General features: G+C 43.1%; 2 protein-coding genes across 2 annotated transcripts in view; one reads left to right on the top strand and one right to left on the bottom strand.

Annotated features, from left to right (window-relative positions):
- The window catches only part of LOC117355921 (protein scribble homolog), a 53,242-nt gene extending 40,387 nt beyond the window's left edge, over positions 1-12,855 (top strand). Inside the window, exons 6-7 of the mRNA XM_033935053.1 lie at positions 9,819-9,851; positions 10,684-12,855. Coding sequence (XP_033790944.1) covers positions 9,819-9,823 — 5 coding nt within the window. The 3' untranslated portion in view covers positions 9,824-9,851; positions 10,684-12,855. The remainder of the gene's footprint in view (positions 1-9,818; positions 9,852-10,683) is intronic.
- An 11,112-nt stretch (positions 12,856-23,967) lies between these two features.
- On the bottom strand, positions 23,968-129,167 carry IQANK1 (IQ motif and ankyrin repeat containing 1). The gene is made up of 14 exons (XM_033933108.1): positions 129,039-129,167; positions 125,683-125,757; positions 101,080-101,207; positions 98,255-98,419; positions 92,065-92,256; positions 90,980-91,105; positions 87,249-87,388; positions 61,848-61,902; positions 58,437-58,529; positions 56,980-57,088; positions 38,002-38,098; positions 29,754-29,888; positions 27,567-27,695; positions 23,968-24,977 (listed from the first exon to the last, which is right to left on the bottom strand). The coding sequence occupies exons 1-14, from the start codon at positions 129,118-129,120 to the stop codon at positions 24,803-24,805; spliced, it is 1,701 nt and encodes a 566-aa protein (XP_033788999.1). The 5' UTR covers positions 129,121-129,167; the 3' UTR covers positions 23,968-24,802.
- Positions 129,168-144,179: the final 15,012 nt, after the last annotated feature.

Raw genomic sequence — 144,179 nt, 5'->3', positions numbered from 1 at the left:
TCTATTTGCATATAACGCCCTCTTATAGGCTTTATTAATAACATGGTTTGGATATCCTCGCTGCTGTAATTTCCTCATTAAGATTTTAGATTGTACTTTAAATTCTGCTACCGTACTGCAGAGTCGTCTATACCTTAAGAATTGTGAGATAGGTAAATTGTTTTTAAGATGTTGTGGATGGAAACTTTCACAATGAAGAAATCTGTTTCCTTTCTTTGTACAGTAGTAAGCATTTGTTATGTTATGTTCTGTGTGTCGGATGGTGACTGTTCAGCCATTCTGTAAATTTGTTCAAACTTGTGAAATCCTCTCTCCATATGAAAAATATGTCATCTATGAATCTTGACCAGAGTGAAAATCTATCGGTAAATGGATTTACTAAAATCCAATCTGCTTCAAAATTGGACGTGAACAGATTGGCGATTGAGGATGCCATCGTAGCTCCCATCGCTACTCCTGTTTGTTGTTTGTAGTATTTACCATCAAACCTGAAAAAATTCTCCCACATGGCAATCCTAGTCATTTCAATCAGAAACTCTGTAGGAACTATCTGACTGTCTATCTGCTGATTCAAATCCTTCTGTATAACTTGCAAAGCTTCTTGTTGGGGGATTACAGTGTATAATGACTGAATGTCGAGTGTTACTAACCAGATCTCCTCATTTTCTATGAACTGAAGGCTGGATATCTTTTTTATGAAGTCTCCTGAATCTTGGATATATGAAAGAGATGTCTTCACATGTGGTTGTAGAAAATAATCTATGAAGTTAGACAACGGCTCTAATAAAGAACCTCGACTCAACATCATCGGTCTGCCTGGTGGATGATCTAAACTCTTATGTATTTTTGGGAGGGTATAGAATGCCGGACATTTAGGGGTTCTAAGATTTAAATATCTAAACTTCATTTCTGTTAGATACCCCTTCTTCAATCCGTACTTAGTCAACTCTTCTATCTTTTCCATCAGTTTGGGAGTAGGATCTTCCTGTAGTAAATGGTAATCGCTTTCCTTCATGAGTTGCTTCTGAACCTCCACTGGAATAAAATAAATATATACTAAGATGTTAAAATACATACATACTAAAATCACTGGAATGTTCCCAAGGGTCCCTTACAGGTAGCTAAGTCCATGGCTAAGCTCTGCCCGATGGATGCTGAGATTCAGCAGCGGTTTTCTATATCTAAAGTGGATTCACTGGTGGTGCAGGTTATAAAGCATACTTCACTCCCTAGTGAAGGGGGTGTAGTCCTCAAGGATATACAGGACTGCAGAATAGATTTTGTCCTCAAAAGACAATTTAAATCTGCTGCGCTGGGTCTGAAAATGGCAGCGGCACCATCTTATATTGCCAGGCCTGCCACTATCAGCTAATTTGGGCTTCGGATCTGGATAGCAACTCTTAACTCCTAGTTTATCTTGGAAGTGCTGATTATTTTGCAGATGCTCTGGGTCTTGAGTAAGGTCGGTTTCCGCTTATGCCATCTCCGCCTATGGAATGCTCTGGATTAGGCAATGGGCGAGAGACTCGGTCTCCAAGGCAACCCTGAGCAAACTCCCTTTTCAAGGACAGTTGCTCTTTAGCAAGGGTATGGATGATTTTGATGGCTAATGAGGTGGATTGCAAGCCAGAATCCTTACCAGATAGCAGACCCTGGAATGTAAGGGGGTTTGGTAGGGGAAATTTTTGTGGCTTCTGGTGGTTCACCAGTATTCGGGAGCATCCTCCAATCAGAATATAGTCTAGGGCCAGAGTCAAAGGTTTGAGAGTATCAGGCATTCCCAAGGGTCCAGATCCCACTCTTCTTGTGGCTTTCAAGAAACAGTAATAATGCCAGGGTTGCAGCTGTTCCCCCCAGGGTGGGGGCAGGATGATAGAGTACTGGTAGGTTTGGACACAGATCTCTTCAGATCAGTGGGTGCTGGAGGTCATTTGGGAGTGGGGTACAATATAGAATTCTAACAGCCCCTCCTGGATCTCTTTCTCACTTCTCCAGCAGGGAAGCTGGAAAAATCAGCCCTGGTGCAGGTGACGGTTCAGCGGCTCATTGCTCTAGAAGCCATAGAGCCTGCACCACATGGAGAATGGTGATTGGGCTGATGTTCCATATACGTCATCATGCCCAAAAGAGACTGGGAAGACTGGGGACCAATTCTGGATCTAAAATCAGTCAACACAGCCCTCAGATTCCTCACATTCACATGGAAACGGTGTGGTTGGTCATTGCTTTGGTTGCATCAGGGGAGTACCTTGCCTCTCTGGATCTAACAGAGGCATACTTGCATATTCTCATTTTTTCTGCCTCACAGAAAGTTCTTGAGGTTTCATATTCTGGACAAGATTGTCCAGTTCTCTGCTCTTCCATTTGGCAACTCAGCAACAGCTCTAGAAAGATGGGGACCATAGAGGAAGCATGGTCCCTTTTCAGGGACACGGTGCAAGAAGCACAAAACCTGTACATCCCCAGGTTTAGGAAGGGGTGCAAAAAAAAAATCGAACAAAAGACCTGGTATGGACAACAAAAGAAGTGAAGAAGGCGATAGGGGACAAGAAAGTGTCCTTCCGAAAATGGAAAAAGGACCAAACTGAGGAAAACCGGAAGGAACACAAAAAACACCAAAAGGAATGTCACCGATTGGTTAGAAAAGCTAAGAGACAGTACGAAGAAAAGCTTGCTGGGGAAGCAAGGAACTTCAAAGCGTTCTTCAGATACGTGAAAGGGAAGCAACCAGCGAGGGAGGAGGTGGGTCCATTAGACGATGGAGACAGAAAGGGAGTGATTAAAGAGGAAAAAGAGGTAGCCGATAGGCTAAACCGGTTCTTCTCGTCGGTCTTCACAAGTGAGGACACCTCCAATGTACCGGAACCCGAGGAGACCATAAGTGGGGATCAGGATGAAAAACTGGAGACCCTAGAGGTAAGCTATGAGGATGTCCTCCGACAGATAGACAGATTGAAAAGTGACAAATCACCGGGTCCGGACGGAATCCACCCAAGGGTACTAAAGGAACTGAGGACGGAAATAGCAGACACACTCCAACAAATCTGTAATCTATCCTTAAGCACTGGGAAGGTACCAGAGGACTGGAAGCTAGCGAATGTCACACCTATCTTTAAAAAGGAATCGAGGGGTGACCCGGGGAACTACAGACCGGTGAGCTTGACTTCGATTCCGGGCAAGATGATGGAAGCATTAATAAAGGATAGCATCTGTGAGCACATAGAAAGAAATGGACAGCTGAAACCGAGCCAACATGGCTTCTGCAAGGGAAGATTGTGCCAAACAAACCTACTGCACTTCTTTGAAGGGATAAACAGCCTGATGGATAAAGGGGAATCCATAGATATCATTTATCTCGACTTCCAAAAGGCCTTTGATAAGGTCCCCCATGAACGGCTACTTAAGAAATTGTCGAACCACGGGGTGGGAGGGGATGTACACAGATGGATCAGGCACTGTGGCTGACAGAAAACAAAGGGTTGGAGTGAAGGGCCAATACTCCGACTGGCAGAGGGTCACAAGCGGTGTTCCACAGGGGTCAGTGCTGGGACCACTGCTGTTCAATATATATATCAATGACTTGGAAACGGGAACGAGGTGTGAAGTTATAAAATTTGCTGATGACACCAAACTGCAGCAGAGTTAGGAACACAAAGGAGTGCGAAGACCTGCAAAGGGACCTAAGCAAACTGGAAGAGTGGGCAAACAAATGGCAAATGTGCTTTAACATAGAAAAATGTAAGGTCATGCATATAGGGAAAAGGAACCCGAGGTACAGCTACAAAATGGGGGGAACATTGCTGGGGGAGAGTAATCTTGAAAAAGACTTGGGTGTGCTAGTGGATACAACCATGAAATCATCAGCGCAATGTGCAGCGGCCTCGAAGAAAGCTAACAGAATGCTGGGCATCATTAAGAAGGGAATTACAACCAGGACGAAGGAAGTCATCATGCCACTATATCGTGCAATGGTGCGCCCGCATCTAGAGTACTGCGTCCAATATTGGTCGCCGTACCTCAAGAAAGACATGGCGATACTTGAGAAGGTCCAGAGAAGAGCTACGAAATTGATAAATGGTATGGAGGACTGTTCATACGCTGACAGGCTGGACAAGGTGGGGCTCTTCTCCCTGGAAAAGAGGAGGCTTAGGGGGGACATGATAGAAACTTTCAAGATCATGAAGGGCATGGAGAAGGTAGACAAGGATAGATTCTTCAAACTACGGGAAACCACAGGCACAAGAGGGCACTCAGAGAAACTAGAAGGGGAGAAGTTTAGAACAAATGCCAGGAGGTTCTTCTTCACACAGAGGGTTGTGGACACATGGAACGCGCTCCCGGAGGAAGTGGTCAGGCAGAGTACACTACAGAGATTCAAAGAGGGATTGAACGGATTCCTGAAGGATAGGGGGATTGAGGGATACAGATAAGGGTAGATAAGAGTATGGAAAGAGTATAGATGAAAACAAGGGGGCTAGGGCTAAATCAAGATAACATGACAGGTCATGGACCTGATGGGCCGCCGCGGGTGCGGACTGCTGGGCGCGATGGACCTCTGGTCTGACCCAGCGGAGGCAAATTCTTATGTTCTTATGTTCTTAACAGCACCACAAATCTTTACCAATGTGATGATTGTTGTGGCAGCGCACCTCTACAAGGCGGGAATTCAGGTGCATATTTATCTGGATGGTTGGCTCATAAGAGCACCCTTGAAGGACAAGGGAGCGGCAGCAGTAGAGCAAGTAGTCCAGGCTCTGCAGATGTTGAGCTGGGTAGTCAACTTCCTGGAAATCCGTTTCGAGACGGCACAGAACAGGATCTTCCTCCTGGAATCTCCTGATGCAAATTCTGGAGATTCATGTCCTGCCAGGCCCCATAGCTTGGCAGTATCTTCAACTGCTAGGATCCATGGTAGCACAATAGATGTGGTTCCCTGGCAAGAGTGCACTTGTGCCCGCTACAGGAGCCAATCCTCTTGTGGTCTCTGCAAGTGGACACCCTGGACCTCCTGCTGCTATGGTCAGGCAAGGACTGGTGGCTGGAGCCATGGTCCTTGAATAGCCACAAGGATCTCCCATATGAGGAAAGGCTGAGTTAAATTGCAGCTATACTCACTCGAGGAACGTAGAGAGAGAGAGGAGACATGATTGAGACATTTAAATATATCACAGGCTGTATCGAGGTGGAAGATGATATCTTCTTTCTTAAAGGTCCCACGGCCACAAGAGGGCATCCGCTGAAAATCAGGGGCGGGAAATTTCATGGTGACATCAGGAAGTATTTCTTCACCAAAAGGGTGGTTGATCATTGGAATGAACTTCCACTGCAGGTGATTGAGGCCAGCAGCGTGCCAGATTTTAAGAAAAAATGGGATAGGCATGTGGGATCTCTTGAGGGGTGAAGTTGGGGGGTGGGTCATTAGAGTGGGCAGACTTGATGGGCCGAGGCATTTTTCTACCGTCATTTTCTATGTTTCTATATCTCCCAGTGGACAGCTCTGACAGTGGATACCAGTCTATTCAACATTGCAAGGGATGTCTGTTGTAAGGGCGGTGGTCCCTATTTCAAAGAAAGTGGTCAATCAATTGCTTGGAGCTGAGAGTGATACGATTAGCTCTGCGAATCCTGGACAGTGCCTTAAAAGGAAGGGTAGTCCAAGTCTTCTCAGACACCGTGACCACAGTAGCCTGTGTAAACAGGCAAGGAGGTACCTGGAGTGCACTGCTGAGCTTTGGAGGCTTTTCTGCTTTGAGAAATTGAGAGCGAAATTGACACCCTGGGAGGACACGGATCAATAGAGCATTCAGTCCTCCTCAACCCCTGAATAACCATTTTTATCTCTGACTCAGGTTACAGGTTCAAATTCCGTCAAACGTTCAGCACACGGGACCTCAGCCACTGATAACGGGTTCCCAGAAAGCAGATTAGCAACTTTCTGAATTTTATTAGAAAAAAAGGACAGAAAATCTAATCTCCTAGCAACTTCCCGGTATGGGAAGACTTTGAAACTCATTGGTACAGCTATATGATAAAACAACAGCATGATACGATGGAATAGTGCAATGAAAACCTGAAGCAGTTGCAACTCCTGAAGACGCTGTTTCAGTGAAACACAGTGCGGTATCACCATAGTGCGGTGTTGAGCTGGCTGAAGAAAAATTTTCATTAAGGATTGGAGTGGTGGAGATATCAGTTGCAGCTAAGATCATTGGAAATTTTATCATTGAGGCAACTTACAGCATACAATATTGAGACTTTAGGGAACTGGTAGGGGTAAAGTGAAAGGAGCAGTAGTTGAAAGAACTCAAATCCACTCTGGTTTTTCTATCTCACTGGGGATTTTTTTTTTCTCCTTTGAATTTTATGGGGAATAGGTGAATTTATTTATATGCACGGTGTGGTTATATAAATGTTATTTATAAATGTATTTAATTTAAAAAGCTTAAAAAATTGATTGATTGACAATAAATTTATTAGAAATTGCCCAAAAGGCTTTTTATTGATATTGTATAAGAAAGATATAGTGGCGCTAGAAAAGGTTCAAAAAAGAGTGACCAAGATGGTAAAGGGGATGGAACTCCTTGTATGAGGAAAGACTAAAACGGTTAGAGCTCTTCAGCTTGGAAAAGAGATGGCTGAGGGGAGATATGGTTGAAGTCTACAAAATCCTGAATGGATCTATTTTTCACTCCGTCAAAAATTACTAAGACTAGGGGACACTCGTTGAAGTTACAGGGAAATACTTTTAAAACCAATTGGAGGAATTTTTTTTTCACTCAGAGAATAGTTAAGCTCTGGAACACATTGCCAGAGGTTGTGGTAAGAGTGGATAGCATAGCTGGTTTTAAGAAAGGTTTGGACAAGTTTTTGGAGGAAAAGTCCATAGTCTGTTATTGAGAAAGACATGGGGGAAGCCATTGCTTGCCCTGAATCAGTAGCATGGAATGTTGCTACTCCTTGGGTTTTGGCCAGGTACTAGAGACCTGGATTGGCCACTGTGAGAACGGGCTACTGGGCTTGATGGACCATTGGTCTGACCCAGGAAGGCTATTCTTATGGCTCGGTGGGTGTCTAAGATTCTTAAGCACTTTTGTTAAGGTAATATGTACATTATAAGAATCACTGGAAACGGCACACTCATAAATTGAAATTTTTTTAGGGTGATGTAACCTAAGGCCAAAGCCTCTAACAAAGCAGCATCAACCTCAGCTTTTATCTGCTGGGTCGGGTCTTCTTCCAGCAACATATTTCTATATTTCTGCAATATAGGCATTCTTATTCATTATCACCACCGATCCGCTCTTGTCTACAGATTTGATTATTATAGAGGTATCCTTTTGCAAATCTCATAATGCCTCCCATTCCAGGCATGAAAGGTTCAAATGTCAAGTAGGCAGAACAGAACATTCTGGACTATCTCTATCAAGGAATCTACTGCGCCTGGTGGGACCCACTGGAAAGGTGGCTTCACCTGAGAATGATCCGAGCACATTGGGTGGTCCACAAAAAAACACTTTTAAGCGAAGCATTCGAAAGAATTTATTTAAACATTCAAAATAAAGAACATGTCCATCTGTACAGTAGGTACAAAGGATAAACCCCTTTGTAACACTTGCATATGTGTCAGTGATAATGTTTTAGAGGAGATATTAATTATTGTGTTGTCCACGTGTCATTGGATGAGACATGGACTGTGGAAGACCGCCTCCACAAGCGGGTGACTGATACCTGCGTCTTGACCAACTGCGCAGATGAGGTCCTAAAAAAATAGTGGAAGGTGCTATAAGATCTTATGATCTGATCCACGGTTTTCTATCATGCCCATTCTTCCTATAGTCTTTACATCAAAAAGTCTGTAATCAGTAAGGAGAATAAGATTTTACTAGATTTTTCTATTACGTTGAAAGACCCCTTTGGCAGCTATTTTCTCTAGGTATAGTGTCCTTCCTGTTGTATCCCATCTGATAAAGACCAGATCCATGTCCCATCCCAGCATTTCTTTTCCTGAGGGAGATCAGATCCCAGTAGCAACCTGATATGTCCCTTTTGTAGCTATAAGGTTCTTGTGGTGTCCCAGCATCTCTCTACTAAAGGGATGGAGTCCTTGTGTTCCTTTCCTGAGGAAGACAAGATCTCAGTGGCGGCCTGGTGTGTCTTTCGTAGTGTAACCAGCACTGTGGCCTGAGCGGGACACCACAGCGCTCCAACAGGTTTCTTAGATGAATTACACCAGCGTGTGACCCGAAATGGAGTCACCCTGCAGGACTGGACTGAACTCAATCAGAAATTCACAAATCAGTCTCACAAATGAGGTTTGTAAGAAAATAGTTCAGCTTTACTCATTCCTCATAACGGTAAGCAGTTCATAACTACAGCTGCTAAAATGTCAGTAGAGCAAACATCAGCAAAGCAAAAATGCAAAAGGCAAGAAAGTAAAACAGCACAAAATCAAGTCCCAAAATAGCAGCTGCTTTTCAGCTCTCCCCAGAGCCAACGCAAGCCTGCTCCCAGGCAGCTTGCTCAATTTGCCAACATTCAGTTCAATGCACTGATTTCAGCAAAATTCAAGCCACAGGACTGGCTTTCAAAATCCCACCCAGGATGTTAACAAAACCTCTCCCCAAATGACACTCCTAGCTTTGCAAAAAAACAATCAAAATAGTTCAAAAGGCAAGCAGTCAAAAATTCACACTCACTGTTTGCAGCTAGTAATTAGGTCCACCTGCATGGGCTCAGAAAAGTCAGTAGCACACTCTGCAAAACCTTTTTGGCAATCCATGGGTTCCACATCCAATAAGGGCAAGTCCTCAGCTTGACCAGCTTCTGTTAACTCCATGGGCATGGGTCCATTGCTCCTGCTTGGCCCAGGGGACTCCTCAGGGAGAAAAGGTTTGAACCTTCTCCCTAGCTGGCCTGCCTGTCTGATCTCCACTACTGGCTTACATACCCTAGGGCCCCGCCCTACTCTGGCTGAGTCAGCAGTGTACCTGGAGGTTCTTGGGCTCCCCCGGTGGTGTCTTGGATACAGCTCACCTATCCCATTCCCAGCTATATCAGGCTCCCTCTGGTGGTCAAAGGAAATATCTGAATCCTGACCAGGAGAGACCTTGGAATTTCCCTTCCGGGTTTTTCCCTTTACTTTTTCCCCTGACCTAACTGGGACCTTGGCAGGCATCGTACCTGACTGGTCACAGTAGGTGCAAAGTCACTGTGGTGTCCTGATGCCCCTCTCCTGAGGGGGACAAGGTTCCTATAGTATCCCAGGAAATGAAAGGGATAAGATCCCTGTGTTGACCTGATACGCCTTTCCTGTAGGTACAAGTTCTCTGTCATGTCCTAGTACACGGTGTCAGGTCAAAAGCGCGCTGGGACAAAGGCACGCGCAGACAATTGAGCGCAGCGTGGAGGCGCGCACCACAGAAAATTACTGTTTTTACGGCTCCGACAGGGGGGGTGTGGGGGGGAACCCCCCCACTTTACTTAATAGAGATCGCGCCGCGTTGTGGGGGGTTGTAACCCCCCACATTTTACTGAAAACTTCACTTTTTCCCTGTTTTTAGGGAAAAAGTTAAGTTTACAGTAAAATGTGGAGGCCGGCGCTATCTCTATTAAGTAAACTGGGGGGGCTCCCCAACAAAACCCCCCGTCGGAGTCCCTAAAAACTGTAATTTTCTTTGGCGCGTGCCTCCATCTTGCGCTCAGTTGTCAGCGCGCGCCTTTGTCTTTCGCGGGGTTGTCTATGAACCCTAGTACACAGTATGTCTCCTCTAGGTGGATTACTATTCTGAAGCTCTTTGCTTTGTTTTGTTCTGATCCAGACTGAGCCCTCACTTGACAGCTCTGAACTTTGGGTAGGCTTCTCTGCATTGTGAAAAGTGTGTGTTTCTCATGAATGGTGTGGATAGTGCATGGCCCAAGTTGAGCAGAACTCTTGAGTGTGTGTGTTGCAAGAGGACTCCAAGATAGCCCCTTCCTCAAGGAAAGAAAGATTAGAGCAGCAGTGTTACCACAGAGCTCCAGCCATTGGCAGTGCCTTTTTCTTTGTCTGGGTTCACAAGGAACAGATACCAAAAGATGGCAAATACTGCACAGGGTGTGAAGCTGTGTGAAGTCACACATCAAATTTTACATCTGTCATTCACATATGAATCCAGTCCCCAAAAAATAGAGGCAAAACAGCAACTGCAGTAACAGCGTAGGGAAGACAAAAAAGCAGAAGATATAGAGTCCTTTATTAATAAGAGAAGCAAAGTGGTCCCAAGTAGACCTGTTTTGGCTATGAGACTCAGTTTCATGCCAAGATTGCTGGTTTTCAGTGCTTGCAGAGGCTCTTGAGAGGAGGATGGATATATCTTTATTTTACCTACAAGTATGTCAAACTCAAGCTACAGCTGGTGATTATTGCCCCTGACGCAGGCGCTTAGGCGCCAAAGCACTTTGCTTCTGTTATTAAGAAAGGACTCTTCGATCTTCTGCTTTTTGTTTTCCCCAATCACATAAGAAAATTGAGTGCAGAGGCTTCCTGGTCCTGGTTCATGTGCGGATATGAGCAGAGAGGCATGTGTGGCTCATTCACTTGCTGCATCCTGACAACATCCCTGTATGATCAAATAATTATCGGCACCCTGTGCCAGTCTGCCTATTTCATGCCTGTGTCTGTCTGTCTCTTTTGCTCTTGCTCAGTTCCCCAGGCGCAGGAGGATGATGGCGAGGTTGAAGAACAGCAGTCGGCAGAGAACATCTCGGCACTGCAAGAAATGTCTGTCTACAGCAGCAAGAGGAAACTTGGGCAGACACAGCGGAGTTTGGAGACTGCTGTGCCCACATAATGTGCCTGATAGCAGAGAGAGGGACAGCCTGCTTCAGAGCACCATCTGGAACTGTGAAACTCCACCACAGACTATCATGGGGGGCAGAGGGGAGACTGGGAATTCCTCACAGCATCTGCCTGACCCATGGACCTGGGCTAGCCTTAGAGAGACATGAATGAAGGACTTGGCTCTATTTTTAAAGATATGCATGAGGTTGTGACAGATTTCCTGAATGGAAAACGGGGAGGGGGGAGGGTCAGGAGTGCTGACAGAGCTGGGCAGTACTAGAGCTCCAAGGCCACCGGGGGGGGGGGGGGGGGGGGGGAGGGAAGGGGTTAAAATTCTCAGACCACTGGCAGGAGGCGAAGTCCTGGGTCTCTAAATACTGAGTGAATGCAAGAGAAGCTGCGTGCTCTCAAATGCATCACTTTCTGGACTGGATTCTGGGGGGGGCACAGGGTAGGACGGCAGGTTTTTATCAATGTCCTTTTGGCACACTAGGTATTGCCAATTGGGATGCACTTTTCTAAGCTGTGGACACAGCACTCTGAGCCCCAACCAGCCCAAGGAATGGAAGCCAGGTCTCCCACTTAACACTGCACCGTACTACCCTTGACCAGGCCCAGAAAATCTTTTTTTAAAATTTTTAAACACTGGTGAAAGACTGAAAGTTATCATTTTAATGCTTAGTTTCAGTGTGGCAGGGGCTCAAATAAAGGCCAGAATCTTCTGTTAATGATTTCTGGCAATTTTCCAAATGTCTGTCTGACTCCTACCAGAAGGACACCAGTCCATGGGCATGTCATGGTCCCAGTTTCATTCCTTTTTTCAGAAATAAGTTCCTGAGCTACCTGCCATCCTTCTGTGCATTGCTGTGCCATGACAGGTCTTTTCTGATTTGACAACTGCTTGGAGGTACTGGGATTCTTTCCCCAGGAAGGCACAGAAAGCATGAATGGTGGTTTCACAATATCGAGGAAAGTCTGGTTTAGCAGTTTGTGGCTTGTCCTGTCCTAAGAGCAAAGACTTCCTGGCCTCTTCAATTTCTTGCATGTTGTCTGAGATATCTGAATGCTGGCAGTGAGAGGCTCATCCACAAGAGGAGGTTGGGTTCATCTCTGCCAGGGGAGTTTCGATTGGCAGCTTTCAGCAAGGAGCCTTCTGCTTTGCATGTGCTATTTCTAGGTTCCGCTTTCCTTTTTGCAAGGCTGTATTTATGTATATATGTGGGTGTGGGTGTGGGTGTGCCTGGGTGGTGGTTAGTATCCATGCTTTGCTGTGAACGAGGTGGTGGGTGTATTTATCGGTGCCTGTATGTTTTGGGTGATTGAGGCCTCCCAGCATTGCTAACTGCTGTCAGTCAGATACCTGTTTTCCTCTCCTGCCAAAAGCTGTTAGAAAAAGGAGAGTACTGGGCTTACTGCTTGTCTTCATTCCCTCTGCCATACACAGGTACCTCAGCATACAAGCGCTGTCATTTGCCCTCAGGGTGCCAGCAGCATCTGTTAAGTAAGGTGTCTCTTCTGTCCTGGCCTAGGACTGCACTTTGTACATGTACTTCCTGAATGACTGGATGTCCTCATTTTTACATGAATTTCAACCACGTTTTATGGGTCTCAATCGAATGGGGACAGGGAAAGGACTGTGATATGAAAACTGCCGGAGTCGAGTGTCGAGTAAAATTAAATTCTTTGATTTATGATGTATTTTTCTTTAGTTTTAATCTACTAATTTTAGCGCTTTGTCTTTTAACTGGAGTGCAGCTCAGAAGACACAAAATCAGGGACTGCTTCCATGGAATAATGATCTCCAATCTCCCTTCTGCGCCTTGGGTGATGAGCTAGCAATCAGGTGCTGGGTTTTTCCAGCCAGCATTTCCTTGGAGGCTTAGGGGGTGGGCTAATGGGGAGGGGGTGGGATCAGGGTCATTTCTCCTTTGGGAGGAACTATAGGGAATTAGCTCAAGACTGTAACTAGTGATATTTGTACAACCAAAGAAGTCTATTTTGTGGTTCTGGAACAATAAAGTTTCCTTTACATTTTATGCCCTGTGTGAAGACATTTTTCCACTGTTGGAGTCACTGTGCAATACAATGTCTTAAATACGACAATTCTCTACAAGGAATCTATGAAATCAAGTTCTTGCCTGGAAGGAAACCACCATTTGGGCTTCTGAATCATCTTGCATAGCAACGAGACAGGAGTGTGGATCGCTCGTTATGATAATGTATCAGAAAAGAAAAGGCTGACAGGGGTCTGGAGCCCTCGAAATGTCCAGATGGGAGTGGGAAGGAAAGGCCTGACTGGGGTCTGGATCACTCTGAAAGTTAATGTGTCTGAGACGAGAAGCCTTTTCAGCATGTCGGGAGTTTTCTGGAACCATTTTGTCCAAACTAGGTGGTGAGTGATTTCCTTCTCTGTGTATCGTTTTTGACTACAGGTGATCATGCAGTATTAATAAAAATGTATTTTATTTGCAATAAAAATTGATGGGCAAGGACATATTTTTGCCAAGATGACACATATGAAATGATGCCCTTAAGTTATGGAAGTACAGGTATAAGAAAAAAGAGAGCGCACACACATCAAGTCTATGCATGGTCACATGATTTGACTTCATCGATGATTTTATAGTTCTTATGTCTCCTGCTGCTTCCCAATCTTTTTCCCTTTTGCTCTCTACTGGGGATATCAACCCCAGCCTAGTTCTCTCCACCTGTACCTTTAGGAATCTCTAGGCCATCGACCCTGGTACTTTCTCCACCGCTGTTTCGCCCCTCCTTTCTACCACTTTGCTACACAAGTCTGTAAATGAGGCAGTCTCCTCATACAACACCTCTCTCTCCTCTGTTCTAAATACTCTTGCTCCCCCTACCCCACACTCTGTAAGGTGCCCCAAACCCCCAAACTGGCTAAACTCTAAAATCCGCTACTTACGCTCCTGTGCCAGGGATGCTAAATGGCTCTGGCTCAAATCCCGTTGTTTGAAGTTCCTCCTGACCTCCTCCAGTCTGCTCTCTTACTTGCCAAACAAGATTACTACACCCACCTGACTGACTTTCTCAGCTCCAACCCTCAACACCTCTTTGTCACGTTGAACTCCTTACCCAAGGTCCCCCCACCTCCATCCCCTGTCACTTCTACGACAAGGTTCACAAAATTAGCCTTGAGTTCTGAACTAAACCACCTCCTTCAGCCCGTTTTACTAACCCCCCTCATCCCTTGCCACCTTATCTTCATTTTCTGAAATTACTGAGGAGCAAACTGCACATTTTTTTATCCTCCAAACTCACCACCTGTTCCTCAGATCCCATCCATCTACTTACCATTATCTCTCCTATTTCTATCTGTGATCGACACCATCAAACATGCTGCTGTTACACCACTCAAAAAAAAACAAAAACCCTCGCTGGACCTTACCTGCCCTTCCAACTATTGTCCTATCTCCTTCCTCCCCAACTTATTTGAACATGCCGTTCACTACCGTTGTCATGACTTTCTTTCATCTCAAGATATCCTTGACCTGCTTCAATCATTATTTCGCACTCTTCATTCTACAAAAACTGCCCTTACAAAAGTCTCCAATAACCTGCTCCTGGCCAAATCCAAAGGCCTCTACTTTGTCCTCATCCTTCTTGATCTTGATCTAGCTTTTGACACAGTAAATCAGCACCTACTCATCGATATGAAGTCCTTGCTTGGATTTCAGGGCTCTTGTTATCACATATTTTTCTTCCTATTTTTCCCATTGCACCTTTAGCATATGCTGTGATGGATCTTCTTCCACTGTACTTCAGGGCTCTCTCTTGCAACCACTTTTTTTTCCATGTATACTTCTTCCCTCAATGCTCTAATGTCCTCCCATGGCTTTCAGTATCAACTCTATGCCAACAACTCACAAATCTGTCTTTCTACACCTAAAATCTTGACAGACATTCAATCCCAGGTCTCAATCTGCTCATCTAAAATCGCTACCTGGATGTTTTTTTTTTTGTTGTTTTTTTTTTATAACCTGTTTTTCCCAAAATAAGTGACCAGCGCTTACACCACAACAGATGCCTTAATGCCCATATTTCGTATTGCAAAATAAATGTCTCTTCAATGACTTCTTAAACCCATTAAGATTCCATTGATTTCTGATATACAAGGGTAGAAGATTCCATTCCTGGGGTCCCCTACATGAAAACATAGTAACACGTGAAGAATTCAGTCTCAATTCCCGCCATGATGGACAGAGTGCAATTTTGATAAAGGGACATAAGCCTAAATAGTACCCACCAAACTAGCAGGAACCAAACCATTCAAACACAAGTAGACCATCACAAGCAACCTGAAATATATGCGACCTAACTTCAACCAGTATAGCTTCACATAGGGCCTCTTTTACGAAACCGTTTAGCACGGGCCACTGCGGTAATGGCCCCCAAGCCCATAGAGATTTAAAGGGCTTCGGGGCTGTTGCTGTGCGGCTTTGTAAAAGAGGCCCAGAGTATTCTGTGACATGCTCAGTCCTCTCCAAATGGGAAAGAGTTCTAACTACTGAATTTTGGGCAACCTGTAATGCACTCAACAGGGTTATTGGTAAATCCAAGAGCACAAGATTGCAATAGTCCAGACATGATAGGACCATTGACTGCAAAATGACCCTAAATATGCTTGGAGACAAAGACGGTCAATGTCTTATTGAAAAGGCGCAATCTGAAAAAAATCTTTTTTTTAATCAATTCCTGAACATGACTTTTAAAAGTCAAATTTGAATCCACCACAATACTTTACCTCAGAGAGCTTTATCGGGGTGTCCCAGAGCTGTAAAGACCCTGGAGCTTCCTGTGCCTGTGGTCTCCGGACTAGCATTATTTTTGTTTTTTGTACATTCAGTTTTAACCTGCTACTCTCCATCCATTCCTTCATAATCGTCATCACTACTTGCAGTCGATCCTCCATTTCTCTCCAGGTAGTAGGAGTAGAATGTCATCGGCATGTCTTTCCACCATCTAAAATTAAACATGGCCAAGATTGAGCTACTTATCTTTCCATCTAAATCCATTTCTCCCGTTCTCTATTTCTGTGAACACCATCATCCTTCTTCTCTTGTTAGCTCTCAACCTTGGGCTAATCTACATATCATCTCAATAGCTGAAATTACTGGACAGTTAGGAACATAAGATTTGCCACTGCTGGGTCAAACCAGTGGTCCATCGTGCCCAGCAGTCTGCTCACGTAGCGGCCTTTAGGTCAAAGACTAGTGCCCTATTTGAGTCTAGCCTTACCTGCGTATGTTCTTTTCCAGCAGGAACTTATCCAACCTTTTCTTGAATCCCTGAAGGGTGCTTTCCCCTATAACAGCCTCTGGAAGAGCGTTCCAGATTTCTGGATTTCTGGCACTCTGGGTGAAGAAGAACTTCCTTACGTTTGTACGGAATCTATTCCCTTTTAACTTTAGTGAGTGCCTCTCGTTCCCTTCACCTTGGAGAGGGTGAACAATCTCATTCTCTACTAAATCAATTCCCTTCAGTATCTTGAATGTTTCGATCATGTCTCCTCTTTTCAAGGGAGAAGAGGCCAGTTTCTCTAGCCTCTCATTGTATGGCAACTCCTCCAGTCCCTTAACCATTTTTGTCACTCTTCTCTGGACCCTTTTGAGTAGTACTAAGTCCTTTTTCATGTACAGCTGCCAGTGTTGGACGCAGTATTCCAGGTGGGGGCGTACCATGGCCTGGTACAACGGCATGATAATCTTTTCAGATCTGTTTGTGATCCCCTTCTTAATCATTCCTAGCATTCTGTTTGCCCTTTTCGCTGCTGCCTTGCATTGCGCGGACAGTTTCATTGACTTGTCTATAAGTCTCTTTCCTGGAGGCTCTCTTCGAGTATAGCACCGAACATCCTGTATTCATGCATATGATTTTTGTTACCGATATGCATCACCTTGCACATATCCACATTGAACCTCATTTGCCATTTCGCGGGCCATTCTTCGAGTGTGTTTATGTCTCGTTGCAGGTCTTCGCAATCCTTCTGTGTCCTCACTACTCTGAATAACTTTGTATCATCCACAAATTTAATCACCTTACTCATCGTGCCAATTTCTAGGTCGTTTATAAATATGTTGAAGACCACAGGCCCAAGCACCGAACCCTGCGGCACTCCACTCGTGACGCTTTTCCTACCAGTTTTTAATCCCTCGATTCCATGGCTTCTGAAAATCTAGATATACGATGTTGACTGGGTCACCCTTGTCTATCTGCCTATTTACTCCTTCGAAGAAGTGCAGTAAGTTTGTCAAACAAGATCTTCCTTAGCTGAAGCCGTGCTGGCTGGTCCTCATCAGTTTATGTCCATCAAGGTAATCAATGATGCGGTCCTTTATCAGTGCCTCTACCATCTTTCCTGGTACCAAAGTCAGACTCACTGGTCTGTAGTTTCCTGGAAAATTTATAAATCTCAAATTATTTTTCCTTTGGAAATTTTCTATATACTCCAGTTATTTTTTGAATTATAGATCTTTCCTTAACAATTTCTAATTGTAAATCTTTAACCTGTGTGATCTGTTGCTCATATTTTTGAATAGTTTCACCATGCCCTTTCAGAGTTTCACTGTGGACATTCACCCTAGAGCTAATCTGACCACAATCATTTCTCAACACAGTTACCGCTTTTTTCGGGTTGGAGTCCATGTTTTCTATTGCTTTCCAAATGGCTTCCATATTCATGATGGTCGGTTTTACTAACTCTCCATAATGTAAGATCTCTGTTCTAGATTCTTTTATTTCTTCAATCTCAGTGTTGGAAATAGTTGTTAAATTTCCGCTTGGGTTTCCAACCTTACAGGGTCCCCCAGGCATTCCTCCAGAACTTGGCATTTCCTCCTCTCTTCCAGGAGGTTCAACCACCACCTGCAGTGTGAGACTGACCAATCTGGGCTGGAGAGGGGCCTGACACTGGTCCGGGCTCAATGAAGCCTCATCTATGCTAAGCTCCCCCGTTAGCTGTGAACAGTGGCACTCGTGGGCTGTAGGGGGCGCTATGGAAAGGATAGTGTAGGACATGAGGGTGCAGTATTTTGTAGATTTTTCCTACAAAAACGCCTGCTTTTCGTATGGTTCTGGGTAAACTAGTTAGAAGTACATATGAAAGTTAAGGCCACACCCAATGATGGATGTTATGGAAATAAATAAAAATACGGGTTTTTTGGACCCTTTTGCGTCATGTGACATCTTTTTTTTCATGTACACTTTACCCACCCATGAGCAAACCTGGCTGCTCAGATGCGAGGTTGCTTCCGTAATCGACTGTATCTCCTGCGTTCTGCGCCGAGTCAATCCCTGCAAAGTCATCTGGATCAGCCGCTGAGGAGTTGAGGCCGCTGGAGGTATAGCCCGCGAAGCTCCTTGCACTTCCCCATTATGAAAATAGGCAAGTCACCAGCAGCTTTCTCCAGAGGTAACAGGGAGGGAGAGAGCTCTTTGCGTGCGGCTGTCTCCAACACCATCTTGACTGGGATGACCTTATCACCTCTTAACTTCCAACCTTGGAGTAATCTTTGACTCATCTCTCTCCTTCTCTTCACATGTTCAACAGACTGCCAAAATTTCTCTCTCTACAATATCGCTAAAATCTGACCCTTCTGTTCTGAGCACACTGCCAAGACTCTCATCTATACCCTCATCACCTCACGCCTAGACTATTGCATCCTGCTTCTCACTGGCCTTCTGCTAAACTCTCTCTCCCCTTCAATCTGTTCAGAACTCTTGCTGTACACCTCATATTCCATCATTGTTGCTATGCCTATATTACCCCTCTCAAGTCACTTAATTGGCTCCCTATCTGTTTCTGCATACAGTTAAAACTCATCTTACTGATCTACAAGTATATTCACTGCAGTTCCTCAGTATCTCTCCTCTCTCCCCACACTCTACCCCCTACTGGGCGCTCCGCTCATTGGATAAGTCTCTCTTATCTGTCCCCTTCTTCTCTAAGGCCAACTCCAGAGTCTGTCCCTTCTACTTTACATTACATTACATTAGTGATTTTTATTCCGCTTGTACCTTGCGGTTCAAAGCGGATTACATAAGAAGAGAGCTGGACATTTCCAGGAGGGTACATGACATTGGAGAATACAGATTGAGGGTATAGACTTAATAACAGAATGAGTGTGTAGACATAATAACATTGGAAGATAAATCAGGTTACATTACATTACATATCAAATAGTCTGTTTCCATACGTTGGTAGGTAATCGGTTTCGGTAGGATGAATTAGGTTCCAGGTATTTTATTTTTTTTAATATATATATATATTTTTGGTCAATTGAGGGTATGGTGCTAGGGAGTGAGCAAAACCTGGTTGGTGTAAGTGGAAGAGGAGAGGGAGATTAGGTAGATTGTATATACTTTTTGAATAGCAGCGTTTTGATTTCTTTACGGAATGCTTTGAAGTCAGATGTTGAGGTTAACAATCTGGTGATGGAGGGTTCGAGTTTTGCTGCATGCGTTGCTATGAGGTTATCATAAAGCTTTTTACGATGAGTGCCATTGAGTGGTGGGTATGAGAATGGTGTTAGTGTTCTTCTTATTCTGGGTGGAAGGTTACGGTTTAGGCGATCGTTTAGATAGGCAGGTGCAGTACCGTTGAATACTTTGAAGATTAGACAGTATAGTTTGAATTGAATTCTGGCTCTAATCGGTAGCCAATGTGAGTCTAGGTAGGCGTTGGTGATGTGGTCATATTTTCCGAGGGAGCAGATTAGTCTGAGAGCTGTGTTCTGAACGGTCTGTAGTTTTTTGATCATGTTTGTAGGGCATGGTAGATATAGGATATTGCAGTAGTCCACAAGACCTAGTACCAGGGATTAATGATCCTGTAGTGTTCTTTGTAGTGTACTTTGCTGCATCCTGTTCCTGGAACAAACTGCCTGACTCGGTACATCAAGCCCCTTCTCTGGCAGAATTCAAATCCAGATTCAGAGCCCACTTCTTTGGAGGAGGCACTACTTGGCCTGGATTAGTAGCATGGAATGTTGCTACTCCTTGGGTTTTATTCAGGTACTAGGGACCTGGATTGGCCACCATGAAATTGGGCTTGATGGATCATTGGTCTGACCCAGTAAGGCTAGTCTTATGTTCTTATTCCAAACCCCAGCCCACTTTCTGTCCTACCATTCCCTGTGTAATTCTCCCACCTAAGCACTGTGTATTGATGCACCTTCTTGCCCAGTTTGTCTGTCTTGACTAGATTGTGAGCTCTTTGGACTGTCTCTTCTGTGTTTCGATGTACAGTGCTGTGTATGTGTAGTGTGCTATAGAAATGATTCGTAATAGTGGTGGTTTTAGATCTACTTAGTAGCTTCATCTCATGCCCCCTATTCCTAGTATTTTTGGAAAGAATGAACAAAAAATTCACATCTACTCTTTCCACTCCACTCAGTATTTAATAAACCTCTATCATATCACCCCTGAGCTGAAAATCCCTGTCTGCTTTAGCCTTTCCTCATAAGGAACTTGTCCCATCCCTGTTATTATTTTCATCACCCTTCTCTGCACCTTTTCTAATTCCGCTATATCTTTATTGAGATACAGTGACCAGAATTGCACATGGTATTTCATGTGCGGCTATTCCATAGAGCAATACAAGGGCATTTTCATCTTTGCCTTCCATTCCTTTCCTGATAATTCCTGATATTCTCTTTGCTTTCTTAGCAGCCGCCGCACATTGAGCTGAGGGTTTCAACGTATCCTCAACAATGACACCCAGATCCTTTTCCTGGGCAGTGACTCCTAACACCGAACCCAGCATCACGTAGCTGTAGTTCGGGTTCCTCTTTCTCACATTCATCACTTTGCACTTGCTCACATTAACACCCAGTCTGACAAGGTCCTCTTGCAATTTTTCACAATCGTCTTGCAATTGAACAACTTTGGGCTAGATCATGTACCGATCGGTTTGCGAGCCCTTTCCAACCCGATTTCCCTCTAACCAGATTCACTAACCAGTGTAGTGATCCGATCCCGATTCTCCCATTCAAATTAGTAAAACCCCATGCAAAATAGCCAAGCGATTGATTCACTAACAATTTCTTGGCTATTTTGAATTGGGTTTTACTACTGACAAACCCGACTGCTGCAGACCTGTTGGTAACTGTGTTACCGAAAGGTCTGCTGGTTTTTTGACAGGCCTGCCTGTCTTTTTTATTTATTTTTTTTCCATGGCACAGATATTTTGCGTATGTTACACATGCAAAATATCTGCCTCATAAAAAATAAATAAATAAGACAGGCCTGTCCAAAAAATGTACACCCCCAAACGTGTCTTCCCCTCCTTATGCTGCCCCCCCCCCAAATCAGGCGCAACTCCCCGACACTCCATGGGCTCACCAATCCCTTGCCGTGCCCGGCCTTCCCCGACATCCAAGTTGGGAGCAAGAGGGATGCTCGGTCCCTACTGCTCCTCCAGGTCCAGCGATGTGTGTACCTGGGCCTTAGGCCCCGCCCCGGTGCATCATGTGATGCACAGGGAGGAGCCTAAGACCCTGATTGGCTCAGGCGCCTCGGGCTCCACCCCCCCTTATGAGGGCCTGAGGCACCGGGGTGGGGCCTAAGGCCCAGGCAGATGCGTCACTGGACCTGGAGGAGCAGGAGGAACCGAGCACTCCTCTTGCTCCCAACTTTTAATGGGCGGGGTGCCAGGTCGTGTCGGGGGGGGGGGGCGTGCTGTGCCGGGGGTGTCCTACAGAGGGGGTATTGGACTGTGCTAGTCAGGGGGGCTTTTAAAAAAAATTTTTTTAATAAGCCTGATATTTTGCGGCCTATTAAAAAAAAAAAGCTGGCTGAAGCCCTGACAGCTGTTTCTCCCGTCACTACTGTCAGGGTCTGTGCATGAGCAAGGATCGCACATTTGCTATCCCTGCTCACAAATGGGGGGGTGTTCCTCCGATCGCCCCCATTTGAATATGACTGATTTGTGAATCAATTAGACCTGCCCGAATCAGAAACTGATTGTTGCAATTCAGGCAGGTTAGTGAATCTAGCCCTTTGTGTCATCAGCAAATTTAATTATCTCACTAGGTCATGGATCAATATGTTATAAAATCAGTGTTCCCAGCACAGACTCCTGGGGGAACCCCACTATTTAATACAAAAAACATATACCAACTTTGCTATTAACTTTTTTTTATAATAAAGAATGTCAAATACAGTACCCAGGCTGCAAATAGTTTAAACAAGGAGGAAAAAGCCTGAGATTTCATCTGACTGAAGATGGGGATCTGAGGTTTTGCAGCTTAAAAAAGTTAAAAGCTTTTTGTATTGAATAGAACCTACTCCCCTGCATTTTTTTTTCATTTAAACTTACTCTGTTCTTAATCCATACTAGGATAATATACACCTGGTCCCTAAGAGTCATTTAAACAGACAAGAGGACATATAGGGGTTTGGAAGTTTCTCGAAGAGGGGAGTTAAAAGCAACCTCCAACACGTAGGTTTTAGCTTGGATTTGAATACTGCTCGAGATGGAGCCTGACGTAATGACTCGGGCAGGGGGCAGCAATATAGAAAGGACGGAGGTTGCCTAGGGAGTATTGGAAGCTAGATCGCAGGGAGAGCAGTGGCTTTGCTGATCAGGAGCAAGGCCAATGGGGGCTGGGCAAAACTCATCAGCGGCTGTCTCTACACCCCTCCTACAGAGTAACAAGAGCCAATTTTTCCTCCCTACGCTCTCAAATCCTCCTTCCTGTGAATCTCTAGACAGAAGTATTTGGCCGAGAAATTTCCACACATTACAGTCCAGAAGAGATGCTCTGAGAGGTCTTCTGAAAAGAAGAGGGATCTTGACTGGTAAGACTTTGCTGGGCAATTGCTTATAAACTTGGGAAAAGGGACTTATTTTATTTAAAGTACTTTGCTCATTTCAAGGGAGTTAAGTTTCTCTTGGTGGACATAGGCTAGCAGTTCAAGGGGCTATCTGAAAATTGCTAGAGTATCAGAATAAAGCACAGACTTTAATTCCGTCCCTCCCACCCCAGGCCAGAGCTTTGATTTATAGGCCCTTGAACCAATTAGAAGGCTCAAAAAGTAATTAGCTAATCTTTGTTACTAGGGGGTGCTGAACGGTTCTCAGCCCCACCAACTTCCTAAATTCCGAGTCTTATTTTGCCACCATAGCTGAAAAGTGTGTTATCTTATTTCGTTAAGTGCCAATTTGCAGAAATGAAATTCTATGTTTTGACATTGGTTTTGATCTTTCATTGAACCAAGTCCATGTCATTCTCTTGGTTGGTCTGAGAACTTTTCAGCACCCCCATGTAGCTAGTAATTAGCTGTTAAGAAATCCTTGGAGAGCAACCTACCAATTACAACATTACCATAGCCTGACATATAACTAACAATCTTAGGAGACCTTAGTGAAGCAGAAAAAAACTTACACTGGAATATGTACTGGCAATGTGGTACCTTATGAGTCAGAAATCCTCTTGCAGAAAGATCTAAATGATGCACTTCTATGATTAATACAGGGATAAGTCAAAAAATCTCCATCACTCCGCTGGGCAAGAAAGCAACTGTGGAAGTAGAAGCACACTCCACCGCATTTATTTCATAAACAGAACTCCAGCACAGCCTAACCTCAGTGAATCAACCAACGAAAGCCAACAAACAAAAACCATCCAGAATTAAAGTGAAGTCCATGTCAAAGGGAATAGTAACTGGGAATGTCACCAGGGCTGAGTAACACAGACCCAGAAGTGCTAATGTTCAAAGGAAAGCTCTTGCAATGAGATTTGCAATATTAAAACTTGATTAGCAGGGTTGTCCAGAAAAACCTAAAGTTTTTCCCATGAATTTGCATTTGAGATAGGATGAAGCCTGCGATGCTGTTCAACTCTTTGCAACAAGGCCTCACGCTGCACTGGCAAAGTCGGTTATCAGTTGAACACATCGCGCGGCTGTGTTGTAACCACCTTGAAGGCGATTAAAGACACAACCCAGCCAGGTGTACAACTGATAACTAAGTTTACCACAGACCCAGTGCCGGTGTGAGGCCTTGTTGCAAGGAGTTGAACAGTAGGCTTTAGCCTGACTTTGGTAGATGACTACATCAAAGTGTACGTGTTTAGCTATTAGCAAATTTCTGTTCTTTTCCACAATAAAGTGCAGATGTGGAATGTTACTAAAATACTGCTAGATTTATGTGTATCATTGCTGAATGTGAAAACATCAAAGCTGTAACTATAATACCAAGAAATTTGCTTCATTAAGGAACAATAATAGCAAATTGTAAGAAAAGTAGAGGGTTATGTAAATCTGTGTCTTTGAGTGAGTCCAGGATGGGCTTAAAAAAAAATTTAAAAAAATTTTCTGATCAAGCACAATCCAGTTCATAGGCAAAACTTCAATTCACACAGTTTTTCCAACTTTAGGTTTTTTGGAACAACCCAATTGATTAGGAGGGAGGTTTATTCCTCTGAGCCTATGCTTCATAGCACGCTCCTTGATGCTAGGCGGCGACCTAGGAGTCAGCAGAATCTTTCCTCATAGGTGACTGTTTTTGGTCTCTTTGCAGAAATGTTAAATAGGGTTATTAGTTAAAATTTTTTAAACATCTCACTGAAGAGAAGCATTTCACAAACAGAAGTGAAGTGTGTGTGTGGTGGTGGTGGTGGGGGGGGGTTCTTCCACTTTGGGATTTTATAGATTTTACATTGTACTTTAACAGATTTCTGACCGTGTCAAAAATCAGCTCAGGAGTGGTTCTTTATTAGTTGCATCCCACATATCTGATATCATGAAGTCATGGTGGGTAGAGCCGGCTCCAGCTTCAGTGGCATGAGTGCTAGAAAAGACCAGCACAGCTCGTTCAAATTTACATATTTGCTTTTTCAGTCCTGATGTAATACCCAGTTAGTTCCTGAATCTCGCCTTTTCTCACTGAGAACCGCTGGAGTGCTGACCTGCTCGGATTAAAGTGGTTCTCGGATACCTGTAGGTACCTCTCACTGCCTAGATTCCAAGTCTAGACAGAAGCACCTCGATTGGGCACAAGAGACTGAGGAGCAACTCCGGAGGAGGATACTGCTTTGTAACGAAGAACATCTTGAAATTCTCCATACGGCCTGTTTGGAACTGAGTGTGGGAATATTCAGGGCCATCTGTGGACCGGAGCAACGTTAGGAACCTGGAAGAGGAATACACAGAAAGTGGCATGAGAGCCACGTTATTACAAGATGCGCAAACCAGAAGAGCCAAAATGCTGCAGAGCTCACTTAAGGGAACCAAAGAGCGGAGACGGCCAGTGGTGAAGAAATGGCCACTGGAGCCATGTATTGTTGAAAACCTTTATTAAATAGACTGCATGCCTGCGTCAGGGGTCACACAAATGGTAGATGAGTACTAAAATTTTCAAAATTAACAATTACAATAGGTGCCAGGAACCTTCATGTTCTCTAAGACAGGATACTGGGCTAGATGGATCATTGGTCTGACCCAGTATGGCTCTTATCTTGTTTCCACAGTGGCCAATCCTGGCAAAAACCCAAATAGCAACTTTCCATAGCCTGTCGTAATAAGGTCTATGTGTGTGTGTGGGGGGGGGTTATATATACACTGAGGGATGGTCTGCTTCTATATGTACATATTTGAGATTTTTACACGCATGTTCTCTTGTGTTCTGCCATTATATTGGTTATTGGATGGATATTTGGTTTTAGTTTTTTGTAAATTTTTTTTTATTGAAGAAATGCAAAAACATATGCAACCAATATCCCAAACAATCATATCCCCCAACCCCCACAAAGCTAACAGTCCAACCCCAAAACAGAACCACCCCATCCCCCTCTCCATACCAATCACAGTCACAAGAAGAAAAACCAGGTGTGTGCGAAGAACAAAGTCGTAAACTAGGAAACAGCAGGGTGAGACCACGAGGGCGTTGATGACCACTTAGTGGATGGCTCCCAAACCTTAAGGAAGGGAGAGAGGGACATACGAAAAAGAAAAGCTAATTTCCCCCAAAAGTGCCATAATCTGCTCGCTGTAAACACATGAAAAGCCAGGGTCTGACAGGAACGCCCCATGGGGCATTTGTAATAAAGCACTGGCCATTGAATTATGAATGGGCTGATGAAAAATCTCTGAGAGGATATCGAACACCATAGACCAGTAGGGGACCACTTTGGGACAATCCCACCAGCTATGCAAAAACCCACATTGCTTCCAACACAAGTCAAAAGTCTGTGAGTATATTCGGTGCAAGCCTTACTGGGTCAGACCAATGGTCCATCAAGCCCAGTAGCCCGTTCTCACGGTGGCCAATCCAGGTCACTAGTACCTGGCCAAAGCCCAAAGAGTTGGCTTTATTGAGCGAGTCAGTCTCTATCCTGTTACAAAGCCCAAAGAGTAGCAACATTCCAGCATCTCAAAGAATAGCAAGATTCCGAAACCCCAATGAGAGCAACTTTCCAGAGCTGAGACTGTGATGTCATAATGCCTCATTCCATCAATGCCTAAGAGCCAACCTCATCAGTGATGTTACAATGGCTTCATTGTCCTATACTTGGCTCACATAAGAACATAAGAATAGCCGTACTGGGTCAGACTAATGGTCCTTCAAGCCCAGTAGCCCATTCTCATGGTGGCCAATCCAGGTCACTAGTACCTGGCCAAAACCCAAAGAGTAACAACATTCCAGCATCTCAAAGAACAGCAAGATTCCGGAACCCCAATGAGAGCAACTTTCCAGAGCTGAGACTGTGATGTCATAATGCCTCATTCCATCAATACCTAAGAGCCAACCTCATCAGTGATGTTACAATGGCTTCATTGTCCTATACTTGGCTCACATAAGAACATAAGAATAGCCGTACTGGGTCAGACTAATGGTCCTTCAAGCCCAGTAGCCCATTCTCATGGTGGCCAATCCAGGTCACTAGTACCTGGCCAAAACCCAAAGAGTAACAACATTCCAGCATCTCAAAGAACAGCAAGATTCCGGAACCCCAATGAGAGCAACTTTCCAGAGCTGAGACTGTGATGTCATAATGCCTCATTCCATCAATACCTAAGAGCCAACCTCATCAGTGATGTTACAATGGCTTCATTGTCCTATACTTGGCTCACATAAGAACATAAGAATAGCCGTACTGGGTCAGACTAATGGTCCTTCAAGCCCAGTAGCCCATTCTCATGGTGGCCAATCCAGGTCACTAATACCTGGCCAAAACCCAAGGTGTAGCAACATTCCATGCTACCGATCTAGGGCAAGCAGTGGCTTTCCCCGTGTCTTTCTCAATAACAGACTAAGGACTTTTCCTCCAGGAAATTGTTCAAACCTTTCTTAAAACCAGCTTCGCCTTATAAAATCAAGTAATACAGCCTCGGCTACAACTCCCACTCATAGCCCATTGCTACAATGTTTCCGGTAAAAACAATTCACCCAGAGCCCTACGCTGGAGAAAATCACAAGCTTGGCAATAGCGAAAGAAATCTCAAGTCCCCAAGTGATATTCGGGTTTTTTTAATGAGTTTTGAGTATTATTATTTTTGTTTGTTTTAACAGAAGCCCTGATGCAGGCATACAGCCGAAACAAGGTCATGTCAGGTCTATTTAATAAAGGTTTTCAACAATCCATATGGCTCTGCTAGCAATTTCTCCAACATTCGCTCTCTCTGCGTCTTTGTTTTCCAGGAAGCAGGGGCAGCTCAGGCTCCAATGCAGGTGGGTTTCCCTATTCACTTCTTGGGTGGGAGGTACATGAATAATAATTACCTGTCATTTTGCAGTATGCTTTTATTCAGGAGTTCATCCATCAGTCCTGCCTTGATTTGCTCCAGTTGACTCTTCACTGTTTCAAACATGTTCACTTCCATCATATCAAAGACCAACGGTTTCCCGTATCTAGAGGAAACATGTGACCATGTAGAAAAGTAACCAAAAGTAGGGGTTCTCGACACAGTCCTTAGGGTACATCCAGCCAGTCAGGTTTTCAGGATAGTCGCAATGATTGATTTGCAAAGCACGAAGGTAGTGCATCTAAATAGTAAGTCTGACTAGCATATTTTTTGACAGGTGGCCATGCCCAGTTGCATTAGCCATTCACAACTCAGGATCTGCCCAAACCAAATAGGGGGAAAGACCTTGGAACGATTGTTTCATCACCTTGATATCCTCAGATACCATGTGAGAAGTAAGTGGACACAGCCAGAAAGATACTAAGCTATATAGAGAGGGGTATAACCAGCAGAAGAAAGGAGGTGTTGATGCCCCTGTACATCCAACTGGTAAGGTCACACTTACAGTCTCCAAAACTGAACACAATAATGCATCTTGCTAAGGCCGTAAAGACGTGAAGCGGTTCAGAGACTAGCGACAAAAAATGGTGTGGGGTTTGCACCAGAAGGCATAAGTCTCTTTCAAATGAGAGAAAGTTCTGGAATGAGAGCGAAAGAGGATAGATTCAGAAAACACTTTTTTACAGAAAGGGTGGTGAATGTGGAATGGCGAGATGGTGGAGACAGAGTGTATCTGAATTCAAGACAGCTTGGGATAAGTACGCTGGATCTCTTAGCAAGACAAGGGGATAGTAAAAGCCATGGTTATGCCATATGGTCTTTATCTACCTTCATTTGTTTATGATTCTATCTATTTATTTAAAAGACGTATAGTCCCTATGGGGGAGAGAGAGGGACTCACACCCCTAGGATTTAACTTGGATCACCATACCTCACACCGCTGCACCCCACATTATACATGCCAAATATCTGAGTCACAGACCACCTATGACTTGGGAGCATCATTGATTCTGATTAAATGCAACTGAAAATGGGTATGATCACCTGTCAAAAAGATACAAATTAGGTTTGAGAATCGGTGAACTTGTACTACTTATGTACGTCTATTTCATGCATATTCTCTGTCCTATAGGTGCCATCGATTTGTGTTTGAATCCTGGTGACTTGACGAACATCATCTTTTCATGGCAGAATACAGAAGCAGATTGCTGGGCCTTTCTTCTGCGCACGATCCTCTGCTGCTGCCCAGATGGGTGGGACATCATTAGTCTGACATCTCCGCTGAAACCTGTCCGCCTTGGGAGACCCTGCTTCCCAGATGCACGCAAGCCCCAGTGGCAGCAGAAGCTCTTGTACCTTGAAAACCTGACTTAGCTGAGTGTGCCCTGAGAACTGTGTTGAGAAGCACTTATTTAATTGTTAAAGCAGGGAGCTGAGTACCAAGGAAGTCAGTGTTCAAGTCTCGCTGGTGCTGCTTGTGAGTTTGAGCAAGTCACTTAGCCCTTCGTTACCTCGGTGTAAGTCCACTGGAGGCAGGGCAGTGCCATATATACCTGAAGAATTAGAATCCAAATCCCCTACCCTCATTCAGCAACAACAATCTCTGAGCCCTCACTCCCTTCATCCTGCACTCACTGGAGAAACAGGTCCATCTCTTTGCCCACTTTTCCTCCTTCCTGTACTCATGGGAGACACCCTCACAGCTAAAGATCCTCTGTGCTTATCCCAGACTGTAGCAAGCTATACTTTCACCCTGTGTAACTCACCCTTCCCCTCCCAGAGCATCCCAACAACCCTCTTAAAAAGCTTCCAATGCACTTTCTTCCTCTTCCTGAAAGCCCTCCACCTCCTGAAGAGTTTACAGTTGCCATATTGACCCCAGACTCTATACAGCAGTAGCACCAGGGCACTGCTGCTTCCTGCCCTAATCTTAGACCACCAGGGAGAGGAGGGGAACTTCTGCGGCAGAGCTTTTGGAAAGGGGATGGGGCGTAGGGAGAGGAAATGAAAAGACTGGACAAGCAGTAAAGGCTAATCAACGGAGCCTAGTTCTGGCAACCCCTGCCTGTCCCTTCCCCCACAGCTAAGGATTCTCTGTGCTTTTCCCAGGGGGTTGTGGTATTATAAGAGGAATGTTCTTAAATTATCTTTCCCCGTTTGTTACCTGAGAGCTCCCAGCAGTGCCTTGCGCACAGTCTCAGCCTGCATGTCAGCCGGGTTCAGCGTATTCAGGTAATTGGTGTCCCGGTAGCGCAGGAATGTTGCAGCCTGTCCGGATGGATCAATGATTAGAGGCCACCTGCATCGGAAGAAAGAGCACAAAGTTATTTTAGAGATGGGTACACACCAAAGAACATCAAGTGGGACAAGTTCCTTTGAATTATTTGTTATGGCTACCTAAACCATATCGAAAGAGACATCATAAAGTTTCCCCAACAGTTCAAAATCTGGGATTCTATGAGGACCGCACGTGATTTTCAACTCTCCTTGTTTCTTCCAGGGTTGTCATTATCTCTGTATAGAAATTAGGAGGCCCTGGGTTTAGCTCGTTGGGATCAGCTTTGTAATGAAGATACTAAGTTGTCTTTGGGGGACTTGGTTAGAGGTTTTGCTCTTCCTCAGAGTCATCAATATGCTTATTTGGAGTCGAGACACTACTGGAAACATCACGCAAACAGTGGATCATCTCATCTTAAATTCAGCGCAAAAAGGACGGGGGCTGAGGACAAACGCCTTCTCCCTCCATCTAAAAGTCCCCCCCCCCCCTTTTCTGTCAGAACTCAAAAAATGTGATCACAGCCTTCCAGTCAAAATTTAAAATTGGGTCCAATGGATGTTCCCGCCAAAATTCAAATTCATGTCCACCAGACCTCCCTGTGCTCAATCAGGTCCGTCAACCTACTCTATATAAAGACCAACTGCAGCCCTGAAGAAAGCTACATCATGATGGCTGAAACGTCAGTTCTACCTACTCAGACATTTCGAGACCCGGAAAACAGCAACAATCAAAGTCCCCATCCTCACCCTGAAGGTACCCGTCTCCGTGTCATTCTCTCTTCCCCTCCCTGCGGGCAGCAGCTTGCAGTGTCCGTCAGCTAAACATATAATTTTTATTTGTATAACGCCAATACCTCTTCAAAGTTCACAAACAATGAAGTTGGTGGTGTAGCGAGGGTGACCGGTGTCCGGGGTGGTTGTGCCCCTCTCCACCCCTCTTCCCCGCACCTTTTTAATTTCAGCGCAAACAGTGATGAACATGCTGCTCGTGTCGGCTTCGGAGCTCTCTCTGATGTCACTTCCTCCCGGAAGTGGAGAAAAGGAGGTGGATGTCAGACAGGCAACTCATTTGAGAGGAGGGGAAGCAAAATACACACACATCTGTAGGAGAGCTCAAGCATCCCCTTAGGCACCCCCCTGCCCTTGCTACTCCACTGCCAAAGCATACTCTGTACGCCACACTGAAGGCACAGGAGTAGAATGTGCTTCAAATATATTGGGAATTAAGCCCAACTACTACTAATCGTTTCTATAGTGAAACATAGAAAGATGACGGCAGAAAAGGGCTATAGCCCATCAAGTCTGCCCACTCTATTAACCCACCCCTTTAATTCTACTAAACCCCCTTGAGTATACCGCTACTCTATTGACTCGCCCCTTCAAGTCTGTACCCTAGTGACCCTATTCCTTGACTTGACCCTCATAGAGATCCCACATAGGTATCCCATTTATTCTTAAAGTCTGGGATGCTGCTGGCCTCGATCACCTGCACTGGAAGCTTGTTCCAATGATCAATCACTTTCCGTGAAGAAGTACTTCCTGGCGTCTCCACGAAACTTCCCTCCCCTGAGTTTGAGTGGATGCCCTCTTGTGGCCGAGGGTCCATTTAAGTACATCACGTCCCGTGATGTACTTAAATGTCTCAATCATGTCTCCCCTTTCCCTACGTTCCTCGAGAGTGTAGAGCTGCAATTTGTTCAGTCTTTCTTCGTACAAGAGACCCTTAAGCCCCGAGACCATCCTGGTGGCCATCTGCTGAACCGATTCAATTCTAAGCACATCTTTGCGGTAATGTGGCCTCCAGATTTGCACACAGTATTCCAGATGAGGTCTCACCATGGCTCTGTACAATGGCATTATGACTTCCGGCTTCCGGCTGACGAAACTTCTCTTGATACAACCTATCATCTGCCGTGCCTTAGATGAAGCCTTCTCCACTTGAGTGGCAGTTTTCATGTCTGCACTGATGATCACCCCTAAATCTCGTTCTGCTGTAGTCCTGGTTAAAGTTTCTCCATTCAAGGTGTAAGCTTTGCATGGGTTTCCGTTTCCGAGGTGCATGACCTTACATTTCTTGGTGTTGAAGCCCAGCTGCCAGGTCGAGGACCAACTTTCCAATGTACGCAGGTCCTGTGCCATGGTATCCAGCGCCATAGCATCCTGTGTATTGCAATCACTTACTATATTACATATTTTGGCGTCATCTGCGAATAAGGTTACCTTACCTTGAAGCCCTTGAGTCAAATCCCCAATGAATATATTGAAGAGGAGTGAGCCCAGGACTGAGCCCTGCGGCACTCCACTGGTCACCTCCGATGTTTTAGAGAGGGTACCATTAACCACCACCCTCTGAAGTCTGCCACTTAGCCAATCATTAACCAGTTAGTGTCTTTCCTAACCCCATTGATTCCATCTTACTCAGCAGCCTGCGGTATGGGACGCTGTCAAAGGCCTTGCTGAAGTCCAGGTACACGACATCCAAGGACTCTCCCAAGTCCAGCCTTCTTGTAACCCAGTTAAAGAAGCTGATGATATTGGATTGGCAGGACCTACCCTTGGTGAATCCATGTTGACTGGGATCCTGGAGACTCCCCTCATTCAAGATCCAATCTAATTTATGCTTAAGTAGTGTTTCCATGAGTTTACACACGATTGAGGTGAGACTCATCGGTCTATAGTTCGCAGCCTCTGCCTTGCAACATTTTTTATGCAGAGGAACGACGTTAGCTGTTTTCCAGTCCAATGGAACTTTCCCCGTACTTAGTGAGAGATTGAAGAGCACGGCCAACGGTTCCGCCAGAACATCCCTCAATTCTCTGAGCACTCTTGGGTGTAAATTGTCCGGTCCCATGGCTTTTGTTCACCTTGAGCTTTTTTAGTTCGTTGTAGACGTCTCCTGGTGTGAACTCAAAATTCTGAAATGGGTCTTCCGCGCTTTGCCTTGCCTCCAACTGTGGTCCGTGTCCCGGTGCCTCGCAGGTGAAGACTGAGCAGAAGTATTCATTCAGTAGTTCGGCTTTATCAGAATTCACTACCGCGTAGTTTCCGTCCGGTTTCCTAAGGCGTACTATCCCGTCCATGTTCCTTTTCCTATCACTAATATACCTGAAGAAGGATTTGTCCCCTTTCTTAATGTTTTTTGCTAGAGTTTCTTCCACTCGAAGTTTGGCCTCCCTAACTGTCGTTTTGACCGCTGCAGACCTGGTCCTATATTCTACTTTAGCTTCTCTTTTCTGCGTACGCTTGTAGGAAAGAAATGCTTTTTTCTTCTCCTTTATGAGGAGCGAGATCTCCTCAGTGAACCATTGGGGTTTATTGTTTCTTTGGTAGATATACACAGCATTGTACAATAAAACGTCTTTGCAGATTGAACAGGTTGATTGGTGTTACCTTTTGTGTTTGGGCCAAAATATAAGAGTCAGGAGAAGAAGATGTGCGTCGGATAAGACCCTATTTTGATATAAAAGATTTAGAAAAGGAATTGTCTTGTGTAAAGATTGATGAGAATGATTCAGTAGATGTGACGGTATCTAAATGCGCTGAATGTTGTTGCGCCTGAGAAAACAGTTGTGATGAAGGGACACTATAAATCTTGCCCATGGAGATCTGAGGTGATAGTTAAGGTTAGAAGTGAAGTTAGAAAGGCAGAGCGTCTATGGCGTAGGACGAAAGATGCTGAAGATTAAACTACGCTTTATGGAATATCTTAGTTTGTGTGAGAATGAACGGGTTACCCAGGCTTTGAATAGACCAAAAGAACTGTTTATTTGATTAATGGATTCGATGGTGTAGTTGAATGTTATGACCTGGATGTTGAAAAGTAGGCGCAGTTTCTAGTGGAGAGAATGGGAGGAGACCAGGAGTCTTCTGTTGAATTGGATTTAAGAGTGGAGGAATTGTGATAGTTTGATAGAGTGGATGAAACTGAGGTTCATAAAGTTATTTGTGGCTGTACACCAACCCGTGCAATACAAGACCCTTGTTCTTCAACAGTTATTAGACAAATGGTTAATAAGGTGACCTCAGTTATTACTAAAATTGTAAACAATCCACTGTTAGACCAGTTTTGAAGAGAAAATTCCTGGAAATGAGTGTTATAAAAAATTTTTGACCAATTTCTGTTGTACCGTTTATTGGGAAGGTTTTAGAAAAAATAGTTCAAGCACAGTTAGATAATTTTGTAAAGACTGATTGTTTGGATTGTAATCAATTTGGTTTCTGGAAAGCTCATAGCTTAGAATTATTACTGATTTCTTTGATACTCTGCGATTAGGGATGGATCAACATATGACATTTTGTCTTGTGTCATTGGACGTATCTGGAGCATTCAATTCAGTTGATCTTCATAAATCGCTGCTGAGACTGTCTAATCTTGGAATGAACGCTGCTATTATTAATTGGTCACTCTTTCAAAGTAAGAAATGGTTGTAAGAACTCAGGAGAATATTCGGCTAGGACCGGAGTGCCCCAGAGTTCAGTGCTTTCGGTGTTACTATTTAATATCTACATGGCCGATATAGGCCAATTATTTGTATCTTTAGGAGTCGAATATCGAATATACGCAGACAATATCATTTTCTTTTTTCCGGTAGGTGGATGGGATACAAATTTGGAAAATTTATTGAGCAATTACATGTGTAAAATTGAGAAGTGGATGGGAGAACAAAGTCTGAAACTTAAGTGTGGACAAAACTGAAATAATGTTTGTAGGAAAGCCCAATGATCAGTGGCCTGAAGAAGTGAAAGTTATTGATGATGTTCTTCCTGTAAATGAGTCTATGACCATTCTAGGTGTAAAGCTTGATTCTGGTCTTACAATGAGTAACTAAGAGAGTACAAGCATGTTTTGCACAAATGCATTTGTTACATCGATTAAAACCCATGCTATCGCCTTATGATTTTCGTACAGTAGTTCAGGCTATGGTTTTATCGAGACTTGATTACTGCAATGCCTGTACCTTGGAATAACAAAAGCAAGGTTTAGGGCACTGCAGGTAGCGCAAAATGCAGCAGCAAGATTGATATTTGGATTGTTGAAACAGGACCATATTTCGCCCTGTCTCCAACTGCACTGGTTACCAGTTGTTTGCAGAATACAATATAAAGCATATAAAAAAGTGAGTTAGGAACTGATGACAGTAGTTTATTTGTTATCATAACGTTTAAAATCTGTTTGATAAATTTATCACCAAAATTGTTCATTTTTGATCATCTGGATAACCCCCTTTTTCCGCTATAACCAATTCTTATATGGAATCATAGCAGAATTGTTTAAAAAGAATATGAGTGGAGGGGGATAATAAAAAACAAAACAAAAAACGTCTAAGTCCCCTTTTGGTCTAGGCCCTAAACGCTGAAAGTAGAAGCAGGGAAAATGTCCATTCTTAAAAAACATGTCCAAAAGGAGGTTTTTTTTAATAATGGCCTGCCTCTATGTTCAGCTGTTTAAATGGCCAGACCACCACTACGTCTACACTTACAACATATAATAAACCAAAAAAAGCCTAAGCCAAGCCTTTTAGGCAAAGGAGGAGCCAGTCCGCCTAATAGCTGGATTCTGTAACTGGTGTCTGTCAAAAACAACACCAGTTACAGAATCCACATAAACCTCCCCCCCCCAGCAGGAGAGATGGCTAATTTCCCCTGCCACAATAGCAATACCATGAAGTGCCGCCAAAAGCAGCACTTGGAATCGCTATCGCAACAGAAGAGATAGACAATCTCTCCTGCCATGATCAACCCCCCTCCCCCAAGATCGGGCAGGAGGGAGCTCAACCCCTCCTGCCCCAACGCAGCCCCGTGATTGGCTGGGGCAGGAGTGAAGTAATGCCATTTATTTTACCTCATTGGAATGACTACGAGACGGCATTGTATTTTCCAAAACAGACAATATTTTTTATTGTTAGTATAAAGACTTACAAAATTACAGCAGCAAAGGCATAGCAGAAAGAAATATTATATTGTCAGTTCAGAATATACAGTGGAGAGTAGAACTTACACTGATATGCCTAGCAGGGGGCTAGCACATACCCGCTGACATAAGCAAGTGAATCTCTCTGGTTTTACCTGTGATGCGTGGATTGTTTTATAGAGAAATTCTCTCTCTGTTCCAAAAAGCACATCCCTGAACTCTGGTCATGTACCTCCCTATTGGTACAAAAATGTATACCAAACTATTCCCCTCCAAGTCCAACTCCACGCCTCTCTCACTTCCCCCCCCCCCCCCAGGAGAGGGGCCCAAGCAGAAACAGAGAATTCTTTGTGAACTTTCTTCCTCCAGCTCTGAGATCCTTATCACCTTGCAGATGCTGATTTGTGGTTTTACAATGCTGTACATCTTCAGGATGGCGACCTTGTAGATAGTCTTATGCAGAAAGATGGCAAGGGTGACCTTCCAGCACCCCAGCTGTGCCTGTTTCCCATAACTTGCTTCAGAGATAGGCCGCAAATGTCCAACCTAGTTAAAAGTTCTGTCTTGGTACCAGGCTTCTTCATCTCTACTCCCCCGTCATCCTGCAGGGATTGTTGCTTGTTATAAATGTTTTACGGCTTTTCAGGGTGCCTTGCATATGTCATATAGCAGTGATAACGGCTCAGCACAAATAAACAATGGCCACAGAACCTTGGAGAAGTATCCTCCCAGCAGGGAATGGAGACAAGAACTTTGCAGCAAAGGCCAGCTGAGTTAGCATTTCAAAAGATACATGTGTTCACAGATAGCAAGGTACAGGCTGGGCCATCTGGTTAGCTTGTAAAAGAAAGCTGGTTTAGGCTGTGAAAAAATATATGTTAAAAATGTCTGTAGTGTCCAGTATACACAAGTGAGGGCCAGTATGTCCAGGTTATCCATCTCAGGAGGGAGCTCAACCCCTCCTGCCCAGCAACCCCCCCCCCCCCGACTCGACATGGGCAGGAGGGCGGCCAACCCCTCATGCCCTGGCTACCCCCCACCCCCACTAAGATACGGGCAGGAGGGATCCCAGGCCCTCCTGCCCTGATGCAGCACCCCCCACGACCACCCCCCCTGAAACTCGATCGGCCCCCTGAACACCCCCACCCGCCAACCAGCAAGACCACCCACCGACTCTGCGACACCCCCCTTTTACCTTAAAAAAGTTGACGGGAAGGACGGATCCCAAGCCCATCTGTCCGGCAGGCCCGCCATCCACAGAATGGTGGGCCTTAGGGCCTGATTGGTCCAGGCGCCTCAATCTCCGCCCACAGCTTTGGTTATGGGTACTTGGACGATCAGGCTTTTTCATCGTCCAAGTACCCATTTAGGCCACTTTGTAGACGTTTTGTTGTTTTGATTATGAGCCCCTTAGTTATTTACTGAAAACGAATGCTAAGCCAAGGTTGGTGGAGACTGGAGTTAAAATATGGAACTCTCTTGTGGGCAAAATACGAAATTGTCGTGAAAGGGGCCTTAGAAAATTGCTAAAGACACAATTGTTTGTAGATATTTTTTCTAGTCAGTAATTTTCTCTGGTTTAGCTGAAGAATTATTCATGATCTTTTTATTCAAGCTTTTGCTGCTATTCTGCAGATATGTTTTTCGATTGCTTGTTTGTTTTATTATGTTCTTTTATAATTAATGTATGTAATTCATGTAAACCACTTAGTTTTAAACGGTATAGACATTTTTTAAATAAATAAATTCAAGAGACGGTCCCTGCTCAGTAGAGCTTACAATCTAGTCAACAGACAAACAGGACATGTAGTGGGGGGTTAAAGAGTTTCTCAGGCAGGCATGAGTGCTTTTACAAGCGAGTTGGGTTAGGATAAGGTGACCAGGTTACCCTTTCCAGAAAGGAGACTTTTTGGCCAGTCCTGGATTTCTACCAACCTTATCCTGGTGCATTAGGGGACCTGCAGTACTGATTTCAATGGATAGAATCATTACAAATCCTACACTGCTTTGGGATGTAATTTTAAAACCAGGACTGGTCAAATAGTCTCCCTTATGGAATGAGCAAACTGGTCACACTAGGAGTTAAAAGCAACCTTGAAGAAGTGGAATTGAGTATTGCCAGTGATGGAGCTTGATATAATGACTCTGGCAGTTTGTTCCAGGCGTATGGAGCAACAAGAGAGAAGGAACATAGTCTGGAGTTGGCATTTGCCTTTTCTCTTACCGTCCATCCAGATGTACTTTATGGCCGATATCCTTAAGCAGCACTTCATCAAGTTCCTGGACGGTGCATTTCAGCCCAGGCAGGCCAGAGTCAAATCCTGCAGACGCAAGAGAAAGAAAAATGGTTCACAGGCTGCAGAATTCGGGAAACAGCAGCAGTGACACCTAGCTTTAGGGTTGTATAATAAGGAAGTGTAAAGACATTTAGGGCTAAACTAAGTAAATGTCATTCAGAATTTGGCGCTGGAAAAAAGCAGTACTTTATAAGGGAAAATTAGGTACCTAACTCGATAATCTTCTTTCTGTTAACACAGCATATGAGTCTTGACAAGTGGGTTCAAGTACTCCAAATCGTGAGCTGTTGCAGAAGGAATCAATACTTTTTCTTCAGCTCTGCCTCCTTCCTCAGTGGGTTATACTGCCGCTCTTCAGTTTATACCAAAGCATTCAATAACCATTATAACAGGAAAAATAAAAAGGAGGAGTAGCGGGAACTTCCCTGACAAGACACTTCTGTTCTGCTCTGTAATAAGTAAATGAACAATGTTAATCAAAACATATCATATAAAACACAAGCCACCTATCTGAGTGTAACCAGCACTAACATTTATGGAGTCTGCATATTCTCAATTGCATTTGCATTTGTAACGTTCAATTCTAAACTAAACTAAAACTTAACGGGTCTTCAACCAGAGGAAGCTCGATGCGGTTAACAATAAGTTAAAAAATAAGCTACAATACAAGAGGATAAATTTTCAAAATGTTTAGCAAATAGAAAAGTTTTTAAAGATTTACAGAAAGATTGAAAAGATCTGGGACACCTCAAAATTCTGGTTTCTTTATCTCAAAAAAGATACAGAGGCGCTAGAAAAGGTTCAAAGAAGAAAATCCAAGATGATAAAGGGGATGGAACTCCTCTCATATGAGGAAAGACTAGGAATCTTCAGCTTGGAAAAGAGACGGCTGAGGGGAGATATGATTGAAGTCTACAAAATCTTGAGTGGATTAGAACGGGTACAAGTGGATCAATTTTTCACTCGAAGTTACAGAGAAATATTTTTTCACTTAATAATCATCAATAGTACAAATAATATGCTATTATCTTCCACCCTTCCCACCCCTTTCTATTATATAATCAAATACATTGTACAATATATAATAATAAAATTATCCCCCCTACCCCCTCACAATTGAACCTGTAAAATTAAGGGGAAAAATGCCATCTAATCAGTACAATATTTTGTTAATGGCTCCCACACATCTTGAAATTTCCTAAAACACCCTCGCTGTATTGCAATAAATCTGACCATTTTATATATGTGACATAGGGAATTCCACCAAAAATTATAATTTAGTCTACTCTAGTTCTTCCAATTATAAGTAATTTGTTGAATGGCATCCCCAGTCATTATAAGTAAAAATTTGTTATTATTTGAAATCTGACTTTTTGCTCTCATTGCCATACCAAACAGCACAGTATCATATGATAATATAGAAACATAGAAGATGACGGCAGAAAAGGGCTACAGCCCATCAAGTCTGCCCACTCTGCTTACCCACCCCCTGTCTATGCCCTAATGACCCAATTTCCTTATCTTTACCCTCGTAGGGATCCCACATGGGTATCCCATTTATTCTTAAAGTCTGGCACGCTGTCTGCCTCGATCACCTGCACTGGAAGCTTGTTCCAATGATCAACCACTCTCTCTGTGAAGAAATACTTTCTGGTGTCGCCATGAAATTTTCTGCCCCTGAGTTTGAGCGGGTGCCCTCTTGTGGCCGAGGGTCCCTTGAGAAAGAAAATATCATCTTCCACTTCGACACGTCCCGTGAGGTACTTAAATGTTTCGATCATGTCTCCCCTCTCCCCTCTCCCTACGTTCCTCAAGAGTGTAGAGCTGCAATTTGTTCAGTCTCTCTTCGTACGAGAGACCCTTGAGCCCCGAGATCATCCTGGTGGCCGTCCGTTGAACCGATTCAATTCTGCGCACATCTTTACTGTAATGTGGCCTCCAGAATTGCACACAGTACTCCAGATGAGGTCTCACCATGGCCCTGTACAACGGCATTATGACTTCAGGCTTTCGGCTGACGAAACTTCTATTGATACAACCCAATATCTGCCTTGCCTTAGATGAAGCCTTCTCCACTTGATTGGCAGTTTTCATGTCTGCACTGATGATTACTCCTAAATCTCGTTCTGCTGAAGTCCTAGTTAAAGTTTCTCCGTTCAAGAAGTACGTCCTGCATGGATTTCCTCTTCCGAGGTGCATGACCTTACATTTCTTAGCATTGAAGCCTAGCTGCCAGGTTGAGGACCAACTTTCCAATGTAAGCAGGTCCTGCGCCATATAATTCTGTAAACTGCATTTACTTACTATATTACATAGTTTGGCGTCATCGGCGAATAGTGTTATTTTACCTTGAAGCCCTTGAGTCAGATCCCCTATGAATATGTTGAAAAGGAGTGGACCCAGGACCGAGCCCTGCGGCACTCCACTGGTCACCTCCGATGTTTTAGAGAGGGTACCATTAACCACCACCCTCTGAAGTCTGCCACTCAGCCAATCATTGACCCATGCAGTTAGTGTCTCTCCTAACCCCATCGATTCCATCTTGCTTAGCAGCCTGCGGTGTGAGACACTGTCAAAAGCTTTACTGAAGTCCAGGTACACGACGTCCAAACATTCTCCCAAGTCCAACTTTCTTGTTACCCAGTCAAAGAAGCTGATGAGATTGGATTGGCAGGACCTACCCTTGGTGAATCCATGCTGACTAGGATCCCGAAGATTCCCTTCATTCAAGATCGTGTCCAATTTGCTTTTAATTAGTGTTTCCATGAGTTTGCACACTATTGATGTGAGACTCACCGGTCTATAATTCACAGCCTCTGCCCTGCAACCCTTTTTATGCAGAGGAACGACATTAGCTAATTTCCAGTCCAGGGGAACTTTCCCCTTACTTAGGGAGAGATTGAATAGCTCAGCCAACGGTTTCGCCAGGACATCGCTCAATTCTCTGAGCACTCTTGGGTGCAAATTGTCTGGTCCCATGGCTTTGTTCACCTTGAGTCTTGCCAGTTCACTGTAAACTTCACCTGGTGTGAACTCAAAATTCTGAAATGGGTCTTCTGTGCTTTGTGTTGCCTTCAACTGCGGACCGTGTCCCGGTGCCTCACAGGTGAAGACTGAGCAGAAGTATTCATTCAGTAGTTCGGCTTTATCGGAATCTGCTTCCACGTAACTTCCGTCCGGTCTTCTAAGGCGTACTATCCCGCCTGTGTTCCTTTTTCTGTCACTAATATACCTGAAGAAGGATTTGTCCCCCTTTTTAATGTTTTTTGCCAGAATTTCTTCCACTCGAAGTTTTGCCTCCCTAACTGCCATTTTGACCGCTGTAGACCTGGTCCTATATTCTACTTTTGCCTCTCTTTTCTCCGTGCGCTTGTAGGAGAGAAACGCTTTTTTCTTCTCCTTAATGAGGTGCGAGATCTCCGCGGTGAACCATTGGGGTTTATTGTTTCTTTGTCGTTTATTTACTGATTTTATGAAGCGGCTAGTTGCTTCATGTATGGTTGATTTCAGTGTTAACCACTTAGCTTCTACATCATCGGTCTCCGCTTGGTCCTGCAGCATCTGATGGACGAAATCTCCCATGCGTGCGAAGTCTGTGCCCCGGAAATTGAGTACCTTTGTTTTCGTGTTTGATCTAGGGAAGCCTTTCCTAAGGTTGAACCATACTATATTGTGGTCGCTGGAGGCTAGCGTATCTCCTACTGAGACCTCTGAAACGCTTTCCCCGTTGGTGAGTACCAGGTCGAGGATCGCCTGGGCCCTAGTGGGCTCCGTTACCATTTGTTTGAGACGTGCTCCCTTTATGGAGGTTAAGAGCCTCCTGCTACTGCTGGTTGTCGCTGAAAATGAGTTCCAGTCTGCATCAGGCATATTGAAGTCCCCTAGCAGTACAGCTTCTCCTCGTAGAGTGATATTCTCTATGTCTTCAATTAATTCTGCGTCCATGTCTTCCAGTTGTCTTGGGGGTCTGTATACCACACCTAGATACAGGCATTTTTCTCTGCCTCTTGCCAGGTTTACCCAGAGGGACTCCCTGGTGTACTTGACATCTGTGATCCTGGTGGTTTTGATGTCCTCTTTAATGTATAGAGCTACTCCCCCCCTCCTAACCTGCCCTCTCTGTCCTGACGAAGTAGATTGTAGCCCGGTATAGCCATATCCCACCCATGTGAGTCCGTGAACCAAGTTTCAGATATTTCCACCACATCTAGATCGGCATTCCTTATTTCAGCCTCCAATTCTAGAATTTTGTTACCTAAACTGTGTGCGAAGACATACATGGCCCTCCATATCTTGTGTTTGCTAAGTCCCTGTGAGGCGTATCCTACCCGAGTCGGTGTGACTCCCAAAGAACTGTTTGCAATGTGGGTACTTACCTTGGACATGGAAGCGGAGTTTCAACTCACCTCATCAGGATAATTCCTTTCTGCACTAATATGTGAATTGGTACCCTCCCCCGACTTACCTAGTTTAAAGCCCTGTGAAGCAGGCGGGCTAGTCTGTGCTGGAAGACGTTCTTACCCCTACTGGTCAGATGGAATCCGTCTGGTCCCTGAAGTCCTTGTAGCGCTTCCCCATGGTTTAGGAATCCGAAGTTCATATCCCGGCACCATCCCTGTAGCCACTCGTTCGTCCTCAGGATACGTTCATCTCTGGCTCTTCCCTTGCCTCTAACTGGGAGGATCGATGAGAAAACCACCTGCGCTCCTGTCCGCTCCAGCCTCTCACCCAGTACTCCAAAATCTCTGGTGATGGTCTCCGGTGTGTTCCTGGCAGTGTCGTTGGTTCCTATGTGGACAAGAAGCAAAGGAAAGTGGTCTCGGGGCGTGAGTAGTCTATCCAGACTGGCGGTGACATCTCGTATCCTGGCTCCAGGCAGACAGCAGACCTCCCTAGATTGCATATCCGGTCTGCAAATTGGTCCCTTGGTGCCCCTCAGCATGGAATCCCCGATGACTATTACTCTGCGCTTCTTTGGGGGGAGTCGGTCAGTTGTCCCTGGAGATGGAGCTGTGTGTTGGGCCTGCTCCTGTTCCTGCTCCTGTTCCTCATCGGCAGTTCCTTCCTGAAGAATCTGGAATCTGTTCCGCAGGGCGAGTTGAGGGGTTGATGTATAGCTGCCCTGCTTGTAAGAAGAAGGAGAAGATGAAGAGATTGAAAAAGGGGGGGGTCTCCTATGTTTGCCCATGGAGGAGGTCACCAGCTGCCAGGAGTCAGTGCCGCTAGCCATTTCCTGTATCCCAATTGTTGGTTTCAAAGCTGATGATTTGGGTATCTCGAGGATGGACTTGTCATGGGCCTGCTCGGTGATTTGGGACAGCTCCTGGACGACTCCGTCGATGTAGGCCTCGTCCTCTCGGATGCTTCTCAGGCGTATCACCTCCTCCCTGAGGCTCCTTAGTTCCTGCATGAGATCTCCATCCAGCTGCGCAGCCTCCTCTGTCTGTGTAGAGACTGTAGTGTAGCGCTGGGGGATGGTCTCGGTCTGCACAGAAACCTCTGTCCACCGTCCTGGGTCTTCCTCCTTCTGCACGCAGTTCGTGGTCGCTTCCTGGATCCCCATAGCGACTGGAATACTGGTCTTGATTGTAGATTTCACGCTTCTTGTCCTCCCTGCCATTGCTGAGTTGTAATTGAGGTCTGCCTGTCAGTAAGGAAGAGAATTAGGAAAATTAGAAAAATCTGTCTGTGAGCAGGTGTGAGATTTTGAAAGTTAGGGTGTCTGAGAGTTGGAAGATTGGGGTATCTAGTGCTTGAAAGATAAGGGTGTCTGAGAGACTGAGAGTTTGAGATGTCTGAGAGGGTTGCTGTCTGTGAGTTAGTATGAGAGCCTGTACGATTAGGGTGAAGGGATAGTGTGTTTGAGAGGTCCGCTTGTTGCCCTAAGGTATCGTTGTCTTATGTAGTTTGGCTCTTCTTAAGGCTCTTCGCAAAGGCGCTCTCGCTAAGGCGAGCGCCTTTGCCGCTCGCCTTCGCCGCGCTCCGAACGGCTGCGCGCCGTTGGCTCGTCCCCTTTTATGGGGGGAGTTTGGCTGGTGATGTCAGGGGTGGGCGGAGTTAGCTCTCGTCTCTTCCCCTGCTAGCACCGCCTTCTCTGCTCCTCTCTCTGCTTCTTCCTGCTAGCACACTCTCCGCTCACTGTTCTGCCATGTGCTCAGAACTCTGCTACCATGTGCTCAGGACTAGGCACAGTTCCTTCAGTCTCCCTTCGGCTGGCCTTGCACTGTGAACTCTCTGCTGTTGGCTCGTCCCCTTTTATGGGGGGAGTTTGGCTGGTGATGTCAGGGGTGGGCGGAGTTAGCTGGGTTGTCTAATAAACAATTAATTTGGTCCCAAGTTGATTTCCAAAATGTCATAATAAATGGACAGTAGAATAACAAATGATCTAAAGTCCGTGCTTCAAGATGACAGTGCCAACATTTATTAGACTTAGAGCTGTCCAATTTTTGTAACCGAACAGGGGTCCATAATGCTCTATGCAACAGAAAAAAACCATGTTTGTCTCATAGATGCTGACACTGTACATCTCATCCTCCAAGTCCAAATTTGTGTCCATTGAGATGCAGAAATTTGATGCTTGATCTAAATGCTCCAAATGTCTTTCAGACCAGTGTTGGTTTCTTTTTAAGAAGTCCAGATAATAATTTATACCACTGGGCAGCCTGGTGACCCAAGAAGTCCGCCTGAAAGCATAAGAACTCCATACTATATTGATCTTTAAGATTTTTCCATTCAGGGAACCCAGCCTGAATGGCCTGCTTTAATTGCAACCATCTAAAACATTCTGATTTATGAAGGCCATATTTATATTGCAACTGTGAAAACTCAAGCAGTTTACCATTAGAGATAACATCATCCAATAAACGTATTCCTGCTCTCATCCAATGCTTCCAGGCGACCTTTTCTCTGCCAATTTGAATCTTGGAGTTTAGTGCTGAAACAAGGCTGCCCTGTGAACATCTAAAAGCTAAGTTACTCAGCATTTCATATTCTGCTCTTTTCACTGGTTTTCAGCATTATATCTGCTTAATTTCTCTTCTCCTCCCTGTTTCTTACTAAAAAAAATATAAAAAAGCACAAAAAATAAATCCTTCTCTTTCCTCTGTTAAATCTTATTTCCTCTTCCTGCATTTTTGTTTAAAATACTGTGTTTTAGGTGGTATAGAGCCTATATTTCTGGTGCCTGTGGCTCAGGGTGACTAAAGTAGGGAAAATCCTGTTATAAATCCTGTGTTTTAGGGTAGCACTGATAGAACCTGCAGTTTTGTTTAAAATACTGTGTTTTAGGTGGTATAGAGCCTATATTTCTGGTGCCTGTGGCTCAGGGTGACTAAAGTAGGGAAAATCCTGTTATAAATCCTGTGTTTTAGGGTAGCACTGATAGAACCTGCATTTTTGTTTAAAATACTGTGTTTTAGGTGGTATAGAGCCTATATTTCTGGTGCCTGTGGCTCAGGGTGACTAAAGTAGGGAAAATCCTGTTATAAATCCTGTGTTTTAGGGTAGCACTGATAGAACCTGCAGTTTTGTTTAAAATACTGTGTTTTAGGTGGTATAGAGCCTATATTTCTGGTGCCTGTGGCTCAGGGTGACTAAAGTAGGGAAAATCCTGTTATAAATCCTGTGTTTTAGGGTAGCACTGATAGAACCTGCAGTTTTGTTTAAAATACTGTGTTTTAGGTGGTATAGAGCCTATATTTCTGGTGCCTGTGGCTCAGGGTGACTAAAGTAGGGAAAATCCTGTTATAAATCCTGTGTTTTAGGGTAGCACTGATAGAACCTGCAGTTTTGTTTAAAATACTGTGTTTTAGGTGGTATAGAGCCTATATTTCTGGTGCCTGTGGCTCAGGGTGACTAAAGTAGGGAAAATCCTGTTATAAATCCTGTGTTTTAGGGTAGCACTGATAGAACCTGCAGTTTTGTTTAAAATACTGTGTTTTAGGTGGTATAGAGCCTATATTTCTGCCTTACTAGTAGTCTTACTTATAGTCCCACCAACCCCAGGGACCACTATTCATATATAGAGACCCATATAATCAGGACTTCACAACCAATCAAGATGACCTTTATTCTATGCAATCACTGTGGTGCTTTAATTCCAAGACATACTATTTGGAGGCTTAAGGCTTGCCCCATCTGTCTTCAACTTGCCAGTATTAAGGAGGAGCTCTGCAAACTTAAACAGGAATTGAATACAATTAAAGCAGCTTCCATCACTCCACAAAATCATACCAACTTACCACCTCTACCTCAAAGAATAAAACAGCCCAGGAATAAATGGGTCACAGTAGGCTCAGGAAGACTGCGACATATAACACAGAAACATCCACCTTCACTAATATTACCTCTACAGAATTCCTTCGCTCCACTAGTGCACTGCGATACTCAGGAAAACAGAAGGGAGGTGGGACTGGAACCAATGAAGGAAACTCAAGAGAACAAGCGCACCCTAAGTATAAATAAAAAAGCCAAAAACAGAAAACTATTACTGTTGGGGGATTCCATCATCAGAGGCATTAACCTTGGAAGACAGGGCGAGGAGACCAAAATAGTGAAATGTCTTCCAGGATCCTCAGCTACCAGGAGTTCCAGGCAAATACTGACTATAATTAAGGAAGAAACTAAGGATTTTAACACTGATGTTGTTATTCATCTGGGAACAAATGACCTGGCCAACAACTCCACACTTGCAGCACAGAAAGCTTTTCGGGAGCTTGGTGAGGGCGTGAAACCTTTTGTAAAGACTTTAGCTTTTTCTGAAATACTGCCTGCATATGGAAAAGGAGAGCAAAGAGTGAAAAACACAGAGGACTGTAATAGATGGCTCAGAGCCTGGTGTCATCAAGAAGGCTTCAGGTACATAGGAGGATGGGGAAATACATGGAAGGACAAGAAGCTATATTGCACTGATGGGCTACATATTACTACAGCAGGAAAAAGAAACCTTGCAGAGAAATTTAGACAATATTTTTCTAGGCATTTAAACTAGAAGGTGGGGGTGGTGTATGTACGAAGCACAATTATAGAGACCACCCCCGGCAAAAGAAAAGATGTGATAGTAGTAAAGGCTGCAACATAAGCAATATCAGCAACTCATTTCTTAGTATTGCAACGGAAAGTGAAACGACACAAAAATCCATACGAAAAAGGAGATTATCGCTGAAAAATAGCTGGAAAGCGATGACCACAAATGCTCGCAGTCTAAGCAACAAAGTTCATGATCTGCAAGCCCTGATATTAGAGGCAGATCTAGATATTGTTGCTATCACAGAGACATGGTTCAGTGAATCACATGGATGGGATGCAAACATACCGGGATATAATCTTTTTAGGAAGGACAGAGATGGTCATAAAGGTGGAGGAGTAGCTCTCTATGTAAAGATCAATATCCAAGTGACCGAAATGCAAGGGACCTGGGGAGAGGAAGAAGCGATATGGATTGCTCTGAAAAGAGAAGATGGAACTTCTATCTACGTGGGTGTAGTCTACAGACCTCCGACTCAATCGCAGCAAATTGATAAGGATCTGATTGTGGATATCCAAAAGTTTGGAAGGAAAGAAGAGGTTCTGCTGTTGGGAGATTTCAACCTGCCGGATGCGGACTGGAATGTTCCGTCTGCGGAATCGGAAAGAAGTAGGGAGATTGTGGATGCCTTTCAAGAGGCTCTGCTCAGACAAATGGTGACGGAACCCACAAGGGAAAAAGCGATATTGGATCTGGTCCTCACAAATGGAGAGAGTATCTCTAATGTTCGAGTGGGTGCTCACTTGGGTAGTAGCGATCATCAAACGGTTTGGTTTGATATAACGGCTAAAGTGGAGAGCGGCCGCACGATACTTAAAGTCCTAGATTTCAAACGTACGGACTTTAATGCAATGGGAAAGTACCTGAAGAAAGAGCTGTTAGGATGGGAGGACATAAGAGAAGTGGAAAGACAGTGGTCTAAGCTGAAAGGAGCGATAAAAATGGCTACGGACCTTTATGTGAAGAAAATCAATAAAAACAAGAGAAAAAGGAAGCCGATATGGTTCTCCAACCTAGTGGCTGAGAAAATAAAGGCGAAAGAGTTGGTGTTCATGAAATATAAAAAAACCCAAGAAGAGGAGAGCAGAAAGGACTACAGGGTGAAACTGAAAGAAGCCAAGAGAGAGATACGTTTGGCGAAGGCACAGGCGGAAGAACAAATGGCTAAAAATGTAAAAAAGGGAGATAAAAATTTTTTCAGATATATTATTGAAAGGAGGAAAATAAAAAATGGAATTGCTAGGCTAAAAGATGCTGGGAACAAATATGTGGAGAGTGATGAGGAGAAAGCAAATGTGCTAAACAAATACTTCTGTTCTGTGTTCACAGAAGAAAATCCTGGAGAAGGACCGAGATTGTCTGGCAAAGTTACACGAGAAAATGGAGTAGATTCTGCGCCGTTCACGGAGGAGGGTGTTTATGAGCAACTTGAAAAACTGAAGGTGGACAAAGCGATGGGACCATTCGGGATCCATCCCAGGATACTAAGGGAGCTCAGAGAGGATCTGGCGAGTCCTATTAAAGACTTGTTCAACAAATCTCTGGAGACGGGAGTGATTCCTGGGGATTGGAGGAGAGCGGATGTGGTCCCTTTTCATAAAAGTGGTCACAGGGATGAAGCAGGAAACTACAGGCCGGTGAGCCTCACTTCAGTTGTTGGAAAAATAATGGAAATGTTGCTGAAAGAAAGGATAGTGTACTTCCTTGAATCTAATGGGTTACAGGATCCAAGGCAACATGGCTTTACAAAAGGTAAATCGTGCCAAACGAACCTGATTGAATTTTTTGATTGGGTGACCAGAGAGCTGGATCAAGGACATATGCTAGATGTAATTTACTTGGATTTCAGCAAAGCCTTTGATACAGTTCCTCATAGGAGGCTGTTGAACAAACTTGAAGGGCTGAAGTTAGGACCCAAAGTGGTGAACTGGGTCAGAAACTGGCTGTTGGACAGACGCCAGAGGGTGGTGGTTAATGGAAGTCGCTCGAAGGAAGGAAAGGTGACTAGTGGAGTCCCTCAGGGTTCGGTGCTGGGGCCAATCCTGTTCAATATGTATGTAAGTGACATTGCTGAAGGGTTAGAAGGAAAAGTGTGCCTTTTTGCAGATGATACCAAGATTTGTAACAGAGTAGACACCGAAGAGGGAGTGGAAAATATGAAAAAGGATCTGCAAAAGTTAGAGGAATGGTCTAATGCCTGGCAACTAAAATTCAATGCAAAAAAATGCAGAGTAATGCATTTGGGGATTAATAATAGGAAGGAACCGTATATGCTGGGAGGAGAGAAGCTGATATGCACGGACGGGGAGAGGGACCTTGGGGTGATAGTGTCCGAAGATCTAAAGGCAAAAAAACAGTGTGACAAGGCAGTGGCTGCTGCCAGAAGGATTCTGGGCTGTATAAAGAGAGGCGTAGTCAGTAGAAGGAAGAAGGTGTTGATGCCCCTGTACAGGTCATTGGTGAGGCCCCCACTTGGAGTATTGTGTTCAGTTTTGGAGACCGTATCTGGCGAAAGACGTAAGAAGACTTGAGGCGGTCCAGAGGAGGGCGACAAAAATGATAGGAGGCTTGCGCCAGAAGACGTATGAGGAGAGACTGGAAGCCCTGAATATGTATACCCTAGAGGAAAGGAGAGACAGGGGAGATATGATTCAGACGTTCAAATACTTAAAGGGTATTAATGTAGAACAAAATCTTTTCCAGAGAAAGGAAAATGGTAAAACCAGAGGACATAATTTGAGGTTGAGGGGTGGTAGATTCAGGGGCAATGTTAGGAAATTCTACTTTACGGAGAGGGTGGTGGATGCCTGGAATGCGCTCCCGAGAGAGGTGGTGGAGTAAAACTGTGACTGAGTTCAAAGAAGCGTGGGATGAACACAGAAGATTTAGAATCAGAAAATAATATTAAATATTGAACTAGGCCAGTTACTGGGCAGACTTGTACGGTCTGTGTCTGTGCATGGCCGTTTGGAGGAGGATTGGCAGGGGAGGGCTTCAATGGCTGGGAGGGTGTAAATGGGCTGGAGTAAGTCTTAACAGAGATTTCGGCAGTTGGAACCCAAGCACAGTACCGGGTAAAGCTTTGGATTCTCGCCCAGAAATAGCTAAGAAGAAAAAAAAAAAAAAAAAAATTTAAATTGAATCAGGTTGGGCAGACTGGATGGACCATTCGGGTCTTTATTTGCCATCATCTACTATGTTACTATGTTACTATGATTTGTAGATTTGCAAATTGGAATAGTTGTTAAATTACTTACATAACGCAATGTTTTCCATCTATCAGCTAATATTTTATTATCTTTACTGTACCTAGGCATTTTGATACTGAGCACATGACAAAGGCGCATTGGAGACATGAGTTGCCATTCTAACCACATCCAATCTGGGAGTTTTTCCATGAGCTCTGGGAGGACCCAATACATACCCTGGCGCAAAATATAGGATTGATGATACTTATAAAAATTGGGAAAATTTACCCCTCCCTCTGAAATTGGTCTTTGTAAAGATACCAAAGCAACTCTAGGAGTTTTACCCAGCCAAATAAATTTTATAAGAATGCTATTTAATTTTTTATGAAAATAAACCAGCAACATACCCATCTGATAACAAACCACAGTCAAGATCATCATCTTAATACTCGACTCATGCACATTTATATTATGTAGGTATTTAAATATCTCTATCATATCTTCCCTCTCCTGCCTTTCCTCCAAAGTATACAGATTGAGATCTTTAAGTCTGTATTGTATTTATAATGCTTGACTGCATGAGAAGATCTCCAGTTATGGATGCAATGGAAAAAATGCAGACTGAGTCTTAGTGCTGCTCATAATAGAGCACTGTGTGGCTGAGATCTGCAGAGCTTCCAGATTTAACTCCCGCAGGGAATCCGTAATAACTTCCAGCAATGCTGTCAGTTTGAAAAGGTGGCATATTAACAATTCTCTCCTTGATTAAGGACCACCATTGTCTCCTAGCAAGTAGCCTCTGCTTGAGACCCCAGAATCTCCTGAGATAAAAGGCTGCTTTGTTTACCTCATTGGAATAACTACAAGACGGCATTGTATCTTCCAAAACAGACAATATTTGTTTATTGTTAGTATAAAAACTATAAGTATTACAGCAGCAAAGATATATCTAAAAAATGTATTGTCAGTTCAGAATATGCAATGGAGAGAAGAATTTGCACCCATATGCTTAGCAGGGGGCTAGCAGTTCCCCGTAGCATAAGTAAGTGAATCTCTCTGCCTTTACCTAGAATACACGTGTTTTTTATACAGAGCAATTCTTCCTTTGTCCCAAGAAAGTCCATCCCCGAATTCTGGTTATGTAATTCCCTATTGGTACATAAAAATAATGTACAGCTAACTCTTCCCATCTGTCCACGCCTCTCTCTCACCTCCACACCACCCCCCCCAGTAAAAGGGGGGCCTTACAGAAACAGAGAACTGTTGCTGAACTTCCTTCTTTCAGCACGTAGACATGCAGCTGCTAATTAGAGGTATTACAATTCTTTGCATATTTGAGTTGGTGTCCTTGTAAGATGAAAAGTTGGCAACGAGATGGCCTTTCAACAATCCAGCTGTCTGGTTCCCATAGCTTGGTTGGGAGACAGGAAACTCATGGTTTGATACCAAGTTCTTTCATCTCGTTACACCCACATGAGCAAAGCTCCTTGCTCATTATAAAAGTTTTATGGCTTTGTAGGGTGTCTGGCATATGAAGTCTATGAAGTCATATAGCAGTGATAACAGATCAGCATAACCTTGAAGGGATATTCTCCCAGCAGGGAAACAGGAACATCATTGTTAGCATTGCAAACAGTCTGGGCCTGGCTATAGGAAAATATGTCTGTAGTTTCCAGCAGGGTGTCCAGCATACACAAGTGAAAATCTAGGTCTGTAGAGTCCAGTTGAATCATCCATATGTCCAGGATATACATGTCACTCCTAAAAGCTAGGATTCATTCTGGGGCAGTAAAGGCATGGACTCTGACACCCAGTCTCCCCCATCCTTCTCTGACTGGTCTGGTTCCAAATTGGAAACCTGAGAAAAGCATGCTATTAGAGGCAGACTCTCTTGTGCAGTAACAGGGCATGCCTTCCATAAGTGCAGACGGAGCCCGACAATTTAAATAAGCTAGCTCCCCCCCTCGATTTTCTCATAGGACTGTAATGACCTTACTCACTGTGCTGTGCTGGTGCTATAGCCTGCTTCAGCTTTCACTATACTGGGCAGACTTGCACAGTCTGTGTCCCATATATGACCATTCAGTTACATAAGAACTTAAGAATAGCCTTACTGGGTCAGACCAATGGTCCATCAAGCCCAGTAGTTCATTCTCACGGAGGCCAATCCAGGTCACTAGTACCTGGCCAAAACCCAAGGAGTAGCAATATTCCATGCTACCGATACAGGGCAAGCAGTGGCTTCCCCCATGCCTTTCTCAATAACAGATTATGGACTTTTCCTCCAGGAAATTGTACAAATCTTTCTTAAAACCAGCTACGCTATCTGCTCTTAATCACATCTTCTGGCAATGCGTTCCAGAGCTTAACTATTCTCTGAGTGAAAAAAAATTTTCTCCTATTGGTATTAAAAGTATTTCCCTGTAACTTCATTGAGTGTCCCCTAGTCTTTGTAATTTTTGATGGAGTGAAAAATTGATCCACTTGTAGGATTTTGTAGACTTCAATCATATCTCCCCTCAGCCGTCTCTTTTCCAAGCTGAAGATCCCTAACTGTTTTAGTCTTTCCTCATATGAAAGGAGTTCCATCCCCTTTATCATCTTGGTCGCTGTTCTTTGAACCTTTTCTAGCACCATTATATCTTTCTTGAGATAAGGAGACCAGAATTAAACGCAATACTCCAGATGAGGTCGCACCATGGAGCGATACAGGGGCATTATGACATTCTTAGTCTTGTTAACCATCCCTTTTTAAATAATTCCTAGCATCCTGTTTGCTTTTTTGGCAGCCGCTCCACATTGGGCGGAAGGTTTTGTCGTATTATCTACGAAGATACCCAGATCCTTTTCTTGGATGCTAATCCCCAAGGTGGACCGTAGCATCCACTAACTGTGATTCAGGTTATTCTTCCCAATGTGCATCACTTTGCATTTATCCACATTATATTTAATTTGCCATTTGTCACCCAGTCTTCCAATTTCCTAAGGTTCACCTGCAATTTTTCACAATCCACATGCGTTTTAACAACTTTGAACAGTTTAGCGTCATCTGCAAATTTAATCATCTCACTCGTAGTTCAAATTTCCAGATCATTTATAAGTAAGTTAAATAGCACTGGTCCCAGGACAGACCCCTGCGACACTCCAATGTTTACTCTCCTCCATTGAGAAAAATGATCATTTAACCCTACGTTTCCTTTTTTTTTTTTTTTTCCTTTTCCTCCAGATTTATTCTGAAACAGATGTACATAACCAATTCCTAATCCACAACTGAACTTTACCACCTATCCCATGATACTTTAATTTTCTCAGGAGCCTCTCAAAAGCTTTCTAAAAATCTAGATACACTATATCAACCAGTTAACCTTTATCCACATGTTTATTCACACCTTCAAAGAAGTGAAGCAAGTTTGTGAGGCAAGATCTCCCTCGGCTGAACCCATGCTGATTCCGTCTCATTAAATCATATTTGTCTACATGTTCCACAATTTTATTTTTTATAATTGTTTCCGCCATTTTTCCCGGCACTGAAGTGAGGCTTACTGGTTTGTAATTTACCGATCTCCCCTGGATCCCTTTCTAAAATCGGTGTAACATTGGCCACCCTCCAATCTTCAGGTACTATAGACAATTTTAGCGACAGGTTACTAACAGCAGGTCAGTAATTTCATGTTTGAGCTCTTTTAGTACCCTGGGATGTATACTATCCAGTCTTGGCGATTTATCACTTTTTAACTTGTCAATTTGGCTAAGTACATCTTCCAGATTCACCGAGATTTCTTTCAGTGTCTCTGCATCATCACCCTTGAAATTTTAGGTAGATCTCTTACATCTTCTTCCGTAAAGAGTGAAGCAAAGAATTCATTCAGTCTTTCCGCTATGAACTTATCCTCCCTGAGCGCCCCTTTTGCTCCTTGATCATGCAACGATCCCACAGATTCTCTCACAGGTTTTCTGCTTCTGATGTACCTAAAAAAATTGCTATGAGTTTTTGCCTCTTTTGCAAGTTTCTCTTCATATTCTTTCTTAGTTTTTTGATGGCGGAACGTTTGGGGACTAGTAAGTTCTTTAATGATGTATGGAGTCCATTGACTACTTATGTTGCATTACAGTAAGGGTCATGTTTCTTCCCTTTTCATTAGATTTCTTTACACATCCAGGGAGGGAAATGTACTTTGAGGAGTTAAATTATGCAATTATAATATTGAAATCACAACATATGTTTCATTGTATTAATAATTAAGATGAGGATGGGAGTAAATGACTGTTTAATGTAATAATTGTATTGTTATTAGTGCGTTCTATGTAGTATTTTATGATTTACCAATTGTATTGCACTATCAAAGTTTGAAAATCAATAAAGATTTAAACAAAAAAACATTCTTTCTTAACTGTCTTTATCAGTGCTTCCCATCTAACTTACCAGTGCTTGTGTTTCTTCATATTTTTTTCATTTGGATCCTTTTTCCATTCTTTAAAGGGTGTTTTCTTGGCTCTAATAGCCTCTTTCACTTCACCTTTCAACCATGCCGACTCTCATTTCCTTTTCTTTCCACCTTTGCTGATACGTGGAATACATCTGGTCTGGGCTTCCACAATGGTATTTTTAAATACCGCCTAATTTACAGTCCTAACCTTTGCAACTGATCCTTTTAGCTTTTTTTTAAGCATTTTATCATAGTCACCCTTTCAAAAATTAAATGCCCCTACAGTAGATTTCTTTTGTGACGTTACTCTAGCCAGCAGCTCAAATTTGATCACATTATGATCACTGTTTCCCAGCAAACCCAACACAGTTAACTCCTGTACTATGCCTTGCATTCCACTAAGGACCAAATCTAAAATAGCTCCCCTCTTGTCGGTTCCCGGGTGACTGTTGACTTTCCCCCACATCTCAGTTTAAAAACTGGGGATGGGCTGGGATGGTTTAGGTTAGATGAGAAAAAACAATACAAATGGCAGCTTTAAAGGGAACTGAGCCCTTTAGACCGGCACACCTCAGGATTTTTTTCCCCCCCCTTCTTACTCAGAACAGACTCCACAGCTCTCAAAGCTGGAGGGCTGACCAACCAGGGGGCCAGGCTGCTGGCTGAGGCACCTCTACAAAAATGTGGGGAGGTGGAGGAAGGTGGGAGTAGGGACCCAGCATGAGACCCGCCAAGTTTAACACCCCTGATGCTGGGCTGTATAAAGAGAGGTGTAGCCAGTAGAAGGAAGAAAGTATTGATGCCCCTGTACAGGTCATTGGTAAGGCCCCCACTTGGAGTATTGTGTTCAGTTTTGGAGACCGTATCTGGCGAAGGACATAAGAAGACTTGAGGCGGTCCAGAGGAGGGCAACAAAAATGATAGAAGGCCTGCGCCAGAAGACGTATAAGGAGAGACTGGAAGCCCTGAATTTGTATACCCTAGAGGAAAGGAGGGACAGGGGAGATTTGATTCAGACGTTCAAATACTTGAAGGGTATTAACGTAGAACAAAATCTTTTCCAGAGAAAGGAAAATGGTAAAACCAAAGGACATAATTTGAGGTTGAGGGATGGTAGATTCAAAGGCAATGTTAGGAAGTTCTACTTTACGGAGAGGATGGTGGATGCCTGGAATGCGCTCCCGAGAGAGGTGGTGGAGAGGAAAACTGTGACTGAGTTCAAAGAAGCGTGGTTTTAACGGAGATTTTGGCAGTTGGAACCCAAGCACAGTACCGGGTAGAGCTTTGGATTCTTGCCCAGAAATAGCTAAGAAAAAAAATTTAAAAATTTAAATTGAATCAGGTTGGGCAGACTGGATGGACCATTCGAATCTTTATCTGCTGACATCTACTATGTTACTATGCCCAGCAGTCCACTCATGCGGCAGCCCATCAGGTACAGGACCTGTATAGTAATCCTCTATCTATACCCTTCTATCCCCTTTTCCTTCAGGAAATTGTCCAATCCCTTCTTGAACCCCAATACCGTACTCTGTCCTATCACGTCATCTGGAAGCGCATTCCAGGTGTCCACCACCCTTTGGGTGAAGAAGAACTTCCTAACATTGGTTCTGAATCTGTCCCCTCTTAATTTTTCCGAATGCCCTCTTGTTCTTGTAGTTTTCGAAAGTTTGAAGAATCTGTCCCTCTCCACTTTCTCTATGCCCTTCATGATCTTGTAAGTCTCTATCATGTCCCCTCTAAGTCTCCGCTTCTCCAGGGAAAAGAGCCCCAGTTTCTCCAATCTTTCAGCGTATGAAGGTTTTCCATACCTTTTATCAATCATGTCGCTTTTTTCTGAACCCTCTCGACTATCGCCATATCCTTCCTAAGGTTCGGCTACCAATATTGGACGCAGTACTCCAGATGCGGGTGCACCATCGCCCGATACAACGGCAGGATAACTTCTTTCGTTCTGCTTGTAATACCTTTCTTGATAATAGCCAATTTACTTGCGCACACATCTCGGGACAGCATGCAATTTTGTACACACAAAGTTTCATACCATTTATAGAATTTGGCCATTAGGTTCAGAGTTGGTTGTTCAGCAAGACACATGATGAGCTGCATAAGAGGACATGCTGCAGAAACGCCTTCACCATACAGGCCTTTAGGTTTCTTTTCACATAGGTTCAAGTTAGTGCTGTGACATTGGTAATTCTGCCATCTAGGTACGGCCCCGTAGCCTCCCAGCCTCGATTTCTCCCTGCCCTTGCTTTTTCTCACCACTGTCTGTCTGCTCCCTAAGACGAAGCCTTGCCAAGGACAGCCTCTCCTCCGCCTTTATTGCTGCCAATCTTGCAAATTCCACAGTGGCCTCCGCATCGTGGATGGCCTGTAAACAAGAATACACAATCAGCCCTTGCACCCGGTGTCACATCGAGAGAGTACGTGTTCTGTCGCTGTGCTGCTGCTAAGAAAAATAACAGTCCTGTAAATGCCAGAAGACAATTTAAAGCATGCTTAAAAAAATACTGATCTTCCAATGCAGTAAACTATAGTATGCCAATTCCAGTGATGATGATAAAAAAAAAAAGTGTACGATGCCTGTGCAGGTTTCTGCTTTGGGCTCTAAGAACACATATCTGAATTTTTGCCCACAAAAATACTTGGCGCAGGAAAGGTTGTATGAGCATAAGATCAGATCATAAATTTGTATATTTTTGAAACATTTGCTGCCATTGACACTATCTTCTGCTCACAAAAATTCAGATTTTTACACATATGAATATGATTTTATGTTGTGTATATTTAGCAAGCTTTAATGCTATAAAGGAAAAATGTGTTCTTACCTGATTATTTTCTTTCCTTGAGCCATACCAGATCAATCCAGGTGGATAGGTTTTTCCCCCTTCCCAGCAGTCAGAGAACAACTGGTTTGCTGGCATCACTCTACATAGGGCTTTGTGCAACCTACAGCTCTCTGGTACATTAAAGCAAATGTTACTTTTTCCTTCGGGGGTTAAGGGGAATAGCTCTCCCTATTTTAAACCAGCCTCAGGAGATTCCAATTATGAGGGAAATCATTGTCGTCATTGCCCAGTGGATCATGAAGGCTTTCACAGGTTTCTGGACTCCTCATGCTCCTCTGTGCCTAGTGTTTACTAGGCCTTGGTGTAGAGCAGGGGCATCTAACTTTGGCTTTTGCCAGGTCAGATTCTCAGAATTTTCCAAATGAATATGCATGAGACCTATTTGCATACAAATACATCGCATGCAAATTCATTGGGGAAAGCCTAAAAACCCAACTGGATTGCATCCCTTGAGGGCCGATGTTGGACAACCCTGATGTAAAGCTTCCCAAACGGGGTCGGGATCTCAAATGGGATCACAACCTGGTTGGACTTCCCATAAATGTACAATTATGCTGCACCTCTGGACTTATTAAACATGAAGGGCAGCTGTTCCTACTAATTTGGAACATCTGCACAGTGCCTCAGTTCGGTTCTGTTCCCTATCTCCACCTCCATAGATGGACATAATCTATAACTTTGGGACTGATCTGTTGAGACTAAAGGAAAGAAAATTAGCAGGTAGAATCTCATTTTTCCTTATACCACTAATAAGTCTGATGGTGCTTCTGCCCTTTCAGGAACTTTCTTCAGATGAAAAAGATGGAAAGCCCAGTTGGTTCCTTCTTAGCTGGTTTGCTTTATGACCCTTCCTTTCATTTCCCTCCTCACCTGCAGGGTCAGCTGCACCTTGTCGCTGTGCTTAATCACGCATTTGTCATGCTCCGTGATCCTCTTGTTCAGCTCACAATAAGCCTGCTGCAGCTGAACAAGACGAAATATCAGTCAACGCTGGCAAATAAAAACTATGGAAAAAAATCTGTCCCCGTCACCAGACCACCATCCCCTTCACAGCCCCATCCCTGTCCCCTTCACCGCCCTGTCCCCGCAGCATCCACCATTCTCTCTTGCCATCTCACCGCCCTTCAGCCGACTGAGAATCTCCCTCCCTCCCCCTTTCCTTCGCAGCATAAAGAAACTTAAGGGAGGGAAGGCGCGCAGTCACCGATTGCACGCATGGCCCCTTCCCTCCCTCCAGCCAAATCTATCTCCCTCCTTTCCCCTTACCTTCACGGCACTTTAGAAAAGAAACTGACGCCGGTGAAGCCTGCCTGTGCTGCCCTGCAGTCGTGTGTGTGGGCAGAAGCTTCTGATGGCAACCAGAAGTTGTGTCAGAGGAGAAGCTTCTGCCCACAGACATGCGACTGCAGGGCGGCACAGGCAGGCTTTGCCGGCTTCAATTTATTTTCTAAAGCGCTGCGAAGGTAAGGGGGAGGGAAGGAGAGAGAGAGATTTGGCTAGAGGTAGGGAGAGGGCCGCGCACGATCGTTGACTGCGCGCCTTCCCTCCCTTAACTGCAGGGACAAGGCTATTCACCGCTCCATGGGGCAGTGGATGGCCTTGTCCCCGTGTCCGCAGTGAGCACTTCCCTCCCCCCCACACCGTTTCGGCGGGTTACCCGTGGCTAGCCATGGGTAACTACCACCATGTCATTCTCTAATAAAAAACACAGAAGACAGTTTTGAAATCTGTGCAGGTGTTCTGTTAAATAAATCAAAATATAATTGGCTCATCCAATCTGGCCAGTTAAGATTCTTCCACTTTGAGTAGAAAAGCAGTTTGTGTACATATGCATGCAAATTTCCATTACTAGGTTCCTCCCACCACCCTATCCTTTCAACCATTTTCGGAGAGAAGGGCATAAGGTCAGCACAGCTAGAGATGATAGAAATGTACACCCAATGTTATATGAGAACAGCCCTACAATCATCACATTGATGGACAGATCCTCAGCTGGGAAGTGATTGAGTGAGTCCCCCTATTCCATATCACACTCCCCCTCACAAGCATTCAAGGAGCACTTGGATTTTAGATCTCTTTTATCAAGCTGCGATCATTCTCCAGTCTAAGGACCCCCAGACATTTAATATTATGGTAAAAGCAACCACAAGAACCTTCAGGAAAGAATGAAAAACTCAGGAAATTTGTGAAATCTAGCAAATGATCTAACTGACCTTCTCAGTCTATCCCCATATCCTAACGCTTCATCTAATTAACTATCTTGTAATTTCACTGGGTATGTCCAGATCACCTCTTTTGTAATCCGCCTAGAGCCGCAAGGTATTGGCGGAATAAAAGACACTGATGTAATGTTTTAAAGGGCTCTAACATAACAAATAATGACAGATGTCCCAAGCTGGGTGTCATAGAGGGGGAGATAGTCTTACATATTGTAGCACTAAACTAATGTTCTTCTCCAAGTTGCCCCATTTCTTACTGAATGGAATGCCTCATCCTGGTGCCCTTTCTAATATTCAAGTGCAGAGTCAGCTCTGGCTTGGGTGCCTAGATTGGCATGCTGTTTGTCTCTGAAAATATAGCCCTCCGATTACATTCTGTGTTCTCATTCAAGGTTTATGCAACAGAGTTTCACCAGTTCTCTCCTTCTGCCTTGGGAAAGAGTTGGACACAGTGGTCCAGTATGGTTTGAGTGCACACTGCTGAAGATGGGCTCCTTGGGAATAAGGATACAGTGCATTCATATTTGGGGAGGCTCTGTTTTTCCTATTATAACTAACTAGTCTTTAAGCTTGTTACATTAACAGGTGCTAGAATAAATGTCTGTCTGTCTTTCTTTCTTTCTGTCTCTCTCTCCTTGGCCCCCTTTCTCTGTCTGTCTTTCTGTCCCTCTTCCTGCCCCTGTGTCTTTCTTCCTTTCTGTCTGTCTCCCTCCCTCCTGCTGTCTGTCTGTCTGTCATTCTTTCCCTCCATTTCACTGTACAGCAGCATTTCCACTCCACTTCCCTGTGGAGCAACAGCATTTCCCTCCCCCCCACTTCCCTGTGCAGCAGCAGCAGCGGTATTTTCCTTACCCTCCAGGTCCCTGTGCAGCAGTAGCAGCATTTCCCCCACCCCCCTTTTCCCTTCTCTTACCGCGATCTGGCTTGCTCCGTTCGGCTCCTCCCCGTGTTCTGGCCTGCTGTGATCTGGCTGCTCCGTTCGGCTCCTCCCCCTTCCCTTCCCGTGGTCTAGCCTGCTCCATGGCCCCCCCTTCCCTTATAGCGTTCCCTCCAGGCAGGCAGGCCCAGCTTCTTCCTTGCGGCTCGCAGCTAGAGTCCTCTTCTTTATTGGCCCCCCCTTCCCTTACCGCATTTTGAAGGGTTTTTTAAAAGTTTACAGGTGGCGGTGACGCCGCAGCTTTTAAACCCCGCAATTGGCATAGCACAGGTGCAGAAGACAGTCCTGGAGACTCGCGCATGCACACTCTGCCGACCACGGACCTACAGATCAGGGAACACGCCGGTAAGAGTGCGCATGCGCGCTTAGCATTTTATTATAGTAGATAGGTGTCTTTTGGTGAACTTAGCCTGAGAACTCAAAGGAAAGAGTGCTCAAGGAGCCTTCTGTTTTATGTGGGACTGGGATACATGGGTTACAGAAGAACAAACACGAAGATTGACCCTTAATCCCACAGAGAATGCAAAATCCAACAAAAACGAAAAACTGTGGAGGTGGGATGTTCAAGAAGCAGGCTTTATTTAAAACATACAATATATCTAGGACCTAAACCCTAGATCAGGGCTGTCCAATTCTGGTCCTTGAGATCTACTGGCAGGCCAGGTTTTCCAGGATATCCACAATGAATATGCATGAGAGAGATTTGTCTGCACTGCCTTCTTGGTATGCAAATCTCTCTCATGCATATTCATTGTGGATATCCTAAAAACCTAGCCTGGTCAGTAGATATCGAGGACCGGAATTGGGCAGCCTTCCCTAGATATATTTTATGTGGATTATCAATTGTATGTTTTAAATAAAGCCTGCATCTTGAACATCACCACCTCCACAGAGTTTTTCATTTTTGTGGGATACTGGGTTAACAGGAATCCAATATTTGGTGGGGTTTGAGGTACATCTTATTGGAAATCCTCTACATGACTTTAAATAAGCTACATAACATCTGGTCACTGCACAACCTGAGACTGGGTTACATGTTATCAGGAGTTCGGTACCTGTTATCGGGGAAACCTATACTTGACCTGGGATTGGAAGGATTATTTGGTTGTATTGCTCACTTCTAACCTCTTTCTGACAGTGCTCATGTTCCGTTGCCAGCTTGAGGACCTCATTTCTCATGCTACGGTGAAGAAACACACGAATTATTGACCATTTGAAACATCATTCAGCTCGCTATATATTTACTGCTGTCCTAGAGGGAATCCCTCAGGCAGCTCTATTTCACAAAGCCTATCACTTCATTAGCTTGAGTTCCAAGACTTGTGGTCCTTCAAGGACCTCCACGTGGTTCATCTAATGAGACCACCTCCTGTGCCATCTCAGGAATCTTAAATGTTTAAGACAGCTAAACAAATCCCTGTCCTTCCTATTCTAATATCTATCAAGTTTATTATTAATTCTGAGCTTTTATTTCCACTCCCTTCTGCACTCAGCATCTCATTCAGGACTTGGGACAGTTCATTCTTGTCAGCTTCTTCCCCTTCTCTTAAATTCAGCCCCATCTTCCTCTGTCTTCCCGCATTTTACTCCTGGCTATAACATACCCATCAGCGAACCCCCAACTGCAGTGGAAGAAAACTTTCTATCCTACACAAAGTACTGATGCTTTTTTAATCGCTCTGCCCGCCTCAGTTGATGCTCCCTTCCCACCAAATCTCTCCTGTCTTCTCATCAGTTGTTCTACTGCTGTTATTACTTATCATTTCTATACTGCTACTAGACATTTGCAGGTTCTTTCTCTGTCCCTACTGGGCTCACAATCTACGTTTTGTACCTGGCGCAATGGAGAGTTAAGTGGCTTGCCCAGGGTCACAAGGAGCAGCGGTGGACTTAGAGAATGACACTGGGACAAATGTGTCCCCGTTCTGTCCCTGCCCCATTCCTGTAAGCTCTGCCTTGAACACTTATGATTTAAAACGTTTGAGGCTTTTGCAGATGAGGACAGAGCTCGCGGGGATGGAACAGGGAAAATTTGTTGAACCCGGCTGCCCTGGATCTCAGCCCAGTGGGCTACTTCTCCACTCTCCTGTTCCTTCAGTCTTACCTTGATTCTGCCAACAAATATTAACCATTTTTGTCCTTCCTCTTATCTCTTCTTCCTGTCTCTCTTCTGGTGGTGGTCTTGCTGTCTCTGCCATAATTTGTCCTCTGAACCCTATACTCCATCTCCCTCTGCTAATACTTTAGCTTGCATCTTTCAAGATAAAGTCTCTTTTATTAGACAATCTTTTTCTCCCTATACATTTCCAAAATTCTACAGAGGAAATACCAGCTGATCACTATTGGCACTCTTTCACTCCAGTATCTGAACTTCAAGTTTCTAGACTGTGTGAAAGGATGAGAAAGTGTAAATGTTCATTGGACCCTTTTCCATCTTATTTATTCCTTAATATTTCTCCTCAAGCTATAATGTGGCTAACTGCTTTACTGAATTTTTCTTTGGAAAATGGTTACTTTTCACACAATTCCTTCTCATTATCGACCAATTACTAATATACCTCTATTGACAAAAATGTTAGAATCAATTCTAGCTGGTCAACTTACTGACTATTTAGAGAAAATTTATTTACTTCAATCATTCCAACATGGGTTTCGTTCTAACTTTAGCACTGCAACCCTATTGATTTCTCTTCTTTCAAAAATTCAACAAATTCATCTCCAAAATAAATGTTCTATTCTACTTCAGTTTGATCTAACTGCAGCATTTGATGTAGTTCATCATGATATTCTTCTTCAGTTACTTTCAGACATAGGTCTCCATTAGGTAGTCTTGGATTGGTTTTCTAAATTTCTTTTGTATCGTTCCTATTCAGTAAACTTTGAAGGTAATATTTCCAACTCTTGGCAGCCTCCTTGTGGGGTTCCTCAGGGTTCTCCACTCTCTCCAATCTTATTCAATCTTTATATGACCACCTTGAACATCTTTAAGCTGTCAACTTGGGAAACTTTATTCACTTATGCGGATGATATCTTCATATTGATAGAGATAGATCCGGATATTACTGATCTAGTATCTAAAGTAAATCTTTGTATCTCCAAACTTCAAGCCTGGGCTCAATCTGTCCGGATGAAGCGTAATATAACTAAAACCAAATTATTATGATTAAGTCCAAAATTGGACTGTCTTCCCCCTTCTGTAGCTCTGGTCTCTAGATCCTCCCTACAAATTGAGTTTTCTGCTAAGATTTTGGGAGTCCTTTTTGACTCCTCTCTTTCTTTAAAGGATCAAATAAACTCCGTGGTCAAGAAATGCTTCTTTAATCTACTTATGCTGAGGAAGGTTAGACATCTCTTTCATCACCGTCATTTTTTTATTTCAGTTCAGTCAATTATATTATCTCGCCTTGATTACTGCAACGTTATCTATCTCAGCATTACAAAAATCTGTCTTTATAAATGGTAATTAATTCAGAATACTGCTGCAAAATTGATCTTTGGGAAACGTAAATTTAACCGTGTGACTCCGTTGCTTTAGAGTCTTCATTGGCTTCCAGTTTATTTTAGAGTTCAATTTAAATGTGCTTGTGTTGCTTTCAAAATCCTATATGGTATCTTTACTCCTCTTATTCCTTTATCTTGGACTGTTTACAGATTCTCTTTTGCAAGAGGCATCCAATAATTTAAACTTTCCCTTCCTTCTAAATAAGGGATTAAAGGAGTCAAGATTTTTAGTCAATCTCTGGTTTTTAAGTTCTCTCAACTTCGGAATTATCTTCCTTTTATTTTAAGGAGCCCTGGTTCGCTTCTATTTTTTCGTAAATCTTTAAAAACTATTTTATTTGCTAAACACTTTGAAAATTAACTTTCTTGAAATTTTGCTATTATTTTTTATGGTTTCTATTTGTTAAGTTAACGACTATAAACCGAGTCAAGCTTTCTTAGAATGATGACTCGGTATATAAAGCCAAGCTTTAGTAGTGCGGCTGTGCACCCAAACCGCTCCCTGTCCGTTGTCTCCTCCGCTTGGTTACGGTGCTGTGGATAGGGCGGGGGTGCCAGGGGGCATCTTGCATAGGACATGATTCTGGCTCAGTACAGCTCTACTCTGTTTCCAACTATCAGCTCGTTTTTCCTGCTCTCATCAAGCACACTATTTATTCTCTGATCCTTAACCTCCTGTTTATTAAAACCGTCGGTTCTCCATTCTATAGAATCTGTCCTCTTTCACGGGTTAACCACTTTGACATGGCCATCCTTCAACAATCTTCTGTTCTTCTATTTGATCTGTCTGTTGAACTTGCATCTCTGGCCAGCTCTATAACCGTCTCCCTTCCTGCCTCTTGTCTTTCTTTCAAGCTGTTAACAATTCCTATTTCATTCTTCGTTCTCTATTAGTGCTTCCCAAGATTCTCTTCTTGGTTCTCAGCTCTTTATACCAACAGGGTAGGTGCTCTTATCTTCTCCACTCATTCATGCAGGAATGAGAAATTAGATCTTACCTGCTAATTTTCTTTCTGTTCATCCTACCAGACCAGTCCAGAATGTGTGGTTATGTCTACTGATCAGTAGATGGAAACAGAGAAAACAGTCCTGCATGTTTTACCCAATAAGAGCACATAGAAACCTTTCAGGTTCACTATTTCGAATGACCAAGCAATGGGCCATGTACGAGTATCTTTCTTCTTGGTAGACTTGTCATATTAATACTATTCAGGTTAATATAATGCATGTAAATAATTTTGAAAAGAAACTCCTGCAGAAAATTGAATGTTGAATAAAAGAAGAAATTGACAATTTAGAAGAAAAGAGCAAAATTATAATAAATAGAGCAGTTTAAAAACTGGAAATATACTAGGGCTGTCTCCTTACCATCAACTCAAACACTGGCTACTTTCTTTTCAGGTAAGATACTGTCTCTGCAAGATTCCCTAAATAACACTCAACTGATGGGTCACCCTCTCAGCCTGACACCTCTAAGAGCAACACACACTCACTTTAACTAACTTTAATATCCCTACTCTTTCTGCAATCCTTGCAACCCTGAAGGCAATGAAATTAACACCAGCGTCTCACGATCACACCCATACCGTGATCATTAAGTGCCACATTGCTATTGTAGCTACATATATACATCACATGGTAGCAATGAGCCTCTTCCAAGGTCCTGACCCCCCCTCCTCCCCCGAAACCTGGAAAATAGTCATCATATGTCCTAAGGTCCTCAAACTCCACCACTTCCTGCTTGAGGGGACACTCGATGAGGTTACAGAGTAATTTTTTTTAAACCAATAGGAGGAAATATTTTTTCACTCGGAGAATAGTTAACTCTGGAATGTGTTGCCAGAGGATGTGGTGAGAGTGGTTAATGTAGCTGGTTTTAAAAAAGGTTAAGTCCATAAACTGCTGTTGAGACAGACATGGGAGAAGCCATTGCATGCCCTGGATTGGTGGCATGGAATGCTGCTACTCTTTGGGATTCTATATGGACTCTTGCTAGTCTTTGGAGATTCCACGTGTAACCCATTCTGCGCTTCGGGGAAGACGGGCTAGAAATAAAAAATAAATAAATAAATGTTGCTACAATTTGGGGTTCTGGAATCTTGATACTCTTAGAGATTTTGGAATGCTGCCACTATTTTTTTTTTTGCCAGGTACTTGTGACTTGGATTGACCTCCATGAAGACGGGATACTGGGCTAGATGGACCTAGTAAGGTTATTTTTATGTTCTTAAATTACCTTTCCATTGCTAACCTGCTGTTTGTAGAAAGGCTTTAAGAAAATATTGTTCTCTCAGCTTAGCTGGTCGAAACATTGTGTTTAGCATAGTAGGTCCTCTGCTCTGGAACGAGCTTCAAGGGTTGGCTCCCTGTCTTGGTACAGAAATGCTTTTAAAATAGTGGTCACAGGATCGTAGTGAGTTAGTTCCAGCATTTTGCTAATTTTTTTTCCAATTCTTTATTCATTTTATCATCTTACAACAAGTGCACAATATTACATCATAAAAAATAAACACATCTCAGATTTCTTACTAATGTCATCCTAAATATATAAATTAATCCCTCCTCACCCACCCTTCCCTTAAATATTTCAATCAAAAATATCATATAAATATTATAAACTTATTTAGTGATTAACCTGTAAAAAGAAATTTATACCATCCCCCATCCCCCTATGTATAAATATACTGTCAGTGGAAAATGATGTCTAATCATTACAATAATTTGCCAATGGTCCCCAGATCTTTTTAAAATTGTTATAATTCCCATTCTGAAAAGCAATTATTCTTTTCATTTTGTAAATGTGGCACAGCAAATTCCACCAGAATGTATAACTAAGATTATTGTAATTGCATGGCAACTCCTGTCATTATCAATAAAAGTTTGTTATTACTTGATGATATTTGACTCTTTATTCTCATAGACATACCGAACAGAATAGGATCATATGGTTTTCTAATAAACAATTTATTTGGGACCAAATTGATTTCTAAAAAGCCATGATATAGGGACAGTAAAATAATAAATGATCTAAGGCAGTGGTTCCCAACCCTGTCCTGGAGGAACACCAGGCCAATTGGGTTTTCAGGCTAGCCCTAATGAATATGCATGAAGCAAATTTGCATGCCTATCACTTCCATCATATGCAAATCTCTCTCATGCATATTCATTAGGGCTAGCCTGAAAACCCGATTGGCCTGGTGTTCCTCCAGGACAGGGTTGGGAATCACTGATCTAAGGCACAGTTCTTCAACCGCCGGTCCACAAAAAAATCTTGCCGGTCCGCAAAGGATTCGGTCCCCGCCGCAACGAAAGGCCGGTGTCAGCTGACTTGCAACTTCCTATTGCAGTCGCTTTGCCGGGACTCCTGCCTTCCACCGCGTTTGCCTCCTGCCTTGTCTCCGCACCTCCAGACCAGCAGCGGCAGCTCTGTGTACTTTTAACTGTGTACTTTTAACTGTGTACTTTTAACTGTGTACTTTTAACATCGCATCATCGAAGCGGGCCGGTCTAGCAAAGGCCTCGAGGCTGCCTCATGAAACCGCGCTAAACTACTGCTTAGGGGCAGCTCTGTGCCAAAGTTAAAAGTACACAGAGCTGCCGCTGCTGGTCTGGAGGTGCGGAGACAAGGCAGGAGGCAAACGCGGTGGAAGGCAGGAGTCCCGGCAAAGCGACTGCAATAGGAAGAGCAGCGGACTCTTGGGCCGCTGAAGGAGGGCAAAGAGCAGCTGTCCTGGAGGTTTCCCTTCCTCTAACTTTTGCAGGTCCCTTTTTTCCACCTTTTTTTTTTTCCTTCAAAGGCCAAGGGGCCCCAGCATCGACATCAATCAAGTAAGTTCAACTGTTCCTTGCAAGCGGTTCTGCTCGTCCAAAGCTTCCCTTCCGACATGAGCCACCCTCAGGGAAAAGAAAGTGACCCGCAAAGGTGAGGGGAAGGGGGGCAGATTATGGAAGTTGGGGGGGGGAGAGAAAGAAGGGGACAGATGATGGAAGTGAGAAGAAGGGAGAGAGAGAGAGCAAAAGGCAGATGGATGTCAGTTGAGAGGGGAGAGCAGATGCTGAATGGAAGTGGGAAAGAACACTACTGGATGGAAGGAGGAGATAAAGGGGGGAAGAAAATAGTAAGATAATGGAGGGGTGAGGGAAAGGGGTGACAAGCTGTGGGTAGACACAGTGAAAAGAGGGAAACGGGACTAAATAGTAAGAAAGAATTTAATTTAGATGGAGGAAGAAAATAGAGAAGGAAGACCAGAGAAGAAAAGGGAAGAGAGAGCAGAGAATGATATCAGATCTGAGTGGAGGAAATGAGAAGAGAGAGATGCTAAAAACCACAGGGGGGAGGGAAGGACAGAGATGCCAGACCATGAGGGGAACAGAAGGAAGATGATGGATGCCAGACCAAATTGGGGAGCGGGGGCAGGAGGAGAGATGGCAGGAAAGACAGACAGTGAATGGAAGGGGCAGATGCTGGACTGAAGAGACAGAGAAGGTTATCATGCCGCTGTACCGGGCCATGGTACGCCCTCAACTGGAGTACTGCGTCCAGCACTGGTCACCGTACATGAAGGAGGACACGGTACTACTCGAAAGGGTCCAGAGAAGAGCGACTAAAATGGTTAAGGGGCTGGAGGAGTTGCTGTACAGCGAAAGATTAGAGAAACTGGGCCTTTTCTCCCTTGAGCAGAGGAGATTGAGAGGGGACATGATAGAAACATTCAAGGTACTGAAGGGAATAGACTTAATAGCTAAGGACAGGTTGTTCACCCTCTGCAAGGCAGGGAGAACGAGAGGGCACTCTCTAAAGTTGAAAGGGGATAGATTCCATACAAACGTAAGGAAGTTCTGTGGTGGAAAGCTGGAACGCTCTTCCAGAGGCTATTATAGGGGAAAACACCCTCCAAGGATTCAAGACAAAGTTAGACAAGTTCCTGCTGAACAAGAATGTGCGCTGGTAGGGCTAGTCTCAGTTAGGGTGCTGGTCTTAGACCAGAGGGCCGCTGCGTGAGCGGACTGCTGGTCATGATGGACCTCTGGTCTGACCCAGCAGTGGCAATTCTTATGTTCTTAGGGCAGACACTGGCTGGAAGAGAGTGAAAAGGCAATGAAAGCAGAAACCAGAGACGACAAAAGGTAGAAAAAAATAATTTTATTTCCATCTTGTGATTCAAATATATCAGATTTGAAATATGTATCTTGCTAGACATAACTGGGGAGTGCAAAGCCCAGGCAGCGCTTCTTTAGCTTCCAGCTGGCTTAGGGCTCTCTCTGACCAGGGGGCAGTTGCCCTAGTTCCACTCCCCTAACACCATTCCAGCCATGTGTGACTATGGTATTCTGTTACATGATATTTGTGTAGCATTCTGTAATAATTTGGCTTATTCAGTTTTCTTGATAGTAGAGGGATATATGTGAAGGGGAGGGGAGAAGGGGTTTTGTTGATCTTTGCCCTGTATTATTTGTATTTATAAAATGACAATTGTATAGAATATTGTTTCTTTTTATACTTTAATAAAATATGTTCAATATAAAATCATAACTATTTGAGGCTTGTGCGGATGGGATCAGATGGTTTGTGGGACCGAGCTCGTGGGGACGGGGCGGCGATGGTTTTTAAAAAAAAATTTCAGTCTTAGTAGTTTGCCGGTCAACAAAATAATTATTTTATTTCCGCCGGTCCATAGGTGTAAAAAGGTTGAAGAACACTGATCTAAGGTCAGTATTTTGCTAATTGATATTGGATGGATAGGATAATTTGCCTGGTAGGCTTTATATTGTTGCATGCTGGGAATTTTAAGTGGAAAAAATTTCTGGTGGAATATCTGTTGGAGGCGTGCTGGAGTAGGATGGCCAACTCTGTTAGGTAGTTGGGGGCATTGCCCTAAGGCAGTGATGCCTACTTTAAACTTGATCCTTATGGTTATGGGCAGTCAATGTAGTTTCATATAGTAGGGCTGTAAGTGTTCCAATTTCCATAATCCATATTCAAGTCTTACTTCTGTATTTTGAACTAGCTGAAGACGCGATAGTAATATTTTACAGCAGAGAACTAGTGTTGCATTACAGTAGTCTAGTCAAGATAGGATTAGGGATTGCACTAAGATTTGGAAGGTCTCTGTTTCAAAGTATTTTCTGATAGATCTTAGCTTTCTCATCACAAGGATGCTCCTAGGTACTCCTAAGGGAAAGTCTCTGGTATACATTTAAATGTCTCTAAAGTGGAGCTTCTTAATATTGGTCTGCCTGATTTCAATTTAGCAAGCTTCAGGCTTACCACTGCCTATATCAAAATTCTTCTTACTCAAGCTTCAAAGAAGGCTCTTTTCTCATATTTGGGAGTATAATTTATTAAAAAATTTATTACCTACAGCATCCAACAATTCTGCACGAGGTATAATAAAACATACACAATAAAATTCAAACAAACATCCCAGATTAATTGCTGCACAGCCAGCCCATCACCATTCGCTGGAGACAGAGAAATACAGAAAATCTAAGGCTGCATGTTACTCTTATTAGACAAAGCATGAGGACTCTTTGTTTTTTCTATCTCCATGCACAGGTTGAAGGAGAAAACTACAGGTTCTGGACTGATCTGGTGAGGATGCTAAAGTTTTCTATCAACTTAACTTTTGTCCTACTGGCCACAGTTGATTCCTGCATTCTAATACTGAACCAGAGACTGAAATCCTCATATTTCTATTCTTTGCCCATTGTCTGGCTTTTCTGTCTCCTGACTTTCTTGTCCCTTTTCTGATATAAAGAAAATAATCTCGGAGCGCCATTTTTGATTCTTAGTTCGCACATCCATTCCATCATATAGTACAGTTGAATCTGATAAAATCCATGCAATTTCTCCTCTATCCTTTCTAGATTTGATTGATTTAAGAGCCTTCCAGGTAAACCATAGAAACATAGAAATAGACGGCAGATAAGGGCCCAAGGCCCATCTAGTCTGCCCACCCTAATGTCCCTCCCCTACCTTTGCCCTGTGAATAGATCCCATGTGCCGATCCCATTTGGCCTTAAAATCAGGCACGCTGCTGGCCTCAATCACCTGTAGTGGAAGACTATTCCAGCGATCAACCACTCTTTCAGTGAAAAAGAATTTCCTGGTGTCACCTCGTAGTTTCCCTCCCCTGATTTTCAACGGATGCCCTCTTGTTGTCGTGGGACCCTTGAAAACCGCTCTGAGTCCTCACTCTGTCCTTTCCAATTGTGACAGGACTCTTCTTCTGTGCTTCTCCTATCACCTTCCTGTATACTCGCTCAGAAATAAAAACCTTGCTATTCAAGAAATCCATCAAAACAAACTAAGACCGCAGGAAGCATGCCAGTCCCCTGAAGTAACCCGTTCAATTCTGTAATTCTTCTGGAAATTTCCAGATAACCTCTTATGTAATCCGCCTTGAACCGCAAGGTAATGGCGGAATAAAAGTCACTAATGTAATGTAATATTCTTTGTGCTTGTTTCACATTCTCCCACACTATCATCTGAACTAACCAGGAGTCCTCATGCTTCCACTTCTTCATTTGGAGAAAACTACCTACCGATATCCAAGAAGCACCTTGTCTTAAAAGCCAGGCTGAACTTCCCCACTGCCTAAAACCCTAAGTTCTTACAGTTGACCTTTCTACTCTGTACCGTTTGATAGAGTCCCCTGTGCTCCAAGTGTCCACTGATTCTGTGAGGTTCCCTGGGCAGGGAATCAAATAACAGCTGAAAATACATAATAAGAAATGAGAAAAAATGAGTAAAGAAGTAGTGGGAAAAAAATCTATATTGAAATTCATGAAAACATTGAAAAGCACAGAGGATCCTTAGCTGTGTGAGAATGAGGGGTAAAGCCTGGGATAAGCACAGAAAATTTTTAGCTGGGGGGATGGGGTGAGGGGTAAAGCCTGGGAAAAGCAACTACCAATCATATCTATAGCACTGCTAGACATACGCAGTGTTGCATATTAAAACATTCAAGAGACAGTCCCTGCTCAGTAGAGCTTACAATCTAATCAAGCGGACAAGTAGGGGGGTTAGGGAGTTTCTCAGGGGAGTGATATACTTTTTTCTAACTTTTTCCATCCATCTAATCTAACCAGTTTCTGTTTTTATCCCACAGTTTTTACTTGTAATGTTTACTTTTTTACTTACTGTAAACCGAGTCGAGCTCCTTAGGGAGTAGATTCGGTATATAAAATGAAGATTAGATATACAAGCAAGTGGGGGTTAGGAGTTAAAAGCAACCTCAAAAAAGTGGGCTCTTAGCCTGGATTTGAATACTTCCAGAGATGGAGCAGCAAGAGAGAAGGGATACAGCCTGGAGTTGGCAGTAGAGGAAAAGGGTACAGTTAACAGAGACTTGCCAGATGAACGGAGTTCCCGAGGAGGAATGTAGGGAGAACTAAGAGAGGAGCTGCAGAGTGAATGCACTTGTAGGAGTTTGAACTGTATGCGGAAATGGAGAGGGAGGAGAAGGGTGATGTGAGCATAGCGGCTCTGTCAGAATATAAGTTGTGCAGCAGAATTTTGAATGGATTGAGGGGGAGAAAGATGGTTATGTGGAAGATCTGTGAGAAGCAAATTGCTGTAGTCTAGGCGAGTGTGGATAAGGGTTTTGGTATTGTGTTCAGAGAGGAAGGGTTGGATTTTGGAGATATTAGAGAGAAAGAAAGGACAGGTTTGGGCAGTATGTTGAATTTGTGCCGAGAAAGACAGAGAGGAGTCACAGAGGGCCCTGAGTTTGTGAGTGTTAAGACAGGGAGGATGAGAGTGTTATCTCAAGTTTTATTTAAAATTTGATGTACATGCATTGTTATTATTTCAAAGCGTATTACAAATCTAAAAACAGGGGAGTAATAATATACATTACAAACCGGATAGAAAAGGAGGAGGGGAGGAACTACAAATGTTATAGGGAAGTAGAGGAGGGGCTTGGCTAAAAGTTAATATGAGCGGAGAGGTGCTTAAATTTAACGAAATTAAATCTCAAAAGCATCCCTGTATAAGAAGTTCTTTAGGAAGCCTTTGAATTTATCCAATGCAATTTCGCTACGAAGGTATCCCGTAGGACATTCCAAAGCTGGGGACCTGTCACAGAAAAAATTGCAGTCCGCCTTGTGCCAATCATTTTCAGAGAAGCAGATTTGGTTCTGTTGATCTTAGTGTTCTTGGTAAAGTGTAAGCTATGAGAAGGCGGACAAGTTTGTAAGTCGGAGTTTAAAGATCAGTAGTGCTATTTTGTAGCTAATTCTATAAGATATTGGAAGCCAATGAGCGTTTTTCAGGAGGGGGATCACGTGATCGAATTGTTTTGAATTTGTGATGATCTTTAGAGCTGTATTTTGAATTATTTGTAACCTTTTAAGTTCTTTCTGGGAAATAGCTTTGTATAGCGAGGTACAATAGCCAAGTCTTGGTACGCCCCCCCACCTGGAATACTGCATCCAGCACTGGTCGCTGTACAGGAAGAAAGACATGGTACTACTCGAAAGGGTCCAGAGAAGGGTGACTAAAATGGTTAAGGATCTGGAGGAGTTGCCATACAGTGAGAGATTGGAGAAACTGGGTCTCTTCTCCCTTGAAAAGAGGAGACTGTGAGGGGACATGATCGAAATTTCAAGATACTGACTTAGTAGATAAGGACAGGTTGTTCACCCTCTCCAAGGTAAGAAGAACGAGAGGGCACTCTCTAAAGTTGAAAGGGGATAAATTCTGTACAAATGTAAGAAAGTTCTACTTCACCCAGAGAGTGGTAGAAAACTGGAACGCTCTTCTGGAGGCTGTTATAGGGGAAAACACCCTCCAGGGTTTCAAGACAAAATTGGACAAGTTCCTGCTGAACTAGAACATACGCAGGTAGGGCTGGTCTCAGTTAGGGCGCTGGTCTTTGACCTAGGGGCTGCCACGGGAGTGGACAGCTGGGCACAATGGACCACTGGGCTGACCCAACAGCAGCAATTCTTATGTTCTTATAAGGGAATGGATGGGTAGGTTTCGGTGGAAGGATAAGTAGCTCAGTCTTGGTTATGTTCAGGACATCCAGGCAGCAATCTCAGGATGTAGAGAGGCAGATTTGGGAGTCGTCATGCAGAGCACCAAAGTCCCAGCTGGGTTGCTCGCGGCGGTCAACAACATGCTCCTTGCAACCCCGTCGGCTCTCTCTCTGACATCACTTCCTATGCATGGCACCCGGACGTGATGTCAGTGGGAGAGCCGATGAGGTCGCGAAGAGCACGAACAACAACTTCAACCAGAGGAATGGGGGAAGGGAAGGGAAAGGAGGAATGAGAAGAGGCAGGGGAGGCCCCCCCACTAACATGGCGCCCGGGGTGGACTGCTTCTTGACTCCTCCCCTTACTACTCCACTGGGTCACAGGACAGAGCCCTGAGATATCCCAACTGACAGGAGCCACCACCATTGCATCCATTAATGGTGTGACGTGAGAGATAAGAAGAGAACCAAGAAAGAGCAGGGCCCTGAGATTCAAGTGAAGACAGCGTATCAAGGAGAAGGTGGTGGTCAACAGTGTTGAAAGCAGCGGATAGATCGAGAAGGATGAGGATCTGGCCAGGAACAGGTCTTTGGAGACTTTTGCCCTTGCTAAGGTCTGATGGGAGTGATACAAAAACGGGCATGTTCAGGTAGCTTGGATAAGAAGGGGAGGAGCGAGGGTATCTAGAGCAGAGGAGATAGGATTGTGAAAAATTGCAGGCAGACCTTAGGAAATTGGAAGACTGGGCGTCCAAATGGCAGATGAAATTTAATGTGGACAAATGCAAAGTGATGCACATTGGGAAGAATAACCTGAATCACAGTTACCAGATGTAAGGTGGTTAGCACCCATAAAAAGGATCTGGGTGTCATCGTAGACAATATGATGAAACCTTCTGTCCAATGTGCAGCGGCTGCCAAAAAAGCAAATAGGATGCTAGGAATTATTTTAAAAGGGATGGTTAACAAGACTAAGAATGTTATAATGCCCCTGTATCGCTCCATGGTGTGATCTCATCTAGAGAATTGCGTTCAGTTCTGGTCTCCTTATCTCAAGAAAGATATAGTGGCGCTAGAAAAGGTTCAAAGAAGAGCGACCAAGATGGTAAAGGGGATGGAACTCCTCTCTCGTATGAGGAAAGACTAAAAAGGTTAGGGCTCTTTAGCTTGGAAAAGAGACGGCTGAGGGGAGATAGGATTGAAGTCTACAAAATCCTGAGTGGAGTAGAACGGGCACAAGTGGATCAATTTTTCACTGTCAAAAATTACAAAGACCAGGGGACACTCGATGAAGTTACAGGGAAATACTCTTAAAACCAATAGGAGGAAATAGTTTTTTCATTCAGAGAATAGTTAAGCTCTGGAACGCATTGCCAAAGGTTGTGGTAAGAGCGGATAGCGAAGCTGGTTTCAAGAAAGGTTTGGACAAGTTCTTGAAGGAAAAGTCCATGGTCTGTTATTTTTTTTTTTTTTATATTATTTTTTATTTTCAAATTTTACATAAAGTGTACAAAATATTAAAATACAATTGATAAATACACAATATCACTTTTATATCTAATACATTATATTCTAAATGTATTTTATCCCCCCTCCCTCCCCCCACCCTTCTATTACTTTTCAATCATACGTTACATATTGTATATCATATTATAGTCTATTATGTAAAATTATTTTTACTGCCCTCCCTCTATGTGTGTCACAAAGAAGATATTTAAAAGAAGAAGAGAAGAAGAAAAATCCTACTATTTATTCATTGCAATATTTTGTCAATGGCCCCCATATTTTTATGAATTTAGTATATGTCCCTCTTTGTATTGCTATTGTTCTTTCCATTTTAAATATATGACATATTGTATTCCACCAAAATGTATAATTTAGGTTATTATAATTCTTCCAATTATTGGTTATATGTTGAATGGCAACCCCTGTCATAATTAATAAAAGCTTGTTATTTTCTGGTGAAATTTGATTTTTTTTCCTCATCATCATTCCAAATAATACTGTATCATATGATATTGCTATATGATTTTCCATCAATTTATTAATTTGTGGCCAAATTGCATTCCAAAAACTTTTAATGTAGGGACAATGATATAGTAAATGATCCAACGTCCCAGGTTCCAGATTACAGTGCCAGCATTTATTGGACTTAGAACTATCTAATTTTTGCAAACGTGTAGGGGTCCAAAAAACTCTATGTAATAAAAAGAACCAAGTTTGTCTCATAGATGCTGACACTGTACATCTCATTCTCCAAGACCAAATTAGTGGCCATTGAGATGCATTAATTTGATGCTTAATCTCAATGCTCCAAATATCTCTTAGACCATTTTTTGGTTTTTTATTCAAATATCCAGATATTAATTTATACCACAATGCGGCTTGATGCCCTAGGAAGTCTGCTTGGAAGCATAAGAACTCTAAACTATATTGATTATTCAATGTTTTCCATTCAGGGAACCCAACCTGAATGGCCTGCTTCAATTGCAACCATTTAAAACTTTGTGTTTTATTAAGACCAAATCTATGTTGCAATTGTGAAAAATCTAGCAGTTTACCTTCTGAAATAACGTCATCTAAAGATCTAATGCCTGCAATAATCCAGTTCTTCCAAAGGATTTGAGCTCCGCCAATTTTGATCTTGGAGTTTATCCATAAAGATTGATTAGTTGATTTGTTTATTGGGATAGGTGTTAATTTACTTATAAATCTCAACGTTTTCCAAGTATCCATTAAAATTTTATTTTCTCTGTATCTTCTAGGCATGTTAATACTTGGAAGGTGAACTAAATTTAGGGGAAACATAAGGCGCCATTCCAAATATAACCATTCTGGTGCATTATCTATAAGTTCTGGGAGGATCCAATACATACCCTGACGTAGAATATAGGCTTGATGGTACCTATAAAAATTTGGAAAATTTACCCCTCCCTCCTTAATTGATTTTTGCAAAGTTACTAAAGCTATTCTAGGTGTTTTACCAAGCCAAAGAAATTTCGTTAAAATGCTATTAAGCTTTTTATAAAAGGACCCCTGAAAATAAATAGGTATCATACTCATATGGTAGCAAACTACAGGCAAGATCATCATTTTAATAGTTTGAACTCTCCCCCACCAAGAAATATGTAAGGGGTTCCATTGCTCACACAACTCCGTAACTTTTTTTAATATAAATTTTTCATTTTCTTTTACTGTATCTTCAATTGTATTTTTAACTTGAATGCCAAGATATTTAAATCCTTCTTCCTTCCATATGAACGGAAAATTTTTAAATAGTCCTTTTGCACAATGAACATTTAAGGGTATAATTTCAGATTTATTCCAATTAATTTTATAACCTGAAAATTTACCAAACTTATCAATTAATTCTAATAGAGAAGATAAGGTAGATTCTGGATTTTTCAAATAAAGCAAAATATCATCAGCATAAGCCGAAATTTTATATTCCATATCTGAATATGGAATACCCTGTATCTCCCTCGTTTGCTGTATTGCTAACAATAAGGGTTCTAATATAACATCAAATAACAAAGGAGATAAAGGACAACCCTGTCTAACTCCCCTCCGCAATTGAAATCCATCAGATATCATATTATTAATATTTAATCTTGCAATCGGGAAGCTATACAAAGTTTTTACCATTTGTATAAATCCAGAACCTATACCAAACCATTCTAAAGCCTGATACATAAAATTCCATTCTACCCTATCAAACGCTTTTTCTGCATCCAAGGAAACTGTAAAAGTCGGTTCATCTATTTTTTTTGATAAATTTAACATATGAAACAATAATCTAGAGTTATTAGAGGAGTGTCTTTTAGCAACGAAACCCGTCTGATGCATATCTATAATATGTGGGAGAGCTTTGGCTAATCTCAAAGCCAAAATTTTTGCCAAAATTTTATTATCCACATTTATTAATGATATAGGCCTGTAGTTCGAAACCAAAGTAGGATCTTTATTTGGCTTAGGCAGAACAATTATTATTGATTCAGCCATAGTACCTTTAATATCACCTTTTATGAGTTGTGTTTGATATAAATTTAGTAAATGTGGGGAAAGGATATTTTGAAATGTTTTATAAAATTCTACTGTATAACCATCACCACCTGGAGCGGATCCAACTCTAAGAGATCTCAATGCTGTTTCTAATTCTTTTAATGATATAGGTTCATCTAAACTCCGTTTTATATGATCAGGAACCTTAGGTCCATTAATTAAATCTAAAAAATTTTTACCATCTTTTTGTCTCTCCAAATAAGGCACGGAAGAATACAGATCTTTATAAAATTTTAGAAATTGTTTTAAAATTATATCTGTTTGATTTGTTATTGTACCATTATCATCTTTTATCCCATTAACATTAGTTTTCCTTTTTTTGCTTTAAGATAGTTTGCCAATAATCTCCCCGCCTTATTAGAATTTCCATAATACACTGCTTGTTTAGAAAACAAATCTCTTCTTATCATTTTTGAAGATAATTCATTATATTTACCTTTTGCTTTCAAAAGAGCTTGCAATATCTCATTTTCCCATTTATTTATCAATTTAGCTTCTAATATTTTGATTTCTTTTTCTAATTCTATATATTGAATTTTATTCTGTTTCTTAATAAAAGCTGAATATGATATAATATTACCCCTCATAGTTGCTTTAAATGCATCCCATACATTCTCAATAGATGTATCCTCCACTAAATTCATTTGAAAAAAATCATTAATTTGTGTTTTAAAATTTTCCAAAAATTTATCATCCACAAGCAGTGTATTATCAAATCTCCAAAGAGGTCTACCCTTTTCTAATTTATCCAATTGTAATTCTATCCATATTCCCGCATGATCCGAAATAATAATAGGATCTATGGAAGCTTTAATCACCTGTTGCACTTCATTTGTTGAAACAAAAATATAATCTATTCTTGAAAATGATTTATGAACCTGTGAGCAAAATGAAAACTCCTGATCATTAAAATGAAGAATACGCCATATATCCTTTAAATCGCATGATTGAGCCAGATTATCTAAACCTAATGATTTTATACTTTTACTTGGTTTTTTATCCAATAATGGATCCATTACAGCATTAAAATCTCCAGCCACCACTAAATTAGAAGCAGCCAGTGGTAATAACATATTCTGTAATTTTTTAAAAAATTCTGATTGATTCGAATTAGGGGCATATATATTAAACAACGTCAGGGCATTATTTCCCATACCTATATCAACATGTATCCATCTTCCATGTGGGTCTGAATTTATTACCTTAATCTTGGCCATACATTTTTTATTTATAAGAATTGCTACCCCTGCTTTTTTACCCTCTGCTGGAGCAAAAAAACATTCTTTTACCCATCCACCCGTTAGTTTCTGTGATTCTTTTGTATTAAGATGGGTCTCCTGCAGACAGTAAATATCCGCATTTTGCTTTTTTAAAAATGCTAATACCTTTTTTCTTTTAATTACATGATTCAGGCCATTGACATTAATAGAATACAGTGGTGCCTCACACAACTAACTTAATTGGTTCCAGGAGCAAGTTTGTTATGTGAAACGTTCGTTATGTGAAACGCGTTTTCCCATAGGAATACATGTAAAAAAAAATAATTCGTTCTGTAGCATAAAATATGCTAAGATGACATAAAAAAGATAAATTTTTTGTTATTATTTTTATTTAGATACATCTAAAAACATACATCTCCCTGTCCTTTTACTTCCACTATCTTCCTATCCCATCTCTATTCCCTTTTGTCCCTCTCCCCATGATCAATCATCTCACCACCTCTCTCTGCCCTCACCCTCAGGGTTCAAGATTGCTTCCACTCTTTTTCCTGTTGTTCTCTCTGCCTGTCACCCTATGTTTTAGCATCCCTTCTGCCCTTGTCCAATATTTCCCCTTCTCTCCCTCCCTCTCATCCCCTGCTCCAACATGTGCTTTCAGCGGCCTTCTCCCCCCTTAAGCGTCTTTTCTTCTCCACTCCACCTTTCCTCCCTCCCTGCCTCCACCTTTGTGGCGCTTTTGCACCCGACCGACAACAGAACAGGCCCGGTCGGACAAATCTCCCTGTCCTGTAGCCGCGAATCTAAATTACCTTCTTACAGCAGCTGGATTATTGAAGCTGCTGTAAGAGGTAATTTAGATTCGCGGCTACAGGGCAGGGAGGTTTGTCGGCCGGGCCTGTTCTGTTGTCGGTCGGGGGACCTGACCAGCTGTGCACATTCTTCGGGGCGGACCGCCCCCTCCCCCCTCTTTCGTTCGCCATTGCCTTCTTCCTACCTGCCCTGCCGCAGCCGCACACAGCCGACCGGAAGTCTTCCTGATGTCAGCGCTGACGTCGGAGGAAGGGAGGGCTTTGCTTAAGCCCTCCCTCCGACGTCAGCGCTGACATCGGGAAGATTTCCGTTCGGCTGTGTGCTGCGACAGGGCAGGTAAGGAGAAGGAGACTACCCTCGACCAACCCCGCTGCGATCCAACCCCGCAGGAACCCCGGAAGGATGCAGCTCGGGCGACTTCGTTGTGTGAAACAAAGTACGTTATACGGATCACGACATAAAGTTCGTTGTGCGCAGCGTCCGCTGTGCGAGGCGGCCGTTATGCGAGGCACCACTGTATATCTTAAAAGACATTATATATTTTAAAACTTATCAGTATAATCTTTTTCCCTTCTTCTTTTATATTTAAAATCCAAAAAATATTTTTTATGACACACATATTTACCCTTGAAGTATCCAATCCCTTATTTACTTTCTCCTTAATCATTCTAATAAATACCATCTTTTTCCCTCCCTTTCCCACCCAATATAATGACTGCTTAAGAACACACATTGGAACTGCAACCCGAACATTCCCCTCCCCTCTAGGCAACCAATATTCAATCAATATCCCCTTCTAACTATCTATATTAACCTTTAATATCTTTAGTCATTTTCATTTTTTTTTTTTTTTTTTTACTTCTAACATTTCATTAATGTATCTTTATCCATTCATCAATTTTTAATTTATATTTCCATAGTATTGTATTTTACATCATAAAATTTTATCTTAAACATATATTTAATATGGTATTGTTATTTTTCCTATATCTTATACTTTCTCTCTTTATATTTTTATTGTCTTTTCTTTAGTTCATGTTTTCTTTCTTCAGTATTTCAATATCTTATATTTTTATAATTTTTCACAATATCATCAAAACCAATCTTGATATTTTATGTTAAAATGACATAGGTTCTGATTTTGAAAGAAAGGCTTTTAGTTTTTCTGGATCTTCAAAATACAAAGATTTATCTCCAGATGATACTCTCATTTTTGCCGGATAATATAATCCGTATTTAAAACCTTTTTCTTTTAGTTGAGGTCTCATGTCTAATAGTCTCTTTCTTTTATTTGCTGTGTTTTTAGCAAAGTCCGGCAAAAACCATATTCTGGATCCTTTGTAATTTAGATTTTTGTCTTTCTTGGCAGCATTTAATATTTCTAATGCTTGTTGGTACCTAAGCATTTTGAATATTAGTGGTCTTGGCCTGCCTTGATTTTCTACATTTTTTGCTGGGATCCTATGAGCCCTTTCTATTTCCAGTGGTTGTTTTAAATCCAGTTGTAATATTTTTGGAATTAAGTTTTCTAGAAAATGTATAGCATTTTTCCCTTCTAAATTTTCTTGTATTCCAAAAAGTTTAATATTTTTCCTTCTTCCTCGATTTTCATAGTCTTCCAGTTGATCTTTCAATTTATTCAATTCCAGACTGTCATTTTGCATCTGTTTGCTTCACCTTCTATGACCTCCATTTTAGATTCTAATACAGTTGTTCTTTTATTATTTATTTCCATTTGTCTGTGGATGTTCAGTATTTCTTCCTTCATTTCAGACATATTGGTTACAGTTTCCTTAAGCATTTGTTTAATTTGTCTTAGTTCTTCCATAACTTCTGCTTTACTCAATATATCAGGTTCTTCAGCAGGAAGTGGGATCTTGCTTGGTGTAATTTGATCCTGCTTCTGTCTTTTTGCTGACATACCAGCCTCATTTTTATTTTGTCTGGTACTTGCCATATTTCTGAACCTATTTTTATATTTTTTCAGATTTTATCTTCTCCACAATCTTTATGCTCAGTGATTTTTCTGTCCACCACAATATACAATAGCCCGCCTTCAATGCTATGCTGTTGAGGGAATAGCAAACTTTTTTTGGATCCCTTCCTTCAGGGTTCCTGTCTAATTTCGTTGGAGGGTAGTTTCAATTAGCACAATTTTCACCAGTTTTTTTTATTTTTTTGATGTCACACAGTACAAAATCGGCTCTTTACCCTCAGGGTTTCTCTTCAAAACCGTCAGGGGAGGGCTACTTCAAACTAGAGGTCTGCACGGGAACGGGGATCGCGGGGATCCCGCGGGTCCCGCGGGGATCCCGCGGGTTCCCCCCCTGGCCCACGGGACTCCCACGGGGACGCCCCCTGGCCCACGGGACTCCCACGGGGAAGCCCCCCTGACCCACGGGACTCCCACGGGGACGCCCCCTTGCCCACGGGACTCCCACGGGGATGAAAACAACCTACCTAAATTCTGGCGATGCAAGCATGCAGCTTACAAGTCTGGCGTCGCGTCGGGAAATAGCCATGTTGAGCAGTGAGATCAGCACGTACACAGATGAAAGCCTTGCTTGCTGATTGGTCCGGTGGCCCCGCCCCACCGTGCCGCCGGACCAATCAGCAAGCAAGGCTTTCATCTGTGTACGTGCTGAGCTCACTGCTCAGCATGGCTATTTCCCGACGCGGGCATTAGGCTGTTTTTTGTCATTTCGGGTGGGGGATGGCAGCGGCAGCAGCAGCCTGAAAAAGAAATCATCCTGGCCGGGTTCGGTGTCATGCTCCGGAGCTTCTACAGCCTTCCTATCTCCCTCTCCCTTCTACCTGCGGCTCTCTTCAGCAACTCAGCAGCAACGATCGACACAAGCTTCTGGCGTCGGGGCCTACCCTCTGCGAGTCCCGCTTGTTTCAACTTCCTTTTTCCACAAAGGTGGGACTCGTAGAGGGAAGGCCTCGATGTCGGCAGCTTGTCTTGATCACCGCTGCTGACGAGTTGCTTAAGAGAGCCGCGGAGCAGGGGGGTGTTGCCAGGTGCAGGTAGAAGGGAGAGGGCCAGATGCAGGACTCGTGGGTGAGGGAGGAGAAGAGAGAGGGGAGAGAAACAAAAGGAAATATTTCATACTGGGCTGGGCCGGAGTGGAGAGAGGGTGGAAAGATTCTGGCTACAGGGTGCAGTAACAAAGGAAAAGGGGGGAAAGCTGAAAATGGAGATAGTGACACAAAGAAGAGAAAGGGTAAGCAGGACCTTCTGAATAAGGATAGAGATACAGAGGGGACATGAAGAGGAGGTGAAATAGAGACATAGAAGTAATGCTGAAAAAGTGTGTGTGTGGGGGGGGGAGATAAAGACATTGAAAGGGCAAATGGTGAATATGGGGTAAAGACAAGGACAGAGACAAATGAAGATTCTGAAAAGTGGTGAGATAGGGATATAGGTGAGATGGACACAAAGAAGGGTGATGCTGGAAAATAGGTGGAATGGTAATTCTGACAGACACAGAAGGGAAATGCTGGATCAAGGAGAGATGGGGCTCAGGCTGGATGGAATGAGGAGAAATGCCTTGTTGGCCCGGAACTTCCTCTCCTACGTCAGAATTGACGTCAGGGAGCGGAATGCTGGTCAGCGCGACGCTTCTGCAGGGAAAGCTTGGGACAGCGGTGGCTTGGGGACTATTCCCCGATGGCGGTGGCAGCAAACCGAGTGGCTTGGGGGAGGGCACGGAGAAAGAAAGAAAGGGGGCAGACAGAGAGACAGAAAGAAGGGGGAACAGGGAGACAGAAAGAAAAAGTTGGGGGAGAGAATGAGGTCTGGAGGAGAGGAAACATACAGGAGGCTGAAAGAAAGGAAGAAAGATTGGATGCACAGTCAGAAGAAGAAAGTGCAACCAGAGACTCATGAAATCACCAAACAGCAAAGATAGGAAAAATGATTTTATTTTCAATTTAGTGATCAAAATGTGTCTGTTTTGAGAATTTATATCTGCTGTCTATATTTTGCACTATGGCTCCCTTTACTAAACCGCAATATTGTTTTTTAGCGCAGGGAGCCTATGAGCATTGAGAGCAGCGCGAGGCATTCAGCGTAACTCCCTGTGCTAAAACCTACTATTGTGGTTTAGTAAAAAGGGAGGGGGTGTATTTGTCTATTTTTGTATTTTGTTACCGAGGTGACATTGCATAGAGTCATCTGCCTTGGGAAATGTATATGGCAGATATCTTTGTTTTGTGTTCAAAAGAAAAGGAAATGCATTTCTGGTTTTATTTCTACAGTGTTGAAGTACTTGTTGGCCCTTGCTGTGACTGGTGGGGATCCCCAAGCACCGCCAGCAGAGGACCTCCTCTAGAGATGGTCAGAACTCCCCTCCACCAAGCGCAGCAGTCGCTGGCAGCATCCATGAGCCACTGAGGTGCCAGCATCTGTGACTCAGGGACGCTACTGCTGCCTGCCAAGCTTGGCAAAAGGGACCCCAGGCCAACTGCAAAGGAAGTCCTCAGCTGACAGTTTGTGGGTTCTCATCAGCTGAGTATTTATATTTTATATTTACATTAGAGGTTCTGGTAGAAACCCATTTACAAAGTATGTATTCTTCCCAATTAATATTTCCAAATTAATAGTCTCTTTGCTTATTTGTAAATGGGTCTCTACCAGAGCCTTTAATTCAGTAGCATAATTAAATAAAATAACTATTTCTGAAGTTTATAGGGAAGGATGGTGACGGAGGGGATTCCTCGCGGGGACGGGTGGGGACGGAGGGGATTCCTCGCGGGGACGGGTGGGGATGGAGGGGATTCCTCGCGGGGACGGGTGGGGACGGAGGGATTCCTCACGGGGACGGGTGGGGACGGAGGGATTCCTCACGGGGACGGGTGGGGATGGGTGGGATTTTGGCGGGGACGGGTGGGACGGGTGGGATTTCTGTCCCCGCGCAACTCTCTACTTCAAACTGCCTCAACTTCAGACTGACAGGCACCAGCCCTTCACCAAAATTAGTTTAAATGGAGGAAGCCTTTATCTTTTCCTTTCTGTTGTCGGCTAGTTCAATGTCAGTTCACCGTGGTCTTCAAGCCTCTTTTTAATTTTTATTCATTCAGCTCGTCAGGAATCTCAGCCCTCAACACCGCATCGCTTCAGCACTGAGATAAACGGCGCTCTTAATTTTTTTTTTTTTTCTGGCTCTTCTTCTCTCAGTACCTTACTTTAGGTTTGGCAAGGCATAGTATCAGGCTGGTTTCATTCACGCTGTGAGTTTCTTGCTCATTTATGTCTCGTCGCTCCAGCGTAAGAAAAACTGTCAGTATTTTGTCATGAGAAAAAAAAAACCGGCAAAAGAGAAACAGACCTTTTATGTTGGCTTTCCTCCTTCAGGTTTTATTTTAATTTCGGCTGTACTTTTTTATTTTTCCGTGATCTCTAAGTTTTTTTTTGTTTTTTTTTAAACTTATATCATTCACGAATCGGCAATTCAGATCTTAATACCGCTTCGTTCCAGCTTATTTCTCCCCAGTTGTTTTTGATGTCTTTCAGCACAACCGGCTTTTTATCCTCAAGGCTTTGCTTTAACACCGGCGGGGGAGGGCTACATCAAACTGTCATATTTTTATCTTTGACAGGCACTAGCCCTCAACCGAAATCTGAAGGAAGAAAATTTTTTTCCTTTTCTATCGTTAGCTAATTCAATGTTCAATAGTCTTCCTTTACAGTATTTTACTTTCAATGTCACTCTTTATAATAGAAAAAGAAATCGGCGAAAGAGTAACTGTTCTCCTTAACTCTCCGCCCCCAGGGCTCCGTCTCAGCACCGTCAGGAGAGGGCTACTTCCAATCGCCACAGCTCCAGAATTGACCGGCACCAGCCTCCCACCAAAATCAGTCTTCTTTTTACTTTTTCTTTTGCCGTTGGCCAGTTCAAATATTCAGCAGCCCGCACTAGCACAAAGAAAAGCCGGCAAAAAAAAAAAACAACAGTCTTACTTGTCTCCTTCTCCTCAGGTCTTTTCTCAGTGCCGGCGGAGAAAGTATTATCAAATTTTCTCTGTTGGTAAATATTTATAAGTTTTATCAATCAGCATTAAATTTTCTGTCAAAAATCAACTCGAAGGGGAGAATTTTTAATCATTTGTTGCCTAGTTGAGAGGAGCGTCGCGATCACACGTCCATTTGTGTGCGCGGTAAGCCACGCCCCCATATGGTCTGTTATTGAGAAAGACATGGTAGAAGCCATTGCTTGCCCTGAATCGGTAGCATGGAATGTTGCTACTGGGCTTGATGGACCATTGGTCTGACCCAGTAAGGCTATTCTTATGTTTTTATGTTCTCATTGACAGATTTGTGTAGCATAGTAGATAAAAGGAGGTGTGAAACAGTGGTGGACAGAGTGGAAGGGTCAATAAGCACAGAGGATCCTTAGCTGTGGGGGAATGAGGGGTAAAGCTGGAGAATGTGGTAAAATCAGTTATGTTAGCGGGATTGAAAAAAGGGTTGAATAATTTCTGAGAAGAGAAGTCCATAAGCCATCAATGGCTTGGGGAAATCCACTGCTTATTCCTAGGATAATCAGCATGAAATCTGTTTTACTACTTGGGATTTAGCAAGGTACTTTGGACCTGTGTTGGCCACTGTTTGAAAAGGATACTGGGCTTAATGGACCTTCAGTCTGTCCCAGTAGGGCAATTCTTAGGTTCTTAGCTGTGGGAGAGTGAGGGGTAAAGCCAGGGATAAGAACAGAGGAACCTTAGCTGTAGATGATGAGAGGCAAAATTTGAGAATATATTTTCTTACAAAGAAATGAACTGAGTTTGACAGCATTGTACCAGGGAATATATGGGGAGTAGTCTGCCTGAGCCATAAAGTTCTTATCTGCTAAAAATCCTATTCCTTTGCTCTGCTCTCCTTTTCCTCTCCAAAATTCCCCATTTTCCTAGCTCCCAACCTCAAATCCCTTGTGCCAAGAATGACTCACTGGTTGGTGTCCTGATCTTTCATCCGTTGTTCCTCATCTGCCCTTCTTTGCTGCTCAGCTTCCATCTTCTGCAGCATAGAGTCTGTCAGGGCAGTATCCCACGAACGCAGAATTTCAGAGACACTTTCCAAAGAGGACACCTATCAATACAGATCAAGAAAAGAGTTAATTTGCTTTTATTTAATGATTTTTTTTTAATTAGGTGACATCACTGTTCTGTTCTGAGGCTCTTGACGCAACCAAAGTATTGTGATGAATAGACATCAATTCTTTTCTTTTCCTTTCTTTTCTTTCTTAGTTCTATTTAGCACACTCAAGGGGGAGGTTGGATTTGGGGTGTAATTTAATAAGATATGTTATAATATGTTGTATAATATAGTATATTCTATTTTAGTTGAGAATGTGATGAAGGGTGGGTGGGTGGGGATTTTACACTATTAGATTTTATGTATTAGATATTATAGTGCTATATTGGAATTACTTTTATGATATATTTTTGTGCACTTGTTTGATTTGAAAATGAATAAAGATTAAAAAAAAAATATATGGTCTCCCTTATCAAACGTATCTTCTCTCCACTACTCTCCGATATGTTCCAACTTCTTAAATATTATCGAACATTAACTTTAACTACTCATTCTCTTCTGCTGATTGTATTATAACAATTCTGGATCTCATTAAGAACTTATGGCTTAAGATTCTTCTTATAGCTTCATATAATTGTTTTCCTTTCTCCATCATACATGGGTGCTTGTTGTGTCCTGGTTGCACCTAAGAATTTGCTTGTAACATTTATGCAATATAATCTACTTCTGTTTGCAATTATTATCACAAAACTTTCTATAAAAGATTTAAAAATGAAGATATGTAGGTGTCCACTTGAACATATAAACTAGGTGCATTCCTGATATCAGGTTACCCTCATACATCCACTATCATCCAAAGACCCAAACACGCAAAAAGTGTGGGCAAAGCAGCCTGAGTAATAGGATCGAATGAGAATCTGCAAGTGTCAAATGCAGTGGGAGATGCGGGAACCAAAACCGGACATCTCTGGGATAAGGTGACTAGAGTCATCAGAAACAAAAACATAGTAACCTAGTAAATGACGGCAGATAAAGACCTGAACGGTCCATCCACTCTGCCCATCAGTTATACCCATTAAAAGTACATGATTGAATTAACTTGTCTCTTCTTTGATATTTCTGGGTCATAGACTGTAAAGTCCACCTGGTATTGTCTTAGGTTCCAACTGCTGAAGTTGCCGTCCAAGCTCACTCCAGCCTTTCCAACCATCCCGTTGTTTGCAGGCCAGTAACATCCTCCTGTTCCAAGTTAGTGGAGTTCCCATTGATTCCCTCCCCAGCCCACCCTACACCAAATCACCACATATGAGACACAGACCGTGTAGTCTCTCCAGTACCGGCCTTAGTTTTCCTCTCCACCACTTCCCTCGGGAGGGCATTCCAGGCATCTACCACCCTCTCCGTGAAGAATTTCTTAACATTGCTCCCAAGTCTTCCTTCAAGTAACCTCAAATTATGCCCTATAGTTTTACCATTTTTCTTCTCTGGAAAAGATTTGGTTCTATATTAATGCCTTTCAAGTATTTAAACGCAGGGGTCGGTGCTTGGACTGCTGCTGTTCAATGTATTTATAAATGATCTGGAAACAAGGATGAAGTGCGAAGTAATAAAATTCGCAGACGACACCAAACCATTTAATGGGGCTAGGACTAAAGAGGACTGCGAAGATTTACAAAGGGACCTGAACAAACTAGAAGAGTGGATGACGAGATGGCAGATGAAGTTTAATGTAGAGAAATGTAAAGTCTTGCACGTAGAGAACAGAAACCCAAGGTACAGCTACACGATGGGAGGGCTGTTACTGAGTGAGAGTACCCAAGAAAGGGACTTGGGGGTAATAGTGGACAAGACCATGAAGCCGTTGGCACAGTGCGCAGCGGCCACTAAGAAAGTGAATAGAATGCTAGGTATAATCAAAAAGGATATTACAACCAGAACGAAAGAAGTTATCCTCCCATTGTATCGGGCAATGGTGCGCCCGCATCTGGAGTACTGCATCCAATATTGGTCGCCATACCTAAAGAAGGATATGGTGATACTTGAGAGGGTTCAGAAGAGAGCGACACGTTTGATAAAAGGTATGGAAAACCTTTCATACGCTGGAAGATTTGAGAAACTGGGACTTTTCTCCCTGGAGAAGCGGAGACTTAGAGGGGACATGATAGAGACTTACAAGATCATGAAGGGCATAGAGAAAGTAGAGAGGGACAGATTCTTCAAGCTTTCGAAAACTACAAGAACGAAAGGGCATTCGGAAAAATTAAAGGGGACAGATTCAGAACCAATGCTAGGAAGTTCTTCTTCACCCAACGGGTGGTGGACACCTGGAATGCGCTTCCAGATGATGTGATAGGACAGAGTACGGTATTGGAGTTCAAGAAGGGATTGGACAATTTCCTGAAGGAAAAGGGGATAGAAGGGTATAGATAGAGGGTTACTAACAGGTCCTGGACCTGATGGGCCGCCGCGTGAGCGGACTGCTGGGCATGATGGACTCCTGGTCTGACCCAGCAGAGGCACTGCTTATGTTCTTATAGAAACATAGAACATGACGGCAGAAAAAGGCCACGGCCCATCCAGTCTGCCCACACTAATGGCCCACCCCCTAACTACCTCCATGAAGAGATCCCACATGCCAATCCTATCTTTTCTTAAAATCTGGCACGCTGCTGGCCTCAATTACCTGTTGTGGAAGATTATTCCAGCGATCAACTATCCTTTCGGTGAAGAAATATTTTCTGGTGTCGCCATGAAATTTCCCACCCCTGATTTTCAACAGATGGTCCTTTAAGGAAAAAGAGATCCTCTTCCACCTCGATACGTCCTGTGACATATTTGAATGTCTCGATCATGTCTCCCCTCTCTCTGCGTTCGAGTACAGCTGCAACTTATCCAGTCGTTCCTCATACGGGAGATCCTTGAGTCCTGAGACCATCCTGGTGGCCATTCGCTGAACCGACTCAACTCTCCGCACATCTTTTTGATAATGCGGCCTCCAGAATTGTACACATATTGTATCATATCTCCCCTGTCCCTCCTCTCCTCCAGAATATACATATTTAGGTCTTCCAGTCTCTTCTCAAACTTCCTTTTATGTGAGAAAATGCAAAAGTTAGACAACTTCAAACTGCTTATAGACCCATGACAAGAAACATATCACTATTTTTATTCCACAAAACCTTCCAGTTCTAGGCCAATAGCAACATAAGAAAAACTAGATAAACACAGTGAGCTGCAAAATCGTAATCAATATAACAAAACCTATCAACCAGCCATCATTACTTCCCAAGAAACTTTTGAAACAAATAAGTCTTCCGTAACTTTCTAAAATGAAAATACAAAACAAGGTAAGAAGTATTAGTCACCTTTTCTCAGAAGGTCACATTTCTTCAAACACTGCAAAAAACACACAGCCGCCATCACTCACAGCCAACCATAACGAGAAACTATCTAAAGAGGACACAGCAAAAATGAAAACGCCCATCTCCCAAAGTGAATCAAGTGAGCATGACACTGCTGCATGACGAGAAACTCCTCACAGTACCCAAAGTAGGCCTGCCTAAGTAACGGCAGACTAAGCCACCTGAGAAGTTTAATGTTATCCAGTGTAGGAAGAAAAAAAAAAACACTGAATGCTGTTCTTACTTGTTCAGGGGTGGTGCCATCATCCGCATAGATCCTGGGGTCAGCGCCGTGCTGCAGGAGCATTTCCAGGGCCGCCAGGTGAGCTCCAAATGCTGCCCGGTACAAGGGAGTTCTGCCAAAAGCACCCTATAAGAGAAGAGAAGCAGAAGAGAATGAGCTCTTGCCCCTAACCCTAACCCCTGTGTTCCTTGAATGATAACCCACCACAAGGGGGCAACATAACTCAGTGATTATTACGCAAGGCACATCATTGCATATATACATAGACAACTGTTACTCCTGGGGCCTGAACCACACATTTACCACCCAATATTCAGTACTATTTAACATAACAGTATAAATTGTTATTTATATATTGCATAAGCCTTTTGGTTCTATGTGGTTTAGAAAAGAGGTAAAAGTGACTAAAGTCAGTATGCTACAACGTAACTTGGCAAATGAGGTAAACAGAGGATTTACAAAGGAGGTTGGCAGTTTGGGTTTACAAGGAAGTGGAGCTGACCAATGGCATGGAACTGCCACATAACTTGGCCTAGCGGTTGTTGATAAGATTTATAAGGTTCACGATGATATTATCTTAAGAGGGCCACGCTCCTGCCACAAAGACCCCCGCTGGATCACCAGGTACCTCGGAAGACCTGGGGGGAGGATTGTGGGGCTGGGAGGGAGAGGGGAGAGAACCTTGGAGGGAGGAGCAGAGACCTGTGAGCGTTGGAGGGAAGAAAGAGGAGAGAGAAGCTAGACCTTGGGGAGGGAAGAGAGAGTGAGAGACCCGGAATATCTCAAACTCCCTTCTCTACCCATTGCTGCTCTTTGTAAGTCTTGGATCAAATTTTTGGGATAAATTGGCTCTTTGCCGACCCCTACCTAAGTTGACCGGCCAAATAATTGGGCCTGACAAAGTGCCTGAATATTATTTCTGGTATCATAAGAGGAAATGTCTCCCTACTGGGATGGACCTGGAGGGAAATCTTCCTCCTACTATGTATGAAAAAGCTACCCAGGCATTCACAACCCAGCAGTTCCATGAACAACACACTGCACCCAACCTCCATGGTTACTCAGGTAGCTTTGGGTCTTCCTACCTTGCTGTTTGGCTGGGCTCCTCTCTCTATGAGCAGTTTGATGACCTGAGGATTTCCACCCCCTGCAGCTTCAGAAAGTGGGGTGTTCCCATTGGCGTCTGTGCAGTCAACCATGTTGATCTGGTTCTGAAAACGTATTGCTTTCCCTCTCTCATCATAGCCAATCCCGTTCTTTGTATCCAGGTCCAATACCTTGCCAGGGAAAAGGTGATGGCAGGTTTATTATAACACAACGTTTAGAAGGTTCAATACTAAATGTTGGTCCACGAGTTCCTCAACCCAGGTGGGTTTTCAGGATTTGCATACAATGAAGACTGTGCAAATAGATTACATTATATTGGTGACTTTTATTCCGCCATTACCTTGCGGTTTAAGACGGATTACAAAAGATAGTATCTGAACAATTCAAGAAGAGTTACATGGATGAGCAAGTTATTTTGGGATTGAAATGCTTCATGTGGAGTTAATTTGTCTTATGGATTTCTTGACTAGCAGGGTTTTTATTTCTTTTCTGAAAGTTTTGTAGTCTGGTGTCTTGATCAGTAGGTTGGATAGTTGATGGTCGAGTTTCACTGCATATTCATTGGGGAAATCCTGAAAACCTGACTGGGTTGCAGACCTTAAGGACCGACATTGTGCACCCCTGACGTAAAAGATCATAGCCTCAGCAGAAGGTACACAAGATTACAGCTTATGCAGACGTTGAAACTATGGGTCTTTGTATAGGATATTCATGATTGCTGACAGTATTGCAGAGAGGGGAAAGAGAATGGGACTTGTATACTGTCTTTTTGTGGTTATACATTCAAAGCGATTTACATATATACAGGTACTTAGAAACATGATGACAGCTAAAGGCCAAATGGCCCATCCAGTCTGCCCATCCGCAGTAACCATTATCTCTAAGCGATCCCACGTGCCTATCCTAGGCTTTCTTGAAATCAGACACAGTCTCTGTCTCCACCACTTCTTCCATAGAAAGAAGATGGCAGCTAAAGGCCAAATGGCCCATCCAGTCTGCCCATCCGCAGTAACCATTATCTCTAAGCGATCCCACGTGCCTATCCTAGGCTTTCTTGAAATCAGACACAGTCTCTGTCTCCACCACTTCTTCCATAGAAAGAAGATGGCAGCTAAAGGCCAAATGGCCCATCCAGTCTGCCCATCCGCAGTAACCATTATCTCTAAGCGATCCCACGTGCCTATCCTAGGCTTTCTTGAAATCAGACACAGTCTCTGTCTCCACCACTTCTTCCATAGAAAGAAGATGGCAGATAAAGGCCAAATGGCTCATCCGCAGTAACCATTAAGTGGATAAAGTGACTTGCCCAGGGTCACAAGGAGAGGTAGATACGGAGTGTCTGAAGAATGTGTGAAGCCATTGCTCATGCTCTCCAGACGCAGCCCCGGGCAGGACCACTTTCTGCACTCAGAAGAAATCTGGTACCCCTACTTCTGCATCTGTGTGGACTGCAGTGGTGCCACCCCAGGGGAGGGAGGTAAGGAAAGAAACACCTTGCAGGGAGGGAAAGAAAATTTTGGGAGTGTCAGAGCACCTGTGGTAAGGACAGTCAGAAAGTGACAGCAGCATTTAAGAGCTACAGTTAACAAAACAAAACAAAGGCATTAGAGAGGAAGGTGGGAAACCTGCTGATAGTCTGACCCAATCATTAGGCAAGACTAGACAGTCGCCTAGGACAATAGCTTCTAGAGGTGCCAAAGAGCAAAACCATAGATCCTGACACCACTTGATCTCCAAACAAACAGACTTCTACCATAGATCCCCATTTGCTTAGTTCCTCTCTTCCTCCCCTACAGAAACCCTCCCAGGGCATAAGAACATAAGAATTGCCGCTATTGGGTCAGACCAGTGGTCCATCGTGCCCAGCAGTCTGCTCACGCGGCGGCCCTCGGTCAAAGACCAGCGCCCTAACTGAGACTAGCCCTACCTGTGTACGTTCCGGTTCAGCAGGAACTTGTCTAACTTTGCCTTGAATCCCTGGAGGGTGTTTTACCCTATGACAGACTCCGGAAGAGCGTTCCAGTTTTCTACCACGCTCTGGGTGAAGAACTTCCTTACGTTTGTACGGAATCTATCCCCTTTCAACTTCAGAGAGTGCCCTATCATTCTCCCTACCTTGGAGAGGGTGAACAACCTGTCCTTATCTACTAAGTCTATCCCCTTCAGTACCTTGAATGTTTCGATCATGTCCCCTCTCAATCTCCTCTGTTCGAGGGAAAAGAGGCCCAGTTTCTCTAATCTTTCACTGTATGGTAGCTCCTCCAACTCCTTAACCATCTTGGTTGCTCTTCACTGGTGACCCTCATTCATGGTCTCCCCCGCCTCAACCTCTCCTGAAGTGGCTTGAGGGGAATTGAAGGCTGGTTCTAGCAGCAGTTGTGAGCCAATGCGCCATCCTTTCTTCGCACATTCCCATCCCACTTTCTGTCCATTCCGAGATCTCTGCTCCTCAAATCAAAACAGTCTCACTAATCCCTTCTTTTAGGGAAATTATTTTTGACTTCACTCGTGGCTCTTTGCAAAAGTAGTTCCGAGCTGTGGAACTTACTACCATCCCACCTCACACTTCAAACTTCCCTACCCAAATTGCTGGAGGATGTGGTAAGAGTGGTTAATGTGGTTTTAAAAAAGGTTTGGACAAGTTCCTGGAGGAAAAGTCCATGGTCTGCTATTGAGCCAGACACGGGGGAAGCCATTGCTTGCTCTGGATCGGTAACATGAAGTGTTGCTACTGTTTGTGTTTTTGCCAGAGGGTTTACTGGGCTAGATGGACCATTGGCCTGACCTGCTGAATGGGGTTTCTTGTACTCTGCAGAACAAGGTGGATTTTATCCACAGAATAACTTGATTCACAGGCCCAATTACCAGCCACAGCAGCAGAGAGAGTCTATTACTTTAAACTAATACGAGCATACATGGAATGTGGCCGGCAAGCCTTCGGCAATGTAGAATTTCTTTGCAGAGTGGTTGAACATCATCCCTCGATGGATTATTTCACGTCACCCCTTTACTTTATAGTTAGTACTGGGCTGTTTCAAAAAACCTTCAGCCTTGTACTATCCATATAGCATACAGGAATCTTTTTTTTTTTTTTTTTTTTTAATCTTTATTCATTTTCAAACTTACAACAAGTGCACAAAAGAGCACCATGAAAGACAATCATACAACACTTGAAATTCCTTCAATAAATTCATAAATATATTAATTAATTAATTTCCTTCCCCCTCCCCCAACCAATATACTCATTAAAGCATATCATAAATTATATTATAAAATGCATTATTAAACCAAATTTTCCCCCATCACCCCGCCCCCCTATATATATCCATATTATCAAAGGAAAACGATGCCTATTCATTACAATATTTATCCAATGGCCCCCCAAATCTTTAGAAAATTTTTATAACTACCTTTCTGTAAAGCAATAACTCTTTCCATTTTAAAAATATGACATAAGGAATTCCACCAAAATGCATAACTAAGATTAGTATAATTTTTCCAGTTGTTAGTAATATGTTGAATAGCAAAACCCATCATGATCATTAAAAGTTTGTTGTTATGTGCTGTTAATTGACTTTTTTTCCTCATAGAAATACCGAACAGAACAGTATCGTATGACAGAGCAACATGGTTTTCTAATAAGCAATTTATTTGAGACCAAATTGAATTCCAAAAAAAAGCAAAGCATATGCTCATCAGCCACTGGCAAATAAACGATTGCTTTGACTATTGGGCCTCGCAGTAGATCACTTAGCTCCGTCACTCCGTCCTCTCTGGGAAAGGGAGCACTGCCCTGTAGGCGTCCATGACTTTGGAGCGCTGCCATACTTAGTAACATAGTAAATGACTGGTCCATCCATTCCCTTATTAGAAAAACATGATGCTGGCACTGGACCTTTGGGCACCCAAGCAGCGTCCAAAAACCTCTTCTGCCCCTCCTGTAGTAATCTAAATCGCTCTAATACCATTTAACTCAGGGCGATTTACATCAAAAAAAAGCCATAAGAATTCTATGGGGAAAATACAGTCCCCTGGATAAAAAATGGCCTCGCAATTCTTTAACTAAAAGTGCTAACTTTTCAGTCTATCAGATACGAAATTTCTAATAACTAACTAATGTCCTTATTTGCATAGGTAAATTATTCCAGATAACAAAAGCAGCATATTTAAAACGTGTACCTCTGAAAGGAGGAAACTGCAATCAAATTGTATTATTCAATCTATTGGTTGAATAATGCAAACGTGAAAAGAACAAACCCCTCTTTTACAAAACCGTAGAACAGTCTTTAGCGCCAGCTCCAACTTTCACAAGTGTTGGAGTTGTTACCTCCGCAGCCAGCACTAAAAGCCACGCTACGGTTTTGTAAAAGGGGACAAAAGTGAGATAATTGGAAGCCTGGGTTTTTTCCAAAATCTTCAGCCTGAAAAAAATATTTCATAAAACTGCAATTTGGCTGCCTTTGCTGTAAGACCATGGTCGGTGCTCCACCTACCTCATGAAACACTTTGTTCTACAGGACCATCCTCGCCACACCTCTATTCTCATTCCTCAATTCTCAACAGGACCCTATCCTTTCAGGCTGGCATCTGGAATAACACCTTAAGCTCAATCCTCCTTAACTCCCCATCCTACCAATCCTTCAGAAGCTCTCTGAAGACTCACCTATTCGACAAATTTATCGAACAATAAGAAGCCACCCTCCAACTATTCCATTCCCCTTTCTCATTCCCCCACTCTTCCCCAATGCCACCACAATCCCTATCTCACCCACCCATACTCTCCCCACCTCTATCACTACCTGCGACAACCACAAGGTATCTCACCGTCTTGAACTGAACAGGTATGATGGGATATAAATAAAGCTATTATTATTATTACTAGTGTTTAAGCTCGTGTGCTAGAGTAGATGTCTGGGGGTTTTTTCTTTGTCTCTCTCTCCTTGGACGCTGTCTGTGTCATTCTTTCTGTCTGTCTCCCTGGCCCCCTGCCTGCCTGTATTTCTCTGTTGCGCCATGCTTGCCTGTCTCTCCGTGGCCCCCTTCTGTTTCCCCCCCTCCCAGAGCAAAGCATGATTGCTGTCTGCCCCCCAGCACACCCCTCTCCCAAAGCAGGCCCCTTTCCCTCTCCCCCTGCCCCCTGTTGTACCATGCCTGTTCTTACCCTCCCTCCATCCTGGCTTCCTGTTGTCTTCTGGCCCACTGGCACGAACCATTGCCGCCGCTCCTCTTCAAAGCAGCCTGCTGAGGTTTGCCGACCAGCTGTAGCGAACCTCACAGGCCGCTCTCCACCTCGGTAGCACGTTCCCTCTGACATGGAGAGCGGTCTGCAAGGTTTGCAACAGCCAGCTGGCGAACCTCAGAAGGCTGCTTTGAACAGGAGTGGCAGCGGTTGGTGAGTGAGGGCGGGAGGGGGGGAGTCACCGACGTGTTCCCTGCCTCCATGTTCTAAAATAGAATTCGGCACGGACACAAACCACGGCGGCAGGGAACACAAAATCCTAAGTGCGCATGCGCACGTAGGATTTTATTATAGAGGATATAATATGATGAATCAAAATTTTAAACGCTATACGTTTCTCTATAGGTAGCTCTGAACCGCCCGAGTCATGCCCCAGCCTTGCCCCCTCAACCTGTTCGCTTGTCGGGAGGGCATCTGCGCATGCGCTGGTGTGATGCTATGATGTCATACGTATGTGCGCAATGTCACCCAGACATAGCTGCTAGCTGGAAGCTTTTCAAAACCAAAGTGCCAGGTTTTGAAAAGCCGTCCGGGGAAATCCAAATGTCTGGTAACCCTCTCTATAGGCAACCAATGAAGTTTCTTATAGAATACAGAAACACTGTCGGATCTCTTCAGACCATATATCTGAATTGTCTGGGCTAGTCCACGAGCATAAGAGAGATCATAGCTGCCTCAGGCAGTGCCTGTGAGGAAAGACGCTACCTCTTCCTACCTCTCTGATAGGCACTGCTTGAGCCAGCTAAGATCTTATGCTCCAAGGACTATCCCCGAGCCTCTGACGGCCCAGTTCGTGGTGCGGGAGGGTGGACTTTTAGACAAATCCCATTTTGGTGCCCAAACGTCCAGCACCAATGTGTATAAGTGCTTATATAGTGGATTCTATAATGTGGCACCCACTGAGGGCACCTGCCTGCCTCGCTGCCCACCTCCTTCAGCACATCCAGAACCTCATCCACTTCCCCCTCAAAAGCAGCTTCTAGGATGCGTTTTTTCCTCTGCGCCTCCTCCTGCTTCTTCTTCCTCTCCTCCTCCTCTTTCTTCCTCTGTTGCCGTGCAGCTTCCTGCTCCTTCTTTACCATCATGACAAAGGCCTGCAGGAGACAAAGGCAAGAGTAAGAGAGCAGGCTACTGAACCCCACACAAGATGATTCCTTCCAAAGAGGCTACAGCCCTCAGTATGCCCATATGAGGGTCTCTCACACAAGGTTATAAAAAAACCCTCAATATGAACACCCCTTATACAGGGTTATAGGATAGAATTTAGAACCCTTGGGCTCCTCTGTGCTTATTCTACGCTTTACCCTTCATCACAGGCGAACTGATCATTAGTGCAACTGGGCGGTGCCCGGGGGCACAGAGCTGTAGAAGATCCAGTGCCTCTCCCATGTGATAAAGCATCTCCCCCTTCTTCCTGACTGCATCCAGACTCTCTATGGCATCTATTGGGGAAAGCAGCAACAGCCATAAACCGTGGATTAAGAATTGGTTATCGGATAGAAAACAGAGGGTAGGGTTAAATGGTTATTTTTCTCAATGGAGGAGAGTAAACAGTGGAGTGCCGCAGGGGTCTGTACTGGAATTGGTGCTATTTAACTTATTTAGAAATGATCTGGAAATTGGAATGACGAGTGAGGTGATTAAATTTGCAGATGACATTAAACTGTTCAAAGTTGTTAAAACGCATGCGGATTGTGAAAAATTGCAGGCGGACCTTAGGAAATTGGAAGACTGGGCGTCCAAGTGGCAGATGAAATTTAATGTGGACAAATGCAAAGTGATGCACATTGGGAAGAATAACCTGAATCACAGTTACCAGATGCTAGGGTCCACCTTTGGGGTTATCGCCAAGAAAAGGATCTGGGTGTCATCGTAGACAATACGATGAAACCTTCCACCCAATGTTAGCAGTGGCCAAAAAACCAAACAGGATACTAGGAATTATTAAAAAGGGATGGTTAACAAGACTAAGAATGTTATAATGTCCCTGCATCGCTCCATGGTGTGACCTCATCTGGAGTATTGCGTTCAAGTCTGGTCTCCTTAGCTCAAGAAAGTTAGAGAGGCACTAGAAACGGTTCAAAGAAGAGTGACCAAGATGAGATGATTGAAGTCTACAAAATCCTGAGTGGAGTAGAACGGGTACAAGTGGATTGATTTTTCACTCCATCAAAAATTACAAGGACTAGGGGACACTCAATGAAGTTACAGGGAAATACTTTTAAAACCAATAGGAGGAAATTTTTTTGGAACACGTTGCCAGAGGATGTGGTAAGAGCAGATAGCGTAGCTGGTTTTAAGAAAGGTTTGGACAAGTTCCTGGAGAAAAAGTCCATAGTCTGTGAGAAAGACATGGGGGAAGCCACTACTTGCTCTGGATCGGTAGCATGGAATAATTGTAAGCTCTTCTTAGCAGGGACTGTCTCTTGTATGTTAAAATGTACAGTGCTACGCCTTTCAATAGTAGTAGTAGTAGTTGCTACTCCTTGGGTTGGCCACCATGAGAACGGGCTACTGGGCTTGGTGGACCACTGGTCTGACAAAGGAAGGCTATTCTTATGCTCTTCTCAGTATCCCAATCTCCTCTGTCTTGCATGGCTTTGACCAGTCCTGCCTCTGTGTCACGCAGAGCACTTTGACCGCTGGCCCTGCGACCAGTTTTCTTCTGCCTGGGCCACCCATGGGAGAGTACGGAAGGGTCCGGAACACCCAAAAGAGAGCAACTGCCCTCTCCCAGTCAGGGCGTGAGTGATGCTCAGTTGCTCTGGCCTACGTCAGCTCTATTCTCAATGGCTGACATGATCTCTTGTGACTAGGGTTTCCAGACATGTCCTCTTTTGAAAGGACTGTCCGGGCGCCCAGAGGGATTTCCAAAACCCAGCAGTTTGTCTGGGTTTTGGAAATCCTGAGCTTGAAGGCCTCATTTGGAAGACTTTGCACAAGCGCAGCCGTCACCATGATGGCATCATGCGCATGACGTCATTGTGGCAACATACGCACAGACTTCCAAATGAGGCCTTCAAGCTCAGGGAGGTTCTTGAGGGGGGGCTGGGACTGAGGAGGAATGGGGCGGAGCCAGAGGCAGAATAGGGTGGGACCGAGGCCAGGCGGCGTCTTTTTTTTCAAAGAAGAAATCTGGCAACCCTGCTTGTGGCAGTCTCACAAGATTGCCGCTGGAGGTCATGGCAGCCATTTTGAGAGCAGAGCCAGCAAAGGCAGGAGTGACTCTTGCCCTGACTTACACCCTAGTCTGCCAGGGATTGTACAATAGGCCTGAGGGGAACACCCACAAGGGGGGAAAGACAACTCCTCTTTGGAGGGGAGGTGGAAGGAGGGAGACAAACATGACAAAGCACAGATTTTCAGCTTCCACCAAAAGTACACCATCAGTTTCTGTGAAATACGAAACCATTGCCATAGCCTTTTGCCAAAACTAAAACCAGACAGAAAAAGGATTTGGGGTCAGTTTAGGCACCGAGACTGAAATTCAGGTACTGCCAGAATAGATGCCGGCCCACATGGGGGGTCCAGATCACTGTCAGTTCACTCCTGCCCCTCACGGCTAAGGATCCTCTGTGCTTATCCCAAGCTTTATAAAACTCTATGGGAGATTGTTCCATGCATCCACTGCCATAGGTCTGAGCCTTATTCCAGGAACCTCTTGTTCTAATCTAGACCTTTCTTTCCTCTGATTGAGGTTTCATTCTTGCATCTCTTCTCGGCTGTCCATATTTAGGTCCCGTTGTACACCTGCCTCTTTCTGGAGTCGATCCATTAACTCCTCGTATCCCTGCTTTTCTTTCTGGAGCTTTGCTTTCATTTTTCGAGCCAAGCTCTGGCGGAACGCACACTGGATTGTCAAAGCAGCTTTGTACTCAAGCTCTGAGGAGAGAAAGAAGGGCAATGCAGAGGGCATGGGAGACAAAGGAAAAAGGGAGGGAAAAGACAGCATTAAGTCATGGAAGTGCTAATGGGTGCACTTTACAGCCTCATTCATCTCGCTGAAATGTGCATTCAGAGGCTTAGCCACACAAGAAACTGTTCTTCAGTCACATTGCATATGTAGAGGCACTAGCGGAGTCCATCACGCCCTCTAAGGCAGTGTATCACATGTAAAGAGGTTTGCGAGACGCCGGGGTGGAGGAGAGGCACCAGCACCGACTGACTGCCTACAGGACATGCCTCTTGTGCTGAGGGGCACATCCTGTTGGCAGTTAGCCAGTGTCGGTGCCTCTTCTCCTCCCTGGCGTCTTTCCTCCTCTCTACGCCTTTTCTTTTTCAACATCCCCCCCCCCCCCAGCCAGTGGCCTCTCAGGGCCCCGTCTGGAGGGCCTCCGTGCATGAATGGATGTCAACACGATGATGTCAAGTATGTGCCCTCAAACCACGATCCCCAATTTAGTGTGCCACTAGCCTGCAAAGTTTGCGAGGCGCTGCTCTAAGGACTGACTGCTTGCGTGCAAATTTTTTTTCCATGAGAGCAACAAGTTCTAACAACCATCAGCCTATTGTGCGTGACCCCTCCTGGTAAATTATCTTCCTATGCATCTCCTCACCTTTATGCTCTAAGATTAGCACATAGCCAGTTTCCTCCTAATGTTCCCCTCTCTCTTTCCATCACTATGGTTCCTGTATATCTTCTCCTGTTGATACTGACTTTCCTCAATCTCTCCCTTCACTCCAACTCAACACCATGCCACTCAAGTTTTGAATCCATTACCTCAACCTCCCTTCTTCTCAGTTCTAAAGATTCAACACTTTCTCCCTCTCATTCAGCCATCCCCACTCTCGCCTGTGGCGCAGTAGGCCCTCCATGCCTCCTCTCACTCTCCCCCGTATCTTCTTGTTCCCTCTCTTGCTGTCTGCTGGGGATATCAACCCCAACTCTGGTCCTCCCAACCAACTCTCATCCTACTCATGCAGGTCACACTAAATCAACTCCTAAAAATAGGAGAGATCTTAATAATCCTCAAAAAATCTTGTGAAACACACTAAATGCTTATAAGATTGGCTAAAACACAAGACAAAAATGTCCAAATTGGATATAATGGAGAAATACTATAAGGATCTCAAGCGCTCACAGCTAAAAGCCTGATGTATTTTTCAAGCTAATAACCATAGGGTGAGCTATCATTGGTCCTGTAAATTCTCCTATTTACTTAATTTTTTATTTTTTATCAAAACATTCTTGTTATTTTAAATACTTTAAATGTGTTAAATATTATACAAATCCTATTTTGCTTCATAAAATTGCCTTGCAAATCTTTTTTTGATTCATATACTGGTCTTCATTTAATTACATTAGATTACATTACATTAGGGATTTCTATTCCGCCTGTGCCTTGCGGTTCTAGGCGGATTACAATATAGAAAATATCTGGGACATTCCAGTAGAATTACATTTCAGGATAGGAGTAAGTTACAGGAACAGTGAAGAGTTATGATATTACAATTTCACAGAAGATATTACTTATTACAGAAGATAATACATATAGCAGAAGATAATGCATTTTACAGAGGTAATACATGTCAACTCGATCAGTTAAGTCGGGTGTAGTGTAGGAGAGTTACAGTACATTCTTGATCATAGACAAAGAGATAATATGGATGAGTGATTCCGAAGTCGTTGGTTGGGAACTCATTGGGCGGTGGTTAGATTGATGGGAGATATTTTTTGAACAGTAGTGTTTTTATTTCTTTGCGGAACTCTTTTATGTCTGTTGTTTTGGTCAGTAATTTAGAGATGTCAGAGTCTATTTTAGCTGCCTGTGTCCCCAGGAGGTTGTCGTAAAGTTTCTTACGACAAGTACCGTTGAGTGGTGGATAGGTGAATAAATAGTACTCTCCCGTCCAGAAATACAGATTATGGAGTACTTAGCTTCATGACGACGGAAGATCTCCGTTTCGCTCATACTATTTTTAGAAGAGCTTCATCAGGAAAAGCACCAGCAATAACACAAAGAAGACTGACTTAGTGAAATCAGATCATAGTTCAAACTTTTCCCGAAACACCTAGTCCCACTTGCAGCTTTTCAAATCACACCAGTAATATTCTTTCACTTCAACGTGTTACCATTTATTTCCTCAGTTACCTCGTTGAAGTGAAAGAATATTACTTTGAGTGAATACTGCAGCAAGATAGAGGAGGGAGCAGGCAAGAATGTAAACACCCGCGGCACAGAAGGAAGGGAGAAGGATGTGTTGGGACTTGAGATGGAGGGAGCACATACAGGACAAATGATGGAAGGAAGGAATGGCATGAACTTAGGCCTCAGACTGAAGGGAAAGAGGGAGGGGAGCATGATCCATAAGATGGAAGAATGGAGGGAGTGAGGGAAAGAGATGCTGAGGTGAGGGAGAGAATAGAAAAGGAGAATTGGGTGGCTGAGAGAGGCAAAGAGATGGTGCACATGGAGAGATGCAAAGAGAGGAGGGAGGGAGAGAGAGGGAATTATTGGACATGGTGGTGGGAGAGGAGTAAGGTAGAGATGCTGATTTCCAAAGAGCAGACAGGAAAGACAAGAACAACTTCCTGAATGCTCGATGCATGAACCTCAAAGAAGTCCAACTGGAATCACTATGGGTAAAAATACCAGGAAGAAATGGATCTGAGATAAAGATGGGACTGTACTACCTTCCACCTGGGCAAACTGAAGCAAATGATACAGAAATGGAAGCCGAGTTGAGGTGGGAATGCAAGAACGCAAGCACCATAGTTATGGGAGATTTCAACTATCCCAGGATAGACTGGAGTCTTGAAATCTCAAAATGTACAAAGGAAACGGAGTTCCTGGAGGCTGTACAGGACTGCTTCATGGAACAGCTTGTCAAAGACCCAACGAGAGGGTCTGCGATTCTGGATCTAATCCTCAACGGGCTGAAAGGACCTGCAAGGGGAGTGGAAGTAGTGGGACCATTAGGAAACAGTGACCACAACATGATCCAGTTCAAAGTGGACGTAGGATTACCAAAGGGAAAAAGAACCAATGCAACAGCGTTTAATTTCAATAAAGGGAACTATGATGCCATGAGACTAATGGTGAGAAAGAAACTCAGAAACAGCTCCAAGAAAGCACAGACTGTGGAGCAAGTCTGCTCCTCAAGGTCATGGTAAACGAGGCGCAAAACCTGTATATACCCAGATTTAGAAAAGGATGCAAAAAGAATCAAACAAAGGACCCGGCATGGATAACCAATGAAGTAAAGAAAGTGATAGGAGACAAGAAAAAATCATTTTGGAAGTGGAAAAAGGATAAAACCGAAGAAAATTGGAAAGAGCACAGGAAGCAACAAAAAGAATGTCACCAAGTGGTCAGAAAAGCAAAAAAAGGAAGCACGAAATTTTAAACCGTTCTTCCGATATGTGAAAGGAAAGCAGCCGGCGAAGGAGGAGGCGGGACCTCTGGACGAGGGAGACATGAAGGGAGTGGTGAAGGAGGAAAAAGAGGTGCCTGACAGACTAAACATGTTCTTCTTGTCAGTCTCTACAAGAGAAGACACATCCAACGTCCCGGAACCGGAAAAAACCTTCAAGGGGGATCAAGAGGGAAAATTATCATGCATGGAGGTAAGCCTCGAAGACGTACTCAAACAGATAGATAGATTAAAGACTGAAAAATCTCCGGGCCCAGACGGAATCCACCCGAGAATACTGAAAGAGCTCAGAGACAAAACAGCGGAGTTACTGCGGCAGATTTGTAACCTATCCTTGAAAACAGAGGTAATCCCGGAGGATTGGAGGATAGCGAATGTTACACCTATCTTCAAAAAAGGATCGAGAGGCGACCCAGGGAACTACAGACCGGTGAGCTTAACCTCAGTTCCGATGAAGATGGCCGAATCATTGATCGAGGAAAGTATCAATGAGCATATAGAAAAAAATAATCTAATGAGAACAAGCCAGCATGGTTTCTGTAAAGAAAGATCATACCAAACGAACCTACTGCATTTCTTTGAGGGGATAAGCGAACAATTGAACAAAGGTGACCCCATAGTCATCGTATATCTGGATTTCCAAAAAGCCTTCGACAAGGTACCCCATGAGCGCCTACTAAGGAAACTGTGGAGCCATGGGGTGGAAAGGAACATGCACAGATGGATCAAGAATTGGCTGGCAGACAGGAAACAGAGGGTAGGGGTAAAGGGACACTACTCTGACTGGAAAGGGGTCACGAGTGGTGTCCCACAGGGGTCAGTGCTGGGACCGCTGCTGTTCAATTTATTTATTAATGACCTGGAAACAGGGACGAAGTGTGAAGTTATAAAATTTGCGGACGACACAAAACTCTCCAGTAGGGTCAGAAATATCGAGGAATGCAAAGAACTGCAAAGAGACCTGAACAAACTAAGTGTGTGTGCAAAAATATGGCAGATGAGCTTCAACGTAGAGAAATGTAAAGTTTTGCACATAAGGAAAAGGAACCCGATGTATAGCTATACGATGGGAGGGATGGTACTGGGGGAAGGCAACCTAGAAAAGGACTTGGGGGTATTGGTGGATAGAACAATTAAGCCGGCGGCACAATGTGCAGCGGCCTCAAAGAAAGAGAACAGAATGTTGGGCATTATCAAAAAAGGTATCACTACCAGAACGAAGGAAGTTATCCTGCCACTGTATTGGGCAATGGTGCGCCCGCATCTGGAGTACTGTGTCCAATACTGGTCGCCGTACCTTAAGAAGGATATGGCAATACTCAAGATTGTCCAGAGAAGAGCAACATGGATGATAAAGGGCATGGAAAACCTTTCATATGCTGGAAGGCTAGAGAAGCTGGGCTCTTTTCCCTGGAAAAGCGGAGACTTAGAGGGGACATGATAGAGACTTATAAAATCATGAAAGGCATAGAAAGGGGTGGAGAGGGATAGATTCTTCAGACTAGCGGGGACAACAAAAACAAGAGGGTATTCAGAAAAGTTGAAAGGAGACAGATTCAAAACGAGTGCTAGGAAGTTCTTCTTCACTCAGAGGGTGGTAGACACCTGGAATGCTTTTCTTTTTTTTTTAAAGTTCTTTATTCATTTTAAATTTCTTACATCAAGTGATAAATATATAATACATATAATTTTCAATATACACTTGAATATCCATCAATATATATTTTAATACAAACATATATAAAGACCCCTTTTGCAATAAATTATAAATCATCTGTTATTATAATATTGTACCCACCCTAACCCCTATTATATGATCTATCCTTGTGCTATGATATCTGATCTTTAGAAAAAAGAGCCAATGGTCCCCAGATTTTATTAAATTTTTTAATATAACCATGTTGTAACGCTATTGCTTTTTCCATCTTATATATATGGCAAATAGAATTCCACCAAAAAGTGAAATTTAATTTTGTATGATCTTTCCAGTTTTGAGTAATTTGTTGTATGGCGACCCCTGTTAATATCAATAAAAGTTTATTATTGTTTGCTGATATTGGACTCTGTGTTCTCATTGCTGTTCCAAATAAAATTGTGTCATATGTAAGTCCAACATGATTTTCTAATAATATATTAATTTGGGGCCAAATTGTTTTCCAAAAGGCATTTATACAGGGACAAAAATAGATTAAATGATCTAATGTCCCAATTTCTACCTTACAATGCCAGCATCTATTAGATTTAGAACTATCTATTTTTTGTAACCGAGTAGGGGTCCATAAAACTCTATGTAATAAAAATAACCATGTTTGACTCATAGATGCTGACATTGTAGTATGTATTCTCCAGGACCAAAATTTTTGCCATTGAGTTGCAGAAATTGTCTGTCCTATCTCAATACTCCAAATGTCCCTAAGTCCTGTTCTTTTTTTTTTATTTAAAAATCCATATAATAATTTATACCATTTTGCGGCTTGGTGTCCCAAAAAATCTGCCTGAAAGCAAAGGATTTGCAAACTATATTGAGTATTAAGATTTTTCCATTCAGGGAACCCTTCCTGGATGGCTTGCTTCAATTGCATCCATTTAAAATATTGTGTTATGTTCAATCCAAATTTCTGTTGCAATTGTGAAAAACTAAGCATGGATCCATTTACTATAACATCATTTAAAGACCGTATACCTGCAATTATCCATTGCTTCCATATTATTTTGAATCCACCAATTTTGATCCTGGAGTTTACCCAAATGGATTGATTTAACGATTTAGTTATTGGATCTGTTGTAATATTACTAATAAATCTTAATGTTTTCCATGTATCTAATAAAATTCTGTGATCTTTATATCTCTTGGGCATTGTTATACTTATAAGATGTTCCGGATATAATGGAAACAGGAGCCGCCATTCTAAATATAACCAGTCTGGTACATTCTCCATGAGGTCTGGGAGGATCCAATACATACCCTGTCTTAAAATATAGGCTTGATGATACCTATAAAAATTTGGAAAATTTACCCCTCCCTCTCTAATTGTTTTTTGTAATGTTGCTAAAGCGATTCTTGGCCTTTTCCCAAACCAAACAAATTTTGTAAGTATTCTATTTAATTTTTTATAAAATGACCCCTGAAAAAATATCGGAATCATACTCATTTGATAACAAACCACAGGTAAGATCATCATTTTTATTGTTTGAACTCTTCCCCACCATGAAAGATGTAAAGGATTCCATTGCTCGCACATTTCTGTTATTTTTTTTAATAAAATTTTTTCATTTTCTGTTACTGTATCATCAATTGTATTTTTAATAACAATTCCTAAATATTTTATTCCTTCCTCTTTCCATTGGAATGAATATGAATCAAATAATCCTTTGGTACAATGGACATTAATTGGAAGAACTTCAGATTTTTCCCAATTTATTTTGTATCCAGAAAATTTACCAAATTTATCTAATAAATTTAATAAACATGGAATGGTATCTTCCGGTTTCCTCAAATATAAAAGAATATCATCTGCATATGCAGATAATTTATATTCCCAATTTGAAAATGTGATCCCCTTTATTCCCTTAGTTTGATTTATTGCAATTAATAAGGGTTCAAGAACAATATCAAAAAGTAAGGGAGATAAAGGACAACCTTGTCTAACCCCCCGTAACAAGTTAAATCTTTCTGAAATGTTATTATTTATATTTAATCTTGCTCCAGGAGAGCTATACAATGTTTGAATCATTTTAATAAAAAAGGGACCTATTCCAAACCATTTTAAAGCTTGATACATAAATTTCCACTCCACTCTATCAAATGCTTTCTCTGCATCTAACGATATTAAGAAAGCTGGTTCATTCATAGTTTTCGCTAAGTTTAAAGAATGAAGTGCCAGTCTGGTATTATGTGAGGAATGTCTTTTAGCAACGAATCCTGTTTGGTGTACATCTATAATAAAAGGAAGAGCTTTTGCCAATCTTAATGCTAATACTTTAGCAAGCAATTTTTCATCTACATTCAACAATGATATGGGCCTGTAGTTTGAAACCAATGTAGGATCCCTGTTTGGTTTTGGTAAGACAATAATTACAGAATCTGCCATAGTACCTGATATATTTTCATTATGTATCTGATATTGATATAAATTTAATAAATAAGGCAATATAATATTTTGAAATGTTTTATAAAATTCAACAGTATATCCATCTCCACCTGGAGCGGATCCAACTCTAAGAGATTTCAATGCTAGTTCTATTTCTTTTAATGATATATGTTCTTCTAAACTTCCTTTTATATGTTCTGGAATATTTGGTCCAATAATTGAATTTAAAAACTCTAAGCCATCTTGTTCTTTATTTTCACAAGAATCTGAAGTATATAGACTCTTATAAAAATCAAGAAATTGTTTTACAATATCTTTAGTGCTGGTGTGTGTATTACCTTTTGTATCTTTTATTGCAATAATTTTAGTTTTTCTTTTTTTTGCTTTAAGAAAATTTGCTAACATTTTTCCAGCTTTATTTGAGTTTCCATAATATCTAAATTGCTGACAGAACATTTCTTTTCTAACAAATTGTGAAGAGAGTTCATTATATTTAGTTTTAACTTTTAATAGTTTTTGTAATACTACATTTTCCCATTTAATAATTAATTTTTTTTCTAATAATTTAATTTCTTCCTCTAATTCCATAAATTGTTTTTTAAGCTGTTTTTTCATAAAAGCCGAATATGATATAATGTTTCCTCTCATTGTAGCTTTACAAGCATCCCATATAATTTCAATATTCATATTGTCTGTGCTATTAATTTGAAAAAACTCTTTCATCTTTACTTTTAGGTCTGTTACAAAATTTTCATCAGCAAGTAAGGCATTATCAAATTTCCAAATTGATGTAAAATTTGTTTTTATATCATTTTTTAGATCAATCCACACACCAGCATGATCAGAAATTATAATAGGATCAATAACTGCTTTCATAACTTTTTGTGCTAAATTACTAGAAACAAATATATAATCAATTCTTGAAAATGATTTATGGACCTGAGAACAAAAAGAATATTCCTGATCATTAAAATGAAGAATACGCCATATATCTACCAAATCACAAGATTGTATCAAATTTTCTAGCCCTAATGATTTTATAATTTTACTAGGTTTCTTATCCAAAATAGGATCCATAACAGCATTGAAATCTCCAGCTACTATCAAATTTGAAGTAGCCAATGGTAGTAATATCTGTTGAATTTTTTTTAAAAACTCCATTTGATTTGAATTAGGAGCATATAAATTAAATAAGTCCAGGGTTGTATTTCCCATTATCATTTTGATATGTACCCATCTTCCTAATGGATCAATTTTTATAAGTTTAAAATCAGCAGTACATTTCTTATTAATAAGTATGGCTACTCCTGCCTTTTTCCCTAAGGCAGGAGCAAAAAAACATTTAGATACCCATCCCCCAATTAGTTTATTAGATTCATTCCCTGTAAGATGTGTCTCTTGCATGAAATAAATATCCGCATTTTGCTTGTGAAGGAAACCTAACATTTTTTTTCTTTTTACTGGGTGATTCAGACCATTGACGTTAATGGAAAAAATTTTAATTGTCATTTAATAATTTGAGTAAAATTAAATATCTTCTTAATAATAAAATTTTGATCAGATATCTGCACTTTTCTTTAATTATTCTAGATTTAATTATTAATTTTCCCCTCTTCCTATTCCCATCCCCCACCCCACCCTCCCTTTTAATTAAAAATTGTGTATACTTGGTAGCACGCATCTTAAGTCGATAATAAAGCACTCCATAAGACCTGTTCTTATTGTATTCTATAAATTAAAACATTTGTTATTTAAATGAAATATAATATAATTTAGTCATGTTACACACATATATATATATATATATAATATTCAAAGCATATTATATTGTTAATTTATCTAAATTGTTATTTTTGTAATAAATATATATCAATAAATAATCCCTTATTTGTTTTATTTTAAATAATATGGGAATTCAATGATATATAATTAAGTATTTTATGATCAAAAAATCCCCCTCCTATGGAGGAACCCACCGTAAAAGCACATCTCGATTTCACATATATATTTCTTTTACTTTTATGTTAGTTGAATCCAGAAGAGAGAATAATTTCAATACACACTCATTTCCTTCAAGTATATCTCAGTCCACCTTTATTCTTGATTGTAGTTTTCTATTCCGTTTTGAATTTTCATTTTCTCTTCTTTTCTTCTTTTTCCAATGTATGTAGTTCTTCTCTTTATATGATCAATACGATGCAACAACAAGATCTGTCCATAAGTTCAACGGTTATACAAAAGTCTTTCTTTATAGTTCCGGTGTCTGCTCTGTCCATCACATGCAGTTCCCTCGCTTTGACATCTGGGAATCTGAGTCTTTATTCTCTCCTCTGTATCTAGTGTTATATATGTTCGAGATGCACCCCCACTGCGCATCCCCCCATGGAGGAAGATCTTTACTTTATATTGTATTAAATTAATTAAAATTATAAAGTAGTCTTTCAAATATTTTCTTTTTTTCTAAAAATGAAAATCATTTATCTGAAAATTATTAATTAATATTGAATGTTCCTGAACATCTTTCCTTATAAATTCATTCTTTAATATTATATTATATTTTCCTTTAATACATTCATATCTTCCTTTAATAAACTTAGTTCATGTTTAAAACATTCACTTATTCCCTTAATAGAAGTTTTTTTTTTGTTTTTTTTTTTTTGGAATTTTGATTTCATTTGAATTCCATTTTTGAATATCGTTAGTGTAGAATATTTGAATTGATTTGAATATATTACATTCTATATAGTTTTTCCAAATCAATTTATAATACCTTTTTATCAAATTAGTTATTTAACTATATTCAGTTATCTATATATAGGAACTAAAATATGATAAACAATTTAAGAAGACATTGGTACTTCCTGGTTTTGAATAAATTTTTCTAATTTCTCTGGATCATTGAAAGATAAAGTTTTGTTTCCAATTGTCACTTTCATAGTAGCAGGGTATACCAATCCAAACTTCGCTCCTAATTCTCTTAGCTTTGGTCTTAAATCCAATAACTTCTTTCTTTTTACAGCTGTATTTTTTGCGAAATCCGGCACTAGATGTATAAAAGCATCCTGATACTTCAAACCTTTATTTTTCTTGGCCAGTTGTAATATTTCTATGGCCTGTTGGTGTCGCAATAGTTTAAAAATAAAAGGTCTTGGTCCTTGCTGGTTTACTGCTCTTTTTAACGGCACTCTATGTGCTCTTTCTATTTCTATGGGAAATTTAGTTTGCAACGGAAGTAGCTTGGGAAGTAATTTTTCAATGAAGGTGACAGGATTTCCTATTTCTGCTCCTTCCGGCAAGCCAATCAGACGGATGTTACTTCTTCGTTCACGATTCGAAAAATCTTCCAGGTCTTTAATGAGTATTTCAATTTTTTTCCTGTCTGCTTGGCTATAACAGATTTCCTCTTCAACTGTCAGCATTCTTTCTTCTAAGTTGTTAGATTTCAATTCAAGCACATCCATCTTCTTATTTATATTTGAAACCTCTTCTGTTAAATCGGTAACTTTTTTAGTAATAATAGAAAGCATTTCTTTAATTTCTTTTAACTCTTTCATAACTTCTGTGTCTGTCAGTTTTAAACTGCTCTCCTGCTCCGGTTTTGCCCTTTTGCTACTTCCTGATACAGCGAAGTCGTTTTTATTCTGTTTACCAGTTGCCATCCTTTTTTCTTCTTTATTATTCATAGGACCAGTGAAATTTTAATATATCTTCCGTTTTCATTCAATTTATTTAATCTTTCAAGGTCTTTTTAACGGAGCTCTTCAATTACACGACTTTCTTCATGCGTGTCCAAGCCACGCCCTCTGGAATGCTTTTCAAGAAGAGGTGATAGGACAGAGTACAATACTGGGTTTCAAAAAGGGTTTGGATGACTTCCTGAAAGAAAAGGGGATTGAAGGGTATAGATAGAGGGTTACTACACAGGATAATATGATTAGGGAATGAATGATTTAGGTAAAGGATCACTTACAGGCCGTGGACCTGGGGGGCCGCCGCGGGAGCGGACTGCTGGGCACGATGGACTCCTGGTCTGACCCGGCAGAGGCGATGCTTATGTTCTTATGTTATGTTACTGAAAAAATTTATATAGAAATTCATGATGTTTGTTTGCTTATCACCAAGTTGTATGTTACATTTTGTTTAGTTTTGTTTATTCTTATTCATTTATTTACTCTTATTTATGATATATGTTTAAGATTATTTCATGTTTATATGTCTCTTCTTTATGTTCCTTGATAGCTATTTTTCCAGGCTTCTTTTTGTGATATATTTCTTTTTACCTTTATTACCATGGTATGTATTGATTATTTATAATATTATTCTATTTTCCTCTTTTTCTAATTCTTGTTCTCTGTCTTTATCACATTTCAAGGATATTTACCTTCTCCTATATTGTTCTACATTTCACCCTTTCTCTCAAACTTGGTCAATCTTGGTCTCACTCTATATTCATTTGCTTTTCACATTCAACATGTTTATGCATATTAAATTCAAATATTTTTATATTTATGTATACATTTTTACTATGCATGAATTTTCTCTCTTCCTTTCTTTCTTTACCCATTTTTTCTTTCCACACATCTATAATTCTTTTTCCCAAACACCTATCTTAAATATAAGTAGGATCATCAAAACATACAATATTCATATATAGCACTTTTATTATCTTAATTTTTATATGGTTGTTTTAATATTGTATTTGTACCTTTTAGGACCCCTGATGAAGGTTGTCCGAAACACGGACCGTGTTGGGTCCCCTGTCTGGTAAAAGGTTTTTAGTTAAGATTTATTTGTCAAAATAAAATTTGCCTGCACCGTGTACAAGTCTGCAGTTTTGGTTTGTTTTCTCAAGTCTATAAGAAAGGCCACACCAGGGAATTATTCGCCATAGTGAAAAAAGCCTTTCTCAGCATGCCAATCAACCATCAAAGACTGTGATGGAATGAAATTAGCAACCAGCAGGACATCAAGCAGAGATGGAAAGAATACACAGAGGAATTATTCTTCAGCACCAGCACTGACTACCCTGAAGAGCTTGGGGGTCAAGAGGACATTGAGGCAGCTGCTAAACAACAAAGCACCTGGAATTGATGGAATCTCTGTAAAGTGCTCGAACCTGTCCCAAGAGCCACACTGAAAGCACTATGCCAGAAGATCTGGAGGACCTGCAAATGGCCAAAGGATTGGAAAAGATCAGTTTTTATCCCACTGCTGAAGAAAGGCAACACCAGGGACTGTACCAATTAAGAACAATCGCCCTGATCCCCCCACCAGCTAGGTGCTTCTAAAGATCATCCAGAGGCACTTGGGCAACATCCTTGATCAAGAACTTCCTGATGCTCAGGTTGGATTCTGTAAGGGTAGAGGGACCTGTGATCTCATCGCAAATTTGAGGTGGATCATAGGAAAGGCGAGGGAGTACCATAAGAAGCTCTACCTGTGTTTCATTGATTATACCAAGGCTTTTGACTATGTTGAGTATGACAAGCTTTGGAAAACACTGAGTGAAGTAGGAGTGCCAGCACATCTGATCAGGTTAATCAGATACAATGCGAACCAAGTATGGCATTATAGAATGGTTCAAGATCAAAAAGGGTACAAGACAAGGATGCATCCTCTCTCCTTTTATTTTCAACCTCTATGCAGAAGTAATTAGTTGATTCAAGTGTTAGTGTGAAAATAGGTGGAAGATCCATCAGCAATCTGAGATATGCAAATGATATTACTCTGCTGACAGATAATGAGAAGGACCTCAAGAAGTTGATCCTGAAGCTGAAAGAAGAAAGCGAGAAGATGGGACTATACCTGAAGATCAAGAAGACTAAAATCATGACTATCACCAAAGTTCACATAAAGATCAATAATGAAGAAATAGAAGCGGTTGACAGTTTCATTTTCCTTGGGTCCCTCACTGATCACAGTGGTGGTTTGACAGCAGAGCTCTAGCGTTGATTAGCACTGGGGCATGCAGCCATGGTGAGCATGGGCCAAATATGGAAGTGCAAGGACATCTCAGTCACCATCAAATAAAGACTGATCACTGCCATTATGTTTCCAATCGCAACATATGACTGCGAAACATGGACACTCACGAAAGCAGATAGAAGAAAAATTGATACCTTTGAGCTGTGGTGATGAAGACTTCTACGCATCCCATAGATAGCTAGGATCACCAACAAAGATGTTCTTGATCATATAATCCCAGAGTTGTCCCTGGAAGGCAAGATTACCAGACAGAAAATGACTTATTTTGGACACATGATGAAGGCAAATTTACTAGAAAAGGAGGTACTACTCAGAATGGTCAGTGGTAAAAGGAAGCAGGGGAAACCAAAGGCCCATTGGCTGGATACCATCAAGAATGATACGGGAATGAACATTAAGCAATTGAAAGAAGTCATGTAAAACAGGGAAGCAGACGAGGACTGGCCTACAGAGTATCCAAGAGTCAGACATGACTGAATGGATAGTGGTAATAGTAAGTCCAGTGGATAGGAAATTTGGAAATGACAATATTAAGATCAGGGATTGTTTTGGAAAACTTGCAAGATGGGCTTTGTCCTATAAACTAAAACTACATACAAATAAGACAAAAGTTTTATGGTTTAATAATTAGTTATCCTTGGTCCCTACATCAATTACATTGGAATCTGAAGCTTCTCTTAAAGTTGGAAAAACAACCAAAGTATTAGGGGTTATTTTGGACCCCTCCTTGACATACAAGGATCAAATCACAGACAGTTGAGATTGGTGAAATCTTATCTTTTCGCATTGGTGGTTCAGATGTTGATATTATTGTAATTCTTTGTATTTGAACTCAAAAATGGTAAAAAATAAAATAAAAAAAAAAATTGCAGTTGATTCAAAATACTGCAGTGAGATTGATATATGGTCTGAAGAGATACGGTAGTGTTTCTATATTGTATACGAAACTTCATTGGCTGCAAGTCAATGGCACCTAAGAACAGAGAACTGCTGGTAATGGAAGTCTTTTCCATAGTTTTCACTGGATAAACCCTAGTGGAGGAAAATGATTTCTATCCAGTGACTTCAAGTTCAGCCTGAAGCTGGGGGTTTATAAATAGTTCTCTTCTTAACTTTTCAATCAGTTGAATTTCACTCTTCACTCAGCCCCCCCCCCCCTTTCACCTCTATTTTTAATTAAGCAGCTCTTCAGGTGTGGAGTGAGGACTCGGCCTGCTTGCTTTGCTTCATTTCCGCATAGAAGAGTTGCTCTAGAGCGGCCCCTACCTGTCAAGGAAGCTGAACTGATGTCAGGAATTCCAAGCCCAGGGATTTGGAGCCAAAATGAAAAAGGAACCAGACTCTATCGAAAACAAAAGCTAGAATGCCACTTAGTCTCTTCTGACGTGTAAAGCAAAGTCATCTGTGGCTCCAAGTTTATTAAATTTTTCCAATGCTTTCTCACTTAAAAAGGAATATAAGTGGTTTGCAATATTAAAAATCAAAAGAATAATGAAGAAAAGAAATACAATAATAAAGTAGGAAAAACAGCCATAAATAAAAAACGTTATCGATTCATAGCAAACCCCACCCCAAAGACAAAAACACAAATACTGAGACTTGGCATGATGATACTAGCAAAATAGCAAGAAAAAAAAAATCATACTCTCCATAACAGCAACTAACTAACTTCCAGTAAAACCCTTAGTCCGGTTAAAAAAACCATGCTTTTAATAGTTTCCCAGTATGAAAGTGCTCGGAATAGTCCCAGAAAGTCTCATGGTCCTTTAATCTGATAATTACTGTATCCCTTACAGCTCTCTTTCATATCACACATGGAGCAGGGTTGAGAGATCAAATCCACAGCAACTATTGCTCCACAAGGAGGAAGTAGAAAAGTACAGGCCTGTTAGTTTAAGACAACTGGTGGGAAAAGATGAAACGGGCAGGTTACAGGATCATTCCTAGGCAGCACAGTTTCACATGCGTCAGCTTGAGTGATTTATTGGTGAAGTGAAGAAAGCTTTAAGCCAAGGCTAATCAAGATCGAATAAAGAATCACTAAATTCTGGAATAAACATATAAAAATCTTGAATGATTCCAGATCAAAAAATAAAATATTGTCTTCCAAAATAAAAATAAAAACATGGCAAAAAATGCAGGGTCACGCACTTGGGCGTTCCCAAGGGAACGGGATCGATTCCGTACAAACGTAAGGAAGTTCTTCTTCACCCAGAGAGTGGTAGAAAACTGGAACGCTCATCGGGGAAAACACCCTCCAGGGTTTCAAGACAAAGTTGGACAAGTTCCTGCTGAACTGGAATGTACGCAGGTGAGGCTGGACTCATTTCGAGCACTGGTCTTTGACTTGGGGGCCGCCATGTGAGCGGACTGCTGGACACGATGGACCACTGGTCTGATCCAGCAGCGGCAATGCTTATGTTCTTAGTACAGTGGGTGAAGTGCTTTTGTGGGACTTGGGGGTGATCGCATCCGATGATCTTAAGGTGGCTGAACAGGTAGAAAAGGCAACGGTGTGGTAGGGGGTGCATTTCTAGATTTTATAAAGCCCTTATTCAACAACAGGCCCCCCCAATTAAATATATCTCTATTTGGGAGGGTCTCTTGCGACCAGTTCCACCAACTCTCAACTGGGCGCGGGTGTTTCTCCGCTTGCTTCGTGTTTCTATAGCTAGCTCTTTGGTGGAAAATGGATACAAGATGCTCTACCAGTGGTACCTTACACCCCTGCCCCCAAGTGTCAAATTTATACTGGAGAAATTGTGGTCAGCCAGGTACCTTTCTTCACATTTGGTGGGACTGCCCGCGGGTTGTCCCCTATTGGGCTATGGTTTTTGAATTATTGTCTGATATTTTACACACCACTCTTACTCGACATATGGGTAGTGCTCTTTTACATCTCCCCTTGGCTCCATTGACTGCTAAAGCCCATAAATTAGCTTGTTTTATCTTTACTGCTGCTAGACTTTTATTCACCGAAGAGAACTGGCCTGTATAGATAACAAACCTATGAAGGGCGATCAAACACGTTTATAAAAAAGCTCAGAGATTCGAAACTCTGAAGGGAAGGTTATGAGACCTCCCTTGGAGAAAGAGTTTACCTTCCAGTCATAGTCCTTTTATGAAAAATCTTTCATCACTTCCTTCAAAGGTATATATGAAAAAATCATCTGTAAAAACTTCAAAAAATTGTCCAAACAAGGTACTGCCTTTAAAATTGCAAATGTCACTGCACCTGTGGCAAATTCTAAAAGATTTACTTAGCTTATGGGCAGGATTGAGGGGGTCCCAACGCGGCCCTGTTTCGATACCCTGCTTCAGGGGACCCGATTATAGATTCTCTAAACAGGTTCCTATAGACAAATTCATGCTGGAAAAGTTTTCTGTCGTGACATGCAGCCGAAGATTCAAACTTTTCCAGCATGAATTTGTCTATAGGAACCTGTTTAGAGAATCTATAATCGGGTCCCCTGAAGCAGGGTATCGAAACAGGGCCGCGTTGGGACCCCCTCAATCCTGCCCATAAGCTAAGTAAATCTTTTAGAATTTGCCACAGGTGCAGTGACATTTGCAATTTTAAAGGCAGTACCTTGTTTGGACAATTTTTTGAAGTTTTTACAGATGATTTTTTCATATATACCTTTGAAGGAAGTGATCAAAGATTTTTCATAAAAGGACTAGGACTGGAAGGTAAACTCTTTCTCCAAGGGAGGTCTCATAACCTTCCCTTCAGAGTTTCGAATCTCTGAGCTTTTTTATAAACCTGTTTGATCGCCCTTCATAGGTTTGTTATCTATACAGGCCAGTTCTCTTCGGTGTTTATCATAGTTTTTCTGGCTTTGTGTCTATTAACTTTATATCCCTGAATGCACTTTAGTAAATTCGCTAGACTTTTATTGGCAGCTCATTGGAAACAGTCTTTTCCCCCAGGTCGGATTCACCTACTGCGAAAAGTGAACTTTATTTTCCGTATGTCTAAATTGACTGCTTTGACTCAGACTCGTCTTACTCCCTTTTTTTAAGGTGTGGTATCCCTATATTAGATGGTGTGAAAGTTCCTCATGACTTATGGTTAGCTATATATTTGTTACTTGCAAACCTTTTGTACTGCTATTAGGTTTATTTTTGACCCTGGGGTGGGGGTGGGAAGGGGGGTTTGGTTTTAATGGCTGTGTTCTTGTGGCATTGTACTGAAGAGTTACGGTACAACATTTTATTTTATGTTATTAGGAGTTTGGGGGGGGGGTTGAGAGGCTTTGTATTTTTTCTGCAAAATTTCCAATAAACAAATTAAATAAAAAAAAAAGAAAAGGCAACGGTAAAAACTAGAAAGATGCTCATGTTCATAGAGAGAGGAAAAAGATGTGAATGAAACAGTACAATATAGTACCTGCCTGTATGGTGGCTTAAGATGTCATGGGCAATTCTAGTAGCCTAGTGGGCATTGTAGTCAACCACAGAGACAGGGACTCGGGCCCATTTCCCACTCTGACTGTTGATGTGGGCCAGGGCTGTGGAGTTGGTAGATAAATCCTTCGACTCTGACTCCTCAGTTTCTGGTTGGTACCCAAAATTGTCTCGACTCCACAACCCTGGTTGGGTCCAGTAGGTTTTGGCTGGGTTTTGTAGTGTCACAGCCCGGGGTCCCTGGTGAGCGCAACGGTCTGTGCGGGCTGCGACAGGAATTGGATTGGCATGTCCCCTATGGCTTGGGGAGCCCTTCAGGTTTAGTACTTGTGGACAGTCGCCAGAAATTAGTGTCTCTGGTAAATATCTTTCCCCTTTGAAAAGAAATGAGTACTTCAACAAAAGTTCAGTTTTCTCAGAATTTATTTAGGCTTAAGGTTCATCACGTGTATTGCACAAGCAGCGACCCACCAAACAGCAGCTCAAACCGGAAAGCAATCAAAAAGAAACACAACTTTTCTCTGGGGTCAGAATGGCATACAGTCTAATAGCTGTTTCTGAATGTCAGGATATTTGGTTCCAGTCTTCTACATCAGAATTGTCCCACACTTACTGCATTTTTCGCTCTATAAGACGCACCCATCCGTAGAGGAGGAAACCCAAGAAAAAAGTTTTGATTCAGAATTTTTTTTCTGGTTTTTTCCTCCTCTACACGTGGGTGCATCTGGTGCCCAAAGCCCCCCGGTACCTTTTTTTTAACTGGCGTGGTCGGTGCTGGGTGGCTGCCTTTCTCCCTGCAGAACGGCGCATAAGGCAGGAATGCAACCTTTGCGCTTCCTGCCTGGTCCCGCTCTGCTCCATGATTGGCTTGCCATCAGTTCTCACGAATCGCCAATTAACAAAAAGGTGGCGGGGGGGGGGAGAGGTGTATTCGCTCCATAAAACGCACCCACTTTTTAGAGTGGAAAAAGTGCATCTTATGGAGCAAAAAATACAGTAAGTATTTGGTTCAAGTTTGTGATCCACGTTAGCAAACTTAAGCAGGTTTGTCAAACAGACTGAAATTGGTAGCACCAAACAGCCTTTCTTTCCAAACCCACTGGGCAGGTTCTCTTTACAAGCGAGAGTGCTCCTTCCCTTCAGAGACCAAAGCATATTAGCCTGAACATGCCCTCTGGCTTAACAAAAATAGCTTGAAAGAAAAGGTAAGTTCTTATCCTGCTTCAGCGTTTGGGAAACACGGTGGTTGCAATGCAAATCACACTCCAGCTGACTCAGCCCAAAGGTAACTCAGTAGAAAACCAAAATTCCAAAAGGTTTTTCCTCGGACCGTTTTGAAACAGCCGTAATGTCCTTAGTTTGAAACAGCTTAGGGCTAGATTCACTAAGGACACCGATCGTGTCCCGACCCCAACTTCATTCACTAACCTTCCTCCCGATCCGATCATGCAAATGAGGGGGAACGGCATGAGGAACCAGCCGACTCTCCTGCCCCTCAGAAGCAGTATGCAGATGCCACTGGAGTGACTCTTGCCGCCCCGACTCTCCTGCTCTGCCTGTTCCAGAACACACCACAGTGCAACCCCACTTTAACCTGCAGGCAGGGCGGCAGAGAGCAGAAGAGTTGGGGCGGGTTTCATGTTCTGTCCCGTAACTGCCCTTCTCTCACAGGTAAGCTGGACAGTTCCCCCCCGGCTTTTTAAAAGAGGCTGCAGCGAGTCCCGGTGAAGAAGGGGAGACGAGATCAGGCCCGGCTCAGCCCTCAATCATGTCCGCCTTTGCCTGCCTGGATTACTTCACCACCCCTTCCCCTTTGTGCAGGAGAGCGGCGCATGTGCGTATCGCACGTACAGCCAACAATGATGGTCCGCGCATGTGTCGTGATCGGTGTTCAGCAATCCGTGGGATCGCTTCTGGGCGTGTGTCCGATTAGGTAATTTGCATGGGGAGCCTTTAGTGGATTGGTCGCCTGGCAAGACTTGGCCGCGGATCGGAACCTGATCGGACAGGTAAGGGAGCTTTAGTGAATCTAGCCCTTAGTCTTTTCCCTGGCAGGAAAGCACAGAACCCCAAAGCTCAGAAGAGTGTCAGCTGCAACAATCGCCAAACTCAGGTTTGCAGCAGTTAATGTATATGGCTTCAGTGCAAGGTATGGGCTCTAGTCCCATTTCTTGAGTGTCCATAACCTCCATCTCCCAGTCCTCAATCCCCTACCTCTCTCTGGCTGGGGTGAGGGCAAACGTCTCTCCCTGCATGGCCGCTTCCTTTCCGCTTCTCTTTATGTAGCTCATTGCCACACTCCCTCAGCCTGGATAGGAAGATGGGGCTAGGCTCACTAGTCCACTGTGGCCAGGATTTTCAAAAACCCGCGTTAAAAAGCAACATCTGCTAATAGCCGTTTTGATAGCAAATTGAAAAAAGCGAGACATTCTCAAAAAAATCACGCATGCAGATAATAATAATAATTATTTTATTTTTATATACCGCCCTACCACATAGCTCTAAGCGGTTCACATACATTTAAAAAATGATACAATCAAAGAATAAACTACAGCTGCTGAGACCCACATTCTTGGATGGCAGACTGTGATTGTCGTGAAGAAGCAGAACGCCTGCTGTGAGTTTTCCTCATCTCTTCTCCTTGATTGACTCTGGCAAAGCGATCATTGTGTTGGTGTAGCATAAACTCCAGAAGCAAAAGTCATCATCCCAGAAGATAGTTGCCATGACTTTGGAATGCAGATTTTTCTGTCTTGAATTTTGGGGGGCTGAGGGATGACTTGTGCTTCCACTGTATTGACTCCATTTTGGTTTCAGGATCTCTGTGATAGACCCAGGTCTTATCTCCAGTCACAAAACGACAAAAAAAATTCTCTTGGTCTTCACGGAGCATCTCCAAGTTCTCCTGACAGCACTGGAGCCTTGTGGCCTTCTGACATGCCATCTTGCACTAACCTTGGACATGCCCAACTTTTCATGAATTATTTTCCAAACTGTAGCTGCCAAGATGCCCATTTCTTCAGCTATTCGGGAAACTTTAATTCATCTGTCAGACAAAATTAAATCCTCGACTTTCTTGCACATTTCTCTGGAAGTTACTTCCACCGGCTGTCCAGTGGGCTCTCTGCCCCATTTAAACTGCTTGCTCCAAAATTTTACTTTGTAGGATGATGGGGCAGTCATACGTTCATGGATCTCCTTTGGTTTTTTCCCTTCTTTTATGAGACATTTTATCACTGAATGGTACTTTAAATCTAGCACTTTCTTACTTGATATGCACAAGAACTCTCCTGATATCCTGTCTCTTGGAATATTAGACTCACACTGAGTTGCAATTGTGCATAAGTAACCTTGAGACATGTCATATCATGCACAGATTTGTTTCAATACGCGTGCTACTTTCTTTCACACTCAGGTAGATCAATTAGTGAACGCCCCTCGTACTGTTTTAAAATGTATGTATTATTTTGGAAGCATGTGCAGATTGAATCAGAGTCTGAAATACTCCTAGGTGTTGCTGTGATTCTGGGAGACCTCCGACTCGCATGAAAGAAAAAGGCAGCAAGTTCTGAGTGCAATATTAGAGCTGGGTTCAGCCTCTGCTGCAGGGTGTATGTAGCACATTGCAGGGATCCAGTGCCACCCATGTGCACATGTCAGCAAACACGCATATGCATGCCGTGCTGGCTAGGAACTTTAGAAGGAATTCCCAGTCAATTGTTCCTTCTGTTGTCTCATTAGCACGTCTTGGTTCCCAGAAGGCCTCGGAATGCTGAATTCCCCTGGACACAGAACAGACGCCAGCAGGATTAGCATCCATGAAGTAGCTTCCAAGAGAAGGAAATATTTTTTCACTCAGAGAATAGTTAAGCCCTGGAACACATTGCCACAGGTTGTGGTAAGAGCGGATAGTGTAGCTGGTTTTAAGAAAGGTTTGGACAAGTTCCTGGAGGAAGAGTCCATAGTTTGTTATTGAGAAAGACATGGGAGAAGCCACTGCTTGCCCTGGATCAGTAGCATGGAATGTGGCTGCTCTTTGGGTTTTGGCCAGGCACTAGGGACCTGGATTGGTCACCGCAAGAATGGGCTACTGGGCTTGATGGACCTTAGGTCTGACCCACTAAGGCTGTTCTTATGGCTTGGAAGTGGCAGAGAAGGAAACAACAAAAGCAGTCATAGGCCTTCCCCTTTATGACAATGGTAGGATATGTTGATTTCCCTCCAGGGTGGGCAGCTCAGTTTTCCACATAGAGGTTGCCAGTATCTGGGTCAACTGGGTTATGGACACGTTCCATCATTTATCCAGGCGTTGTATAAATACCTGATATCTTATTTACAACTTAAGAGTCAACACTATTGTGTATCACTACAGAACTCATCGAAGGATATTTGGGCATTTGGAAAACAACAGTAAGAACATAAGAAACAGCCCTACTGGGTCAGACCAATGGTTCATCGAGCCCAGTTTCCTGTTCCAACAGTGGCCAATCTAGGTCCCGAGTACCTGACAGAAACCCAAAGAGTAGCAACATTCCTTTCTACCTATCCCAGGGCAAGCAGTGGCTTCTCCCATGTCTGTCTCAATAGCAGCCTAAGGACTTTTCTTCCAGGAACTTGTCCAAACTTTTTTTTTTTTTTGACCCAAATATATCCTTAGCCACAAGTTCTAGAGCTTAACTATTCTTCTGAGTGAAAAACTAGTTTCCCCTGTTGGTTTTAAAAGTATGTCCCTGTAACTTTTAGAAAGGGTGAAAAATCGATTCACTCTTACCTATTCTATACCACAATCATATCCCCCCTAAGCCATCTCTTTTCAAAGCTGAAGAGCCTCAACCTCTTTAGTCTTTTCCTCAGATGAGAGGAGTTCCATCCTCTATCATTTCAGTCATTCTTCTTTGAAAATTTTCTAATTCTGCTCTATCTTTTTTCAGATATGACGACCAGAATTATATGCATTATCAAATTCTTGGTCTTACCATCCCTTTCCTAATAATTCCAAGCATCCTGTTTGCTTTTTTGCCACAGTCACACACTGGGCAGAGGATTTCAACGTAGTGTCTACAATGACACCCAGATCTTTTTCTTGGGTGCTGACCCCTATGGTAGACCCAAGCATAAGGTCAAATACCATTAGTTGCTGAATATTGACCCCTTCTATTGCTAAGAACTAATAACTGCCTGATGGAGATGCCCTAATTAAACCTTCTAATTGGCTCAAAAGCCTATACATAAAAGATAGCCTGGACATGGTTGGACACCAGGGGCCCCGGTCGAGGGCAATGTAGTGTTTTCCTCTGCTGCCCCCGGGTGTTTACCGTCTTGCCGGCTCCTTCCTCTGTCTTGCTGCAGCGTTTGCGTGTTTGTGCGGCCCCAGAAACATATTTTTTTGGCCAATCCGGCCCAGCGAAGCCAAAAGGTTGGACACCCCTGCTCTAAACTAAGGCTTCTTTCAGTACTAGATGTGCTCTACATTGATTCTATGATAAATTCTAAAGAAACAACTTTTAATGCTAAACGATCTCTAAAGCAGCTTTCCTTTGAAACGATACCAGAATCCTTAAACTGCCTTTGCTAAATAACTACCTTAAAGACACCAAGATTAGGTATTTAGCCCCAAGTCTACTTTTGCTCAAATTAAATGCCGTTTCCTAGCAGGTAACAGGCTCAGTAGTGAAGTTTTCCTCCCCCCTCAGAAAGTCCTACACTTCCCCACTGCAAATGTCCCTCACACACAGCCGTATGAGAACCCCACAGACACATCAACACATACACTGACCCATTAGAGAACAGGGGATACAGTACATACAAAGTAGAAACAAGAAATCTGCCACAAGCAGATGAAGACAAAAGATTTAGTAACAACAAATACCTGATGGGGCCACGTTTCGCCCTCAGGCTGCGTCAGGGGAAATATGGCACCCAACCCCTGCTAGTCAGCACTTCCAATCCAAACCTGAAGGAAAACCACATTGATTTGCTTTTTTGGTTTGGAAGTGCTGACCAACACGAGCCTGAGGGTGAAACGTGGCCACATCAGGTATTTGTTGTTAATAAATCATATATCGTCATCTTGGATTGATCTGAATTTTGGTTCTATTTCACGGATGCATACATAGATGCAATCACACACACGGCCATGTGACAAAGCAGATGTGCTAATCAGGGGTAGGGAACTCCGGTCCTCGAGAGCCATATTCCAGTTGGGTTTTCAGGATTTCCCCAATGAATATGCATTGAAAGCAGTGCATGCAAATAGATCTCATGCATATTCATTGGAGAAATCCTGAAAACCTGACTAGAATACGGCTCTCGAGGACTGGAGTTCCCTACCCCTGTGCTATGCATTGCTCTGCCAATATCTCTCCCTGTGAATGTCTCTCTTTAAGGGGAAGGTGTTCATCCCTACCTGACCTTTTTGTGGGACCCCCTATTTGATGATAAGACAGCTTGCATGGCACCCTGCAACTTGCTTCAAAAACAGCTTAGGCTTATGTCCTTACCGCTCCCGGCATGACCAGAGGCAGCATTCTTTTTCTTGTTGGTGGGTTTCCCTCCTTTCTCGCTCACTGACTGACCTGAAGGTAAGGAGAGAAAATGCTGAGAGTTAGAAAAATGAGACTGCAGAAAAACCCAGTAGTTTTACCTGTTCGTGGGGGAGTCTAAAGGATGTTGCCCCTCTCCCTTGACAGCACTCCCTCACAGTGTCAGAATCACCTTAAAACTTATGCACCCGCCTGGGGGGGGGGGGGGAGGGCGGAATTAAGACGGGAGGACATGGTCCAGAAAGTATATAAGCTAAGGCCCCATAGCTAGGTTAAGGAGACCCAAAGGGAAGCAGCAATACCCCACAGCATATGCCTCTACCACCTATGTGTGTGCTACAGTCAAGTAGGCCAAACTCCACTTGGAGCCTGAGATTTGCATTAGTGATCTGAGTAATTCTCAGAGACTGATAACTTTGAGGAGCCGGGCCAGGGGCAAGTGAAATGTGCCACTGTGCTGAAAGGCAGTAAAGTAGGCCATGACCCACAAGGGCACTGTTACATTTACAGACTAGTTTTATGTTGCCTTTTTCTCCGACTTGTGGATGGAATAAGATGCCTGAACTAACAGCGTTAATAATGTTATTTTCCTTTACTTACAACCGATGTTTGACTCTGCCTTACCTGGGCTCTGGACCCACCCTCATTCACATTACCACATAGGGTTCTGGCAGTGGGATAGGAGCTTAACCTGCCAGAAGAAACCAGAATCTTTTATCCTCTCGGGCCTTGTAGGATTACCACACAGGAACAGGTTAAGGCACCAGCCCTGCCCTAGCTAGGAGCCGGAAAAGCAAAGTTAGTGCTAGACAGGCAGGATTTTATTTTTGTTCTATTCGCAAAGGCCCAGATTCTATAAAAGGCACCCAAGTCATGCCTAAAGCTAGGCGAGACTTAGATGTCCAAATAAAGTGGTTAACGAGCAATTTAAGGGTCTTAACAAACACTGATTGGCACTTGGGCATCCAAAGGATGTGGATGCAAGTTCAGAAACGCATCCACAATTTCATAGGCGCCCATTCAGAAAATCTATGCTTTAAATAAATAGGCATGGCGTGACATAGGCGTGATGTGGGAGAGGCTTCGACATGGACATCTGTTGACTGATTTATATGGTGGGTGTCCATATAGCGCCTACATTGTAGGCAAAAGAAAACCAGGTCTGGGCTTCAGAGAGGAGTGAGTTCTGTGGACAAGACTTAGGCATCCTTTGGATGTTTCCAATGCGATCTGCTAAATAGGTTTCTGGGTTTTTATTTTTGCTTTAGTAAGCTCAAAATACATTTAATAACGCACCACATAAACAGGGCACATGAATACAAAGATAGTGCATGCAAAATCCACTAGTTTTCTAGGCAAACAGCAATAGTATTTGCTAATTATAGCACATGAAAAACACAGCTTTATATTTCTTGCTAAAAAGCTACCCTTTTTTTCTCACTAAGGACTGCTCCAATGAGCTTATTCTTCAAAGAGATGCAAACACATGACATAAATATATAGATTGCATAGATAACTTCATTTGCAAAAAGGTTAAAACCAGAAAAAGACAGATACAGACCTTAGCATGGTTTCTAGTTCATTGCAAATGGAGGTGTGCATCTGCACAATGGTGATATCAATGCTTACCTGGAAGATAGAATGCCACAATTAAAATAGGAACATATGCTGGGGGGAGCTGGTTGGGATTCAAACCTATGACCTTTGGAAGATAGGAATAGGGCTTTTACCCAAGTCAGGTATCTCCTCCTACCTCCTCATACTTTAGCAGATCCCTACAGTATCATATCAGAGATCAGGAGGAGATACCTGCCTGGAAGCACAAGTTGCAGGCCCATAAGCCACTCTAATCACTACATTTATGGTGGAACATGTGCACCCCCGAAACCCTACTGTATTGCCATATAGGTGCCACCTGCAGCCTTGAGGACTATGGGGTGATAAACACCTGGGTCTAGTAGGTTTTGCGGGTGTTTTGGGAGGCTCACCATGGTCTATAAGGGAGTTATGGTGAGATGTTTATGTGGCACCCTTTTTGTTAAGTTCACAACAGAGCCCTGTACTCTGTTGCCATGTCTAGGTGTTCAGTCCACTACTTTGCTGGCCCCTCCCATGTCCAAAAGGTCCTTTTCTAGGCGTTTTTGACTTGGATAAATTTTTGGACGAGAATGGGGTATAAAGATTGACGACTTAGCGGTCTGGGCGATCAAACAGCTGGACGTACAGTTAGACGACTCTCGAAAACCAAAATATTTTGGACATATTTTTCAAAAATGGACTTTAGATACTGCTGACTTTGGGCGACTGGCGACTTAGGCCCAAAACGGATTTAGACGTTTCTTTCGATTATGCCCCTCCACGGGTCTAACTACTTTTTTTGAAGTCCTCATTGGAAGTTGTTTAACAGAGAACTACGTTACTGTTCTTTGCTTTTGAACTGGACCGCAATACTGTTTTGAAACTTTCCTGTAGGCATTTTGACTCACTATTTTTAGGGTCTAAAATCAGAATACTTCCCTTTTTAGCTCTCAGGGGCAGGGTATAGGCTTTATCTGCTAATTTTGTGTTACGATTTCCTTATGCATGTTGTATCACTTTTGAGGATAAGCAATTTCAATTTTTTCACCCCAAAAAGCTTGAAGAATTTCCAAGAGCTATAGAGAAGTTAATGTGGTAGTGTAATCCCATATGTTCTCTGTTAGAATGGCTTGGGAAGGGGATTCGGGGGGTATTCTCATAGTTTCAATTTTATTGAAGTGGGTTCCTTTTCTGAATTTTGGATCTCATTTACCTAAATATTGTGGGCAAAATAAGATTTTATATTTTTTTCAATAAGATGTTATTTTTCTGGAATTTCTGATTTGTCTCCAAATGATGGTGATGTAAATTTTGAAATGCAATAAAAATAAAATTAAAAACAAAACAAAAAAGAACGTTGAAGAATGATAGACTGGAAAAATTTGAGAGGACAGGGTCCCTTTGAAAAGTGGGCTCTGAACAGCAAGTTCCATGTTTGAATGGCTTTCTCAGACTCTTGTCTTTTATTACAATTTGCAAGGCTCGGTCCATGGGGTTGGGAGCGGACCGGGGTTAGGGGATAGGATTTGGAGTATAAGGGAGGGGCAGTGTAAGGTGAGGGTGTGTGTGTGTGCTGAGAATGTTCAAAGGATTTGATTTGCAATAAAGAATTTTTGGAAAAATACAAATATTTTTAAAAAGTCCAGAATCTGCCCAAACTTTGTGCTTCTGGATAGAAGGGAAGAGTGGAGTGAGCAAAGGCCAAGGAAGGAGGCAGGAGATAGCCTGCAAAATACCTTTTTTTCCAGCTTGTACGGCTGGCTGCTTCTTCAGGGGGCTTGCCTTGGCTCCCTTCCGGGCATCAGCTTTTCCTGCCATCGTCTAGCTGTAGTGGCCTTGAAATGTTTGGAAGACAGTTGGGCGTTCCAAAGACTAGGTATATAGAAATATCCAATGTCAGTCTAGCAATAGCTGCCTGGGCACGATGGACCACTGATCAGACCCAGCAGCGACAATTCTTATGTTCCTGTCTTATACATAGAAAACATAGCATACGACGGCAGATAAAGCACTTGAAGCCCATCTAGTCTGCCAGATCAACTTCCTGGTGCAAAGCCACAGACTCTAGGGATCTCTGGCTTTCCCTTTGCATCTGTGCATCCCCGACTCCATCCCTGACAGTAGTGCTGTCTGATTGGCTGAAAAAATCAGACTCGTCAATTCAACAACCCCACCCCAGTGAGACCTGACATACCTCTGCTCCAAGGCCTCCTAAAGCAGCGGCGGCGCTCTCAACGGGGCTGCTTCACGGCCTTCCCCGTTGGGGCCTTCCCTCTGCCGCATCACTGATGATGTCATTAGTGATGTGGAGAGGGAGGGGAGGAAAGATGCTGCACTTGGGAGGGGAGAGAAAGGAAAGAGGAAGAATTGGGGTGGAGGAGAGGAGAGGGGAGAGATGATTGTTGTACATGGAAAAAAAAGTAAGACATCCTCCCGAAAATAAGACAGTGTCTTATATTAAGTTGGGGTCCCAAAATCTCATTAGGGCTTATTTTTGGGGAAACACAGTAGTTGAGTTTCTGTTGGTCTGACCCAGAAAGGCTATTCTTACGTCCTATTCATACATGTTCTATTACAGTGTTTCTGAACTCGGTCCTGGAGTCTCCCCTTGCCAGTCAGGTTTTCAGGATAGCCACGATGAATATGCATTAACTTGATTTGACTACACAGCCTCTATTATATGCAAATTTCTTTCATGCATATTCATCGTGGCTTTCCTGAAAACCTGACTGGCAGGTCTGAGTTGAGAAACACTGTTCTATTAAACAAAAATTCAGAAAAGCATTTCGGTACAACCCCTGAAAGCCCATTGGCAGTAGGCTGAATGTCACAGACATTTAGCTGCCTTACGATTGATTTCTTTATTCATGTACAATCTAGTTCTCATTCGCCCAACACTACCACGATGGGAATATGCAATCGCCTGAATCTGGATTGCTCTGGATCCAGCAGATTATAATCATCTAAAAATTCTTGTATTTGAAGCATGGAATGCTTTCCTACCCCTCTGTATGTGCCCGTGTGTGTGTTTTGTCTGCGTACTTCAGTGTTGTTTGTGTGTGTGTATATTTGAATGCTCTTACGTGTGTCTGTACCTATGTGGGCATATTTGCATGCATGTGTGTGCTTGCCTGTGTCTGTGATTAGAAGGTGAGAGGAAAAGGCTGTTTGGATTTAGCTCAAGGCTAATTACGAGGGTGCAATCCTTTAATCTAGGGCTACTCAAATGTTTTGAGTGGAGATCCAGAAACTTTGGCTATCTGAAACCCAGGGTCTCATGGTGTCATAGGCTCCTAAGGTAGTAGGGATGGGGGGAGGGAAGGATGCACGTTTCCCAAAGTGAGCATATTATAATTAATAAACTCAGGGAAAACAATCACCCTTTCTAGCTTTATTGGTCCTAGGGTCTCTCTCCTGCTTTTCCCTCCAGGATCTCCTGCCCTTTTGACGTTTCGCTTCTCATCTTTTCTCTCTCTCTCTCCTCCCCTGTCTTGCCCCTGTCCCTCTATTTCCCCCATGGTCGGCATCTCTTCTGTATCCCTGTCCCTCCCCATGTCCAGCTCCTCTTCCCTTCCTCCTGCATCCCTCCCTCCTTGACCCAACTCCCCTGGTCAGAGGCACCCCGTCCCCGCTCCTTCCCACTCCTACCCCTGCCACTCACTGCGCCTGCGCCTTCACTGTACCTTTAGCTCTTCGACAGAACGAGCAGCAACTCACACCAGTGTCAGCTCTCCCTCTGATGTCATTTCTGGGTTCTGCGCCTAGGAAGTGACATCAGAGGGAGAGCTCAGGCTGGGAAAGTTAGAGCACCGCCCCCCCCTCGCTACGCCACTGTCCCCAGTAGCTATGTTGGTGCAGCATCTATCCCCCTCTCTTTTCCCTCTGCCCCCTTCCTACTGGCCACTTCAGCCACATGGCTTCAGCATGGCTCCAGATTCTCCCCCCCCCCCCCCTGCAGCAGATCATTGAAGCCTTGCCTCCCTTATGTTCTGCCTCTTTGATGCAATTTCCTGTGGGTAGGAGGCAGCTGCTGAAGGGAGAGGGAGAGGGAGCCATTTCCCCAGCCCACCCCTTTGGGTCAGTGTGTGCTTCCCTGCTCACCTCCCTTCACTGCTCTGCCTTCAAATGGGTCTCTCTGACTAGAGCTCCGCCTCCACTAGCTTCCCATTGGCTGGATCCTGCACACAGGCTCTGCGATTGGAGCTGCCTTCCATGGCATTCTCATTGGCTGGATGCTACCCACGGTGTCTGTGACTGGAGCTGCCTTCTAGCGCTCCGCCCCTACTGCCTTCCCATTGGCTGGATCCTACCCGCAGTTTCTGTCACTAAAGCTACCATCCACTGTTCCGCCCCCACTGCCCTCCCATTGGCTGGATCCTACCCACAGTCTCTCTGACTACAGCTGCCTTCCAGGGCTCCGCCCCCACTGCCCTCCCATTGGCTGGATCCTACCCACAGTCTCTCTGACTAAAGCTGCCTTCCAAGGCTCCGCCCCCACTGCCCTCCCATTGGCTGGATCCTACCCACAGTCTCTCTGACTAAAGCTGCCTTCCAAGGCTCCGCCCCCACTGCCCTCCCATTGGCTGGATCCTACCCACAATCTCTCTGACTACAGCTGCCTTCCAGGGCTCCGCCCCCACTGCCCTCCCATTGGCTGAATCCTACCCACAGTCTCTCTGACTACAGCTGCCTTCCAGGGCTCCGCCCCCACTGCCCTCCCATTGGCTGGATCCTACCCACAGTCTCTCTGACTAAAGCTGCCTTCCAGGGCTCCGCCCCCACTGCCCTCCCATTGGCTGGATCCTACCCATAGTCTCTGCTACTAGCAGGCTGTGCAAGGCAAGCTTCATTCCCACAAGGGAAGATGGCAGCTCAGCCCACAGAGATTTTAAGCTCACAAATATGTGCAGATGTGCTCCCTCTTTTTCTGGGTTCCAGACAAGAATGTAAAATCAGTAGAACCAGTTGTCAGTCCTGAGCTCCCAGGAACATGTGGTGCAATAAGGGGGGGGGGGTGCATACCGCCCCGGGCAGGGCTGCTGGCACCTCCCCCCCATGTACCTCTTGAAATGTTCGCTAGCACCTCCTGCTCACGCCAGGCTCGACTCCCTTCTGACGTCACTTCCTGGTGCGGGACCAGGACATGACGTCAGAAGGGAGCCGAGGAGGGGGTGGATGATGCTGCTCGTGCTGGTAAACATTTCAAGAGGTAGCAGGGAGTGTTGGGGGGGGGGGGCACACGGCGCAGTGACGCTGGGTACCTCCCTCGCACGGCTAGTCAGAGGGTTCCACTAAACTGGTGTCTCGCAAACTTTTCCAAGTGGCGGCTGCCGCTGGAGGGTCTCTGCACATGCGCAGACGTCAACGTGATGATGTCACCTGCCTGTGGCGCAGTGGTTAAAGCTACACCCTCAGCACCCTAAGGTTGTGGGCAAGTCACTTAATTCCCCATTGCCCCAGGTACATTAAATAGATTATGAGCCCACCAGGATAGACATGGAAAAATGCTTGAGGACCTGAATAAATTCATATCAACTGTTCTGAGCTCCCTGGGGAGAACGGTAAAGAAAACGGAATGAATAAACGTCCATACTAGAGAATGACACGGTGACAAAATTCATCACCGTTCCCGTCCCCGCGGGAAATAATCCCATGTCATTTTCTAGTGTCTATTTCAATCTCAATCCTTCTACACCAGCATTCTTCAAAGCAAAGCTTGCGGGTCAGTGGTTGTGGCCATTCATACTCTGATTCTTATGGGAGCCAAGGATAATGAAGCCATTGTGACATCACTGATGTGATTGGCTCTTAGGCACTGGTGGAATGAGGCATTATGACATCACAATATCTGCTCTGGATACCAGAGACTGTCATTCTTCAGTGTCTATCTCAACCTCAGTCCTTCTACACCAGCATTCTTCAAAGCAAAGCTTGCGGGTCAGTGGTTGTGCCCAATTATACTCTGATTCTTTCCTCTCTCCTTAAAGAATGACATGAAGATGGTTTCCTGCGGTTATCCGCAGAGACGGGAACGGTGATGAATTTTGTCACCGTGTCATTCTCTAGTTCATACAAGCGCAGAGGGCCTCCAGATGGGGCCCTGAGCATATTATCCCTAAAAGGACTACACCGGTGGGGAGGTGCGGAAAGCAGGAGAGGCTGACTCGTCTACACGACGTGCCTCTCTCGGCAAACCCGGAATCTCACCACGGCACACAATTTGCGATACACTGCACTCAACACATGGACCAATGCTTGATTACAGCCCTTCCCCAGCAACGGATATTAATTGCGTAAGAAAACCATATGATTCAGTCACTAATTCTTCACAGCAGAGTTAAGAACACAGAAAATGAAATACAAATCAAAATGACTCAAATCTACCCCATCCAGGATGTGGAGCGGGTAGTTTGGGGGGAGTAGAGATAGATTTGGGGGGCTGTGTTGAGGGGAAAGATTTGGTCCGTGGGGTGGTTGTATGCAGTTGTTGTTTGGTGGGGAGGCAGATAACAGGAGGTAGTTTTTTGAGAGTGGGGGGCAGTTTCAAAGGGTAGTTTTTTTTAGGTTTAGGCAATTCGGGTGGTGGGAGGATTTGCCAGGATGATTTTTGTGGGATGCTGGAGCTAATATAAGAGAGTAGTTATTGGTGGCTGGATATATTGTGGGGTATTGGGCCAGTTGTGAAGGGTAGATGTTAGGGGGAGAGAAAGTCTTCAAGGTGGCTGGGAGTGAAGGAGCAAAGAGTACCTGATTACTATTCAGGCCCTTAACATTTGCTGCTAAACTAGTTCTAACCAGTTTAGTGTACAAACATTTTAGCTTCTGATGTACAAAATGGTTCTAAGTGGTCTTATCTGTGCCTCGTAGCAGCCTCCAAGAATACTATGAAGATGTGGTATAATTAGTTCATTAATATTAAAATTAGCACTCCAGGCGATGCCCAGACATTGCTGGGTGATATACAAAATGACGCGCTGACTTTTAACGCTCTAAAATTATTACCAGGTCTGGGACTGCCGATTGCATGAGAGGTGGAAGTTTAAAAAAAAATAAAATAAGAGATACACGCATCATACTTTTATAGAGTTAGGGAGACCCTTAAAAAAGCATATTTATCTTGCCATACGCTATGCAAGTGTTAAAAGTGTTTATCAAACACGCATGTGGTTAAAGGCGTGTTTCAGGCGCATTCATCAGGTAATTTATGGGAAGACTTTTGAAGCAGTATTTACCTACTAGAAATTTGAGATCACAATCTGCAATGAAGTTATCTAGGGTTACCAGACATCCGGATTTCCCCAGACACCCTACTCCCAGCCCAGCCCCCACACAAACTTTGTATCTCCATCCCCAAGCTTGGGACCACGGCTAAGGGCTTCTGCGCAAGCACGATGTCGACATAATGACATCACATGCATGTGTGTATATGGGTGACGTCATCATATGTGCAGAGGCCCTCCAGACGAGGCCCCAAGCTCAGGGACTTCCAAAACCCAGACAAACTGCTGGGTTTTGGAAATTCCTCTAAAAAGAGGACACCTCCAGGTTTCCCCGGACATCTGGTAACCCTAATTTCAGGTTACCCAAGCACTGTTTTGTGTTGTAACTGGTTGTTACTGCAGTTCCATCCTCTTACCACCAGGGATCCCCAGTGTTCAACTCTCTCTGACTGCTGAATTCAGCCCCTCTTTTTATATTAAGCACCTTCTTGGAGAGAGCAGCTATGTTCTCTCTGAGTGAGCAATTGCTTGTACATTTTACATGGTTGTTACATACTGACCTGACCAACTTCCAAACAAAACAATTAAAAATTTAGGCCCTCTTTCACTAAGCCATGCTAGAAGTTTTTACCATGGCCCAGAGTTGCTAAATGATCCGATGCTGTTCTCATAGCTTGGTATATATGTGTCTGTAATTTAGGAGCCGGTCACAGAGCTGGCAGAAGTGCATGTCCCTAACTGCTGGGGATAAGCATGTAACTTATAGTATTCTATATAATGTGCAGGAGTCCAGTCCATATTCTGCTCAGACTCCGCCTACATAAGAACAGCTATATTGGATCAGACTGATGGTCAATGTAGCCCAATTTCCTGTTTCCAAAAGTGGCCAATCCGGGTCACAAGTACCTCGCAGAAACTCAAAAAGTAGCAACATTCCATGCGGAATCACCTCAAAATAGCAAGATTCCATGTAGAATCTCAAAGAATAGAAAGATTCCATGGTACTGATTCCGCGGCAAGCATTGGTTTCCCCCATGTCTATCTCAATAGCAGTCTATGGATTTCTCTTTCGGGAACTTGTCCAAACCTTTTATAAACCCAGCCATGATAACTACTGTTACCACTTCCTCTGATACACTCGGCTGAATTCAGTAAATAGCGCTCAAAATTTGGTGATGAAAACATCAATACTGAATGGTATCCTATAATGGACATTCCAGAAAAGTGGTGAGGAGTGGCCTAGTGGTTAGAGCTACAGCCACAGAGGCGCAAAATCTATATATACCGCGTATCAACAAGGGATCCAAGAGAAAAAAGAACAAGGAACCAGCATGGCTCACTGTAGCGGTGAAGGAAGCGATCAGAGACAAGAACCTAGGCACCTCCGGCTGCTCCAGGGAGACCAAGTTCCTGGATGCTGTAGGCGAATGCTTCTTGGAACAACTTGTAAAGGAAAATACAAGAGGAAATGCAATTCTGGATTTAATTCTAAATGGACTGCGAGGACCAGCACAAGGTCCTCGCACAAGGTGTAGAAGTAGAAGGGACGCTGGGAAACAGCGATCACAACATGATCCGTTTCGACCTGGATGCATGGGAGAAACATCTGTCCAGAATGACGGCCATGGTGCTGAACTTCCGAAAAGGGAATTACGAAGGGATGAGACTCATGGTGGGGAAGAAGATTGAGAAGAGGATAAGAACTGTAAAAACGCTAGAGCAAGCTTGGTCCCTTTTTAAGGACACGGTCACCAAGGCGCAAAATCTATATATACCGCGTATCAACAAGGGATCCAAGAGGAAAAAGAACAAAGAACTGGCATGGCTCACTGTAGAGGTGAAGAAAGCGATCAGAGACGAGAAAACTTTGTTTAAGGAAAGGAAAAGGTCAAAAACGGACGAAAACTGGAAAAAGCATAAACAGCATCAACACAGGTGCCATAAGACGGTAAGAGGGGCCAAAAGAGACTAGGAGGAAAAAATAGTCAAGGAGGCAAGAAACTTCAAGCTGTTCTTTCAATATATTAAGGGGAAATGACCCACAAAGAAAGCGGTGGGGCCGTTGGATGACCATGGAATAAAGGGAGTGCTAAAGGAGGACAAAGCCATCTCTGACAAACTGAACACATTTTTTGCATCTCTATTTACCGAAGAGGATATACACAACATACCGTAGGCCGACAGGCTATATGCTGGAAATGAAGACGGGAAATTGACAGGGTTGACAGGTATGCAGGCAGATTGATAGGCTTAAAAATGATAAATCCCCGGGACCAGATGGCATTCATCCGAGGATAATCAAGGAATTGAAAGGAGCTATAGCTGAACTGCTTCAACTAATAGCCAATCTGTCGATCAAATCGGGAAGGATTCCAGAAGACTGGAAGGTGGCGAATGTTATACCGATCTTCAAGAAAGGTTCAAGGGGAGATCCGGGAAGTTACTGACCGGTGAGTCTGACCTCGGTACCCAGAAAGATAGTAGAGGTGCTGATAAAGAACCACATCATTGATCATCACCTTGACGAACATAATCTGATGACAACCAGCCAGCACGGCTTCAGCAAAGGAAGATCTTGCTTGACAAACTTGATTCACTTCTTCGAGGGAGTAAACAGGCAGATAGACAAGGGTGACCTGGTCGATATTGTATATTTGGATTTTCAGAAGGCGTTCGACAAGGTTCCGCATGAACGACTACTTCGAAAAATTGTGAGCCATGGAATCGAGGGTGAAATACTCACGTGGATTAAAAACTGGCTAGTGGGTAAGAAACATAGAGTGGGGATGAATGGACAATACTCGGACTGGAAAAGCATCACGAGTAGAGTGGCGCAGGGTTCGGTGCTTGTACCCTGCTCTTCAACATATTTATAAATGACCTGGAAATTAGTATGACGAGTGAGGTGATTAAATTTGCAGACGATATGAAGTTATTCAGAGTAGTGAAGACGCAGGAGGATTGCGAAGACCTGCAACGTGACATAAATATACTCGAGAAATGGGCCGTGACATGGCAAATGAGGTTTAACGTGGATAAGTGTAAGGTGATGCATGTCGGTAACAAAAATCTTAAACATGACTACAGGATGTCCGGTGCGGTACTTGGAGAGACCCCCCAGGAAAGAGACTTGGCAGTAGTGGTCGACAAGTCGATGAAGCCATCCACTCAATGTGTGGTGGCGGCGAAAAGGGCAAACAGAATGCTAGAAATGATTAAGAAGGGGATTACGAACAGAACGGAGAAGGTTATCATGCCACTGTACCAGGCCATGGTACGCCCTCATCTGGAATACTTTGTCCAGCACTGGTTGCCGTACATGAAGAAGGACACAGTACTACTCGAAAGGGTCTAGAGAAGAGCGACTAAAATGGTTAAGGGGCTGGGGGAGTTGCTGTACAGTGAGAGATTAGAAAAGCTGGGCCTCTTCTCCTTTGAAAAGAGGAGATTGAGAGGGGACATGATTGAAACCTTCAAGATAATGAAGGGAATAGACTTAGTAGATAAAGACAGGTTGTTCACCCTCTCCAAGGTAGAGAGAACGAGAGGGCACTCTCTAAAGTTGAAAGGGGATAGATTCCGTACCAACGTAAGGAAGAGGTTCTTCACCCAGAGAGTAGTGGAAAACTGGAACGCTCTTCCGGAGGCTGTTGTAGGGGAAAACACTCTCCAAGATTCAAGACAAAGTTAGACAAGTTCCTGCTGAACAGGAACGTACACAGTAGTGCTGCCCGATTCAGGAAAAAATATTTCGATTCAATTCAGCCTATTGAATCAATTTTTCAATTCAAATTTCCTGCACAATTGGGTGTTTTTTCCAAACATCCTGGTGGGTTTATTTTATAGTCTCTTCACCCTCTTTGCCCTCTCCTACCCACACTGGTGCTGTGGTATAAACAAGCAAAACATCCTTTAGGTTACTGGTGCAGTCGCTGATCCTATCTATCCTGGACTACTGCAACATCGTCTACCTGGGTATTCCACAAAAAACAGTAAAAAAAATTGAGATTAGTACAAAACACTGCGGTTCGCTTAATCTTCAGACTGAGAAAAAAAGACCACATTAGCCCCTATTACAAAAAACTACACTGGCTACCAATGGAAGCGCGAATACTATTCAAATTTGCATGCATCTGTTTCAAACAAGTTTGGGGTCTAGCACCTTCCTACCTGCAAATACACTTCATTCTACACAACCCCACACGAACCACCAGAAACAAAAACATCTTTGCATACCCAAAGATCACAGGCTGCAAATACAAATCCTTCCTGGACAGAACCTTCATGTACCAAGCAAACAAACAGCAATCCTGGCTGGGAAACTGCATAAATGAAGCCAAACAGCACTACAACGCATTCCGAAAATCAATTAAAACCACTCTATTAGACAAATTTATTACCTAAACAGATGACCTTCTCTCACTATGTTATTTCCCCGCTGCAAACCCTGTTGAAATATCTCAGGTAACTCCAACCTCTCATATTTTCCTTCCCCATGTAACACTTTCTCTTCATGCATTCTGTAATTCGCTAATTGTCCAGCCTTCTTTCAATGTGAACCGCCTAGAAGTCATTTGATTATGGCGGTATAGAAAAATAAAGTTATTATTATTAAAAATACTTTTCCTCTCTCTGTTAAATCCTATCTCAGCTCTGGCAGGATACACATTTCAAATCTGACACATTATAATCACAAAACAGAAAATATATATATATTTTTTTACCTTTTTTTAAATCATGTTGGTCCCAGGCTCTGCAACAAATGGCTTCTGATAACTTGCTTGCCAGGGTCTCTTGCCCAGATCCACCATCTCTCCTTTTCTCATCTACCCTGTCATCCAGCATCTCTCCCTCCTTTCCCACCAGCTCTCCCTTTCTCTTTCTAACTACCCTCCTATCCAGTATCTCTATCCCCCCACCATCTCTCTTTTTTTGTCTTTATTTTCTTTCCCTGTGCTACGATCTTTGTTTTCTTTTCCTGTGTTACGATCTTCTTATCATCCTCTTCTTGATGTGTCAACTCTTGTTTTTTGCCCGTTGTGTCTTTCCAGCATTTTTCTCACTCAGTTTCCTCATGGGATACCTTCTTCTGAATCGTCGACACTTGGTCGACTGTCGGCTTTCCCTTTCTTCTTAGTTTAAAGCCTGCTCTATTCCTCTCCTGACGTTGTTTGCTAGAAGTCTAGTTCCCGCCGTGCTGAAGTGCAGTCCATCTCTCCTGAAGAGCTTGCTCTTGCCCCAAAACGTTGTCCAGTTCCTCACGAAGTGGAACCCCTCTTCTTCACACCATCCATGCATTTATTGACTGTAGTTCCATCTGCCTCTTCACATCTGCCCTCGATATTGGTAGGATCTCTGAAAACACTATCTTCTGAGTCCTCATCTTCAACTTCCTTCCCAGAATCTTGAACTGTTCGATCAGTGCATTTCTACTGTAGCCCTGCCTGCTGACATCATTTGTCTTGATGTGGATCATCACTGTAGTCTCTTCCGTCTCTGCTCCTTCTAGGATCTTTTCAATTTTGTCAACGATGTCTTTTGCTCTCGCTCCTGGGAGGCAGGTCACTAGTCGATCCCTCTTCCTCCTGCTAGGTGGCTATCTACTTGCCTTAGGATTGAGTCTCCCACTAGGATTGCAGACTTTCCCTTCTTCAGTTTTCGCTCTGGTCGCAGGTCACATCCTTGGTGTGCTTCGCTGCTTCTTCTTCTAGGCATCGGCACGACCTTGCCTCCCCTTTCTGCGGGATCCCTCTGTGGGTTTCTGCCTTGGAGTCATCTTCCTCTTGTTCTTCAACTTTCCTCTGATGTTCGTGTTCTTCCACCCTCCTCCTGTAGGCCTCCTCAATGAACTCCTCGAGCTCCCTGACTTCCTCCAGAATGATGCCCTGGAATGAACCTGCTTTGCTATTAGGGGATATCCAAGACCTTCATCACCATGGACTGGACTTGCCCTCCCAGAAATTTGTCTTACACGCTATTCTTGTGGGGAAAAAACTTGTCCTGAAATATTGGATCTCTGAGGAAGCTCCTCCATACACCCTGTAGATAGCCTTGATGAAGCAACAGGCCCGCTTTGAGTTGGACACCTATTTGTCACATCCACAGGACCACTGGAAATTTTACTGTACCCTCTGGCAGCAGTTCTTGGACACTAATGTTGTATGTTCCCATGTGATGGATTGTCTAGTTTCCCAGCTGTTCCCTTTGTTTTTTTGTTCCTTTTGCTCCTTCTCTTATTGTTTCATTTGAGGGTAGGCTCCTGGTTCTTTGTATGTCTTCCCTTATGCGGCCTGTAGATCGGTGTATTCTCTCTTCTTGGTCTCGGACTGCATATCCATTGGATGTCTTCCGGGGCCCCATACCTATTTGGATCCGTTAGGCGTTCCCTGGCGGAGAGAGTGTGTCTGTATGTACATATCTGGGTGTGTGTGCGTGTGAGGCTGTGCTATGGGGTGTATGGGGTGTGTTTTGTCTGGTTTGAGGCGGTTGCAATTGGGTGATGAGAGTTTGTTTTGAATCGTTTGGGGATTCTGGTTGTTTTCTCTATCTCTAAAATGGACGGGGGTTCCTGGCTGGCAATTTGTTTTAATGCTTCACTTTGCTTTTGAGGTGGTTTTGATGCACCCTTGTTCTGTACCTCTGTGAGTTGCCTTATTACTTGTACCACTTTGCTCTTGTTGGATGCACTGTTTGCTTTGTTCCCTAGTGTTCTGTACTTGTTTGCTGGTTGCCTCTTGTCTCAATAAACACGATATAAAAAAAAAAGAAAACAAATGGGACATAGCACTGCCAGGGTACAAACTCTATCGCGAAGACAGGTCAGGTCAGAAAGGAGGAGGAATAGCCCCATACATAAAAGAAAACATACACTCGACCAGAGTGGACACAGCAGCAACGACCAACAAATTGGAATCACTATGGGTTAAAATACCGGGAAGGAAAGGGCCCAAGATAAAGATGGGCCTATACTATCGTCCACCTGGGCAAACTGAAGCAAATGATGAGGAAATGAAAGCTGAGATGAAGCGAGAATGCAAAAGCGATAACACGATTGTTATGGGAGACTTCAATTATCACAGGATAGACTGAAGTCTTGGAAACTCACAATGCACTAGGGAGACCAGATTCCTGGAGGCTATACAGGACTGCTTCATGGAGCAGCTTATCGGAGAACCGACAAGAGGGAATGCCACTCTGGATCTAGTCCTTAGTGGGCTAAGAGGACCTGCAAAGGAAGTTGAAGTAGTGGGACCGTTGGGAAACAGTGATCACAATATGATCAAGTTCAAAGTTGAAATAGAAATATCGAAGAGAAAGAGAACCATAGCAACAACTTTTAAGTTCAAGAAAGGAAACTACGAAGCGATGAGAGTAATGGTAAGGAAGAAACTTAGGAACAGCTCAAAGAAATTGCAGACTTTATTGATTGCAGGTCTTTATTCAAGGACACAGTGAGTGAGGCGCAAAATCTGTATATCCCCAGATTTAGAAAAGGATGCAAAAAGAGCCAAACAAAAGACCCAGCGTGGATAACTAAAGAAGTAAAGAAAGCGATAGGAGATAAGAAGAACTCATTCCAGAAATGGAAAAAGGACAAAACCGAGGAGGACTGGAAAGAGCACAGGAAGCATCAAAAAGAATGTCACCTTGTGGTTAGAAAAGCAAAAAGAGAATATGAAGAGAGACTAGCCAGGGAAGCACGAAATTTCAAACCATTCTTCAGATATGTTAAAAGGAAGGACCGGCTAGGGAGGAGGTGGGACCGCTGGATGACGGAGATAGGAAAGAAGTGGTGAAGGAGGAAAAAGAAGTGGCAGATAGACTAAACATGTTCTTTTCGTCAGTATTTACAAAAGAGGACACATCCAATATACCAGAACCTGAACAAATCTTCAAAGGAGATCAAGCAGAAAAATGAACATCCATGGAGGTAAGCCTTGAAGACGTACACAAGCAGATAGATAGATTAAAAACTGACAAATCTCTGGGCCCAGACGGAATCCACCCTAGGGTATTGAAAGAACTAAAGGGGGAAATAGCGGAACTACTACAGCAGGTTTGCAATCTATCCCTGAAAACAGGTGTGATCCCGGAGGATTGGAAGATAGCAAATGTTACACCCATCTTTAAAAAAGGATCAAGAGGTGACCCGGGGAACTACAGACCGGTAAGTTTGACTTCGATTCCAGGGAAGATGGCGGAAGCGCTGATAAAAGACAGCATCGATAAGCATCTAGAAAGGAATAAACTGATGAAAACAAGTCAACATGGCTTCTGCAAGGGAAGATCGTGCCTAACAAACTTATTGCACTTCTTCGAAGGAATTAACAAATGGATGGTCAAAAGGGTCCCCATAGACATAAGAACATAAGAATTGCCGCTGCTGGGTCAGACCAGTGGTCCATCATGCCCAGCAGTCCGCTCACGCGGCAGCCCTCTGGTCAAAGACTAGCACCCTAACCGAGACTAGCCCTAACAGCGCACGTTCTTGTTCAGCAGGAACTTGTCTAACTTTGTCTTGAATCCCTGGAGGGTGTTTTCCCCTATAACAGCCTCCGGAAGAGCATTCCAGCTTTCTACCACTCTCTGGGTGAAGAAGAACTTCCTTACATTTGTACGGAATCTATCCCCTTTCAACTTTAGAGTGCCCTCTCGTTCTCCCTACCTTGGAGAGGGTGAATATCGTATACTTAGATTTCCAAAAAGCCTTTGACAAGGTACCCCATGAATGCCTACTACGGAAACTGAAGAACCATGGGTGGAAGGAGACATACATATATGGATCAAAAATTGGTTGGCGGCTAAGAAGCAAAGGGTAGGAGTGAAGGGCCACTACTCTGACTGGAGGAGGGTCACAAGTGGTGTTCCGCAGGGGTCGGTACTTGGACCTCTGCTGTTCAATGTATTTATAAATGATCTAGAAACAGGGATGAAGTGCGAAGTAATAAAATTTGCAGATGACACCAAACTATTTAGTGGAGTTAGGACTAAAGCGGACTGTGAAGATTTACAAAGGGACCTGGACAAACTAGGAGAGTGGGCAACGAGATGGCAGATGAAGTTTAATGTAGAGAAATGTAAAGTCTTGCATGTAGGAAACAGAAACCCAAAGTATAGCTGGGAGAGCTGGTAATGGGTGAAAGTAACCTAGACAAGGACTTGGGGGTAATAGTGTACAAGACAATGAAGCTGTCGGCACAGGGCGCAGCGGCCTTTAAGAAGGCGAATAGAATGCTAGGTATTATCAAGAAAGGTATTACAACCGGAACAAAGGAAGTTATCCTGCCGTTGTATCGACAATGGTGCCACCCGCATCTGGAGTACTGAGTCCAGTATTGGTCGCCGTACCTTAAGAAGGATATGGCGATACTCGAGAGGGTCCAGAAAAGAGCGATACGATTTATAAAAGATATGGAAATCCTTTCATATGCTGAAAGATTAGAGAAATTGGGGCTCTTTTCCTTGGAAAAGCAGAAACTTAGAGGGGACTTGATAGAGACTTAGAAGATCATGAAGGACATGAAGAAAGTGGAGAGTGACAGATTCTTCAAACTTTCAAAAACTACAAGAACGAGAGGGCATTTGGAAAAATTAAAAGGGGACAGATTCAGAACCAATGCTAAGAGGTTCTTCTTCATCCAAAGGGTGGTGGACACC

Source organism: Geotrypetes seraphini, chromosome 2 (genome assembly GCF_902459505.1).
Source record: "Geotrypetes seraphini chromosome 2, aGeoSer1.1, whole genome shotgun sequence".
Classification (NCBI taxonomy): Eukaryota; Metazoa; Chordata; class Amphibia; order Gymnophiona; family Dermophiidae; genus Geotrypetes; species Geotrypetes seraphini.
The sequence above is the reverse complement of the archived record's forward strand: the minus strand, read 5'-3'. Positions and strand labels throughout refer to the sequence as shown.

Excerpts from the sequence above, each read along its gene's own strand:
- IQANK1 (XM_033933108.1), bottom strand. The coding sequence starts at position 129,120 with ATGGCAGGAAAAGCTGATGCCCGGAAGGGAGCCAAGGCAAGCCCCCTG. Across the intron at positions 101,208-125,682 it reads CTCTGGTCATGCCGGGAGCG|AGCTTGAGTACAAAGCTGCT; the intron begins GTAAGGACATAA and ends TTCTCTCCTCAG. Across the intron at positions 61,903-87,248 it reads AAAGATCAGGACACCAACCA|CATGAGAAATGAGGTCCTCA; the intron begins GTGAGTCATTCT and ends TCTTCACCGTAG.